The following is a 123,085-nucleotide window of genomic DNA, read 5'->3' on the forward strand; positions in this document are numbered from 1 at the left end:
TAGACATAAATTACACCCCCACCCCCGCACCCCTAAACTTCTGTGGATGACTGAACGTGAGAAAAGCAGGAGACCGCTCCGTTGCGTTTAGGGAAGAATTTTTTTTTCCAGACCAAACTAGAAAGAGCCCCTTTCAAAGAAGCTTGCTGTTTTATTGCTCGATCCTTTAAGAAAGGAAGAGATAAACACTGTGTCCGGGAGACCTGAAGGTAGGGACCTGCCCTAGGATCCTTGCCAGTTCCTGTTCTAGGATTTAGGTGGGGAATTAAGGGTCACTACAGCCATTGGCTGCCACTCCTCCACCCAAACTGTCCACCAGAGCCGTTAACAAACTTAGAAAAGTCACTCTTTTCAGTTTTCTATTTCATTTTCCTTGTCCCCTGAGAAACAGTAAGGAGCCAACTGTATAGGCAGAAGCCGGAAATGATCTTAGTGCTTTCAAAATGGTACAGTGTAGTGCTATGAAAGCGAACTTCAATGAATTAAAGGTCGTGGTAATTAAAGATTTAACAGTAGTGTGTTACTTACCGCTTAAACACACCAAGCTATTTATCCACCCCTAAAACGGGGTAATCGCCTTCCTTCAGTTCCTCCTCCTTCCTCCTTCTTCGTCTTCCTCCGACCCCTCTCTTCCCTTCCTCCCCCTGCTCCTCTTTCCTCCTTGTGGGACATTTTTCTGAAACGTGAAGTGATAGTCGCCGTTTGCTTCTTATTGACGATGTAATATAAACTGAAGGGGAAAACCAAAAGGTCAAAAACAAAGGTCATGGTCACCAGACTTCAAAAAGGGGGACAGGGGAGTCTTACTTGAAGTCTATTCATAAAATTAAAGAGACATTGCTTAGCTTGAATGGAAAGGGAAATTCATCTCTCAGCACCGTTTAAAGCAGACCTTGCACAGACGTTTAGCTGCTATTGAAATGCGAGAAGGAATCTATCTGAAGCCTCTGCGGAGAGCAAGTACCCACGAAGAAGGCAGAATTTGACAGAGGGAATTGCTTTCACAGTGCTCTCAGACTAAATCCCTCCAGCTTGGGACTGGTTTCTCAGGGCCACTGCAGGGCAGGTTGAGGGACTCTCTAGGCGCCTGACACCAGAAATCTGCCCAAACCAATGGCCATTGTGAAGTCCTCGGTTTCACTCCGTTTGCGTTCCCCACCCCAGGCTTCACCACCGGAGTGGTTACTTCGCATTTCCTGGAAGCTGTATTTCTCTTCATTGAGAGCCTGCAGGTAAGCAGTGAAGTCTGTTACCTCAGGACTGCAGGCTGGAGCGTCAGAGACCCATGGCAAAGCCTGGGAGGGGAACTTGGGGAGTCAGCTGGGCCGCTGAGCTTCCCTCCCTGTGGGAAATCCCAAGAGGACTAAGAGAAGCAGAGAGGCCAAGGCCATCTGGCAGGAAGTATGCCAAAGAAGGGTTCCAAATCTCCTGGTGGATGGATCTCCCAATCCAAGGTTAGGAAATAGTGACTTACAGAAATGAGCCGCTGCTCTGGGGGAGGCGTGGGCTGGGGGCGCATCTTCCCCTTCAGCGAATTGCTCTGCACCTTTCTTCCGCTATTCTCGCTTCTTCTGCTTAGGGTCCCTCCACCTTATTTTTCTTTCTCCCATTCTACTCATCTTTGCATCCCCCATGGCACAGTTCTGGGCTCACAGTACAAACCCAATAAATTTGAGGTGAATTGGCTTGCCATGCCAAAGGAATGGTACATACATTAGAAGCAAAGAGAGAGGAAAGAGCAGATGGGGATTAGAAGAGTTAACGAGAGCTTCTTGAGGAACTGGCATTTCATCTGGTCCTTTCAGGAAAGATGTTAGGACGGGCAAAGAGACAGGGAAAGGCATCTAGAAAGTTAAGGGACGCTCAAGGTTTCCAGGCAGGAGAACAGAGTGCCCAATGCAGGCAGGAGAGGGGCAGTGGGCAGTAGGGACAGTTTGGATAAGGGTTAACTCTGAATGTTCACTTCTCTTCTCCCTTGAAGAATTCTAGTGATTTCCATTTCAGAGAACCAGAATGTAAAGAGGAAGAGGCGACCTCTCTTCACACTGATGACGTTTCTACCAGCCTGAGCAGACCATGACACCATTTGGGAACATCATGGTCTGAAAGCATAGATCAAACAGCCTATTCTGGGTGCAGGTTATAAGCCTGTTTGAATGAAGGGGGGAAAGGAGCCAGAGGAGACTTTCAGCTCCTCCACTGAGAAGCTGAAGGTCACTGCAGCTGTAAGGTAGAATTTGTTACATCCTTCCTCATCATTATTGAAAATGTGCAGCTGACCCTCAGAGCGAGACACAGATGAATGAAAATGCTCACCGAGCATTTTTTTTTTTTTTTTTGTCCTCACAGAGAAGATGAAAACACCTGGCCCCCTGTCATAGAAAGTCTTGCCTGCCAGGCTTTATAGAGCTTGAATATTCCAAATCTAAGATAGACAGAGCCGCCACCCACTGAACCCTGCCACAAACTTGTCACTGGGGTGAGGCAAAGTGCCGGTGCTTTCCCTGCCTCTTACGCATATTCTCTTTGCTCTTTCTGGCTGCCTCGAGAGAGATGGTGCCTTTGCCAATAGACAGGAAGTAGAAGAGGCCACGTTTATTTAGTAAATGCTGCCGCCACTCCTGTCACCCCACTGTACAGAACATCTGCGTCTAATGGCACATTTGTACCTCTACAGAAACATGGACACAATTTGGGTGGGGGGCATGAGACCCTCTCTTGGGCTTAGATTATCTTGATTTAAGAAGGCAGCATTGTAAAAAAAAAAAAAAAAAAAAAAAAAAAAAAAAAAAAAAAAGAAGGCAGCATTGTTTAAAAGTCCAGTATTTCCAATTGTTTCTTTCTTTGGCATCCTGAAGTTTTTTCACTTTCTAGAACATTCAAATCAGATCAGAGCCTTTCTCTTCTAATACGGAGAAAAACAAGGTCCTTCTCACTGCAGTTAAGTTTTACAGAAGAGTCCATAAATAAACTGAATATCTGGAAAGAGATTCTCTTGAAATTACCAGGGCCTGCATACCTTTTGAAAATCTGCAGGTGCCCTTGGGGGTTTATCTCAGTTTGAAGATGCACCATAGCCCAAACAGCCACTTCCTGTGGGTGGCCGGGAAGCCTAACATTGTGGACACTATGCCAGGAGGGCCAGGGTGGGAGCAGACCCAGAAGATCACGTCAGAGAAGCCACCACTCATTCTGTGCATAAGATTTGTCTCAAATGCAGTCAGCAATTCTTTGAGGCCAGGGTGTGAGTTGAGCCTGGAGACTATATTCTCCCCAGCAAAGTCCTGTAATCTGCCACACTGCAGCCCGTGTCAGAGCCTAAGCACAATGATGAAGTGGAAAAGCCTTTATTCTTTCCTTTTCTTCCTTCAGGATGATTGTCACCCCAGGGATATCCAGGGGCCTCAAATGTCATCCTTCCCTGTCAGCTTTTAATTTAAAGGGATCTCAGTGCCTTCCTTAATACTGAGAAATATTAGGCTAGATGGCAGCTTACACTGTGAATTTTGCCAGGAAAGGCTACTTTCTAATAGTCTAAAGTCAGTAGTTCAGACACTTCTCTACCATAGGCACAATGTTTGCCATATTCATGTAACATATCTACTGTCATTTCCTTTTTTTCTCTGAATTGACTTACCTTTCTACTTTTACAAATTTAGATAGAAAACTATTGTGTCTGTACCATAAAAGCATCCCTCCTGTCTTAGCCTAGAGTATCAAGAAAGCAAAAATGGAAACAAAGATCTAGTTTATTGGGAATATAATCTGGCGGTGCAGAATGGGAGGATTGGGAAAGGGAAGAAAGAAAAGCCAGTACAAGCATGCTTTGCCATGCTGGCCTCTGCTGCAGGCAGCTAGTACTCAGTCTCACTGGGGCCTTCTGGAAACCCTTATGAAATGTCTCTCAGAACTCCCCATGGAAGCTGTCATCTTCCAACCTCCTCTGGTCAAGAGTGGCTCCAGGTTGCACATGTTTAAGTACAGAACTTGCAAGGGGTATCCCATGCCAAAGGAAAAGAGATACCCCAGGGCCAGGAGCAGACTGTAAAAAGTGCAAGCCCATCCAAGGTGCTGGGAGGTTCTATCTGTGCAAAACCTGTTGGTCAGCTATGCCAGTATGAGTCAGCTGTTTACCCACAGAATACTCCAGAATTCTATATAGTCTGGTTGAAAACAGAGGGAGGCTAGGGGTGGGGAGGGGGGTGGTACTAAAATCTTCTTTACCCTACCCCGTCAGTTCTATCATTGTGCTCACCTGAGGTGTCTGGGATCCTGTCCAACATGGCTGCCAAAAGTCCCGTCTGTGAAGATAGTGGGGGTGGAGAGGTGGGAGTACGGTTGAGGGTGGCCTAGTGAGCCCAGCACTCTCCAGAAAGTGACCACGACATACGAGGTAGACAGCCCACTCCTGCAGCAGCGTGACTATTGAGTAGAGAGAGGTAACTGGGTGCTAAAACAAAACTTGAGACTCAGAAACTAATGGCCCACAAAACTCACAGTCTATCTAATGCCAAAGCCAGTGCCCTCCCCCTCTCTGGTCTCCCACTCACTCCCAGGCTGCCCCCTAGAGTCTTCTCTCCCCTGAGACTGTTGGTTTTCGTGAGATTGTGAGGGAGGGACTGTGTGGTTTGTCCTGGCCACACCCTCAGAGGAGGTTGCTGACAAAAAGGGATAGCAGGGTAAGCTTCCTCAAATCATAAATAACAACCTACCCATCCCCGGCTTTGACTTACATGCTTCTGGTGAAAGAAAATTAGATTGATTTTCTAGTGAGTAAAGGAAGTTGGAAGGGGATTGCCACCTCTGGTATATCACCCAAAGAAAAGCTGAGCAACTTGCCATTATTTTGGAGACAGCAAGAAGAGAACATCTCAGAACTGGAACCTTATTATTTGATTTTTTTTTTTTTTTTTTTTTGTAAACACAAGAAAAAAAGAGGACTTGTTCTTCAGCCAGTAAGTACATTTACTTTTATCTTAATATGGGATAGCTCAGTAGGAATAGTTACCGACAACCTGTCTGCCTTTTAAATAAACATACCGTCACTCCTATCTCCAAGATGCATACTTGCTTCCAAAGGAGTCCGCCCATTGGGGTCCCATTCCCATGGGACGCTGAGGCTTCCCAGCATGGCTAGTGAGTCAACAGAGTTATGGCTCATAAAACTCTGATGAAGAAGTGAATCCAAGCTAATCCTGACTAAAAGGAGTGTGGTTCCCAAAAAGGAGTACCAAACGTCTTCTTTTTTTTTTTTTTTTTAACGATTTTATTTATTTATATGAGAGACAGAGATCACAAGTCGGCAGAGGCAGGCAGAGAGAAGGGGGGGAAGCAGGCTCCCTGCTGAGCAGAGAGCCTGTTGTGGGGCTTGATCACAGGACCCTGAGATCATGACCTGAGCAGAAGGCAGAGGCTTAATCCACTGAGCCACCCAGGCACCCCTAAATGTCTTCTGAGTAGCATTGGATTATGTCTGTGGTGGCAAGCTCTGAAGATCACATTGGAGCACCACATTCATTTTTTGTTCTAAATTTTGATAAATTTACTGAAAAAAAAATCAGTTTCTTCCCATGGTAATACATAATATAAATAAGTAATTTTTGTAGTATGTCTTTTCCTTTTTACTAACAGATTTTTCTGTTGATTCAGAACCTCTGCCAGTTTAAGACATGTTCTTTGGGGCACCTGGGTGGCTCAGTGGGTTAAGCCGCTGCCTTTGGCTCAGGTCATGATCTCAGGGTCCTGGGATTGAGTCCCGCATCAGGCTCTCTGCTCAGCAGGGAGCCTGCTTCCTCCTCTCTCTCTGCCTGCCTCTCTGCCTACTTGTGATCTCTCTCTGTCAAATAAATAAATAAAAACCTTTAAAAAAAAAAGACATGTTCTTTGCATAGGACGCTTAAGAATGAAGATACTTTTTTATGTTAATGTATTGAGAAGGAAGTAGTTTCATAACTTAAGTCTTGCCTTGGACAAAATATGACCTCACTGGTGTTTTGCGTTTCTTGGTATGTTTTGAAGAGGATCTGAATTTTGGCCGGCTGATACTGAGGGCCCTTACAATTCTCTGTGCTTCTACCAAAGTCTTATTGTTTCCATTAAGGAGAACCATTCCATGGGAGAGCTGTGGTTCATTTTGGAAACATGTACAAGGCAAGATCACCTCCTCGGAGTTCCCCCGACCTTTCTTTACCCTTGAGATTGTGTGGTTTAGTTGTTGCTCAGATTAAAGTTCCCGACTCATTTCAGGCAGGCAATTAGGGAGTTTTATGACCCATACTTAGGCCAACCTTCCTTCCTGGGTGACTTCATTTTTTTTTTTTTTCTTCTCAGGTTGTGAAAGTAAATCTACAGTCTTTTATATTCAGAAGTTTGGAGACCCAGGGACACCATACACAGTGTTTCTGCAAGCAACACAGGAGAACTGTCTGAGTGAGGCAGCTGAATTGTATGAGGCAGCTTCTGCCTGGTGCTTGCTGGGAGGTACCCAGGTCTCACTGGGTTTGAAATTGTTGTCGCTCTCTACCCTAAGCCGCAGAAGCCATGCATCACCCAGCAAAGCAAAGAATACCACTACTCGAGCACCCGTATCTCAAACTCTTCCAGCTCCTGATGCTAGCAAGTCTTTTTTACTTCTGTTCAGGTAAGGAACTCCTGGGAGCTTGACTGAGTTTGCTGCTTCAGGGTCTAGGAGGTGGAATTTTCTGTGCCGCCTCCTTCTGTCACCCTGCAAACTGACCTTCAAGGCTGGATTTGGGGAAGGGGGCTGTTGAGAAGATTGGGGCTCAGCCTGCTGAAGAATGGTTCTGACTTTGGTTTTAAAATCAAAACAAACGATTCTCTTTCTGCTGAAACAGCATACCATCTGGTGTCCCCAAAGTAAAGAGGAGGCTTTTGGGCTTCAGCACAGTCTGCCAGTTTGCAAAGGCCCCAATGTCAAAGGCCTTTGTGTTAAGAGCTGCTCACTTAAAACATGTCTAAACATGCTGTCGTCAACCAGAATGTCTAAGTGGGGGGGCGGGGGGTTGGGGAGAGGAAGAGGGACAGGAGAGGAGTTTGGGCACATGGATTACACACCTGCTGTAGCAGTAGTTGTGCATTTTCTTTCCTGGGCTGGGAAACTTACTATTCTACGTGGTTGCTGAACCAAGAGAACTGTGATTTAAGTTTCAAAATTTATGCACCAGATACTATATACAGTTGACAATTCAATGACATTTCCAACAGTTACAATTTTCTTCTAGGAAGCTGGGGGAGCACTCTCTAATGAGTCTTCTGGGGGAGTCTAAAGAGTTTAAAAATGTTTAGGAGGAAATTTATACAGGCTTCCTAGAAATGTGGGGTGGGGGGGCAGCGAGGGGCCGGGGAACCAATGAAAAAGAGAAAGAAGACACAAAATTAAAACCAGGGTTTTAGCAATTATACCAGGGAAATTAGAGGCAAGTGGAAAGAGATGATCTTCAAGCTAAAGAAAAGTATTTAGGAAAGCGCTTTGTCCTACAGCTACATTCAGATTTTACTGTTGCGGTACCAGGTCAACAAATACATTCCTGGGCATCTTATGTGCGGACACCTGTGATACACTCAAAAACTACATCTGGGATTCCTGCCCACTGAGAGATTTGAGTGTGTTAGCCGAAGAAGGCACAACTCACCCCCAAACTAATGCAGAGCAGCGAAGTGCTTGGTCCTGATTCTAAGAGCCTGAGACCTGGGAAAGGTGGGACCAGGGTGTCTGGGGTGGCTGGGTGGGCTTTATGGCTCTATGGCCAAGGCCCAGTGACAGCCGGAGAATTCTGGGTGGGGCCACAGCCAGACAATGGCACAAAAGTAAGGAAGAGTTTGGCGCAAGTGTTTTTTCTTCTGTGTACTCATCTCTTAACTCAACAAATATTGAACGTCTCCTCTGTGTAGGATACTTTTGTGGTCCTGGGGACAAGTTGTGAGCAAGATTGACATGACTTTTGCCTTCATGGACTTTACAGTCAGTAGGAAGAATGTGACAATCCATCAAAGAACCCCTCCAATGAGTGTAGGCACAGCAAACCTCTCTGCCAGAGGGGAGAACGGTGAGAGTGAGCGGGGTGAAGTCAGAAAAGCAGCATGTGAAAGAAGCAGAGGAGCAAGGAAGTGGAGATAGCGTGGTGGGACAGGCCCAGGCAGGTACCAGACTCCACCATAAGGCTAGAAGGTCGTGGTCAGGAATCTGAATGTGATTTGGAGAGACTGGGAAGCCACAGAAGGGTTTTAAGGAGGGACGTGGTCTATACCAATCACCCGGGGGACCTTGTCCAAAGCAGTTTCTAGCATAAGGGATTTTCAGGACAGTGAAAAAACTCCGTATGATACTGTAAGGGTAGACAGATGTCATTTTACCTTTGTGAAAACCCATTGAATGTATAGTGTCAAGAATGATGCCTAAAGGAAACAGCAGACTCTGGGTGGTAATGAGGGGTTAATGTAGGTTCCTTGGTTGTCACAAATGTACTCTCTGGCATAGAATGTGGATGGTAGGGGAGGCTGTGTGGCTGCAGGGGACGGAGTATATGGGACCGCTCTGTACTTTACATTCATTTTGCTGTGAACCGAAAATGCTCTAAAATAAAGTCTGTGTATTTTTTGGAAAATACAGTTTCTGCTGAGGTGGGCCAGGGAGGGGCCCAAGAGTCTGTGTTTTTTTTTTTGTTTTTTTTTTGTTTTTTTTTTTTAAGATTTTATTTATTTATTTAACAGAGAGAGATTACAAGTAGGCAGAGAGGCAGGCAGAGAGAGAGAGGAGGAAGCAGGCTCCCTGCTGAGCAGAGAGCCCGATGCGGGACTCGATCCCGGGACCCCGAGATCATGACCTGAGCCGAAGGCAGCGGCTTAACCCACTGAGCCACCCAGGCGCCCCAAGAGTCTGTGTTTTGAACAAGGACTCAGGTGATGCTGATGCTGTTGGGCAACAGACCTTCGGTTTGGGTGGTAAATCTCTGAAATGATGTTTTAAAAAAAGAAGTGTTGCTAAAGCATTCAGATGGCTTGTAGGGCTGCCAGAGTGATGGTGTAAAACCTGTCAGGAGGCTGCGTCAGAGAGCTTTGATGAGGAGCCTGGAGTTAGGGGTGAGGGGATTGGAGAGTGTGTGTGATGTAGTTTTGGCGGGGGGGGGGGGGTTGGGGGGGGCACTGGGGGCTTGGCTTCAGGGAAAGGGATTTGCCACACACCCTCCTCTTCTGGTCCAGCCGGGAAGCGGGACTACCACCCATCCCTGGCCTGCCATTGCTGCCCAGAACAGGGGATCACTTTGTCCTAAGAAGGGAGGGGCTGCCTGAACTCCTCTCTACTCCTGGTTGGGTCCATGGAGCAAAACACTAGACTCCTGGACTCCGGAAACTGGCAGTTATAAGGCAGAGGGTCTAACAGGGTAGCTCTCACAGGGGCTGAAAGGGGCAGCTTTCTCTCAGAGATGGGGTGTTTTCAGGGAAGCCCAGCTCCAAGAGGAGGGGAGAGGCCTTTGGTAGGAGTGGGCCAGGGACACAGGAAAGGTGTTGCCTCTAAGTCTATGGCATGAGGAAGACTGAGCCAGAGGGAAAAGAATGCCCTCAGAGTGCCACAGAGACTCTTTCCGTTGTCACATACTATCTGAACACTGCCAGCCAAGGGCTCCTATGAGCCATGGCTCTTGCTGGGACAACCCCGATATTCAAAGTCCCTGAGCTTTTCTTTTTTTTTTTTTTTAAAGATTTTATTTATTTATTTGACAGAGAGAGATCACAGTAGACAGAGAGGTAGGTAGAGAGAGAGAGAGGGAAGCAGGCTCCCTGCCGAGCAGAGAGCCCGATGCGGGAAAGTCCCTGAGCTTTTTAAAGATTTAAGTACCATTTGGAAACACAAAGGGCCAGATTTGTACAGAGCATTTGGGCTGGGTCTCAGGAGGAGAGAAAGTCAGGAGCGATGCAAAAATCAGGCGGCGGGTCTCAGATCTATCAGTGGCTGGAGAGCAGATACTTACCCTCCTTGTGTGCCCAGCACCAAGCCCAAGTCCAACACAAGCCCCAGGGGTGCTGGTTCACCTCACAAAGAGCACTTAGCGGTGTCCCAAGGGATCACTGCCTTTGGAAGGATATACACAGGCCATTAGCAGTAAATGTCTAGATGGTGAGATTATAGATGCCTTTTACCCTTTGCTGTATTTACCATTCTTTCTATAAATTTAATGTTTGTCTCCTTTAGAGTCAGGAAACATCTTTATTTATTTATTTATTTATTTATTTATTTATTTATTTTTAGTATTTTTAAAAATTTTTTTTTATTTATTTGAGAGAGAGCAAGAGCACGTGCCCGTGCGAGAGTATGTATGTGTGAGAGAGAGCACAAGTTGGGGGGGGCGCCGGAGGGCAGAGGGAGAAGTAGACTCCCCACTGAGCAGGGAGCCCAATGCAGGGAGATCCCAGGACCCTGAGACCATGACCCGAGCTGAAGGTGGACGCTTAACTGACTGAGTCAACCAGGCGTCCCAAGAATACCTTTATTTAAAAAGCAGACTTGGGGCGCCTGGGTGGCTCAGCGGATTAAGCCGCTGCCTTCGGCTCAGGTCATGATCTCAGTGTCCTGGGATTGAGCCCCGCATCAGGCTCTTTGCTCAGCGGGAGCCTGCTTCTCTCTCTCTCTCTGCCTGACTCTCCGCCTACTTGTGATTTCTCTCTCTGTCAAATAAATAAATAAAATCTTTAAAAAAAAAAAAAAAGCAGACTTAAGGGGCGCCTGGGTGGCTCAGTCATTAAGCGTCTGCCTTCAGCTCAGGTCATGATTAAGGGGTCCTGGAATGGAGCCCTCCATGTGGCTCCCTACTCAGCAGGAAGCTTGTTTTGCCTCTCCCACTCCCCCTGCTTGTGTTCCCTGTCTCGCTGTATCTCTCTCTGTCAAATAAATACATAAAATCTTTTTTAAAAATAAATAATACAAATAAAAAGCACACTTAAGTCCCAGTGAGATAACATACATCATAGCACATGGGGACTTAAGATTTTCTGCCCAGTTGCAGATGCCTGGTTCAGTCTAGATGTCAGCCAGTTACCACGGTGATTCTGGCCTGTCCTAGGAGTGATTCAACAAATCATGTTCTATGAATGACAGGAACAGCCCCATTTAGGAATCTGTATAATGTTTTATACTTAACTAAGCACTTTTACATCTGGGTATCACACAATCCCCATGATAATCACGTGAAATTTTAGGGGAGAATATATTATGCCCATTTTTCAGAAATTCCCAAGGAACAATCATAACCTTGTTCAGGGTTATGATTCTAATGTGCAGTGAATGGAGGCCGATCTCATCACCTAATGCATAGCCCTGCATTCAGCAAATATTTATTGAGCACCTACTATGGGCACGTCCCTGTCCTAGATTCTGCAGATATAGCAATGAACGAAACAGATAAAGCCCCCGCTCCAGTAGCCTCAAAAGTAATGGTTGCCTGGGACAAGCTTGAAGAGAAATAAATCAGGGCAAGGGACTAATGAGCAGCAGGATGGATGGGGAGTCTGCGAGGAGGGTGCTGGTTAAGGAGAGTCGGAGAAGGGATCTCTGACAAAGGGGGACCAGAGCAGAAACCCTAGGGAAGCAAGGAACCAGGCATATGGATGTCTGGGGAAGCCGCCTGTACCTGGCCTGTGCCAGGGACTGCAGAGGCGTCCCATGTGCGTGACCTCACAGAATCCTCATGCCCACTTTGCTAGGTTAAGTGTCACTCTGCCCATCTGTAAAATGGTAAAGCAAGGTCCAAAGTTCAACTAGGTTTCAGGCAGTAATGTTCAGAATTCAGGAACCTGACTCTTCCCTCCAAAGCCACTGAGGCAGACAAAACACTTCAGAGACCTCTCAGTTGTCTGCATGCAGCAGGCCTGAGTATGGAAGCCAGGTCCCAGTGGAATTTCCAAATTGCTCAGAAGATTTTTGGTTCCTCTTTTCGGTCTGGTTCTTCTTCAGCATGAGTGTGTGGTGAGAGGATTTCACACAGGAACATTAAGGATCTCATTGATGGTCACTGACCTTTAGAGGGACACCCACACTTCTCCTCAGATGGCTGGACAAAAACTCCTTAAGAGTCATCATTGAAAGTAGCTCGTTTTCGGTTCAGATTCCTCTTTTGCTAATGCCACCACATGTCAAACTCGGTTAGAAATCCTGGAGTCTTTTCGGATGGGAACAAATAGATCATAGGGAAGGATCCTATTTGGAATCCCAGGTGAATGAGCTGCTTTCTGTCATGGTATCTGTCTGGCCCGTAGCAAGAACAGAGTCCTGAGTCCCTGACATAATCCCTGGGTGCAATGGAAGGACCAGCGGGTAGAAGTTGGGAGCAGGAGTCGGGAAAGGGAGGAAAGTCTTACAGAAGACTTGCTTTGTAATAGGGACTGTTCCATGTATATCATTTAATGGAATTTAATTTTACAATGATCCTGGGAGGTTGGTATCATACCCTATTTACAGATGAGGAAATGGATTTATTAGCAGGTGGCTGAGCTGGGGCTAGAATCCAAGTCAATAGAAACCCATAGTTCATGCTCCCTACGCCTATCAGTTTGCTTCTGCTCTATATTTTTAAAGAGAACTCAGGTTATTTAGCTATTATATGCTCCCCTCAAGTATATCTTTTCATTTCTTCCCCCTTTTCCTGATCTGTTCCTTAAAGCTGGGGTTGGCAGTGTTCAGCACAATTGCCAAAAGGGGTCCCTTAGATCATTCTGAGTTCCTTCACCCTGCTATGAAGATATCTGCCATCACAAAACTCACTTCCTCACACTGTGTGGCCCATAGCCAGTCTGATGAAGGCCTGAAGAGTGGCTGTTGAGATAGAGAGGTCCTAGTGCTCGTGATCCTGCTGTCTGAGGAGAGAGAGGGACTGGAGACTTGATCCCTAGATAGCAACCCCTCCCCCCAGGGAAGGTTGTATGGCTCTGGGAGATACAGGGCATCATAGCATTGGGTGGGGAAGCTGGTGGCAAGTTGTGAAAGAGCTTGGGCTTGGGGGCTTGGGGGATCTGCTTGTAAGTCAAGCCTAGCAAAGGAAGAATGACCAAAAAAATCGGAAAACACGGCCTGACAGGGAAATTTGGTGCCACTGATAAATGCTTAGGAGCTAACAAAAAGACGGAGCTTGATTACTGAAATGTTGGTAATCCTGGAATACACTGATGGGAAAGTGGGCAGAATGTTTTAAATGGGGACCGTCTTATAGGGCAACTGTTGCATGGATGGCAGAGAGCTGAAAGAGATCAGGACCAGATAGGGATAATTTAGGGTCACTGAAGAGAAATAGTCTGGAGGTATAAACTACACCTCGTCTGGTGGGGAAGTTGAGGAGCCAATTCAACCTGAGGTTATGAGGCCAATCCAGGCCTAGAAAGAAAAGGACTGTTTCTCAAAGCAAAAGAGCTCAATAGTCGGGTCCGGCTGGGTGTGGGCAGTGTTAGCCTACTTATCCTGTAACTGGAGACTAAAGTTGGGGAAACCAGTGAACAAGGAGAGTGGGTAGCTTAAAAGGTCTGCACCAGAAAGTGTAGAGCTGGGACAGCTTCCCTTCCTGGGCTGTTTCATCCTCTATAAATAAAAACACAAAAATGAATGAACATGGAAGTCCCTTCAAGATCTCACATTCCAGTGATTTCCATATCCCCATCGGGCTGCGTACATTGTGTACCCATAGTTGACATTCATCTGCCCGGTCTCCTAAAGTCCTCCTTCTTGTGGGAGTAGTGGACCTTCTCTCTCACTGTCCAGTGACGGATGAATTGAAAAGAAAATGTGGTATATACATACAATGGAATATCATTATCATTATCTTACTATTCCCTAAAAAGGCAGGAGATTCTGGCAGATGCTAAAACATAGATGAACCTTGAGGACACCATGCTAAGTGAAATAAGACCCTCACAAGAAGAAAACACTGTATGATTCCAGTTATATGCAGTAACTAAAGTAGTCAGACTCACAGAAACAGAACATTACGTGGTGGTTACCAGGGCCTGGGGGGATAAAGAAAGAAGAGTGGCGTAATGCATACAGAGTTCCAGATTTGCGAGATGAAAAGTTCTGGAGATCTGTTTCATAACAATGTGAATATACTTAACACTACCGAACTGTACACTTAAATATGGTTAAGATGGTATATTTTACATTTTTTAAACGCAATTTAGAAAAGGGAGAAAAAAGCACTGGTAACCAAAAGTATCAAAATCAAACTGAACTCTCTGATCATGCGCAGTCACTAGATACAACACCCTGAGTTTGTTTTTGCCAACTTGGAATTCCTGCTTCTGCAAGTGGCTGTATTTAATAGATAGAAAATCCTCTCTGTTTGCCTCTCCTTAGGCATCATCCAGGTGAACAAGACGGTGAAAGAAGTAGCAGTACTATCTTGTAATTACAACATTTCCACTGAAGAACTGACAGAAGTTCGAATCTATTGGCAAAAGGATGATGAAATGGTCGTGGCCATCATGTCTGGAAAAGAGCAAGTGTGGCCCAAGTATAAGAATCGCACCTTCACTGACTTCACCAAGAACCTCTCCATTGTGATCCTGGCTCTGCGTCTGTCAGACAATGGCAAATACACCTGCATCGTTCAAAAGCCCGAAAAAGGGTCTTACAAAGTGCAACACATGACTTCAGTGATGTTATTGGTCAGAGGTCAGTGGGATTTTTCTGATTTCCTATAACCTGGCAGACTCTTGATGCTCTTAAAGATACACTCCTATTAATTTAGTTGAACATTTTACAGAAGAGGGATGTATCTTCATTTAGGGTTAAGTAAGTCTGTAGTTTTACAATAAACCCTAATTGCTTTCCAAGACATCCTGGAAGTATTGATTAGTGTGAGTTTCTGGCATTTTGACAGTCCAAATTCATGACAGTCATCCTGGGGCACTATAATGACCTAAAGTGCCTTCTGAATCATAAGGGGACACACTTAATTTGATGTAGCTGAACTGTTAGCTGCACTTGATACAGTAACATATTCTTGTGAAAGTATATTGAAAGGTATTAGAACAATGCAGACAGAGATATTTTTCAAGTAATATTCAAATGCCTATGGCTATTTTATGATTTATATTTATTATTGGATTTGAACCACTCATCTAATGGGTATTCCTACAAAGTTAGACATTAGAGGATTAGATGCATAATTTATGTAACAGGGAAGAAAATTAATTCATAAATCAAAACTCAACTTATACATCTAACTGTGAAGGCAAGCATTTCTTGGGTAGGAAGGAACCTTGCGTTAATCACAGGTGATGGTACCAGAGGGTACTAATGTAGCCTGAGCCCCTTGCTGAGAAATGATAGCCCTTGACCTTTCCCCATACTTGAAATTCAGCCACATTTCTTTTTCTTCCTGGACACTGGGGCCTTTAGTGGAAACTGAACCTATCACTTAATAAAAGTTAATCATTCACCTTGATAATAGATAATATAAGTGGATCCTTGGTGAACTCTTCGCTACTCTTCCCTCCCTGTTCTCCAGCTATGTTGACTCATACACTTTAGCATCCAGACCACACCTAAAGCTTAGGAGGTAAGCCAGTTGCATGGGAATTACCTTGACCTTCCCTCTGTGTATTCCCTACTCACAGAGAGAGCCATGATTATATGGTGGTGTGATTTTAAGGGTTCTACCAAGCCCGCCATCTTATAAAGTGCTGACCTACACCGATCCCTAGAATTCCCACCATTTTTGCTTCTCCTGCCGGTTTCAGCATTGTTTCCCCTATAAGATCTCTGTTAAAAATGAAAATGTGTTACCTGGGGACAGTGGCACCACGAACATATGAACCTGTAGTAGGTAATTACATTAGATATAGGCAGTCCTCAAAGAGAATGCCCAAATGGAAGTAGAGGCAGGATTATGTACATTTTGATAGAAAGATAAAGACTGGAAGAAGAGGCAGAGTTTCAGGAAGGACAAGCCCTAGTAGCAGACCACAGCAGGAGACCAGGGACAGCTCAAAAGGCAACAAGAGTGCTGGGGGCCTCAAAAGGGCTGGGAGGGGCAGGCCCAAAAGTCAGATGTACAAAGACAAAAAGGGAAACTTTTCATTTGACTCATAATCAATTAATTCTGATTTTTCCATCTGCATCAGTTACAACAGTGTTTCTCTTACATTAAGGTCCCTATGAATCAGTAAGATCTTGTTGAAATGCAGATTCAGGTTCAGTAGGTGTGGAATAAAGGATCTTTGATTCTGCGCTAACAGATCATGAGGTGATGTCCGTTCTTAGGGCTGCAAGGACCACAGTTTGAGAAACAAGACATTAAATAATCCCTTACTTGACAAGGATGACCAGCTGTCCCATTTTGCCTGGGACTGAGAGGTTTCCTCAAACACCTGAGACTTCCCCAGGTTAGGCACTGAAAAAGCTGGTCTCTACATTCGCCTAAGATTGCAAAATGATATAATATCAGCATCACAGTATCTAAAAGCCTCCATTAAACAGCATTTGGGGAACTAGATATGCTAGTTAACAGATTAAAAGGATTACAGATGTTTACCTTTCTAACACTGTGCACCTCTTCCTTTCCTAATAAGATATTTTTACCCTACCCATTCAGAATTATAACAATGTGGGTTAATGCATTAAAACGAGATACAAAAGAGTAATTCTTTGATGGTTCACAGTCTTGCAAGGCCATAGGTGCTGTTACTTGAGATGGATCGCCTCACTGAAGGGATGGGAGACAGCTGAGGCTGTGCGAAGGCTAGCCAGACCTTGCAAAGATGCTTTCTAATATACAGAATATTTTCAGTATTCTTGAAGTCAAGTATGTCTCAGAAAAGCAGAGCACAGAAATGAAGATGAATCATAATTTGGGATATGGGTTACTTGGATTTGTCATTCCAGGTTGTAATACATAACATTGATGTTGTAAGAAATAAAGGGAATATTCTTTGTGAGTTTTTTTTTTTTTTTTAAGATTTTATTTTGTGGGCTTTGAACTCACAACCCTGAGATCAAGAGATGCATGCTCTGCTGACTGAGCCAGCTAGGCACCCTACAAAGGGAATATTCTTGATGTCAGCTACTATTATAATGATTTGATCTCAGAAGACAAATTGCAGGAGTAGGAAATGTCAACTAAAAATGGCTCAGGAAAATGTCAGACTTAATTTAGAGACAGGGTTGGTGCAAAAAAGATGACTTCACCTCCTACCAAACTCAAGTTTTTCCTTTTCCTGGCAGTTATAATCACTTGCCATAACTTCCCCTTTCTCTTAGTAGTCATAGTGCTACTGGGTGGTTTTGGAAGTTTTCACAGGGCAACTTGATTTAAATGAGGGAGCTCATCTAAGCACAAATTTAAGACTCACAGAGGTCCATATACTAACTGATTTGCTATGTGTCGGGCCTTGTGCTTCATGATTTATATCAATGATGTAATTTAATTCTTAGAACCCTGGAAGGCCGGTATGACTACCCCACCTTATAGATGAACAAACTAAAACTGAAAGTGGTGAAGTAATTGGCCCCAGGGCTTAAAGGCAAAACTGACTTTTAAACCAGCTGTTGGATCTTGGCCAGCCTGTGCCTTTAAGGAAATCTTTGTTAATTATGTATGTATGGTTCCCAAATGGTCTTTTAAAAAAAACCCAACTTTCAAGAAGCACAATCCTCATGAGTGGCTTCCGCTTTGCATCATACATCTTGTGTTAAAAGAAAGTCCAAGTGGTACAATTTGTTTACACTATGATGCTTTCTAAATAAACTCTTAAAAAAAAAAATGGCTACACTACGTTAGGCTATACTACGTCTCTCTGTGGAACTCCGAATTGTGAGAAGAAATCTAACTGTACGGGATGATGTATGTGGGCCTTGGTCCCCCACACTCAGGCTGAGAACTACACATTTCTTTAGGCCTAAGAAAAAGGAAGAAAGTGGGTTAGAAAATCTTCTCATGTGCTCTCTGCAGTCATTTCACTCTGCTTTGCTTTGTATATACTTTAGTATCTTATTGGGGGTCAAATACACAAATGCAAGAGTGCCTCAAATATCTTGTAGGAATGAATGCTAGGAAGGCCCCTGTGGCCTTGTGCTGCATATCAAAATAGCAAGGGAGTCAGTGAAGTAGAGTGGTTGAGATTATAGGCTCAGTATTGTACAGTTTGGACAGAGGTTTATCTTATTAAAGGCTACTTTTGAAAATTTAGTAAGGGCATGTTAAAGAAAATTTGGAGTAGTGGTTATCGCAAGTGTGAGAAATGGGGAGACAACAAAGGTGAGAGCATCCAAGTAGATTTATGTAAATTACAGTCAAAGCACTGGCTCTCAAGTTGGATGGTGGGTTCACAGGTGTTTCTTATAGTATTAGTTCATAAGTAGATAAACAAGAGAGCCACTTTGTGTATCTCAAATATTGGGAAGGGAAGAAAAGAAAGGCAGGAATGGAAAGGAAAAGAAAAGCAGGCAAGGGAAGAGAAGAGAGGAAAGAAAAGGGTCTGGTATTGGAAAAACTAGAATTCACATCCCAGTTTTGCCACTTCGATTTGATTATTTACAAAACAGAAATCATATTAGGTTAAATCAAATGATATTGCTGACATTTGATCTTTCTTGACATACACCTGCCTTGTAGGGTTGTTGTAGAGATGAAATGAGGTAGTATCCAAAACCCAACAAGCATTAAGAGCTCAGTAAATGTTGTCTATTATTTTTCTCTTTGTATCTTACAAATGCAAAATACTATGTCAGTATTTATTCACATAGATCTATTTCTTTGTATAAGTGTCCTCTTACTTCCATCAAAAGTGATCAAGAATTGGGATATCTGGCTGGCTCAGTTGGAAGAGCACGTGGCTCCTGATCTCAGGGGCCGTGAGGTGTAGAGATTACTTAAATAAATAAAAATCTTTAAAAAAAAGTAATAAAGAATTGATACACCCAATTCAAACCAAAGTTGATCTTTGGATCATACATAACTATTAATGATTTATGGGAAGTTACAAGTTATAGCTCATTTTATAATTCTTATTAAAGTTAGATAATTTATTTTTTAAAAAACCTCACATACCCCCCACTGCCCCAGTACAAAATGATGTGTACTTACATCTTTTTTCTTTCTTCAGCTGACTTCCCTGTCCCTACTATAACTGACCTTGGAACTCCATCGCGTAACATCAGAAGGATAATGTGTTCAGCCTCTGGAGGTTTTCCAAAGCCTCAACTCTCCTGGTTGGAACATGAAGAAGAATTAAAAGCAATCAACACAACAGTTTCCCAAGATCCTGAAACTGAGCTCTACTCTATTAGCAGTGAACTCGATTTCAATATAACCAACAACCATAGCTTTGTGTGTCTTGTCAAGTATGGAGACTTAACAGTATCTCAGATCTTCAGCTGGCAAAAATGTACGTAACATTGTGCTGGGGATTTTCTAACTGTGTAAATTCTGAAAAGAAGGCAATTCAGCCAGATCCATTTTAGAATTGTGTATATTGACTTTGATAGCATTTCTTGTATTTTTGGACCCACAAATGATAATGAAGTGATATTGTGACTTGTTAAGGTCACTGTACAAGGTGCAAGCATAGTGTTACTAGATTAATTTTATTTTCTTTAATAAACTTTCTAAAATTGAGACATTCAAATAAGTGCTCTCCATCAAGTACTCATCTTCGGAAGTTATTTTAACAATATTGTTGATATTAAGCACTAAAATTTGTCCTTCTTTGGACTTGTCCTTGGGGCTTTGGTACTTTCTTTTTTGGGGACACCTCCTTCCCATTGTCCCATGGCATCATATCATAGCCTTTCATGAGTGAATGTGCCTTTTAAGAACCACTGGTTCATTCACAACTAAGTCTGGTAAAGAAGGCCAATGACAAACTACTTGAGGATAATGCCTGGAAATACAGGTCATTTTTGCCCAGATACCATCACCTTCAAATACCTTACCCTTCAGCTAGTAAACTTACAGAATTTTCTGTTCCCAAGAGGTGAAGTCATTTGAAAATGTAAAATGGAATAAATTGGGCTTATATAAATTTATGCATGTTAAACCCATAATAGATTATTATAGAACTCAGATACTTAAAATAAGTGTCTTACTTATATTGCTGATTTTATGGAAGACCAGGAGGCCTCCCTCCCACCCCTGGCCCACTCTTAATGCATTTTGTGGCTGTACTGTAACATATAATACACTGAATTTGATATATAGTGGCACATGGATATATAGTATATATATCTTCCTCTTATCTTTATTTGAGTAGAGGAGATATTTTACATGGTCTGGTAGCTCTTTCTAGTGAATGATTTTCTCAGGTCTTTCCATCTTGAAGTGGACTTGTTCATTATTTTCTTCAGTAAGTAATGAGATAAAATTTCCTGAGGATAATTACTTCAAATACAAACAAAATTTTGATATGATTTTATTAATAGTCCAAATTCATTTCTTTCAGTCATCTTTTATGGATTCTAAAAATTTTATAGAAGTGAGGTTTGAATCATATAGTTATTAATTCAGCATTACTTTTCACTTTATTAATGCATCATTATTTAATCAATTTTAGATCACTGTGACTAAGGTAGGGATCAGCACACTGTTACAGCAGATTCAATCACCTTATTTTGGACATTATATTTGGAATATAAGTGTATATGATATTTTAGGACAGGAACTGACAAACATTTTCAGAAAAGGGCCAGATAGTAAATGTTTTAGTCTTTGTAGGTCAGATGATCATTGGCAACAACTCAGTTTTGCTGTTATAGCATGGAAGCTGCCATAAACAAGATATAAATGAAGGATATGTCTGTGTTCCAGCAAAATTTTATTTTAAAGAAGAGACAGTAGGCCAGGTTTGGCCTGTGTACTGTAGTTTGCTAACTTGGAAACAGAGCACTACACAGGGCTGGATCTCATATATCATGACCCTGTGATCATGACTTGAGCTGAAATCATGAGTTAGATGCTTAACTGACTGAGCCAATGAGGTACATCTGAACTGCAGATGTCACTTAGAGTCTAAAGCAAATGATGCATTTGTGGGTGGTCAAGGGCTGACTGCATAAACAAACAAAAATTAGGTGTACAGTTCATAAAAACGTTACAAGTCAATGAGAGCAAAGTTTTACATAAATATTTTTATGATTTATTTTATGTAAAAATATTTATGTAAAGCTTTATGTAAATATATTAATGTAAAAATATTTATTCAGTTAAGTGTTTGACTCTTGATTTTAGTTCAGGTCGTGAGCCCAGGGTCGAGAGATCAAGCCCCATGTTGGGCTCCATGCTGAGTGTGGAGCCTGCTTAAGATTCTCTCAGTCTTTCCCTCTGCCCCTCCCCCTACTCACGCTCTCTAAAATAAATTAATAAAGTCTTTTAAAAATATATTTATATAAAACTTTATGTAAATAGCCATACTAAAAAAATCCCCAAGTTTATTAATTAAACCATTTGGACCCATGATTCTTTTAGTCTGGGCCTGCCAAATTGGTTAGCCCTTAATATACTGGAAGGCACATGTGCATGGAAGGAGGTAAATCAGGGAGTCTGACTCATGGTGCAGCTAACAAGCTGTATGTGCCCAATGTCCACACCTACCTCTGTAATTAGGATTCTAAGTCTGCTCTATGGTGAATTACTTGGTTCCTACTGGGCATCACCACAGAGCTAGTTTGCCACTGCTAGTTCCTCCTTCTTTTTCTCAAACGTACATCCTCTTTCTAGGCTGAATGAGGCTTGAAGATGGGAGAAGAGTGGCCTCTGAGAGGAAGCCAGGAGTGAGTCAGAACCTGTGTAGCTTTTAGATTCCCAGGATAATGGGAAAAGCCTCCCTGTCATTCTGGGCTGGGAGAAGAGATATGTCTGTGTTCTGGTAATCACTCATCTTCACGCAATTTGGAGTTTTAGAGGAAAAGAAAAAAAAAAAAAGGAAAACCAACTTTCCCCAGTCTCTAACTGGTAGGTGCACTAAAGTCAAATGTGCATTTTAAAATAATCACTGTGGCAGAATGTGTAGGAATTATTAGAGCCTAGGGAACCAGAGGCAAAGGGATCAGTATGGAGACGACTAGGTGGGGAAAAGAGAAACCTGAACGAGGGCAGTTGCTGCATGAGGTTTTGGGAAAAGGAACCAACTGCAAAGGTATCCTGAATACAGAATGGAAAGTCCATGGGAACCTACTGGGAAGTGAGTACAAAAAGAAGGCTTCACTCTTATTCGGTAACTATGGTGTTGCTATTCACTGAAATGGGAGAATATGGTTGGACATATGCTTCGGAAAGACTACAGTGAGTTCAGTTTAAATCAGGTAGAAATAGTGGCATCCAGCCATGTAGCTGGCAGCTGGAAATTCAAATCTGGAGTTCAGAAACACAGGAGGACTACAGGTATTGGTGAGGATGCAGAGAAAGGGGAACCCTCTTGCACTGTTGGTGGGAATGCAAACTGGTATAGCCACTCAGGAGAACAGTATGGTGGGTCTTCTAAAAGCGAAAAATAGAACTACTAGCAATTACACTGCTAGGTATTTACCCAAAGGATACAAAAATACACATGCTAAGGAGTACATGCATCCTGAGGTTTATAGCAACATTATCAACAATAACAAAACTATGGAAACAGCCCAAATGGCCATCCACTGATTAAGTGAATAAACAATATATGGTGTACATATACGTATATATAGTAGAATACTACTCAGCTATCAAAAAGAATGAAATTGTGCCATTTGCAACAACATGGATGGAACTAGAATGCATTATGCTAAGTGAAATAAGTCAATCAGAGAAAGACAAATACAATATGATTTCACTCATATGTGGAATTTAAGGAACAAAATGGATGGACATATGGGGGGCAGAGAGAGAAAGGAAAACAAATCATGAGAGACTCAACTATAGAGAACAAACTGAGGGTTGATGGAGGGAAGAGGGTGGGGGATGGGCTAGATGGGTGCTGCATATTAAGGAGAGCATTTGTTATTATAAGCACTGGGTGTTGTATGTAAATGATGAACCACTGAACTCTACTCCCAAAACCAATGTTGAACTGTATGTCAACTAATTAGAACTGAAAAATAAACAAAGAACCCAGTAGTTTCTTTGTGACAATGCCTGTGCAATATTTAAAGTAAATGAATCTATAATTTAAATTTGCATTTTAAATAAAATGTGTGTGCTGTAAGGAGAAAAGTGAGATCAAAAATATGATATACAGATTTAGAAATCAGGTGGTATTCTAAAACTTGGATGTGGATGAGACAAAGGGAAAAGGCGTGACAGATCTAGAGAGAGAAAAATAAGGTATATCTAGAACTCTATGTCAACTAAGTCAACTAATTATTAGTAATACATAGAAATATCAGTTCTAAAAATGAGATATAGACAAACCATAAGAGACTCTTAATCTCACAAAACAAACTGAGGGTTGCTGCGGGGAGGGCGTTTGGGAGAGGGGGTGGGGTTATGGACATTGGGGAGGGTATGTGCTATGGTGAGTGCTGTGAAGTGTGTAAACCTGGTGATTCACAGACCTATACCCCTGGGGCTAATAATACATTACATGTTTATTTTAAAAAAGTGAAAAAAATTAAAATGAGATATAAAGACAAGATCACTTTTTAATGTTTTAAAGATTTATTTCTCATTTTTATTTTATTTTTATTTTAGAGAGTATATGCATGAGCTAGGGGAGGGGCAGAGGGAGATGGAGAGAGAATTTTCAAGCAGACTCTCTGCCGAGCACAGAGGCCCATGTGGGGCCAATCCTAGGACCCCCACCTCATGACCTGAGCCAAAACCAAGAGCCTGCTGCTTAACTGACTGAGCCACCCAGGTGCCCCAAGATAAGAATACTTTTAAAGTATCTCCTAAGAATCTTTTTTATGCCAACTTAATTCAGTAAATACAAAAGTTCAAAATTTCTTTTTCACATTTGATACTTGATAATCTGGATATTAGTTGCCCACAAATATGTGTCTGATTAAAGAGTTATGCAAGAAAAAAAAAGAGTTGTGCTTAGTGGAGAGCTAAGCAGAGAAAGAAGTGAAAAATACTCTTTTGCGTTGTGTAGATATGAGGCATAGAATTCAGCAGCTGGAAACACATTAGAGTTCATACTATTCTTTTCCCTCCACAGTTGAGCCACCCCGTACTGATAATCCAGTCCAGCTCAGGGTCATCCTAATCTCAGTAGTAAGTGGGATTGCTGCGATCACTGCCGTTATAGGAAGCTGCCTAATCTACAGTAAGTACTATCATACTATCATTTGGCCTCAATTCCTGGAAGCCCAAACTCTAACAGTGTATGTCAGCAACTCTCTGAGGTTTTAGCCTAGATTATAGCCTCTTCTCATTTTATGGAAACCTTAGTGTCTTCTTTACTGGTCTCACCAGGTTCTATTCATTCACTGTACAGACATTTCTTGGACACCTACTATGTGTCCGGTTCTCTACTAGGCACTGGAGTTATAAACATGAGGAATCATTGCCCTCAAGACACATTCTCGTTTAGTCCATTTCTTTTTTCCCCTAACTTTATATTTTCTTGTAGACACTGATGCTTGCTAACTAATTTGAAAACATTTCTGATGCAAAGTGATATTCTTAATCTTTGATTTTCAAGAGGAGGAAAGTTAGAATGACAAGATCTGGGGTTAAGAATCATTTTCTTGAAGGAGAGTAAGATGCACTAATGACATTGAGAAATTAGATGACCACTAGTGATTTTTACCAATTCTCAATTCCTTTGAATACATTTTTGATGAAATAATGTACATTTAGCAAAGAAAATTGGAAGACCAACATCTGCTTATTTTCCCAAACTTCAGCTCAAAAACTGTCAAAGTGCAGGGAAGTCACTAAGACTCTTTGCAACCAACAACTCAACCCACAGGTAGGGTAAAGAGGTCTGGTGGGCTCAAGGATGTTTTTGATACAGACTGCCCAGCCTTGTCCCTCTAGTTCAGGACCTCTTATTCTTAACACTACTGACATTTGGGGTCAGATAATTCTTTGTTTTAAGGTTCATTCAGTGCATTGCAGTGTATTTTGCAGCCTCTGTAGGTGCTACTCACTGTATGCCAATAGCACACCTGCCCCAGTTGTGACCATCAGAAATGTCTCTATTACATTTCAAATGTCCCAGTGCAGGGAGGTGGGGAGGTGGTGTTGAGTACTGGGTTAGAAATCTCCCTGATTTAAGAGCCACTGATCTAGTTCTTAGCCAGTGAAGTCTTCCTGATTTACGGGAAACTCACCTATCTAAATCTTTATTGTTTGTGCTTGTCTTCAAGGATGTGCTGCAAGGTGGAGATGGAAAAAGAGGAATGAGGAAGGCGTGGACATGGAAAAGATCTCACCGATCTACATAGGATCTGCCCAAACATCTGTATAAGCAGAACATCTGGAGGTAACTCCTCTAGTTCACCTATTCCAGGGTGGAATATATGAGATATATGGATCCCAAAGCACAGTGCTTTCTTCCTCAGTACCAGATTTAAACTCTACCCCACCTTCTCAAAACCCTAACTCAGGTTACTCTAAACAGATGGTTGGCATCTCTCCTTTCTCCTCACATATGACTTGCTTATTGTTACCCCTTTCTTCGCTGTGCCATTCTGCCATGTTGAACTGTTCCCCTCCCTTGTCAGTCAACCCAGTGTCTTTCATTATCTGTAAAGTACCTTAAGTTCACCTTGAAGTAATATTCCTGGCCCAGCTGCTTACTCTGATCATTCCTTTTCGCCTGTATCCCTCACTACTGATGGATCCAGATTAGGGTCAGTTACTGGTCACTCTGATCCTCTCAGTAACATCCTCATTGGTCTCTCTGCCTCTAACAGAGTCATCCTACTAACTCAGCAACACAGCCAAATCTTATGAAGAATCACTTCTTCATGTCATTTACCCACTCAAAAAACTCAGAAGAGACCCCTAATGCCTACAGGGAAAGTATCTGTTTAATTTCCCATATTTCAATTGATCTCTTCAGTGTAAACATTTTCAGTTCTTTGAACTGTTCTCCACATAGTAGTTTCCAGAAGCTTCATGTGAACACACTAGATGTCAACAAGTGGAGTTCAAGACTTTAGATATGGTCTAATTCTACATACAATAATTACTGTCTGGGATCTGGAATGTTCTTTCTGTTAAAAAAGCCTAACACAGCAGCAGCTTTTCTGAGTCACACTATTAACTTATATCAATTTTGTGTTATCCTAAACTTCCCAGGCCTTTTCATGTAAGAGAAATATTAGAATCCAAGAACCTGATACCAGGTTCAGGGTGGTTTATAGACTCCGTAAATAGTTCCTTTTTGATTTACGAAGTTAGGGTGAAAAAGCATAAGAAATGAGTCTGCAGTTACCTTTAAAAAATAAAAGGAGATGAAATATACCACCTGAGACTTAACTCTAATAGGTTGTTTTACAAAAGCATTATTTTATTATTTCATTTACTCTTTTTTTTTAAAGGTTTTATTTATTTGACACAGAGAGAGAGAGAATACAAGCAAGGTGAAGCAGTAGGCAGAGGGAGGAGAAGCAAGATCCCCATGGAGTAGGGAGCCAGATGTGGGACTTGATCCACCCAAGACGAAGGCAGCCGCTTAACCGACTGAGCCACCCAGGCACCCCTATTTCATTTGGTCTTATAAAAATCTTTGTGAGCAAGATCTTTATCTCCATTTTATAGGAGGGAATCCCGAGGCTCCCTCCCAGAGGTTGTGATTTGCCTATGGTCAGGTAGGCAAGGAGCAGGGCCAGGACTCAAACTGGGTATTAAGCTCAGGTTCCTTTCACAACATCATAGCAGGCTATGCACATTTCCCCACAGCAGTCTGTTTCCTGTTTTTTCCACCTTCTTCAGGATGTCCTTTCCAGGATGTCCACCTTGGTTCTGTGACTACCTAGAACTTCTCTGACTTTCCTTAACAGTTGGTTGCTGCTCAGTCGGCTGATATGCCATGTTGAAGCTGGGGTCTTGTCTCCTCAGGGGTCACCTTGTCCAGTTCAGGCAACTCTGCCTTTGAACTGCTAGAGCAATGCTGTCTTGCACATCACATTCCATCTGGGTGTATTTTCATATGCATGTCTTATATTCTTTACAAAGTTGTAGGCTTATGGAGAACAAACATACCTGACATATGTTTGCCTCATAGGCAGAATATTACCTTGATCACTATATATGGTCGTTTGACGATCGCTGGTGCTTAATAGATATTTCATGTAATAAAAATTGTCAGACTTGTCCTAAATTCTTCCATAATTTAGACTTCCCTTTATATTTTTTGGCCATCAAGATTAAAATCTACTAATGTCACCTCAACTTTGGAGCACCTTTGTGATAAAAAATATAAAATTTAAAATGCTTTCCTCCTTTGAGAATTCAGGTTTTGAAGTATTCATTTATTTTTTTTGTTTCCCCAGGTCCCACCTCCATCTTAGATTGGCCTCTTCTTTGAATTTCTTCAGATGGCCAGGATTATCCTAGGATTATTCTCTAGGAGCCTCTTCCTTTCAGTGGCCCTGCAAAAAGTGACCAGAGGAATATGGTGGGGACATAAGTAGCTCTGGTAACCCTGGTCAAAGAACTTAGAAACAAAGAATTGTTCAGGCCTGGAAGAGACATTCGAAAACACTTGTCTCATTAATGACAAGGACATCAAGGCCCAGGGGGTGACCTGGATAAAGGCCTGGGCCAGAATCCAGATTTCCTGTCTCTGGTGCTCTTTTCCATTAGTCTGGCTCTGTGCTATTAACTGGTGTGTTTATATATACACACATCAGTCAAAATGCTTCTGGAAAAAGAATTTATCCAATGTCAGGTCAACTTTTTAGACTTGATCTGATACAACACTGGAGCATTTTGTGTTGTTATAAAAAGGAATCTGATGTTAATGTGTGAGTGGTATGCTGGTACATATACCAGTGTGAGGATGATGGAAACATTACTGATGTTAACCAATATTTCATTTTTCATTGTGCTCTCCCACTTCTCCATCAGTTTCTAAAGAAAGTAGATTTATCCCAAACTAATATCCTGACATGTAAGATCAATGACTTATACACCTCAAAGCAATAGGTTGGAGAGAGATAGGCTGGTTTACAGAGTCACATCCCACTGGTTCATATTGGACTGATAATCTCCTTAAATGGCTTTATGCTAGTTTAACCTCATTTGTAAAATATGAGAAAGTTCTCATTTAAAATGAGATAGGTTTTTATTGTGTATTACTAACAGTAAGCTGTCTTTAGAAATCGATCAGGGTAATGAAAATAGCATTCCCTAGGCCTTCCTTAGATCCCTAAAGTGCTGACTGCTGTTCCTGTGTTACTTGCTCATGACTCCTCTTTCTCTGAACTTGTCTTCCACAACTCAGTGGACCAGAAGGTGGACCTGACTTAAGTGGGAGCAATCAGACATTCCCACTGGAAAATCTGACGTTGGATAGCAAATTGACCAAGTTTCTCACATGTGGCTGGGTCTAAAACATTTAATTTGGGTAGCTATAATGGAACCAGATTATGTTAGAGTCTGAAGTACACTTTTAAATGGTTACTCTCAGAACAAAATCACTGAGGGAAATAAATAATTTAAAGCAAAGACAAGAATTTAAAGCAAACAAAAAAAAAATAGGAATTGCCATATCTCGTTAAGATTAATAATCCTTAGACATGATCAAGGGGAGACCTCAAGAAGTAGTTACAAACGAGGACACACCTAAGAGACAGCTTATTTATACTTAAATTATATTACATTACTTACTACATTTGATAAATTATTAGTACTATTTTTTCAAGGAGTTGTACTTTTATTCTGATATTTTTATGATATGAATAAAACTATTTTTAAAACCAACCGTCTAGTTTTATAATTTCTAGTTGGAGAATATAATCTATATGTGGATGTGAATAAAACAATAAACAGACTGACTAACTGCCAATTTGTCAGCAGTTTATGAATGAGATAATTAAGAAAAACATGCTTTATGGAGTATGGCATTAACATGTAAATCATGTTAATAATATACTTGTGCAGAAGTTCTTCTATCCTTATAATTACTAATATTTGCTGTTCTCTCTCTCATCCCCTGTGCTCCAGGGCCTCGTGCTATGCTCCACATGCATCATTTCACTTAATACCCAATCTGAGGTAGATGAGATTTCATTTGACAGAGGGGAAAAACTGAGACCAAAGTAAAACGGCTATGCTATAGGTCACATGGCTGCAAAGCCACATGATTGGGATGCTAAGCCAGCGATCTGCCCCCAGAGCCTCTAATTTCAGCCCCTACATCACTCAGCTACATAAATCTGGTCCCTGAAAACAGTTATTTTCAGAACAGGAACTAAAAACAAAGAGATCTAACACCAAAAAAGCACTAGCAGTCTTCCCCCCCCTTAGTACACTTAACCCAGTTCATTTCCCCCCCACCCCTTTCAGTAAAAGCTATAATCTGCAGGATTGCAGATTCCTTCTTAAGGAGCTAGCTCCTGAAGTATAAAGACTGTGTATCTATTCTAAGTAACTTCTGCATATTACAGCATAGACACTTTGTCAGCAACACTAAGAGAGGAAACGAAGTCAGGCTCCTTTTTTAAAATAATGCGTATCTATTTCTTGTTTGTTAAATTTATATTGTATTTCAAATGGCATAGGAATTCTCTTTTTATTTTATTTTAAAGATTTATTTATTTGAGACAGGGCATGCATGAGGAGGGAGGGGCAGAGTGGGAAGGAGAGGGACAAGCAGACTCCACAACTGACCATGAAGCCCCACACACGGCTCAATCCACAACCCTGAGATCATGACCTGAGTATAAATCGAGAATTGGATGCTCAACCAACAGCCACCCAGGCACCCTACTCACCTAGGCCTGTGATATTTCCAGGACTAAAAGGCACCAGGGTTTTATCACAGACCATCTGCCTCACCTGGTTTTTTCCTTTCTCTTCCTAGTGATTTCTAGAGTATTCTTCTAAAGGGCTGCAAGAATAAACATACAACCTACAGAATTCAAATCCAGTCTTGGGAAATTTTAAATTTACTGTTGTAAAATCCAGGGAAAAGAATTACGTATTGATTGATCACTATAGATACAAGGTCAAATATATAGATCAATCACGAAGGACGTAAGTGTGTATTTAAATGTAAAGGTAAGTAAAGTAAGCATACAACAGCTCAATTCTTGGGGCGCCTGGGTGGCTCAGTGGGTTAAAGCCTCTGCCTTCAGCTCGGGTCATGATCCCAGGGTCCTGGGATCGAGCCCCGCATTCAGGCTCTCTGCTCGATGGGGAGCCTGCTTCCTCCTCTCTCTCTACCTGTCTCTCTGCCTACTTGTGATCTTTGTCTGTCAAATAAATAAATAAAATCTTAAAAAAAAAAAAAAAACAATAGCATAATTCTTGGTTAAAAGAAGGTAAGAGCAAGTCATTGCCACCAGAGATGCCAACATTTACATCTGTTAGCAGGCTGACCAAGGAGAAGCCTAGCCATTGGCATTCAATGGACATAGATCCTTTCGATTCATCAATGAAAGTCAAGTCCAGAACATTTTCAGTCTTTGTCTTGTTTATTTGTTGACGAAGGGTTTCTAGGAAGATTTAGCAGTGCTTCAATTTTCTGGACGTCATCTTTGGATTGATTTTTCTGTAACCTACTTTCAATTTCTTCAGGGAGGAGCTCAGTAAATTGTAGTCTGGCTTTGCTGTAATAAAAGAATGAAAAGAATATATCATGTACTGCTTTGTTTTTTAGTTCTTAGATTTTTTTTAAAAGATAGTATTTATCCATTCTCCCTGTGCCTTATGAGCAAACATTACTCTTTGTACATCAAAAACAACGACTTCCTATGCTCTCCTAATCTGTTCCACTCACAGGCTGACTACTATTATCACATCACCAAAATGGACACTGCTGTGGCAGCAGCAGCTTTGATTCCTAAAATATTCCAGAGTTCCTGCAGGGATATCATGCAAGAACTAAAGCACCCCCAGCTCAAGTGTGAGCCTTGAAAACTGGCTGCCCTCTTGCCCTCAGGGCCAGAGGCAGGGCAAGGAGCGGGGGGAGCTGATGTGAGGCCCCCTGCCACTCCATCACCTCTCTGTTTCCAGATGTTAAAGGAACTGCACAAAGGCTTTAACAATTTCAATATGGAAAAGTCAGATGGGACAACACTATAGACGTATATTTACAAAGAGTTAAAATCCAATTTCCAAATAATACATCAGTTCTTTTTCTAAATCTAGTATTAGCTTCTTCCTTTAAGTGATTATCAAGGTCATCCATGACTTTTTCCCCAACTCTTCATTACAAGGTTTGACCACTTCTTCTAGATCTCCATAGCTAGTTTTCTACATTTTCCACTCACTAAGGCAATTTTTTATATTCTCACTCTGTTTGACCTTTCTGTAATTATTTTCAAGCTAAGAAGCAGGCATATAGTAAGTTCTTTAACTATGTATTGAATTAGGGTGCCTAGGTGGCTCAGTTGACCTGCCTTCAGCTCAGGTCATGATCCCAAGGTCCTGGGATTGAGTCCCACATCAGCCTTCCTGCTCAGTGGGGAGCCTGATTCTCCCTCTCCCTGCTGCTCCCCCTACTTGTGTTCTCTCTCTGTGTCAAAAATCTTTTTAAAAAAACCTACATATTAAATTACCTCCTCAGTAATACCACATATATATCGTAGACATATAAATATCCTGTAAGTTTTTGACCCTTCTTCCTTCTAAAGTATCTTTCATCACTATAATTCAATTCAGTTTATTGTTTTTAGCCATTCTTGAGATTTTTTCCATCTCTAAATAACTGATCAACTTTTCTAGTTATTTTTCTGGTTTCCTTTTTTTTATTGGGATACAATTATTATCTGTTCATATTTTTCAAAACGTTAATACTTCTCCAACTTTCTGTATCAAATTCAAATACCAATATACTTTCCTTACTTTTCCAACTCCTTTCTCAAAGCTTCCTTTTCTTAAAAAACAAAACAAACAACAACAAAAAAGTTTCTTACGACACCTAAAGACCTAGAAATAAACTAATGCTTTCATGCTTTTAATTCTCCACATCACATTTTATGCTGGCACTTAGAATTTTAAGTGCTTTATCCTACAACTTAGATGACTACATATTCCACCTACCCTCTTAATAATCTGGAGAAGAGGAGTGAATGAAACAAATATATATTGAGCATTGTGGTATGATTCTGCCCTCAGAATGGCTGAGAAAACAAGAGGGCTTGAAGTTAAGTAAAATAGCCAAGGTCATAGAATTAATCAATAGCCTAGTTGGGATTTAAGGTATGTTTTCAAGGTTTCAGTGGCTGCAGAATCCATACTTTTTCTCGTATAGAACCTAAATCCCTGAACAACTGATCTAGAGATATTAAGAATTTCCATGTGAATATGTGTGTTTAGCACAAATGGAAGCTTCAAGTAAAAATATGATAAAAAAAAAAAAAAAAAAAAGACTTTATCTATTTAACTACCAAAACAGCAGCAGCTTTCGTCAGTACACAGGAAGCCAAGCCACAAGAATCCTTCGTACCAGGAGTCCTAGGTAGCAGCCTGTTACGGTCATCTTACAAAAAATCAGCACAAAGTCTACTCTCAGTCTGATAACTGGACCCTAGGGAGTGACTAGATGGCACATGTCAAAGTTTTCCTCCTCTTCAGTGGCATCCCGCCCACTAACAGCCACTTTAACTACCTAATTCATGTGCATCCACAGCAAGAAGTGGAATCTTTGAATGTAGACACCTAACATGCTCTGTATTGTTCACAGATGCACATGTAACGTGGGATATAACCTTTTAAATAATGCCAAGTGAAATTCACTCATTGCTGTCCATTTCCTTTAAGTAATTTCCCATGCAGTCAAGAATATAGAAAAAGAAAAAAAATATGCAACCAAGTGAGGTTTGGAATATCTTAACTTAAAAATAAATATATCTAAAGAATGTCCCTCATCAGATTAAAAATAAAATTAGTGTCTTTCAGTTTTCTATTCTTTCAATAAAAAGATTTAAAAATCAGATAGTGTACAAGTTGAAGAAAATGAAACACTTCTTTGAGTTTTATTTATTTATTTTTCTAAGTAATCTCTACACCCAACATGGGACCTGAACTCACAACCCTGAGATTAAGAGTGCTTCTCTGACTGAGCCAGCCAGGTGCCCCAGAAACTCATCTCTGTGTTGAGAGGCAGTTTAGAGGAGCTGGGTTGAGAGAGCATCAGGCTGGCTAAGAAAGTCAGATACCCTCATCTTCACATGCTCCTTACCTCTCTTCCAGCTTCAGCTCATGGAGTGCCTTACGATCCTTCTGTGTTCTCTCTTGGACAGTCTCACCATGGAACTTCTGAAATGCCATCAACAGACTTCCTACAGGAGTGCTGAGAGGGAAGTAGAGAAAGCTTTGGACAAAGGAGCCATTAGCCCACACACCATGGGAAGGTTTGCTAAGGCATGAGCAACACTGACTGAGCCACTTCTTCTCTGACAGGTATAGGAACTCTGACAAAGTGTCCTTGTCGAATGAAGAGAAAATTATTAAGGCAATTTCCTTCCTCCTCTTCTAAATGGTAGAGAAAAACAAAGACTGCAACATCCTAAAATTAACTGGTATAAAAACAACAGGTCTGTAAGTTGGCTCTGTGTTTTATCATGAATGATAAACTGGGAAAATATATAGTTATGACAGTTCTAGTAAGGAGATTTATACCGAAGATTTCTCAGAAGTGAAATCAACACCAGGAATGGTACCGAACCCAGTAGGAGGCAGGAACTGTGGAGGGCATTTTGGTTGGAGGAAGGATACTACTAGCTTCTGGAGGTGGAACCCCCAAAACATTCTCAAATTCAGAAGTCTGGCACAACAGTCTCACCTATAATGTCAATAGTTACTATCAAGAAACTGATATAGATAACACTTATTACAATAACAGAAGAGGGTTTGGTTTTTGTATTCTTGAGGAGACGGAGTTTTTGTCTCTGATATAACTTAAATTTCCACAGACTGCAATGTAAGTAAGCTCATTCAAAAAGGTATTTTTGCTAAATGCATATGTCCACTGACAAACAGATAAAGAAAATGTGGTCTATACAATGGAGCACTATGCAGGCTTTAAAAAGAAGATCCTGTCACACGCTACATGGATCAACCTTGAGGATGTTATGCTAAGTGAAATAAGCCAGTTATAAAAGGACAAATATTATATGATTCCATTAATATGAAATATTTAAAGTAGTCAAAATCATAGAAACAAAGTAGAAAGGTGGTTGCCAAAGGCTGGGGGACAAGGGGAGGGGAGATTTAATGTTTAAAGGGTAAAGAGTTTTCAGTTTTGCAAGATGAAAAAGTTCTAGAGATCATTTGTACAAAGTGTGAATATACCTAACACCACTAAACTGTACACTTAAAATGGTTAAGATGATAAAACTTATGTTATGTGTTTTTAATGACAAAGAAAAAGAAATTATTTTGGCTTCTAATTTCAACAATTTTCCCTTTCAAACTAAGCTGGTATATTAACAACATAACAAGGCGTGCCTCACTGGCTCAGTCACTGGAGCATGTGACTCTTGATCTTGGGGTCCTGAGTTCGAGCCCCACATTGGGGGTTGAGTTTGCTAAAAAAGCAAACAAAAAAACACAATATAATAAACATGTCAGCAATGGATTATGACATGCTGAATTTTTAAAAAGAATTTTAAAAAAGAATGCATGAATCTACAGTGTTACTTTCTCCTAAAAAGGGGATAGGAAAAGGGAGGGCATAGGTGGAGGGAAAGGGAGTACTCTTCTAGTCAAGTAAATGCCAACTAACAAAAACAAAGAAAAGACAGAACAAATCATTTCGCAACCATCTGTGTAATAACTGATGACACCAACAGTTATAATAGATCATTAAAACCACAAGAAAAAAGATAGCTGGAGAACAGGCTATTCAATCTTATCCTACAGATTATTTGTTAATCACAATGGGAAAAAGATACCCTTAGAGTGCAGGAATTTAGTAGATACCAAATGTGGTAGGCAGAATTCTAAAATGGCCCCCCAAACTGTCCTGCCTTAATCCCTCAACTATAAATATATTATACCCATGATTATATTACAAGGGAAAATTTTACAGATATAATTAAGGTTAATTATCAGTTGAATCTGAGTCAATCAAAAAGTAAATTATCTGGATAAACCCTTTAAAAGCAGAGTTTTCCTTGGTGGCAGAGTAGAAGTCAGAGAGATTCAAAGCATGAGAAGGATTCAACATGCTGGTTGCTGGTTTGAACATGGAGGGGGTCACCATGAGAAGGAATGGGATGTCTCTAGAACAGTGGTGCCTGGCTGACAACCAGCCAGGGAACAATGACTTCAGGCCTACAGCCACAAGGATCCTGTCCACAACCTGAATGGTTTAGGAACAGATTCTTCCCCAGAGCCTCCAATAAGAGCCTGACTGACCAACACTGATTTTTGTCCTTGTAAACCGTGAACAGAGAGAGCCCATCTGAGCCCATCTGAGTCTGTAGGTCAGACTTCTGACCTACAGAACTGTGATGTGATAAACAGGTAGTGTTTCAAGTTGCTAAAGTTTGTGGTAATCTGTCACCCAGGAGTGGAAAACTACTGTACCAAGTCATTAAAATTAATTTCATTTATAATCGCTGATACAATGTCTCTTGATATGATACATGGAAAAGGAAACAACTTCACTTATATTGTGTTTCTGATGAAAATATTTAACCTAAATCTAATCCTGAGGGGATAATAAAAAAAAAACTGAGAAATTTTCTGGGGGGGAAAAAGGCAGTGGAACTGTTCTAGTTTAAAGGAATCAAGGGGTGCCTATATGGCACAGTCAGTTAAACCTTAGATTCTTGGTTTCAGCTCAGGTTGTGATCTCAGGGTCCTGTGCCTGAGCCCCATATCAGGCTCCGTGCTAGTGCAGAATCTGTTTCAGTTTCATTCTTCCTCTTCCTCTGCCCCTCCTGCTTGTATGCACTCTCTAAGAAATAAATCTTTTCTTTCTTAAATAAAGAAATCAAAACCATAAAAATGATATACAATTGGATCCTGGGTTTAAAAAAATTATTCTAATAATTAAAAATTTTTTTACTATGGACCCTATCTTAGATAGCTACATTGAGTCAATGCTAAATTATTTATTGTGATGATTATACTGTGATATCACTGGCAAATATTCATCATTTCATCCTGGGAGATACATGCTGATATATTCAGAGATGAGGAATTATGAGGTCTCCAAAGACTTAACCAAAAAGAAAAAAAGAGAAAGAAAAAGAACTGTACACACATTACACACATATACAGAGAGATATAAAATGAATACAGCAAATGTTAACAACCGGTGAATGTAAGCGACGAAAATATGGGTGTTCAATGTACTAAGTCATTCAACTTTTCTATAGGTTCAAAATGTTTCAAAGTAAAAAGCTGAAGAAGAAAATTTTTAAAATTTATTAAACTAAACAAACAAAACCCAAACAAAACTTTTTTTTTTTTTTTTTAAGACATGCTTGCTAATTGTTTCTTATTCCTTTTTCCTGCTCCTTGCAAATACCATTGTTCAAATTACAAATAAGTTCAGGTGTCAGTGATATATAAACAGTTTTTACTCAGTGACAACTGTAAGTAAAATTAACCATTTGAGGTAGAATTTGAATTTGACAGTCAAAGTCACTGCCAATATAAGACTGAAGACCTAGAAATGAGTGAGATTTTAACAGGTAAGGCATTAATGAATATTGTGTTAATTTAGAATGAAATTGTGTTAACACTTACCCCAGCAAGGCTCCAATTATGCCACCAGCCACCAGACCATGCAGGCCCAGGTTTATTCTAAAAAGACCTCCTGTGACAGCTATTTTAAAGCAAACAAATAGAAAAAACCCTGATATTAAATTTTCTTTAAACACTAGAATCTATCTTTTAAGTTTTCCTTCTATAAAAGTGACATAAACCCCTAAGTAAGTTTTCTGAACCCAACATGAATATACCGCCATGATCTCTTCCACACTGCAGGTTCAAAGGAAAACATTCCTTTTATAAACATACTTTCTCCATCTGTTCTAGGGTCCAATCTCCTCATTCTCTTCAATGTTTGCCTATCTCCTCTTAAGAATCTGTAATTTCTTCACTTCCACCTCTTCCATTTCTTCCTTCTTCAAGAAAAGCCTTCCCCAAATAAAAACCCCTGCAGTTTATACCTCCCGCCACCACCACAGCCTCACCCCCTTTCTTCACGGCCACACTCCTCAGGCAGGCCTACAAGCGGGCATTTAGCCTACAGTGCCACCTGGTGGTCAGTGTAGAGGTCCTCTTTCCTTCCCATGGGAATGCTCTAACTATGATGTAATTCATTTTCCTCCCTCACTAGGTACAACTAATGCCATCTTAGGTAGTAACATTGTTTTTTAAAAAAATCTGAGACCTATTTCTCTTATTTAAGAACTATTTATCATTTTTTAATTTTCTATGTTTTAAAATTAACAAGAACGAAAATTATCTTTAATTCTATTACCCAGAGGTAGTAATAAATTTGATCTTTTTTTCCCCCAAACGAAACATTTTTAAAAAATAAGATACTTTTTAAAAAACCTGTTAGAACAGCCAAAATCTAGGACACTGACAAAACTAAATGGTGGCAAGGATGTGGAGCAAAAGAAACTCATTCACTGCTGGTTGTAACCCAAAAATGGTATAGCCACTTTTGAAGACAGTCTGACAGTTTCTTACCATATGGTTCAGCAATCATGCTCTCTGGTATTTAAACACAGGAACTGCAAATTTATGTTCACATGAAAATATATACACAGACATTTATATATAGCAGCTTTGTTCATAATCGACAATACTTGGTAGCAACCAAGATGCCCTTCAGCTGCATAGGTAATAGTAGGTAATGCATAAACTGGCATTCAGACAAAGCACTAAAAAGAAATAAGCTATCAACTAATGAAAAGACACTGGAGGAAACTTGAATGCATATTATGAAGTGAAAGAAGTCAATCTGAAAAAGCTATACAGTGTTATATAACATTCTGGAAAATGCAAAACTGTAAACAGTAAAAAAAATATCAGAGGTTATCAGAGGTTGGTAGGTGGGATGCACAGGTAGAGCAGATTTTTAGGGCAATGAAAATGGTCTTTATGATGATGGATATATGTCCTATTTGTCCAAACCCATAGGATGTACACCAAGAGTGAATCCTAAAGGAAATTATGGACTTCAGGTGATGATCCATCACTGTAGGTCCTTCAATTGTAACTAATATCCCACTCTGGTGTGAAATGTTCATAGTTGGGGAGGCTACATGTAAGTGGGGGAGGGAGTATATGCAAAAATCTTTGTATCTTCTGTCCAATTTTACTATGAACCTAAAACTGTATTAAAGGTGGGGAGGGAGTAATGAGGCTTATTAAGCTGTAAGCAGCCATACACCAAAAATGGAGTTGGACTCTTTATTATACATAACTATGTTTTCTATGAATAAAGACAATTTACTTCGTTTTTCTCATTCTTGGTGCTTTTTGTTTCTTTTTCTTACCTGAATGCACTGGTTAAAGTCTTCAGTATAATGCTGAATATGACTGTATTTTTCTCAAGTACCTAAATTACAAGTGTATACATCTCTGCTGTATTCCTAGTCTTAGGGGAAAATCATTCAGTCTTAAACATGACATTTGCTGCAGGTTTTTTCATAGATGACCTTCCCTTTTATTCCTAGTTTGTTGAGTTTTTAATTCTGAATGTTGGATTTTTGTCAAATGATTTTTCTAAGCTAACCTTAAATTCCTTGGATAAACTCACTTGGTCAAGATATAATCATCCTTATTTGTTGCTGGATTTGGTTTACTAGTATTTTGTTAAGGATTTTTGTGTGTATACTTTTTTTTTTTTTTTTAAAGTAAGCTCTATACCCAACATACGGCTTGAACCCACAACCCTGAGATCAAGAGTCACACACTCTGCCAACTGAGCCAGCCAGGTACTCCTGCGTATATACTCTTGAATGATAGTGATCTGTTGTTTTCTTTGTTGTTTTCATCTGGCTTTGGTATAAGGATAATACTAGTCTAACAGAATGAGTTTGAAAGTGTTCTTTCTTCTTCTATCTTCTGGAAGAGTTTGTGAAGGAAATTTCCCAAATACCTGTTGAAGACATCTGGTCCTGGGCTTTTCTTTGTGAAAAAAATGTTAATAATTTAGTTTATTAACTTACTATGGGCTATCCAGATTTTCTATTTCTTCTTGAGTAAGTCTTGGTAATTAGTGTCTTTTGTTTTTTCTTCTTGGTCAGTCTTGCTAAAGGTTGTCTATTTTGTTATCTTTTCAAAAAAGCCAACTTTTGGTTCCACCCATTTTTTTCTTTTTCTTTCAATTTCAATGAATTTTGCTTTAATTCTAATTTCCTTCTGTCTGCCTACTTTGGGTTTATTTTGCTTCTCATTTTCTAGTTTTTAAAGGCAGAAGCTTAGATCGTTCATCTGAGATCTTCTTTTATAATGTAGATGTTTATAACTATAAATTTCCTACCAAATACTTATTTGGGTGCATTTTAGAAATTTTGACATGTGTTTTCATTTTCATTTACTCAAAATATTTCTAATTTATCTTGTGATTCTTTGTGGTCTATGAGTTATTTATAAATATGTTGTTTAATTTCCAAATACTTGTGGATTCCCCCATCTTTTTTCAGTTTAATTCCACTGAAGTCAGAGAAAATATTTTGTATGATTTCAGTACTTTAAATTTATTAAGACTTGTTTTGAGTCTAGCCTGAAGATTATCCCAAGCGCACTTGAAAGGAATGTGTATTCTGCTATTGTTGGGTAGACTGTTCTATAGATGTTGGTTCATACAGGTTGATAGTGTTGTTCAAATATTCTATATCCTTGCTGATATTTCCTCTAGTTGTCCTATCCATTACTAAAAGTGGCATATTAAAGCCTCTAACAACTATTACTGAGTTGGCTATTTAGGAGTTGGCTAAATTGAGGAGTCTCAATTTAGTGTTTGTTTCATGTATGTAAAAGCTCTGTTGCTAGATGCATTTATGTTTATAAATGTTGTTTCTTCTTGATTAATTGGTTCTCTTAACATTATAAAATATCCTTCTCTTTGTTGCTAGCATTTTTATATTAAAGTCTATCTTGTCTGATACTAGAAGAGCCACTCAAGCTCTTTTCCCTACTGCTTGCATAGTTTATCTTTTTCCATCATTTTACTTTCAACTTACTTGTTTCCTTGAACTAAAATATGTCTCCTGTAGACAGCATACAGTTGATCTTTTTTTAATGGAGTCAGACAATTTCTGCCTATTGATTGCAGTGTTTACTCATATTTAATGTTATTACTGATATAGCTGGGTTTAGGCCTGCCATCTTACTATCTGTTTTCTATATATCTTATTTCTTTTTGATCTTGTTATTACTTTAAAAAGTTACTTTCTTATTACTTGCTTTATGGATTACCCTACGCTTCTTAATTTATCACAATCTACTTCAGATCAGTAACTGTTTTAGTCCAGTAACATGTACAAAGACTGTTCCAATACAGCTCCACTCCTCTTCCATTTTTGTGCTATTATTGTCACTTACATTATGTATATATGTTAAAACACAACAATACAATGTTATTATTTCACACAATCATATATACTTTAAAGAAGGAAAAACGTTAAGAAAGAAAAAAATGGGTTTGTGACTTCTTTTCTATTAACCTACATATTCACCATTTCTAGTACTTTTCATTTCTTCCTGTCAAGTTACTACTTCGTAACATCTCCTGTTGGAAATATGTCCCAACACATTTCCATTGCTTCCCTCTCATTTGTGCTATTAATGTCATATTCAGTTTTAAACACGCTATATGTCTAATACTTCGATTTCATTACTTTATGTATTATTATTTATGCATTATCTTTTATATCAGTTAAAAGAAAATATATATTTATATAACCTTTAATAATTACTTATACAATTATCTTGACCAATGCTCTTTAATGCTTCATGTAGATTGAGGTTACCATCTGGTATCCCTTCCTTTTAGCCTGAAGAATTTCTATAGAATTATGTAAGGCAGTTATGCTAACAATAAATTTTCTTTCTTTGTTTATCTGCCAACGTCTTCATTTTTGCCTTCAATTTTGAAGAACGGTTTGCTAGATATAGAATTCTTCATTGACAACTTACTCTTTTCAGGCCTTTGAATGCCATTCTACTGCCTTCTGGCTTCCATCATTCTGATGAGCAATCGGCTGTTAATCTTATTGGGGCATTCCTTGTATGAGTTGGTTTTTTCTTGTGGCTTTTAAGATTTTTCTCTTTCAATAGTATAATTATTACATGTCTAGGTGTGACTCTCTTCATGTTTATTCATCTTACAGTTTGTTGAGCCTCTTTGATGAATGGATTAATGTTTTTCAACGAATTTGGCAAGTTTGTAGTCTTATTTCTTAAAATAGTTTTTTTCTGCCCCTTTCTTTTCTCTCCATCTAGCATTCCTAGCAACCTGTTGGTATTTGATGGTGTCCTATAGATTGCTGAGGCTCAGTTCATTTCTCTTCATTTAAAAAAATTCTGTCCTTCATGGGCACCTGAGTGGCTCAGTCAGATAATTGTCTGCCTTTGGCTCAGGTCATGATCTTAGGGTCCTGGGATCAAGTCCGGCGTTGGGCTCCCTGGTCAGCAGGGAGTCTGCTTCTCCCTCTCCCTCTGGCCCTACTCACCACTCATGTGCTTACTCTCTCAAATAAAACCTTTAAAAAAATTCTGTCCTTCACAAGAGACAATCTATATTGATATTATCTTCAGGTTCACCAATTCTTTTCTGCTACTTCAAATATGATGTTGAACTCCTCCTCTCCAGTGAACTTTTAATTTCTATTGTTATATTTATCAACTCCAGAATTTTTACTTGATTCTTTTTTATAATTTGTCTTTACTGACATACTCTATTTGATAAGTCGCTGTCATCAAACTTTTATTTCTTTAAAAATGGTATGAAGCCTTTTCCCTGCTATGTTCAACAGATGGGTCCTGTCAGAGACAGTCCCAAAGACTGCTTTTTTAAATCCCATCTTTGCGTATCTTCCAATTTTTTTGTTTTTGTTGAAAACTGCATATTTTAGGTAATAAATTACAGCATCTCTAGAGTTAGGACATCCTTTCAGGGGATGGCTATAATTCTTTGTTTATGTAACAACTTGCCTGGACCAATTCTACAGTCTTTTTTCTGCAGACTACAGCCACTAATGTCTTTCTTTAATTTTTATCTTTATGCCTGGCTTCCTAGGCATCATTCTGGCTTAAGCAGTCATCCAATGAGTCATCAGAGGTTATGCTTAAACATCTCAAGTGAGTAAGGTTTCCATCCCTTGCCAATGTATCTGTGGTTGAAGAATGCATTCAAAGTTTATAATCTTTTCTGGCTTTTTCTTTTGGTGCCCACAATTAACCATTACAATGAGCTAAAGATAAGCAGCTTGCTAGAACCCTTACCAGTCTCTCCTGAATTTGCATAAATACTTACACATGTGTGCAACTTTCCAAGTGCTAGGAATAGTGGGATATTAAAGACTTCTTGGGCTGTCTTGTTCCCTAGATATCCCTGTTAAGATTCCATCTCCTCTGCCAGGCTATTCCTCATCTCAAATAGTAACAAAACCTGGTTAGGTGTGTGACATTATCCTTCCCTGTTGCAATTATTTTCAGCAATACCCTTGGAATTTTCTGATCTCTGCTCCAAATAAACCCAGCCAGCTTAAGCAGCAGAAGCTGATTCTCCAACCTATCCTTGTGAAATTTCTGCAGCATGGAGCTGTGGGTTAGAGGGCACAGACTCTCTATGTTCTTAATGAGACTCAGTATAAATTCTTGGATAAATGCTTACTGATCAGTTGGGTCCTTGTGGTCAACTTCAAGCATCTTTAAATGGTTGTTTTTGATAATTCTGTCCAATTCTATTATTGCTTTTTGTAGAGAGGATTTGCCAAGCTTCTCACTCAGCCATTCCAGACGTCAAATATACATTTATAAATGTCCAGATTGAATGCCAAATAATAATAATGAGAGGAGATATCCTTGACCTGATTCTGACTTCAGGGGAAATTACTTTATGCTACACCATTAAGTTCAATGTTGGTTGCTGGTATGAGATAAAAACTTCTATTGTATTAAATGTGTTTTTATATTCTTATTATTTTTACTAATTTTTAAAAAGATTTTATTTATTTATTTGTCAGAGAGCAAGCGAGTGAGCACAAGCAGGGGGAGCAGCGGTAGAGGAAGTAGCAGGCTTCTTGCTTAGCAAGGAGCCTGATGCAGGACTATTTTTACTTATTTTTACACTCAATTTACATTCAAGAAACATCTTTCTACTGTACTCTGCATCAGAGAGTTGTGAAAAAGGCAAAGACTTTTCTCTGATCAAGTAAGTCATCTAGGGGCGCCTGGGTGGCTCAGTGGGTTAAGCCGCTGCCTTCGGCTCAGGTCATGATCTCAGAGTCCTGGGATCGAGTCCCACATCGGGCTCTCTGCTCATCGGGGAGCCTGCTTCCCTCTCTCTCTCTCTCTGCCTGCCTCTCTGTCTACTTGTGATCTCTGTCAAATAAATAAATAAAATCTTAAAACACACACACACACACACACACACACACACACAAAAGTAAGTCGTCTAGCAGAGAAGCAAAACAACAGCTGTAACATAATGTTATAAGTGTTTCAATTAAAGTATTTACAGTAAATTATGGGAACACAGGGGAAAGACACCTAAAAAGAGCCAAAGACAAGAAAATAGAGGCTAGAAAGGACCTCTAGGGAAGCTGAAGATGACAGATGAGTGTCAAAGGTAGGTCCAATAAAAGTTGAACAAAATTGTCTGTGGGACTGGGAAGACAGGTTCAAGAAGATGGACCAATACATGTAAAGCAAGACTATGCTGGGTTTGGGAAATCAGAGTAGAGTCATAGGATGGAGCAAGAGCAATATATGGGGGCCAGAAGAAGAATCAACATTAAAATGATGGGAAACTATGGAAGAAACTCAAGCAAAGAAGTGTTACGATCATATTCATATTTCAAAAATGGCAACACTGGAAGTGGAGCACATGAAGACTAGAAACAGGGAAGACCAGACAGAAGCAGTGGGAAAAAAGAGGAGCTGAGGGTCCATTTATATTAAAGGAATATAAATGATAGAACTAGAACTTTGGAAAGCGGGGGATAAAGGGCAGAAGCATATCATTGCTTAGCTTTGTTGCTGTTGTGGTTTTTGTTTGTTTGTTTTTTAATTTAACAGGGTAGAAGATAGAGAACATAACAGCAGGGACAAGTATGGAAGCTGGAGGAGGAAAACAGTTTGGTCTGGATACAGGCATTTGAGTCTACACAGTACCCATGGAAAAATGGCTGCAAGTTAAAAGTCTGAGCTGCTTCCATGCTATTAATGCCTATTTCTAGTTTTGTATTTTAAAATGTTTCCACTCAACTGTTAAGCTCAAATTATGTGTATGTGTGTTTGCCTGTGTGTATATACATATACGCAGAATACATGTATGTGTATGTATAAACACAAGGAGAGCATGCACCCCATAAAGAGCACAAGTGATAAAGCAAATGGGCTAAACTGTTAACAACAGTTGGGCCTCCATATATAAAGGCTATATGGTGTTCCTTGTATTACTTTTATTTTTAAAACTCTCTGTAAGCTTGAAATTAATTCCAAATTAAACATTTTTTAAATGTTATGTACACTATATGTATGTTTTTGTATGTGAGAGAATGTACACGAGTTAGTTAGTGCTTGAGTGTATTTGGCACTTTATTCGCATTTCTGGAAATAACATTTCAATATTTTTTTAACGTTCATTTTAAAGAGTTCACATTTACCAGAGGCATAGAGCTTTAAAATAAAATCCAAGCTCTTACATGAAAAATCTGATCCCTTTCTACTTCACTTAACCAATCTTATCTCAAAGCCACTCTTTCCCTCACTCACTATGTTCCGGTCGTATTATCCTGCTCTTGAGAAACCTTTCTTGCCTTAGTGCCTTCATCCTCAATGTTCCCTTTGCCTAGGCTACTCTTTTTTATAGGGCTTACTTCTTTCCATTTTTCACACATCAGCTTCAATGTCACCTCCTCATAAAAACCTTCTCTGATCACCCTGACCATCCCACTGCTTCACCTATTTGCTACCTTTTATCACAGCAACCAATCTCCCCAACCACATTAGATGGTAAACTCCATGAAAGCAAAGACTTTTTCTGTTTTGTTCACCAAGTACACCAAGAGCCAAGCATAATACCCTTCATATATTTTGCAAGAATGTTGAATGAGATGTGATAAGAAGCTAACCAAAGAATTCAGTAGCTCTTATTTATAAGTCCTTAAATATTTTCCAGACCATATTTGAGAAGACTGAAAAACACAAACAAGAACAAAAATGTCTTACCTCCTGCAATGACAAAATGGCTTAGGGCATTTTTATTTCGGTACACATTTAGACCAGTGTTGACTGTGCTGGGAAGAAGGGAGAAGGAAGAAAACATAAAATTTAAAGTATATTCCCCTTACTTACTTACTTACTTTTTTTTTTTTTAAGATTTTATTTATTTATTTGACAGAAAGAGATCACAAGTAGGCAGAGAGGCAGGCAGGGGGTGGGGGGAAGCAGGCTCCTTGCTGAGCAGAGAGCCCGATGTGGGGCTCGATCCCAGGACCCCAAGATCATGACCTGAGCTGAAGGCAGAGGCTTAACCCACTGAGCCACCCAAGCGCCCATCACCCTTACCTTCTTGACCACAATTTTCACTAAAAAAGTGCCCACTATGTCAATTCCTGGTCTTAGTCTAGGCCCTGTCAATATGTTCCAGATTACTAATATGCCTATGGATTTTCTAGGTGATCCGCCTTCTGGTCAGAAGAATGAGCCAAAAGAACAGTCAAATTTCTAGAAAAAATACTCACTTAGAAACAGAAATGTAAAGAAGAGTTTTGCAGAATTTCTCTTACTTAGAAACTTTGTACCTATTTGGATAATAGTAGATTTCCACCCATGGATGCAAAACTACATTTGGCCTAATCTTTTACGCAGAAAGATAAAAGTTCTTGAGGTGAAGGGTATTATCAATCACTTTCACGTGGGTATTTAGTTTTTAAAAATCCCACTTGCTCAAAAGATGTGCTCCTAAAAGAATACCGAGAGCCTTTGTCATGATTCAGAGAGCACTTACTTGAATATAGTCACAAACACTGTAGTTCTCCAGCTCCAGCGCCAGCCATACCGGATGAAGCCTCGTGTGGCTGCACGATGTGCAGATTGCTAAAGGTAACGAAAAGGCTGTGAGGCTCCAGAACACCCTGGTACCTTCTTTATTCTGAAAATGGGGCAGAGGGATGTTGGCTATGGATTAGGCAGGGACACCTAAACAGAGACATCCTATAATCTCTAGAAATATCATTGTTTAAGTGGTGAAGCTAGAGTGAAAGTCCCACACCATTCTATTCCATCAGGAAATGGAAAAGGCACTAAGAATTACCAGTGTCAAAAAAAAAAAAAAAAAAAAAAAAAGAACTGCCAGTGTCAAGCAAGTAATCTAACAGTGAGGCATAAATTGACAATCTATATGGTAAATGCCATGGCAGATATAAAGCTAGTGGCAGACATGCTTTTTATATTCAGGAAATCTTGGGAAAAAGAAACCATAAAATTAAAAAGCACAACCAACTAAATGGTAAATTAAAGGGAAAGGACGATAGTAAAATAGATAGGCAGGAAAGGAACAGATATTTACCGTATATCTTCTATGTAAAAGTTGCGTTAACGTATTACCTCATCTAATCTTTACAACATGTTTTTCAGGCAGGTGCTTCAGTTTTTCCACACACCATGGAGCAAGTCTGGTGTAATATTCTGAGGATATGGTCTAGACTTTGAGAGAATTCCCAAGTGGATCCTTAACTACTATATGATATTGGGCAAGTCAAAACTCTCTGGAGTATCAGGATGGATGGACTCATGGCTTTATGTTTTGTTTTCTGTTGTCTTTTTTTTTTTTTTCCCAAGATTTATTCATTTATTTTAGAGAGAGAGCATGTGAGCAGGGGGAAGGGCAGAGGGAGAAGGAGAAAGAGAATCCCCAAGCAGACTCCCTGCCTAGTACAGAGGCCAACACAGGCCCCAATGCCACGACCCCGAGATCATGGCCTAAGCAAACACCAAGAGCCAGATGCTCAACTAACTGAGCTACCCAGGTGCCTCTGAACTCATGGCTTTTAATAGGTGGATAAATAAATAAATAAATATAAAAGTGTGCATGAATATGTGTATAGAAGTACAGATGAACACACACATTTCCTAATATTGTCTACTTAGTGTCCAAAAGCCATGATAACTCTATAAGCAATGAGCGTACCCAGCATCAAATCTTAGTTTTTAAATACCATTTTTCCACTAAAAGAAACTAGAATGCTTTGGTGATAACTAATTCTGGAGCTGGTGCTGGGAAAGCAAAAGGTGAGCTAGCAACATGCTGCTATGCTCAAAAGTAAACATATGTTCAAAGAATGATGGGACCAGATCAAAAAGACAAAGGAGCTAGTTTGAAGGTCTCTAACTGTCCAAATCTACGTCAATTTGAGCTTCACGATAAATAATGGTAATAATGGATTATGAACCTATAGACTAAAGTAAGAATCCATGAGTCTACACTGATACAAATAAATCATAAAGAAACAAATACAGGAGGAGGGAAAGTTCTTCCTTAAAGCTGACTACTAAAAAATAAATATAGGAAAGATGGAATTAGAAAATAACCATATAGCAACCACCACAGTACTAACTCTTCCAGGTAAGAGTAATCACTGAATGCTAAAACTAGAGCACAGAAATTTGTGGAAAAATAGGATATTTACATAGTCTCAAAATATCTTATAAGTACCCATAAGAAACTTACTAATTACAAGGGGGAAAAAAAAGTACTCTTACAGTGGATAAAACTGGCAAAGACCATCTCAACCAAGTGCCTAAAGTATATATCAGTAAAGAAACAAAAGATACTATGTGCTCCGGATATAATGTACTAAGAAAAAACAACATCAATTCTAGGATGTTCTTGATAAAACTCACAGCTGAAATCTAATCATGAGGAAAACGCTAAACGAATCCAAATTGAGAAACATTCTACTAAACATATAGCCCACAATCTTAAAAAATGTCACAATCAAGAAAGTTAAAGAAACTGTTCTAGAGGCATGCCTAAAGAGGCATGAGAGGCAAATTCAACATCTGATCCAGGACTGAAAAAAAAAATTATTTACTTTTCAAATAAGTTATATTAGTGGGCCGACTACCAAAACTTACATAAAGTCTGTAAGTAAGATAAAAGTACTGTATCAGTGTTAATTTCCTAATCTGGATAATATATTGTAGTTATATAAGAGAAATGTCTTTGTTTTCAGGGAAATATATGCTGAAGTATTCATCATGACTATACCTTACTCTCCAGCAGTCACAAATAAATAACAGTATGCATTATACAGAGAATGATAGAGAATGATAAAATAAAGCGATAAAATGTTAACATTTGAAGAATTTGGGTGAATGGTAGAGAGGAATTCTTTGTACTACTTTTGCAACTTAGTTGCAATTATGTCAACTAAATCTGACATAATTTCAAAAAAACCTCAAAACAACCCTCAGAGCTGTAACTTCCTCACTTATACAACAAAAACTGATATATACAACAGAACTGATATACAGATCTAACAAATGAATTAGCACTGCAGTTATAAAGGCTAATTATTGTTTTAGTGTGAACTACTGTCCTTCATGGAGGCTCTGTGAATGGGGCTAATATGCTACAGCTAACCTTGATGATTTAGCGAGGAATTAGAAATATATTTCAGGAAGTAAAGCCATGGTGGTAAACCCTCTGAAGATAGGAACCGTGGTCTGACAAGCCATGTGTATGCACTTTAGCGTTAGGATATCCACTGTTATTAAGTATAGACTTTGTTTCTCTACTCTGACATCATAAACCCTCCCAACCCACCTACCTGAGTAAATTTAAAGTAAATCGCAACTGCTGTGCCCTCAAATACTTTGAGAATAGCAGTACTTACCACAGCATCAAACCGGTTATGATAAATTTCTGCTTGGCTCTGCTCAACATACCGCTGTTTAGCATGAATAAAAGCTGGTATTCCCCCATATGCCCAGCCAATGATGCCTGCTGAAAGTGCCGCCTTATAAATATTCTCAAGTTCCTTTGAAGTTCTCTGTTGTTCACTAGGAAGGACATCAGAAAGACAATGTTGTTTGAGATCAATTTATGGATACTGCTCTCCAAAAGTAGTTCAAGATTATCCCAATACTAACATCACATCTTTCATCATGGGCAGAATCTTCTGATAAATTAAATCTTCCGATGAATTAAACAGCATGGTTATATTATAAGTACCTCAAATCTCAGCCAATTTTAATCTACGCTGTTAGAAATTAGGCTATTAGTTGATTACTCTTGGAAAGACAGTGACTAGAAGGGGCACAAGGGGAGCTTCTGGAATGCTGCTAACAGTCTCTCAGTATTGGTATATAGTTTGTGAAAATTCATTGATCAATATACTTATGTATATTTTTCTATGTGCATACTATATTCCAACAGGTTTTTTTTTTCCCCTAAGGTGCTTTTATTAGAGGACTATTAAACTCAACCACATCTCTGGAAGCAGGAAGAATCTGTAAGCTGGATCCAAAGATCAGTATTTTCCTTTTTGAAATTTTTAATAAGGATTTTATTTATTTATTTATTGAGAGAAAGAGAGAAAGTGCATGAGCACAAGTGGAGAGAGGAGAAGGTGGGGGGAAGAATCTCAAGCAGATGCCTCACTGGGTGCAGAACCTGACCCAGGGTCTTGCTCCCACAAGCCTGAGATCATGACCTGAGCCAAAATCAAGAGTTGGACACTTAACTGACTGAGCTGCCCAGGTGCCTTGTCAGTAACAATTCTGACATCAGAATCAATGAGTCTTTACAGTTCCTGCATCTACAAGAGAAACCTAATTTCTTAGAAAACTATAATTCTTCTACTTATGTCAATAGGAAAAACTCCAGTAATTTGAACCCTGTATTTACCTTTTATAGTGAATAAGATAAAAAACATTTACCTAAAAACTGGTATATGGTAAAAGTCAGAAGAGAAAATATAAAAGAGCTTAAAACTTAACAAGCCAGATGTATATGCTTTGCCTCCTTTTTGTTCCCTGAAAAATTCCATGACCTGGGTGATATTTATCCCCATTTTGCTGATATGGAAATAGAGGCTCTAAGTCCTATGGTTGGCCCAAACAGCTAATGAAAAGTTAAGAAACAGCATAGTGGTGGAAAGGACCTAAACTACAAATGGTAACATGGTTGTGGTTCTGGTTCTGTCACCCACTGTTAAGTAACCTGCAGCCAGATCACAATCTCCATAAACCTTAGTTTGCTCATCTACAATGGAGGGGAGCCTGGAAATTACACTGCATTACCTTCAAATTTATTTCAGCTTCAGCATTCTGTGGTTTATAAAGCTGGTCAAAAGAACCCTCTTCTATTATGCACTATATAGGATCTTCCACACCTATCTCAACTATTAGAAGGAAGAAGGAGAAAGGCTGCCTTGTTGTCTTTAAAATGAAGATGAGGGGTGTCTGGGTGGCTCAATGGGTTAAGCATATGCTTTTGGCTTGGGTTATGAGGTCAGTATCCCCAGATGGTGGCCCATGCTGGGTTCCCTGTTCCTCCCTCTCCTTCCGCCCCTCCCCCTGGCTCATGCGCTCTTACTTGCTCTCTCAAACAAATAAAATCTTTTTTTAAAAAGATGATGAAATCTCAAGAAAGCAAGTAAATACGATTCTGTCAACAATCTCACAATCTCAGCAACATCATAAAACTTCAAAGTTAATTTAACCACTGGATAACACTGTAGTATGGTAATACACTCCATGAAAGGGCAAATTTTTCACCAGTAATTGATAAATGAATAAATGATGAAATGAATGAATGAATGAATAAAGTATCCTGAGTTTTTCCACTACCGTTAATTCACTGTGAAGGGTTATCCTTTATTCTGAAATAACCTTATCTGTTAATTCAGCTAGTATCTTTTTTCATAAAATGAGAAATTAGTTGCTATTATTTTTTATATATTCCTTATTTGACAGAATAAAAATTTTACAGGTCTCTTTGCATCTCTTCAACCTTCCTTTTTTGGAGAGGAGCAGGGGTTATGGCCACAAAGTATCAGTTTGGGATAAAATGAAATAAGAAAAAGAATACTGGAGCCGAATCTTGCAGATGTGGATTCCAGAGTCAGTCTGGACACTAATTAGCTCGGTCCAATTCTTCTAATTTGTAAAGCCAGGGGATTACACTAAAACTATATTCCCTAAATATCCCTAAGAGCTGGAACATGGAATGAGTTTCACCCTTACAGTCTTAAATTTGTCCCCGTCAATCATCACAACTACCAAATGACAATGTCAGGATACAAGCCTGGGATACAAATATTACAACGCCAAATCTTATTTAAAAATAAGCCACATCCAGGGGACCTTCACCCCAAGATGGGGCACCTCTTCGTAGTCCCCTCCCCACAGACCCTAGGCACTTTTACTCTTTGACAAACAGGTCCCGGAGGCGGTCCCATCCGGATTCCGAGTACTCGGGCTTTGGGACGTTAGAAGACAGCTTCTGATTCTCCGCGGGAGCCTCCGAATCGGCGGCCACAGCTCCCGCAGCAAAAACCCGAGGGAAAGGACTCAGCTGCCGGCAGGGGAAACTCTGTGGCGCTGGCCGCCGCACCTCCATGGCCTTCTCCGAACCTGCGGAGAGACACACGCTTGGGTTCTCAGGGCTGCAAGGCCTCCCGGAAACACGGTGTGAGGACAGTAAGGATAACCGCAGTAATAAGTCGGTGAGGACCCATGCACTACGCCCCACCTAATCTGCTGCCAGCCTCGTCACCACAGCTCTGGACATCCTCTTCCTCCGTGCGGGTGCTCACTTCGGAAGACCTTGGCTACACGAGACAGGAAGTTCCACCCTCACTGGGGAAAAGCCAATGGGCGGGGAGACGGCGGAGCCCTAGTAAAAATACTTCCGGGTGGAGGCGGGACGAACCCCAGCGGTGTCAACCCTACCCGCCCTCCACCCCGGAAGGGAATTGACGGCCAGTAGCCATCTTAAGCTCTGCGCGGGCTCGCTTCTCATCTGTTTTCTCTGGGTCTCTCTCAGTCTCCTGGGCCGCACAAAGCGGGCCTAGGGCAGACTCCAAGCGGCCAGATGTTGTCACAAGCTGAAGTAATCTAACTTGTTTAAAACTCCGGAAATTCCGCACGAATGAAAAAGAAAATGCAGTATTCAATTCTAGTGGAGTGGGAAAGGGAAAGACAATTTGCACAAATACAAGCCCAACCTGTCACCAACGTGCCCAGGCCTCCCGGCCGGGGAGGACACCACCCATAGTCTTCAATTCTGGTTTCTGGAAAGAACCGTGGCATTGAAGATGGGTCTTGGTGCCAGATACACCGAGATTTGCAGAACGCTTTTTTGAAGAATCAGCTTTGGGTGGTTCTTCATAAGATGGATTTTACTCCCTTTAGTTGATATGCCTACTGTTGCTCGAAAGGCAGGACAACTTATGGAATTTCTACCAGGTGTTTTTCTTTGATAATCCAGCAATAATATCAGTGCAGCTTCTGCTAACATATACTTTGAGGTATAGTTTTTATTAAAATGCATGCATTTAAAATATTCCCAAACTGGTTTGTGTAACTTCATTTTACTGGCAACCAAACATAGTCTGTTATTTTTTGTCAGTCCCTACCCCTCCTTTAATCCTTTCTACAAATTCAACACTGCTAAACTCTTTAGTAGAATACAGCAAATAGAATTTTGGAATTGGAAAAAAAAAATTTTGGAATTTGATAAGACCCAGAGGAGTGACTGACTACAGGGATTACCTTAATTAATGACAGTCATCTGGGTAACAGGTTTAGATTAACTCCCATCATAGCACTTACTACATTGCACCACAACTTCCTATTTGCTGATGTGTCTTAGTAGACTAATTCTGAGTTCACAGACAAGGTATATTCACCTCTGTAGGTCCAGAACCTAGCATTGTGTCTGGCAGGTACGCTGGTGAATGAAGAATTTAGATCCCTTTACTCCTGGCTTTGACTCTAGGTTGCTACTTATCCCATATAGACACCGGTGGGTACCAGGATAAAGTCCCAAGGCCTGAAAGTCCAAAAGAATGGCTGTGAAGTCTACAGTCTACATGTAGAAAAAGTTGAATGCTTGTGATGATTCCAGAATAATTCTGGGATGAAGGAGGGCTTGGAATTGTGGAGCAAAGATGTTGGGCAGTTACTACTTAAGTCATTTGTATACAACTCAAATGTCCCCAGGACTCACTACCTCATAGATACAAATGATGTCATATTAACAGGTAAATTTCACTAACTCCAGAGCTGCCTTCTCTGCTTCTTTGGTTAACTTTGGGAGCCTCATTTGTAAGGTTTTGCCATTTAGTAGTACCTCAAGAAGTCCCCAGACCTTTTGTAACTGCTCACTGTTGCTGCTATTCTATCTCAGTTCCTCAGACTCCACCTTCTGTCACACTCCTGCTTCTCCAAGTCCCCAGGTCTTACTTTTTCTTACCACTAAATACTTTCCTTACTCTGTGATCTGGCCTTTTTGAGGGGTCTCAGAACAACGCCGAGTCAAAACGTGTTATGAGGTTTGCTTGGATTATTGTTTAAAAACAGCTTTCTCCTTCCTAGCACATGCCTTTGCCATCAGAGTAAAGGCATCAAGGAGGGATTTCACTGTAGTCACCACACTACCTGGAACCACCATTCTCCTATCCTCAGCCCTTGTTGCTGAGTTCTACTCATGGAACTCAATTAACTTCTTCCTCCATTGTGAACTTTCTCTCAGGAGTCGAAAATTTCCCTTTCCCTGCTAGGTTCACCAGATACTGCCTTGCTATATATGTTACAGTTTCTTGTATTACATGTGACATAAACTGTTTTCATAAGTAGAAAAAATGAATTTTTAGAACTCTCAAAAACCACTTCACTTACTCATCCCACAAAGCATAACTCAAATTTTACCTCTATGAAGATTCCCATCTGCATTAGATGGAAATTTCTTCCTCCTCTGAACTCCAAATTCATAATGTCTGCAAGAGTAACTGGCCTTATGATTAAGGCATCATGTCACTTTAATCACCTTCTGCCTGTGATGCCTCTCATATTGTTTTTTACTTTATCATCTCAACTATAGAGTCCCTTGAGGTTAGGGAGCCTGTTGTAAACTTTTTTTTTTAATCTCCCACTGTTTGTGCATAGTAGATGCTCAAAAAGTATTTGATAAATATTAAATGATTTGTAGTTGTATCCCTCTGTCTTACTCACAGCACCTTATCTCTGGATGCAGTAGGATTATCTTAACTGATGGCATATTTAGATGAATGGGAAGATGGATTTTTGTGTACTTCTGTGTGTTCTTGTTTGTAGTCAGTGTAGGGGTCAAGGGTAGGGAATTACCTCTTTGGAGCCGAACCAAAGGAGCCCATTAAACTTTTTTCTCTTGGGAAGCTCAGCCTGAGAGACAGAGTATGACAGTATCTGGAACTGCCCATAGTAGCACTCTAGAGCAGTCCAAAATTCTTATTGAGTTGTAGTTCCTGGGTTGCCCTACTTTCTATCCCTCTAGCTCTAGGAATTCTGTTTAGATTCTTTGAGATGCCCTCATATGCTTCTAATAAGTTCTTTTGCTTTAACTAGCTGAAAGTTTCTCTTCCTGGCAACTAGGAGAACCTGAATGCCACAATAAAGTAAGGTGAGACACTAATGATGTCATACAGAGGATACTCTCCAGATAAAGAAAGGAAAAGCATTACTTGTGTTACCCATGTATCCCACTTATTCAAATAAACTATTCTTTTTTCTAAGAAAAGTATGCCCTTTAGCACTCTGAGGAGGAAAGGTGATGTGGGACCCAGCGATGTTTTTTATTTTTTTGTTTTTAAAGATTTTATTTATTCATTTATTTTGCAGGGGTGGGCAGTGCTTAGGGAGAAGGAGAGGCAGAGAATCTCAAGCAGACTCCACACTAAGTGTGGACTCAATCTCAGACCATAAGATCATGACCTGAGCTGAAACCAAGAGTCAGATGCTCAACTGAATGAGCCACTCAGGCACCCCAAGACCTAGCCAGCATTAACAACAGACAACAACAAGTTTCAAAAGCCATGGGGATAAAAATTATTTTCAAATTTTCAAAAACATACATACATTTTTCTTATTGTTACACACCATCCTCATACCACCTACACTGAGGTAAACAGAGAAGTATAAAATCTGAATAACATTTCCTGAATTTAAATACAAAGATGTCCTTATTGACTGTTCAAAGAGCAGATAAGAATCTGCATTGCTCCAACTCTTACAGTCTTGTCTAGACCCCCTTAGGAGCCAATGGCTAGTCTACCTGTAAATAGGATCTAGTCAAGTCAACTGCCTTCATCCATCCATCCATCTACCCACCCATTCATTCTTCCAATAATTCTTTGTATCTACTGTGGGAGGCACTGTACTGGATAATAGAGACATCAAGATGAGTAAAACATGATTTCCTACCCATCAAGAAGCCCCCAGAACAGAAAGAGAAATAGTCAAATAACTACAGTGCGATGTGATGTTATAAAACAGGCATGAGCAAAGTTTTATGATAGCCCCTAATTGCCCTGAGGAATGAAAGAAAAGATTCAGAGATGGGATGCTTGAACTGGGACTTGAAGCAAAATGGGAAATTCCCAGGGAAATGCAGTTTCAGCTCCTAATCCAAAGGACAGAAAATTGTTTCTAGTTTTATGACAGGAAAATTAAAACACAGAGAGAAAGAGAACATCTACTGGCCTCCTACTGACAAGGCAAAACTACAGTACAACTCAGAAATCCAGACTACTTATCACTAGACTTCTAGCATCTAAAGACATGGTCCCCATGAATTTTTAATACTTGGAAATAAAACATCCAACTTTAAATGTCTCCCTTATTTAATGCAACGCTCTTACCAAGGATAGTCATCTCCTCTAAGAAAGTCCTCAGACTTAAACTTTTGTGGAAGGAAGTTTAAAAAGCCAAATACATTTCTCACTAATGGAATAAAATCCCTGATTTTATATGACTGAACCTCACGTCTATTAATTTTGAAACCAAATAATACTGAACAGTTCTTAAGCAAAGGAAGAGTTGATTTCAATGTGGAAAAAGTTGGGCCTAAGGGACAAGGGTGGTTCTGAGTAACCAGACACTGTGGGTTCTCATCCAAAAAGTTTTCTTCGTTTTTAACTAAGTTAGAAAGAGCATCCTGAGAGATTAAACTACTACCCAAATATGTCTTTCAAAAAGGGAGGAAAGGGGAAAGGAGGTACTGAAATATCTCTGACGTAAGTTAAGTGCTCAAGTTGGACGGTCTCAACTCCCAATGTAACATTTCATAGGTGGAGACTCCTTGAGGTCCCTGCACACCTTTGAGGATATGGACTGCTGCCAATCTAAAGAGGAAAAAATATTAAGGGTGTGCAAGGAGTGAAGAAGAGCTGCTGTTCTATGCACAGCTTCATTAAAGAGGACTACTTCCTAAATTTATTAAGAGGCTTTTGTCCTTTTTTTTTTTTTTTTTAAATAGAGAAACATGTGTGTGAAGGCACAGAAGGGGAAAACTTGAAATCCAATTGCAATAATTACTCATACAATTGGCCCCTTTCTCTGCATTATATAAACCTCCTGAGTACCAAAAAGCTTATGGTTTTACAAAAGAGAACTGCCCCATCATTGCATGGTACAACTACTGCTTCCTTAGACCTTTCAAGAAATGATCCCCAGGTGTTTTTCACAAACCCTATAAGACCTCCTACATTAAAATACAGTGACAGAGATCAAACCTAGAATAACTGCAGAACTGCGGTGGTGATGGGTTGTACTAGTGCCAAATGATTAATTTTTCTGTTCCAAATAAGGGGACAAAGTATCATCCCACAGATGCAGTCAGTTCACAGTGATGAACATACAAGTATGGATGTCTGTAGGCACAAGCTGGGATTGTCTTAAGAAAATAAAAAGTAGAATTGGGTTCAAAACCCACGTCTCATGATTCCTCGTCCTTATTCAGCCAAAGCATTGAGCTGCTTCATGTCTGGTATCATACACATTTTGGATCTTTCTCGAGAGTGGCTCTGCGTGCAGCATGAATAAGGAAAAACCAGTTATTTGGCTTGATAACAGTATTCAAGGTAGAGGTACCACACTCATGGGAAGCTTCTCAACACGGGCTCTCTGAGGGCTGCTGCCAGGAAGGACTGTGGTCCGATGATGATGACTACTAGAGTTCAGTTTTCAAAATTTTGGGAATAATCTGATCATAGCCTTTCCTTCTTGTTACATTGTAAGACAGGAATTTAGAGTATTCAGTCAATAGGTTCTCCCAGTAACAGGTGACATCTTCCATCTGCAAGTGATTCATAATAAACTGGCTTCCCCTAGAAATAAGATTAACAAGAACATTTAAAGCACAGCACTTGATAGTACTAATAGCTTATATGTGGCTGCTTACCTTGTGTCAAGCACTGTTCAGAATGCTTATGCTTTATGTGAATTAAATCTTGATTCTCAGAGCCAACCCTATAGATATCCTAGCCACACATATGCACTTAGTCATAAAACTTAATTTTTTTTTCTTAAAAACAACACCATACAGAACGAATGCTCAGAAATTCTGTACTTGTTTAATTACCTCAAAGATTTCAGTCTACTTTGATAAAAGATGGGCTTGGGACATGTGAATGTGTGTCTTCCTTCTGGACAGCTTTAATTCTGATTATCTCTGTATAGTGAGGATGAAATCCAGATATTACCATGATAACAATATTCATACACCTTTAGCTGGGGCAAAATGGGGATAATAAAGTACAATAGAAAAAGGAAAAATGAGCAGAACTTACCTTTCAGCAATTTCTTGAGCCACATCATCATTTGCTTTTACAAAATGCAACAACTCCCTAAAATTGAAAGAATTATTAGACTCTGAAATATAGACCAAACTAAGAAAGAAAGACCATATATATACTGACACAAAAATAGACAAATAGGTCAATGGAATAGAATAGAGAACCCAAAAATGGACCCACAGCTCTATGGTCAACTAATCTTCAACAAAGGAAAGAACATCCAATGGAAAAAAGTCTCTTCAACAAATGAACAGCTACATGCAGAAGAATGAAACTGGGTCACTTCCTTACACCATACACAAAAATAAATTCAAAATGGATGAAAGACCTAAATGTGAGACAGAACAGAGGCAGAGACCTCTTTGACCTCAGCTGTAACAACTTATTAACGTGTTGCTGGAGGCAAAGGAAACAAAAGCCAAAATGAATTACTGGGACCTCATCAAGATAAAAAGCTTCTGCACAACAAAGGATACCATCAACAAAGCTAAAGGCAGACTATGGAATGGGAGAAGATATTTGCAAATGACATACCTGATAAAGGATAAATCTAAAGAATTTACCACACTCAATACCCAAAACCAAATAATCCAATTAAGAAATGGGCAGAAGACATAATAGACACTTTTCCAAAGAAGACATCCAGATGGTAACAGACACATGCAAAGATGCTCACACCACTCATCCTCAGGGAAATACAAGTCAAAAACCACAATGAGATACCACCTCACACCTGTCAGAATGGCTAAAATTAACAACACAAGAAACAACAGGTGTTGGCAAGGATGTGGAGAAAGGGGGACACTCTTGCACTGTTGGTGGGAATGCAAACTGCTGCAGCCACTCTGGAAAACAGTATGGAGGTTCCTCAAAAATTTAAAAACAGAACCACCCAATATCCTAGCAATTACCCTACTAGGTATTTACCCAAAGGATACAAAAATACAGATTTGAAGGGGTGCATGCTCACTAATGTTTAAAACAGTTTTATCAACGCTAGACAAACTAATGTCCATCGACTGATGAATGGATAAAGAAATTGTGGTATATATACAAAATGGAGTATTATTCAGCCATCAAAAAGAATGAAATCTCGCCATTTGTCATGATGTGGATAGAGCTATAGTGTATTATGCTAAGTGAAATAAATTAGCCAGAGAAAGACAAACACCATATGGTCTCACTCATATGTGGAATTTAAGAAAGAAAAGAGATGAACATACGGGAAGTGGGGAAAGTAAAAACGGAGAGAGTGAAACAAACCATAAGTGACTCTTAACAACAGAAAACAAACTGAGGGTTGATGGAGAGAGGTGCAGGGGGGATAGGCTAGATGGGTGATGGGTATTAAAGAGGGCACTTGCTGTGATCAGCACTGTGTGTTGTATGTAAGTGATGAATCATTAAATTCTACTCTAGAAACCAATATTGCACTGTATGTTAACTAACAAAATTTAAATAATTTGAAAAATAAAAACAATTCCTTAAATTTGAAAAGAAGAAAGAAAGAAAGACCATAGACTGAGATCTACAATTAATCTCTAGAGAGGTAGATAATGGATTATTTCTTCTTTGAAGCAAAAAAGAAATATTTAGATATTAGAGTCTCCTCAGGACCAATACAAGGACAACAAAAGCCCACACAGGCTAAAGGCAACCTGTTGTAGATCTGGGACATACTTGAGAAAATAGAGAAATGTTCAATGATACACATCAAAAATCAGCAGTGAAGAAAAATGTCCCTTTGGTCTCCTGCTCTCACCCCCAGAAAAGGGCACTGGGCTTACCTTTCTGGCCCCCTTCCATATCTCTTCTTAGTTCCTCACATGTGAGAAAATTTGCCTCTGATTCAGTGAGATCAGTTCTCACATTGTATCTGAAAGTCCCTTTGACAATATAACATCTAATATCCCTGCCTTTAGTCTTGGAGAGATAAGAGCTTTTCTACTGCGTACCGTCTGAATGTTACATTTTATACTAGCATTAGAGAACTTTTTCAAATTAAATCTCGCTTATAGCCTAGCTGAATAGTGACACTATAATGTAAACCAATGAGGAGAAAAAGCTTTCAAGGGAAAAAGTCATCAGTAGTAAATGTCTTAAATGGCGGGGTCTAGAGGCAGACTGTGGAAATCATTAGGCACTCTGCTAAGGGGAGGGCCACTCACTGGACATTGGAGAGATCTGTTTTGACGGGGATATAATGAACCCATGGCTTCAGTTGTGGATAGAAGAATTCAAGCCACTCATCACCCACATGGAAAACAAGTGAGCCACACAGGAAGAGGTGTTTGAACCGGAAACTTGCAGCTACACCGCGAAAATTAAACAGATACCTGGGAATGAAAGAGCAAGATATACTTGATCCTACATGTCTGCTACCACAAATATGATCTTTTCTTATTCCCTCCTCCCCTTCTCGCCTTTTATGACCCCTCTCCCCTCCCTTTCTAGTTCCAGTTTTCCAGGACACATCCACATGTCCCTGTGGGTTTCCTGGGGCTACTGGCTGTTCCAGGGAATGTCAGGGAGAGGGGGAAAGGAGGATTCTTTCTCCAGACAGAGCTAGATAGGGCCACGAGCTGGGAGCTAGACAGAGACACTAGCCTCAGGTGGAGACAGTACCCTGCACTTTCCTACAAGCTTTCCTGGGCCTAATGTCTCTAACGAGTCATGGCTCCCCCAAACCTTGTTTTTCCCATATGGTACTCCACCAAAAGCCTCGATTGTTCCCTGTTCCCTCTTCTTCTGAAGTCTGGAGAAGACAATCAGGCATACATAACCAATCTTCAAAGAAATACCCTCTGGGAAAAAGCTACCTGAGAACATTTTCTTTTCAACATTTCTTATGCACCCCTGTCTCCAACTAGAGCTGCCTCTACCCTATACTTCCCACTCTGCAGTGTAATTAGCATTTACCTCTCTGAATCTCCCTTCTTCCTCCTGACCTGGCTTTACCTGTTCACCTAATCCTTAGTCCTGGCATTGAATTATAATATTCCAGTTACATATGCTTTATTCATTTTGAAATGTAAACCCTTCTTAGCCTGATAAATACTTCATCTGATTTCAGCTCTTGCTTGGATGTGGAGAGAGGGAATCCCACCACTTTACTTACAGGCAGCAAGGTCTATGGAGGCAGGGACCATTATTATCATTGTCTCTGTGGTTCCTACAGAACCCAGCAGACAGCCTTGTGCACATGGCATGGTCTCAGTAAACAACAACCAAATGAATGAACAGGACTTTCATAAACCCCAGCTGGGCCCGAGTATTGAAGTTGTTCCCCAAAATGAAGCTATTCCAAATGCAACAGGGAAGCCAAGAGTCAGGAGTCCTGGAAGTCTTACTTGTATTTGCAGTGATCCACAAGATGGACATCCTTAGCAGCTGGCTTCCCCAAGGTATCCTTTAAGTAAAAAAGAAGTGATTAGTATTGAGAGTGATAGTATTTATTGAAGACCACAGCGCAGCAAGCACTGTTGAGCATTCCATCAACATGACCTCATTTCAGTGTCCTGAATAAACACGTTCAGAGATATTATTATCTTATTTTATAGCTGAAGAAGCCTTGAAAAGTTGGGAGACTTGCTTGGGAGCACCAGGGCCTAAGGAGAAGAACAAGGGTTTTAACTCAGGCCTGTCTGATTTAGAGTTTAAGCTCCCGGAGTCATGTGGATCCTTCTCTGAACTTAGAGGTCTTCACCTACAGCATGTTTGATGTTGTGTAAATTATACATAGAGGACGTTACAGGTGGTTGGCTAGCAGGCCTTGGAGGTGTAACCCACACACAGATTTCACTGGGGATGCAAAGTATTTAAAAATAAAAATTCACAACTATTGCCAACACTCACAGGTGGCAAGCTATTTCTTACAAAAATCCAGATTTCCAAGTTTCCTTATGAAAAAAAAAAAAAAAAAAGGAAGATCTGGTAAACTGGGTTCCTATTTCCCTTGGCAGCAATGACTGGACCTTTAGTGCTCTCTCCTGCTTACTCCTGTGGCCCCAGGGGCATTTGAGTTTGAGACCCCCATCTATATTCCAGCTATCCTGCCAGACGGTAAACGTCTTAATGAAAGAAATAAGTCTGGTTTGCTTTCTCAGGTTCCCACAGTAGAGGCTGTGCTGAATGGATACCTTTTTCATATTCTTGTTTTTCAACATAGGTTCTTAAACTTTGGTCCTGTTTGATTAACACTATCAAATAGTACATCTCAGATATGCTTAGTTGTCCCACAAGAAGTTTAAAACTGTTTTCTTATCATCCTCATGTGGTACATGGAAATTTCCAATGAGGACATTTAGGATTTAAAGTTCTTTCAACAAGGCAAGAAGTCATAGATTTAAAAGGACAAAGATAAACTCCAACCTGACTGTCTCCACCTTACAATTCACCTCCCTGAATCCCCCCACCTCCTCCTCCCAACCTGATTTTACCTGTTCACCTCCTAATCCTTAGTCCTGGCATTGAATTATAATATTTCAATTACATATGCTTTATTAATTTTGAAATGTAAACCCTATTTTCAAACAAATGAAGATGCCTGGGCTGCATCCCAGAGACCTCTCTGATTGGATTTTACTGTCAGAGTTGAGAACCACTGGTTTAAACCAGGGGTTGGGGGCGCCTGGGTGGCTCAGTGGGTTAAGCCTCTGCCTTCGGCTCAGGTCATGATCCCAGGACCCTGGGATCGAGCCCCACATCGGGCTCTCTGCTCAGCGGGGAGCCTGCTTCCCTCTCTCTCTCTCTCTGCATGCCTCTCATCTACTTGTGATTTCTCTCTGTCAAATAAATAAATAAACCAGGGGTTGGCAAACACAGGCCAAATCTGGACCACTGCTTATTTTTGTATACAACCTCTAAACTAAAGATATTTTACATTTCAAGTGCTTGAAAAATATCCAAAGAATATTTATGACATGTAGAAATTACATGAAATTCAAATTTCTGTGCCATAAATAAAGTTTTATTGGAACACAGCCAGGCTCATTCATTTACATATTGTCTCTGACTACCTTCACCTGTGATGGCAGAGTTAAGAAACTACAACAAGCCCATTCAATCCACAAAGCCTAAAATATTCACCATCTGGCCCTTTGCATAAAAAGTTGGTGTCCTCTGGTTTAAACCTTCAAAGTGGTAAAAAACAAAACAAAAACACTACTCATAATACGGCCCAGAAAAGCAATGTGAGTTTGAAAAAATAATAATTTACATATATGCTAATACTGGTTTGTGGAACTTTCTCTACATTCATCTACCACTGAAAGGAAACCTAATCTGGAATTCTACCCAGGTGGCAATGTTCTTCGAATGAGAATGTTCACTGCTCTGGTTCTATTGAGATGACTGGTGATTACTTTCATAGATTTCCAGGCCTGGTTTTTGGTATACTCTGCGTCAACAAGCTTTGGATTTTTCCGAGATAGAAGAATGAGAGGATCTCGTTCTGGACTTGTCCTGTAAAAAGAGACATGTGACATAAAACAATGTGTCCACACTGGAATACTCTTCCCAATCTCTGAGAGGTAAGCAATGCAATTACCATACACAGAGATGGATAACTTATTGGTTATTTTAACAGCAGAGGAGGGGGTTACTGGGCCCTATGGCATATAGTTGTTCCTGGCTGTTCTCTACTTTACCCTTCAGGGACAGAGAATATTGGGCCCTTTTTTGCTTGCATCTAATCTTTAAGATTATGTTGTTCTGGTCACTACAGGCATATCCCAGGGAATGAGTTTCCTTTTAGCAGGGTTCATGAAACCTCTATAATCATTAGTATGCACAGGTCTGTGACTAGCGTGATCACCCCTCCCCCAAATAGCTACATGACTTTTGTTGTCTGTGTTCCGTATGGTCCAACACAATATTTAAATTAAAAAGAAAACTGAAGGGCTTAAAAACCTGAAGATTATATGTAGAAAAAGTCCTAGCTATGGTGCAAGTTGCAGATGGTCTTGACATTTGAGGGTCCTAGAGTCCCTGTGGACCACTCTCTAGAAAAGTGTCCATATCCCCATATAATTTATAGGCAGTCCTAGAACTGTTCAAGCCCACATAAAGTCCCAAGTTAAGAAGCTGTGATCTCAAGATCTGAGAATCAGAGAAGTTGATAAGGACCAGTGAACAGTGGCTGCTGGGCCCGTCTGCATTCTCAAGTTCACTGCCCAAGTAAATAGAAGGTGTGATCTCCAAGAAAGACTGACCGGGAAATCAACAAAACCTTTCTCCCTGTTGTGTTCATGTATACAGGAGAGATTCATCATGTATCTGCATGCTAGGTACTGTTCTTGGCACTGGAGATGCAGGTCTGAGCAACATGGAGAGGGTGCTTGCCCAGCATTTCTCTCTCCCTCCTCCTCCCTTTCTTCCCTGCTTCTGTTTCCATTTCCACCAGTCTCAGTCGGTGCTTTCCACCACTATTTAGCAGCCCCATGGCCTCATGAGAAAGACAGGAGAACCGGTGACGGTTCCTGCTCTGCCATGACCTAGCAGAGTGACTAGCAGAGGGCCAGGTCAGAAGCTCCCTATAGAAAATTATAACTCTGAGGCAAGAGGACAACTCAGCTGTTCTCTTCAGCATGTACTTGATGCCCAACACACTCAGGGCACTCTGTTAATACCTGTTGAATGACTAGATGAATGAACTTTACTTCTTTCAATTTCAGTTCAATTAAGAGTGACTTAGGCAAGAGGCACTTGGGTGGCTCAGTCAGTTAAGCATTGATTTGGGCTCAAGTTAGGATCTCAGGTTGTGAGATCAAGTCCTGAGTCAGGCTCCTTGCTGGGCATGGAGACTTAATATTCTATTCCTCTCCCTCTGCCTACCCCCTCTCCCCAGCTGGAATGCATGTGTGCTCTCTCTTTAAAAAAAAAAAAAAAAGGTGATTTGGGCAAATAATCTGAGTTCTTCTCTCATCTAAAATTCTATGATTCTACATTTACTTCTTAGCTATCCTAGCTTTCTCCTTGAACTACAGTTCTTCACACCTTCAAAATTACTTGTATCTTACAAATATCTTTGTAAAATATCAGAAAATACAGTCACCTTGATCCTCGGAAATATGCTGTAGAATTTTTCTTTTTCCATGGCCACTGTGCTGCTGACCTAAAATTAGATTTCAATTAGTTTCTGTTTTTCTCTTAACTATATGAGGATGTGTTTTAGCCATTTCTGAAGATTAGTTCAGAACTTTACATTTTCAATGAAGTCTGACCCAGGCTCTCAAAACAGAAAGTCCTCAGTGACAGTTTATTACCCTTTGTTGTTACTTCACTCCTTTGGAGATGCTAGCCAATAATATCTACAATCCATACCTCCATTAATAAATTAACAACACTGAAAGAGAAGTTCCCAGGGCACCTGGGTAGCTCAGTCAGTTAAGAATCTGACTCTTGATTTCAGCTCAGGTCATGATCTAAGAGTCCAAAGACCGAGACTCACATCAGGCTCACACTCAGTGGGAAGTTGGCTTGAGATTCTCACTCTCCCTCTGCCTCACTCCCACTCAGGCACCTGCACATGCATTCTCTCTCTAAATAAACAAAATCCTAAAAAAAAAAACCAAAAAAAAACAACAACAAAACCAAAAAAAAAACCCACACACCAAAACTCCTAAGTTCTAAACGACATGTTTAGGGCCGTTAAATGCATTACAGTGAGGATTTCTTCTCTACTTTAACTAGAGTGCTGCTATTGATAAATTTAACAGGCAAAGAGAATTGCAGAAAATATCAGAAACTGAATTAAAGGCAAGAAAGCAAATCACTCCTGGACTTCAGTGTTTGGAGGCACACGCAGTATCACTAGAAATCTGCCTGTTGTTCCAAAGCATCCTGGTACTCTTGAGACTGTATGAAGTGCTCCATCGAAGTCCCTGAAACTCAGTCTCAGTACACATTACCGTGACCAGCTTTCCTGGCTGAAACTGCTAGCTCACGGATGCATCATTCTTAACTTCCTTTGTAGGGACCCTGCACAGAAGTTGCCCAGTGTCTTCCTTGAAAAAGGTGGGGAAGGGCTGAACTGGAGTTAATAAGGGATTGGTGGGCTACTTACCATAACAAAGAGACTCAGGATATAAACTTGTTAGGTAGAGATACTTTTAGATACATAAATGTCACATTACTCATTTTCTCTCAGCTGAGAGCATTGCTCATTTTCCTGGCCTATCATAGCTTTCTCTTGCTGGACCATCTTTACCCGGTTCTCCAAGCCAAGGCCAGAACGATCTATCCTGTGCTTCATATGCCCTCCCCCGACAACAGAAACACCATAATTCTGGGTTATTTTTGTTTTGTCAGATTTTTTTTTTTAGTGGAAAAAAAGGATATATCCTCATCATAGAAAATTCTAATGGAAAAGCATAAAGTAAAAGTGAAAAAAAAAATCATCTTGAACCTTCCCAATCCCACTTTTAGCAATTTAAAGTTTTCACAAAGAATTTCGTTCCTGGGGCACCTGGGTGGCTCAGTCATTAAGTGTCTGCCTTCAGCTCAGGTCACAATCCCAGGGTTTTGGGATCGAGCCCCGCCATCAGGCTCCCTGCTCGGTGGGAAGCCAGGTTCTCCCTCTTCCACTCCCCCTACTTGTGTTCCCTCTCTCACTGTCTCTTTTTCTGTCAAATAATTAAATAAAATCTTTAAAAAAAAAAAAAAAAGAATTTCCTTCCAGTCCTTTCTCTATATCAGCAGTTCTCAACTGGTGGTGATTTTGCCCCTTTCTCCCAGAAGACATCTGGCCACAACCACAGACATTTTTGATTGTCACTACTGGGGGACTGCTAGTGGCATTCGGGAGACCAAGGATGCTAAATACCCTGCACTGCACAGGGAAGCCCCCTGCAACAAAGAATGATCCAACCCCAATTTCTCAAACCAATATTGAGAAACCTTGCTCTACATAACAGAGATCCTATATATACATATATATGCTCATTCTCACAACCTCTTGAGGTGGCTTTTATTATCCATATTTTACAGTTGAGGTTCTTGAAAGGCTAAGTAGCCCAGAGTCACCCAGCTCATAAGAGCCAGAGTTTGAACCCAGAGTCCCTTTACTTCATATTCATGTACAATATTTCATTTTACAACCATGTCATAATTCACTTCATTACTTATTCATGGGCTTTTAAGAAGTTTCCAACCTTCTGCTTTAAGAAACAACACTGTAGTGACAATCTTTGTGTACATATCTTTACATACTTGTCTAATTAACTCTTTGGGATAAATTCTAGAAGTGAAATGGCTGGGTCAAAGACATAAACATTTTATATTTTGATATATGTTGCCAAACTACCTAACAAAAAAGTATCAATTTACACTGAAATTTTGAGTATAAATGTCCTTAGTCCCTGGGAAAGCTGCATTTAATATACACAGACTTTGTGCCATTTCTGTTTTCTCTCTCCATCATTCTTTCTACCCACCTACCTACCCCTCAAAAGACCTATGTTGGGACTTTTTTCCCTAGGCTAATGTTAAAAGTGGCACCCTCGTGCTGACTCAGACCTCTTTTATTACCACCCTGTGACAGTACAGACAGAAATCTTTAACTCTACAGAAACACGGAACTCTTCTACAGAGTAAAAAGTCAGTCAGTGGGGACAAACTCCCAAAAGGCTAGGAAAATAGAAAAATAGAAGGCAGGCATCAATGCAGATAAACTAGCAGATTATTAAAGTTTCACATTAAGAAATGAAATCACAGGGCGCCTGGGTGGCTCAGCAGGTTGAGCCTCTGTCTTCGGTGTGGGTCATGGTCTCAGGGTCCTGGGATCAAGCCCTGCATCGGGCTCTCTGCTCGGCAGGGAGCCTGCTTCCCCCTCTCTCTGCCTGCCTCTCTGCCTACCTGTGATCTCTCTCTGTAAAATAAATAAATAAAATCTTAAAAAAAGAAAAAAAAGAAATGAAATCACCGGGCTAGGACTTCTGAATGGAAGGCTTTAAAAAATAAAATTGTAATTCTATGATCATACTTTTAAAAAAGATTTTATTTATTTGAGAGAGAGAGCATGGGAGAGGGGAGGGAAGGGCAGAGGAAAGGGAGAAGCAGACTCTCCACTGAGCAGGGGGCCTGATTCAGGGCTTGATTTGAGGACCCTGAGATCATGACCTGAGCTGAAGGCAGATGCTTAATGCACTGAGCCACCCAGACACTCCATAAATAAATTCAAATGAAGAAAAGAGGGGAAGATACCAAAAAAGAAAAGTATGTTCTTATAAGCTTAGATTTTAAAACATAATCTATCTCTCTAAAAACTTCTTTATAGTTTACAAGGTAGGTGGAGGGCACAGCAACTACACAGTGGAGGAATTGGCAACACCTTGACCAGGCGATCAAAATTAACATCTCCAAAGAGGCCTGGATGGACGCAAATCACTTGGGTAAGTCATCAGGCCGGGGTGCAGGAGCCAAATCTAATCGTGAGGAAACAGACAAAACCAAACTGAAGAACATTCTATAAAATGTATAGCCTGCAGTCTTCAAAATGTGAATGTTATGAAGGAGAAAGACAGACTGAGGAGCTGTTCAAGATCACAGGAGACTAAACAGACGTGACCACTAAACGCAACACACGAGCCTGGATTGTATCTTGTACTAGAGGCAGAATGAGCCACACCAGATACTACTGGCATAACTAAATGTTGTACCAATATTGTTTCCTGAATTTGATCATTGCAGCATTGTTATAAAAGAGAATATTCTCGCTCTTAGGAAATACGCATTAACATATTAAGATGTACAGAGTCATAAGGTGCACAACATACCTGAAATAGTCCAGAAAAGAACAAATTGTACATGTATTACATATGTAGCCTAAAAGTCTATCATAGAAAATAATGAGGTAAATTATTATCCACACAATGGAATATCATGCAACTGATAAAAATAATGAGGTTGTTTCACATGTACTAACATGGAAAGATTTCTAAGACACACTGACTAGTTGGCGGGAAAGTTGCCAACGTCAGACATACATGTTTACAACCATGTATAGGTTTCATATCAGAAAAAAGCTTGCTTTTAAAGAATTAAGAAACAAAGTAGAGAGTGCCTGTCTGGCACAGTTGGAAAGATCAGCATTCAAACTCAGATGATCTGTTTCAAGAGCCGTGAGAGTCTGACTCTTGATTCTGGGTCAAGTCATGATCTCAGGGTTGTGAGACTGAGCACCTTGTCAGGCTCCACACTCAGCACAAAGCCTGCTTAAGAGTCTCTCCCCCTCCTTCTGCCCCTCCCTCAAGCTCACGCTCTCTCACTTTCTCTTATTAAAAAAAAAGAAAAGAAAAAAGTAGATGTATAGCAGGTCAAAAAAGAGCTACAAAAAGGAAGAATGTGAAGGGTATTTGCAACTACCTGAAAAAAAAAAAGATTAGACAATTAAGACCAAGAATAACTTAAAGAAAAACTGGTTAAAGGCCTTATTACTTTTCCCTTTCAAAATTTGTCATTCAAAACCAAAATCTACATAGGAAATGATGGCCTCAATGTCTGGAGAGCATGCGTAAGATTAACTGGTAGTGCAGACACCTGGACTTCAGGCCTAGATTGGTTCCTGACCTTAACAATCTACTCAATCTCTCTGGGTCTTCCTTCCCTCATCTCTGAAATAAAGAGTTGAAAAGGACAATTTCCAGTTCTAGTTCTATGAAGTATGAGACCACAGTATCTTAAAAAATAATTTTGGGGGCTCCTGGGTGGCTCGGTCGATTAAGCATCTGATTTTGGCTCAGGTCATGATCTCAGGTCCTGGGATCAAGGCCCCACAATGAGCTCCATGCTCAGAGGGGAGGCTGCTTGTCCCTTTCCCTCTCCCTTTGCCCCTCTCCCCCAGCCCATGTGTGTGCATGAGTACACGCACTCTGTCAAATAAATAAATAAAATCTTTTTAAAAATTAATTTTCAAAATATACCTACTGAATAACAGATTCATTTTTTTTACCTGGTGGCTCTACTTGCCACTGAAGACTGCAGCCCTACCTGTTTCTCAGGACTCCAGCCTCACCTTTGACTCTCCAGCCACATGTGGTACAAACAGGTGACAGATATTTGTGGAAATAAAGTTGAATTAAATTTTTGCTTTCCCAATACTTGAGAAAGACCTATAATGACTGTATTTCTAGAAGTATGCTTATGAGGTACTGATGTTGATTGAATTGTTAATGCAAAATGTAGCCAGGTAAGAAATACCTACAGTTTGGATGACCCAGACAATCTAAATTCTCAAATGACAGCAGATCGATTCAACAGGCCCAGGCGTGTCTCAGTCATGAATCAGGAAGATCCAGCATAAACTTGTACTTGAGATACCTGTGGGACATCTCCACCCCCAGGACTTAGCTCTAAATTATAAAGTACATTTATGTTCCTCCAAGTAATTCTCTATTCTCCTCCACAACATGGTCATTCATTTTTTTCTAATTATGGAAGGAATTAACTAGTATTTGGAGAATCTTAAAATACAGAAAAACTTAAAGAAGAAAAGAAAGGGTTCCTATAATCCTTTCCACAAAGGCACTTTTGACTTTAGGGTAGGTTCTTCTGCTCTTTTCCTATGGATATGTAAGTATGTTATACACATATAAAATTGCTTATGCTAGAAGAAATTTTTTTGTTTTGTTTTGTTTTTACTTAAAAGTTAGTCATTTTGAAGTAAATAATTATGTATACCCTACTGTTTATTTCAAGAAGACCCACAAAGAAGGACCAAAAAAACCTCTCTAAAGGACCTACCTTACCAGATCTTCCCTGAAGAGGTCCCACCGTCCAAGACCTGTAGGATAAATTGGCCAAACAGCAGGTCCCCCTTCCCAAAATGTCCAAGCAGGATACATAATATCATGGTACTCTGATGTCTTCAACAGAAACAGAAAGGGTTTCGAAATCAGTCTCAGACAGCGAAGAAGCAAACTACCATCATGCTGCAGGATCTGGACAGAAGTCTTGATCTAGTATTAACATTGCCACACATCTACTTTCCCTGGTCTGCCAAGTCTACACTCTAGATATTAAAAAGCAAAAATGACCATGGGCTAAAATTCATGGGCTCACTAATCCCAGAATTTGAAATCTCATTGAAAGTCAATTTTTCTAGTTACCCAAAGTTCTGTTTTTCTAGAGGACATTATTATACTGTTAGGGTTTTTAGTTTAAGGGAAATGAAACAACTAACTCTGAATGATCATATAAATCTCTCATCTTTTAGCGGCTATTACACTTATAGTGTATACTGTATTACCAGTTCCTGATTATTTCCTAAGTGGGTCTTTTGAGAACAAGAATCACAGTGCGATGGTTAAGAGCATGGGCTCTTGAAACAGAACATCTGAGTTTGAATGCTGATCCTACCTCTTTCCAACTCCAGGCAAATTTTTCTATGCCTCAGTTTCCTTTTCTTTATGACAGGAGAAATAATAATACCAATAATGTTATCTATATAATGGGCTTATTTTGAATATTAAATGAGTTAGTACATGTGAAAAGCTTAGACCAGTGTTTGGAACATGGTAAGTACTCGGTAAGTGTTAATTAGTATTACCTAATACTGTGGTACTATGGAACTCACACTGGTTGGTCAATAAATTCTTGGTTATTTGTTGGTCAGGGCCAGAAGTGCTGATGGGCAGGATGGGGGAAAGGGATATCATCCCACATCTTTCAAAAAAAGTTTAAAACCATTTGTTCCCCTTTTTGTGGTTAATTCTGTTAAACTTCTGGCCACTGATAGATCTCTATCTCTTCATTTTCTTCACTGGGATTACACATGCAATATGATGTTCACATATTCTCAAATACTTTTAAAAAATGATATGTGATTCATCAAGCAGCTAAGACGTAACAGCTGCTCAACAGAAGTGGAACAATTCCTAAAAGGTGAAAGACTAAATTCCCTCTCTAGAGACTAGGAGTCATTGGTTAAGAAAAAAGAGAGGAGGGGCCCCTGGGTGGCTCAGTGGGTTAAGCCTCTGCCTTTGGCTCAGGTCATGATCTCAGGGTCCTGGGATCGAGCACCGCATTGGGCTCTCTGCTCAGTGGGGAGCCTGCTCTTCCTCCTTTTTCTCTCTACCTGCCTCTCTGCCTACTTGTGATCTCTGTCAAATAAATAAATAAAATCTTAAAAAAAAAAAGAAAAAAGAGAGGAGATGAAAAGAAAGTTAGTATACTGATGGTCATACTTTACCATCCACCAAAACAACAAATAAATGACAAAAATAAATTCCTTATTGACGTACATGAGGTCCTCTATCTGTTCTTCTGGAAGGGTTTTATGATAAACGAGACCAAGCACTTTAGAGAAATGAGGCTAAACCATGGGAAATGCAACACCAGTGTGGCCTCAGCTCACTTGCAACACAGGAAATAAACAAGTCTAGAGAGAAAGTAAACTGCAATAAAGAAAAAGTAAGGATAAAATGTCCCTCTTTGGAGAAACCAAATCAGAGATGGTGTTCCTTTTCTCAAAGTCCATAGGGTTTTCCTAAGCCCGCTCTTTCCCCATAGAATCTTCCATCCATTCTCTTTGAGGCTGCCCCCACCAAATGTGTTCATGCCTAGTCTCTAAAGAACCATCCCTGCCAATACATATTTGCAAGAACCAGAACACTGAGAAGATATTAACTGTCCCAAGTTCTTTAAGTCCATAGGTGTGAGCTAGTACACGTATTCTTCCATAACTAGACGGGAAGATGACCCTCTCACATACCCCTCTTGGATATCCAGGCCTATCCCTTCAACATAGTGCTTAGGCACAAACTGGGTGGAGTTATCTATCACCTTCAGTTTCACTGTTAGCCATGTTGAGCCCCTGGGATAGACTGACAGGACAGACAGGACTACATATATGGGAGCTCAATAAATATTTTTTGCATAAAGATGTTCCCTAACTCCAAGCCCATGAGGTCTCTTAAGTCACTTTCTCCCATGCTCTGTAGGATCTCTGAACCTTGCCCTCAATGTCCTATTGGTTCTTCAGGCCTCCATCATTCCCTACCTTTCATCCTTAGCCCTGTAGATACTTAAGCAATCTTACTCACATTACCCAACTACTCGGTTTTATTGCTCAGCTACTGTGAAGCTAAGAAGGACACAGACCAATTCTTAGAACCCAGGTCTCATCCTCACCACTACCCATCAGACTCTTGTCACAGGACAATCATCTCCTACTTATACTCTAGAGGACCACCCTCCACCTCCCCATATGGCTCTACCTATACTTACCTTACTGAAGGAGAAGACTGGAATGGCAGGCTCCATCCATTTAGGAACCTGAGGATAATCTCGTACATTAATCACCATTTCCATGTCCGGAAGCCGCCCAATAACTTCCAAAATAAAGTGTTCAACACCACTACACCTGCCAACCAGAAATACCACAAATTTACCATACTAGTGCCTGCTATAGAAAAAAACAGGGTCCCATTCCCATCGTGAAAGCCTGTGTTCAGATCATTGGCCTACTGCAAAGTTTCCCAAAAGCAATGCTTCTAAAAAGACTTTTTCTACTCTTCTATATTATGCAAGTTCTTTCCTAGCTAACCTGCTCCAGCTTACAATACCTAATGAAATTTTCCAACTAGATCATAAGTTTGGAGGATGTATTATTGGTACTCCTACCACCTCTCCTCTATACATTCCTATTTTTTTTTAACTTCCCTTTTCGTTTAATTAGTAAGCAAGATACAAATTTTGATAGGAACTGGAAAAAGCTGGTTTTCTAATAGTGTCCCTTGGGCTTTGCATCTCACAAAGATTCTTTTTTATTTCCACCATAATTAAGTCTCATAATTTAGGAGGAAAGATAGGAAAACTTTTATTGCCTTCAACTTGAGTACAGAACACTATCAAAATCAGTTTTGCAAAAAAATTAAAATTAAAATAAAAAAAATCAGTTTTGCAAGCCAGAAAAGGAGAGTTATGTACACAATATGTTTATACTATACTAGGGTCTATTAAGTGTTCAACAATAGTGTTTTGTCTAAAAAAGCAACATATATATCTTAATTAAAGATACTTTATTGCTAAAAAATGCTAACAATCATCTGAGCTTTCAGAGACTTGAAATACTGATCACAGATCATCATAACAAATATAATAATAAAATTTTAAATATTGAAAGAATCAGCAAAATGTGACACAGAGACATGAAGTAAACAAATGCTGTCAGAAAAATAGCACCAATAGATTTGTTTTATGCAGGGTTGCCACAAAACTTCAGTTTGTTAAAAGAAAGAAAGAAACAAAGAAAGAAGTGCAATATCTGCAAAAATGTAATAGAAGTGAAACAATAGAACAAGGTATGCCTATATAGCTTTCTGGTTAGACGCTCCGGGAATCCTCAGGGGATTTCTGGAAAGAGAGGATACACTAGCAGCTCAGGTCTTCTGCCCCATTGTTTGAAGTTCTGACTAGCACTATCTTGGGGGGAGCATTCCAAGGTTCAGCCAAAATTTCCCAGCAGCATAGAAATGACTGATTTAAAATACTGATTTATATATAGAGAGGTTACTGCAAAAAGTATCAATGACTCATAAACAAAGAAAAGATGCTCAACTGTTACGCCCAAGTTTTCACGTCTGAGAGACCACCAAGGAGCCAACACTGATGCAATCACATGACGGTTTATTTGACAAGTTTAAGCTTGGGCCCAAGTACACCTGACACAGCGGAGTAGGGACTTGGATCCTGAACCAGATTACAGTCAGAGTTTTTAAAGGCAGAGTAGGGGTAGACTTGGTGGGTGAGGACAAAGAGGATATTCAGAAGGGCTATCAGGGTAAAGAAGACTGTCAGGATATTGGAGGCCTAGTTATTATCAAGCCAATGCCGTTTTTTTCCTCTAATGAGGCACTGACATGAAGACAATTGGGAGTTTCCTGGTGGAATGTCACATTCCTCCTATCAAGCGTCCTTGTTAGTGAGATTTAGGTTAAGAAGAAATTTAACTTTATTTCCATTTCCTTCCGCCTCAGCCTCCCTCAGTTTTATGGAGGGGTGGGGGACATTATGGCTTGAGGGACTGAGTTATTTGCCTCTGGAAATTGGGCTATTGATATGATAGCTTCTTTGTTGTAAATCTCTAGGACATTTGTAAACCAAAGGAGACTCCTGTCTTGCAGGATTGTGATCTCTGCAAGTTAACTATTTGGGCAGCCAGGGTGGCTGAGGAATGTCACACATACCGCAGAGGGGAGGAGAGCAGGTGGAGAGGGAGTGCAAGGTGCCAGCTTATGCTTTGTCAAGATGGCTGTACTTATGTCAGGGCTACGAGGTGGGTACAGCCTTGTTTTTCTTGGCCTCCACACAACCATATTAAAGAAATGCACCAAAGGCATCTGGGTGTCTCAGTGGGTTAAGCCTCTGCCTTCCGCTCAGGTCAAGATCTCAGGGTCCTGGGATCCAGGCCCACATCAGGCTCTCTACTCAGTGGGGAGCCTGCTTCCCCCTCTCCCTCTGCCTACCTCTCTGCCTACTTCTGATTTCTCTCTCTGCCAAATAAATAAATAAAACCTTAAAAAAAAAAATGCACCAAGGCCAAACTTGTAAAAAGAGAGAAAGAAATGGTGATAGCCAGGGGGTGGGGGGATGGGACAAGACAGAAGGTGTTTAAGGGTACAAATTTACATCAAGTAGTAAATAAGCCCTAGAGACCTCATGCATACACGTGATTACAAACAATAGCATTGTATTATAATCAATCTTGCTAAGAGACTAGACCTTAATTATTTCAACTACTAAAAAAGAAAGGATAATTAGGTAATATGATAGAAGCATTAATTATTGCTACAATGGCAATCATATTATAACAAGTAAATATATCAAATTCACATGTTGTATACCTTGAATTTATACAGTATTATATGTCAAATATATTTCAATTAAAAACATTAAAAAAATTATTTCAATTAAAACCAAAGTATCGCTATGACAAAAAAAAAAGTGCTGAAGTTAGATGCTAGTCTTCCCTAATCCGATTGCAAAGATCAGAGTCCAATAATACACAGTATTGATAAGAGTATGAGGTGCATTCTGAGCATGTGATACAAGGGTCAGGTAAATGAAAAGGATGGGGGAAGGCACAACTTTGGGGTGGTGGCTGGCTCAGTCAGTAGAACATGTAACTGAACTTGGAGTTGTTGAGTTCAAGCCCCATGTTGGGTGCAGAGATTACTAAAAAGAAAAAAAAAAAAGGAAAAAAAATAGAAAAGAAAAGAAAAAAGAGGCACAACTCCTTTGGAGGACAGTTTGCTTCTATTTACCAAGATTTTAAAAACACATTAATTGGCTTACTTAATCCTACTTCTAGGAATTTAGCCTGTAGATATAACTACATGAATACTCAAACGTATAAGTACAACACATTGTTTGCATCTGTTAAAATTCAAAGGGGAGTAGTGGAGAATAAAGTAAATGCCCACTGACAGAAGGCTGAACAAAGAAATCCATACAATGGATTATTATGCAGTCACAAAAGAGTGAGGTGTGCCCTGTATACTCTTTTTTTTTTAATTTTATTTATTTTAATAAACATATTATGTATTTTTATCCCCAGGGGTACAGGTCTGTGATGTTCTGTATACTCTTTTTTCTTTTTTTTTTTAAAGATTTTATTTATTTGCCAGAGATAGAGAGAGAGTACACACAAGCAGGCAGAGAGGTAGGCGAAGGCAGCGAGAGAAGCAGGCTCCCTGCCGAGCAAGGAGCCCGATGCGGGACTCGATCCCAGGACCCCAGGATCATGACCCGAGCCGAAGGCAGCGGCCTAACCAACTGAGCCACCCAGGCGTCTCTGCCCTGTATACTCTTAAGGAACAATTTCAAATCTACTGTTCTATGGAAAAGAAAAGTAAGTTGCAGAACAGAAGACACAGCATTTTCTAATTTGTTGATGAGTCTAGACAATTGTATAGGCACAAACTATTTCTGGAAGGATATACAAGAAACTTATAATGGTGGTTATCTTTTCAAAGGAGGATTCAGGGACTATACACATCTAGGAGTTAAAGGTAGTAGAGAAATTTCCTTTTCCTTGTATATATTTTGAGGTTATCTAAATATTTTACCATGTGCATGGAAAATTCCTTTGATAATAAATAAATAGAACTGGTTAAAAAGTGGAAAAATATATTATTGCTGTACATTTATATTTAAGAGCTAAAACATTTAACATTTTTTCATGTTTAGCTTTCAAAATAGCACTCTTTCACATACTATATAATTCTATTTATAATTCCATTTATATAAAACTCCAGAAAATAATCTATGACTGAAAGCAAATCAGTGGATGCCAGAGGACGGGGTAAAAGGATGGCATGGCAGGGAGGGTTTGGGCAGAAGGACTGCAAAGAGGCACAGGGAACATTTGGGGAGTGACAGATATGTTCATTATCTTGATGTGTACATATATCAAAACTTAAGAAATTGCCATTACAGCAAAAAGAATAAAATATCCAAAAAAAGGAATAAAATACCTAGTAATAAATTTAACCAATAAGGTAGATGACCTATATTCTGAAAACTGTCAGACAATGATGGAAGAAATTTAAGATGATACAATTAAATGTAAAGATGTACCATACTCGTGGATTGGCAGAATTCATATTGATAAAATGTCCATGCTCCTGAAAGTAATCTATATATTCAATGCCTCTATCAAAATACCAATAGCATTTTTCACAGAACTAGCACAAATCATTCTAAAATTTGTATGGAACCACAAATGAGTCTGGATTGCCAGAGCAATCTTGAGGAAGAAGAACAAAGCTGTAAGCATCAAGATCCCAGGTGTCAAATTATACTACAAAGCAATAATAATCAAAATGGTATGGCACTGGCACAAAAATGGATTACTAGAACAGAATAGACAGCCCAGAAATAAACCCACACTTGTATGGTCAATTAATCTATGACAGAGAAGGCAAGAATATAAAATGGAGAAAAAATAGCTTCTTCAATAAATGGTGTTGGGAAAACTGAACAGCTACATGCAAAAGAATGAAACTAGACCACTTTCCTACACTGTATACAAAAACAAACTCAGAATGGATTAAAGACCTAAGTACAAGGCTTGAAACCATAAAACTCCTAAAAGAAAACAGGTAGTAAACTCTTGGATGTTAGTCTTAGCAATATCTTTTTAAACCTGTCTCTTCAAGCAAGGATAACAAAAGCAAAAATAAACAATTGGGACAACATCAAACTAAAAAGCTTTTGCACAGTGAAGAAACAACAAAACAAAAAGGCAACATACTAAATGGAGGAAGACATTTGCAAATGATACATCTAGTAAAGGGTAAATATAAAAAATACATAACTCCTATAACTCAACACCAAAAAACAAACAATCCAATGAAAAAATGGACAGAGGACAGGAATAAACATATTCCAAAGAAGATGCATTATGTACAGATGGCAAACAGACACAGGGAAATGCAGATCAGAACCATAACAAGACATCATCACCTCACACCAGTCAGAATGGCTGTAACAAAAAAGACAAGAAATAGCAAATGTTGGCAAGGATGTGAAGAGAACCTTCAAGCACTGTTGGTGGGAATGCAAAGTGGTGTAGTCACTGTGCAAAACAGTATGGAGGTTCCTCAAAAAAATTAAAAACAGAAATACCCTATGATTTGATAATTCTGCTTTTAGAGGGTATTTATCCAAAGAAAACAAAAATACTAATTTGAAAAGATATATATACCCTTATGTTTACTGCAGCATTATTTACAATAGTCTACATATGGAAGCAACCTGAGAGTCCATCAATAGATAAAAGGACAAAGATTATATATATATATATATATATATATATATATATATATATAAAATCTTGGTCCATCTTTTCAAATTAGTATATATACAATATATATAGTATATAATGTATAGTATATATTATATAAAGTACATATTTTATATATAATATATATGATATACATATCCTATATATAATGGAATATTAATCACTCATAAAAAAGAATGAGATCTTGTCACTTGTGACAACATGGATGAACCCAGAGGTTATGATGCTAAGTGAAATAAGTCAGACAGAGAGAGACAAATACCATATACCAAAAAGACTTAATAAATATATAAATAAATTCATATGATTTCATTTATATGTGGAACCTAGAAAACAAAACAAATCAATGAACAAAAAGCAGAAACAGACCCATAAGTACAGAGAACAAACGGATGATTGCCAAAGAGAAAGGGAGAGGGGATGGGGAAAATGGGTGAAGGAGACTGGGAGATACAGACTTCCAATTATGAAATAAATAAGTCATGAGGATAAAAAATACAGCATAAGGAATATAGTCAATGGTATTATAATAGTGTTGTATGGTTAAAGACAGTAACTATACTTGTGGTGAGCACAGCATGGCATACAGAGTTGTCCAGAATCACTATGTTGTACATCTGAAACTAAGGGAATGTTGTGTGTCACTATGCTTCAATAAAAAGTCATGGGGAATATACTCAATAATACTGTAATGACTTTGTATGGTGACTGACAGTAACCACATGTATCACGGTAAGCATTTTGTAATGCATAGACATGTGGAGTCACTATCGTGTACACCTGAAACTAATATAATATTGTATATTAGCTATACTTCAATTAAGAATAAATTAAATTTGGGGGCTCCTGGGTGGCTCAGATGGTTAAGCATCTGCCTTCGGCTCAGGTCATGATCCCAGGGTCCTGCAATTGAGTCCTACATCAGGGTCCCTGCTCAGTGCAGAGCCTGGTTCTCCCCTCTCCCTCTGCCATTCCCTCCACTTGGGCTCTCTGGCTCTCTCTCTGTCAAGTAAATAAATAACATCTTTAAAAAAAAGGAATAAATTAATTTTTAAAAATGATAATGAACATAAAGAAACTTATGAAGTTGTATGCGCAGTTCATGTCAGCCATACCTCTCTAAAGTTAATTATTTTAAAAATACCATTATTCTCCATCTTTGAAATGACAGATCTCCAGTCATTTAATTACATGGTGCTCTGGTTCCTCAGCAAAATCTCTCAGCTCATCCTTGAAGTGCTGAATTTACATTTTACTTTGTTCGGAATAAAATTTTTTATATGCCTTACAGGCTCCTCGGACTGGGTGAATTAAAAGTATCCAGACTTAGAAAGATACTATTTTTGGCTAGATGGGAATCTGAGATACTATTCAACTGTGTCCATTTCATTAAGGACACTAGTTCTGAATATTTCATTTTGTTTCTTTTTTGCTCAACTCTGTTTCCTTAGTTCTGTAGGTAGTTGAGATAGGGAACTTTCCATGCATTAGAGATACAGAACATTTTATTGTCAATGAAATGTCCTGTGCTCCCTTAAGAACATTTCTACAAGCTCATGATTCTGACCAAAATGTTCTGAGGTCTGGAATGAGAGGTATGTGCCTTTCAGAAATTTTGTATTTAATTTCATCTGAAAATTGTTCAGCTAACTACATTAGGTGAGCTTTTAAATTCTAACAATGTCTATACTCCTATTTTTTTTCTCATTTGTAGAAATTAGAAATTCCTCTACACTCACAATCTATAAAGTCTCTATTATTGTCCCAAATAATGAAAGAAATGCCTGTCTAAAATACCTCAACAGGGGCACCTATGTGGTTCAGTTAGTTAAGTCTTTGCCTTTGGCTCAGGTCATGATCTCAGAGTCCTGGGATTGAGCCCTGCAACAGGACTCCCTGCTCAGCAGGACGTCTCCTTCTCCCTCTCCCTCTGTCCTCCCCTCATGTGCTCTCACTCACTCTCAAATAAAGAAATAAAATCTTCAAAAACAAAAAAAAACCTAAATAATTTTGCCCACTACCACCTTATTTACCCTAACACTTGATAACAAGAATGTAATTGTGATTACTTCAGGGTAGTAGGATATTAAGTGATCTTTATTTTCTTTTTTGTTGTTTTCACATATTTTTGACAATGAAAATGTAATAACGTGTAATAAAGTTGTTATTAAGAAAAATTCTTTATGTCCATATGGATGGATATTATTTGCACTACTGCTCATTTACCTTTTTTGGTTTTTAAGGTTTTATTTCTTTACCTGACAGAGAGAGAGAGAGAGAGCATGAGCAGGAGGAGGGGGAGAGGGAGAGGAAGAAGCAGACTTCTCACTGAGGGGTGAAGCCCCACCCGGGGCTCAATCCCAGGACCCTGGGATCATGACCTGAGCTGAAGGCAAATGGTTAATGACTTAGCCACTCAGGTGTCCCTCACTTACTTTACTTTTAATGACAGAATAGAGATTGTTTAGAAAGAAGATCTTAAGTAGGGGAATACCATGACCTCTGAGTTTTGTACTTTGTAATTTTATAAAGATTTGAGTTAAAAAAAAAAAAAAAAGGCCTCCTATAAGGGAGATTTCTCATTTATTGTATAAATATATAATGCTACCTACACCCAACCTTCAGGCTCAGTCCATGACCCTCCCTAATTGCCCCCAACCCTCAGCCCACTGATAAGTTACCTCAACTCTCACACCTGAATTCCTGGCTGGAATAGTCTGCATTATCTGCAGCCCCAGTTACTCTTGTCTTCCCATCACCTTTTTCCAAATACTCAGTATCTAGAACAATACTTGACCCATGCTAAACACTCAGTGCTTCTTCTCCTTGAGCCCAGCCTATTCCTGCTGGGTTTCATCAGCCCATTCCCTACAGCTTCTATATCTGGGGAAAGATGAGCAGGGCAGAGCCATAGCCAATACAATCATTGATGTGCTCAAGCCTCAAGGAGAGGAGACAGACTTTAATATAGGAGAAAGAGGGGACAGGAGTTGGCAAGAAAAATCCCCAGGTAAGAAGAGCTTGTCACTATTTTCTGGTCCCTCTGAAATGTGAGGAGAGATTCACCTGTGGGCCCCTTTAACTAACTTCTCTATGAGAACATTATCAAGTAAGCCCATAAATAAGAAGATTGAAAGATATATCTATCTACCTCATAATTCTTACCTTGAAGGGAACATGCAGTCATTCTCTCGGTATAATCTGTTCTTAATTATCTGATAGTGGGTCCCTAGTTTCCTTCTGACTACTTCTGCCATCATCTTCCTGGAAATACCTCCTCGGAAGGGAGTCAGATCCTCTTCTATGACCCTGGAAAAGAATGTGAATCATCAAGTAAAGCAGGTCAAGAAAGTGGTACCATTCTACCTACTTTTTATCTGTGGGTATAGATTTAGTATTAGAAAACAAAGTAAACCAGGGAAAGAATAGAAGGCAGGAATAAGCAATGTTTCCCCCAGAAGCACACAGGTAATCTAAACCAAAACAACAAAGCCACAAAGAGGAAAAAGCAAGTCAACTTTTCTTCTTCCTCCCTCCATCTGGATTGCCCCTCCTCTGCTTGATGCACATTCCTCCTTCAATACTCACACAACACCCATGTCCTCCCAGTCATTGCAGTCCCCCTAACCTCCCCTTCTCTGATTCCCATAGAAGGTATGATCTTTGCCTTACAGTCTGACACTCTCTGATGTCCTTGGTCTCAGACTGACTCCCTTGTTTGGGTCTGTGTGACCCCCACTCACCACACATACTCTAACAGTTTGACAGCAGTAATCAGAAATTACACTATTTTGTATCCCTTTTTAAAGTTGGTTATATAGTTTTTCAATAAGTGTCTTAAGCATTAGGTGAATTTTTTGAGGAGTCATAGAACAACACAATGAGGAAATAAAGGACCCTGTTATTTAGCTGACGAGGAATCTAAGACTCAGAGAAGTTAGGACTTGCCACAGGGATAATTAATGGGAGATCGGCAACGAGAACCCAAGGCTGCTAGCTTGGGTTTGATCACTTTGATTACTCAAAGATTACTTTGAGTAATCTTTCTTTCACACTACCTTCTCAGTCATAATTTGCATACTTAAAAATTACCAATAAGAAAGTATGATTAGGTTCATTTATAAACATGTTCATTCCCCTGACAATATTTACTGAACTCTTACTGAGGGCCAGCACCGGGGATGCAACATGATTAAGACGTATGCCTTGATCTCAAGAAGCTTTCAGTCCAGTGGGGAGCAGGGACAAGTATGTGTAGCTAACTCCAAGAAGTAAGTAGCCTTGCTGACACCATCTAGGCCTCTCCTATCCTAGTACATCTTTGTTCCTTAGAAATAAGAAACCCACTGCAGGAATCTTGTCTTTTATGAAGGCATGCTTGGCCCTCTGATCACTGTAACCCAGGCATCTAGGGGATTTTAGGGGACTTCTTGTGACAAGCACTAAACTCTCAAAGACATATAAAAGAAGTGAACTCACCCATGGTAGCAGCTGCAATTTTGACTTGAACATGGCTCATATTTCTCCAAAGACCTGTTAATTTGGTCAATATATACTTTCCATTTTGAACCTTCAAGAAGTGAAGTAAATGAGAGTTAACAAAATACCCTGAGCATTCTCATTTGCTGGCAGCAGGCATGCAGAACCAACAGATGGCCAAGAAATTAGAAAATGTCCAAGTCTGGCACTCAGAAAGCTATGAATAAACTGGTGACACGTATTCTCACCTTTTACTAATCAAAGTGAACCCTATAAAGAGGATCAGTTAAAAGGCACCGATATTAATTCTCCCTTCATCTCTCTGGCAATTCACTAAGAACCACACACACACACACACACACACACACACACACACACACGCACACACAGGCATGCACACGAGTTATCCCCCAGTGTGTTTTAGGGAGCAGCAGCGCAACCAAGCGCAGGCGACACCCGCTGTGGGAGAACACAATTCCCTCTCTTCTCCACCATCCCAATCCCGAAAGACGGGTTACTCTGGGCAGTAAAAGCAGCGCCAGACACCCAAACGCTCTCACTCTCCGCTCCAAGGCTCCCCCGTGCCCTCTGCCCAGCTTTGCGCTCCAGCGGCCAGAGCATCAGCTGGCCGCCGGCCTCACCGGGGAGCCAGGAGGGGTGGGAGGGCGCCTCCGGACCGAACCAGACGGCGCTCCAGCAGCAGGCTCTGCCCTGCCGGGAGCCCACCTGACTCCTTCTGGCGGCCCGGCGCTGGGGGCAGTAATAGCAACAGCAGCCAAAGCCTGAGCTGCGGGCGCGCCCACCGCTCCATCACCCGCAACCCACTGCGGAGTCCCCGCGGCTGCGCGGGCGGAAACTCAGCCCCGCACAAAGATGGCCGTGGGCGCCGCACCACGTGGGTGGTGGGCCGCCCCGCACAGAGATGGCGGCGCGCCACTCCGCGCCCCGCCCCCCCGTCCCCAATCCGTTTCTCTGGGAGGGCGGTGCGGGGAGTCAGCCTAGTTCTCCGCCTGCAGCGCAGGGCTTGTCCAGCTAGTTTGTTTGTTGCTAGACAGCAGAGTTAGCTGCTTCAAGTCACCAGGTGTAGTGAAAGGTTCAAAATGCATCTCTCTCTCTCTCAGAAAATCGAAGCCCAGGAGAGAATGAATAAAAGACATCCCCTGGGAAAATATGTCTAATGATGACAATTCCTTATATTCTGCAGCAGTTTAAAACACCTTACTCTCTGCAGCCAGAAAACTGAAGATCAGAGAGGATGTTTTTTGCCCACAGTTACTGGTACAATGTAGGCTAGAAGTTGTTTGCACAACATCAAATTGCTTCTTATTAAATAGTATAGATTTGTTGAGTACCTGAATATATAGAGCACTGTTAGAACCCAAGAGGTGGAAAATAATACAGCACAAATCTCTTTGAATAGGATTTTATAACAATTGAGGTGAATTAGAAGGAAAAAAAATCTGTGGGTAACCTTATACTGGGCAGTATAGGTTTATATATACACATAGGTATATATAGTTATCATACAAGCATTTACTCATTGTCTAAAATGTGCAAGGTAACACCTTAGGCTCTGTGGAAATATATGAGATCTGTGTCCTTGAGTTTAGAACTAGTGGAAAGATAAATATATTTCCCTAAAGATTATTTACAACATAAGGCAATATGTAACTGCTGTTGGTTTCAGGGGAGAGAGAGAAAGATCAAGATGAGACAGAAATTTGGAAAAGGGGTGGGAGGAGTCTAACAAAATGAAAATGAAATATTGCAGTTAAGGAATGTTGTACAGGAGACACTAAAAACTGGGAAACCATAATTTACAGAAAGTGAGAGTAGAGCATAAGTTGATGGTAGTGGAGGTTTAGGATGTACACTGGGGAATGGTGAAAGATAAAACAATGTTGATTAGTTAGGAACGGGTTATATTACTCATTTTTTGTTGAGTAGGCAAGAAGAGAAAATGAGGGGCGCCTGGGTGGCTCAGTGGTTTGGGCTGCTGCCTTCGGCTCGGGTCATGATCTCAGGGTCCTGGGATCGAGCCCCGCATCGGGCTCTCTGCTCCGCAGGAAGCCTGCTTCCCTCTCTCTCTCTCTCTCTCTGCCTGCCTCTCTGCCTACTTGTGATCTCTGTCTGTGAAATAAATAAATAAATAAATAAATAAATAAATAAGAAGAGAAAATGAATCTTCAACACTATATTATACAAGACTTCTTCAGGAATACAAATGAAAACTTGAAATTCATTTCTTCTACTTCTGGAAGGTGTGCAGTACTCAAAATGAATGGTTCATTGAGCACGTAACTAAAACAGTGTGTTAGAGATGAACGCTGCAGTAACCTTGGCTTCAAAGTTAATCTAAAAAGAATACACCGGAGAATAATTTTTAAAACTTTAATAAGAGTTTTTATTTTCTCGGGGCGCCTGGGTGGCTCAGTGGGTTGAGCCGCTGCCTTTGGCTCAGGTCATGATCCCAGGCTCCTGGGATGGAGCCCCGCATTGGGCTCTCTGCTCAGCAGGGAGCCTGCTTCCCTTCCTCTCTCTGCCTGCCTCTCGGCCTACTTGTGATCTCTGTCTGCCAAATAAATAAATAAAATCTTTTTTTTAAAAAAAGAGTTTTTATTTTCTCTAATTCCAGTTTTCCGTAATCAGAAGAAAATGGAAATCACCTCGTGTTACGTCTTTGAGATGAAAATAAATCAGTATTTTCTGCAACTCTACAATGTTTATCTGTGTGAAAGAACATCAAGAGATTGGGAAATAAGTGGGCCCTGTACTCAGGAGGAATGAGCTTCATGTGAACCCCAACAATAATTGTTTCATTTCCTCAACAGATGAGGTGGTTTATTCCAGGGGCTCCCCTATGTAAACTAGTGCCAGAATCCCGGAACTACGAAAATCACAGATTTCTGGGTGCCAGCCACAAATTCAAAATGCAAACACTCTGGTTTGAAAGATCCTCCAAGTTTAAACTCTTCCTGTTTCTTCAAATTCGTTTCATGCCACATTTTCCTTTGCTCGCCATGACCTAGCTATACAGCTTTGTGTTATTTCTCAAACATAACAAGCTCTTGCATATCATAGAATCTCTGCATAAGTTTTGTTTTCTGTCTTGACTGCTTTTCCCTCCCATCTACGCCTCTCTGGTTCCTTCCCAACATTCATGTTTCTGCTGAAATACCATTTCCTCAGACCCCTCAAAACAGAACCTCCCTTATTTTCTACCTTAACCCCTATTTGTCTCTGTAATACTTTTAATGTGGAATTATTCTATTTATCAAATGCTTCCCATTAGAATAGAAGTGCCAGGAAGCCAGGGACATATCTGTCTTATTCAGTAAGGCAGTGTCTGGTCCACGGTAGGCACTAAATAAATAGTTGCTGAATGAATGAGGAATGCTGGTGAGGCAGCAGAAAAGTGGCAAAGGAGTTTCAATGGAGCGACCTAGGAAGCAGAGCAAATATGAAAATAAATGTACAAAATTATGGAATTTTGTAATGATCTATGTTAGGTTTTATATATTCATGCATGAAAGTTCCATAGTATGCTAGGACATTAAGAATATTTAGAATATTACTACCTTTAATGGTTTTGATATTGGGCATTCTGCTACAAATTCTGGCTCTGCCACTTATTAACTGGGTTATTTTCAACGAGTTATTTAACTTCGCTTAAAACTTGTTTCCTTGGGGGGCATCTGGGTGGCTCAGGCTTTAAGCATCTGCCTTCAGCTGGGGTCATGATCTCAGGGTCCCGGGACTGAGCCACATATAAGGCTCCCTGCTCAGCAGGAAGTATACTTCTCCATCTCCCACTTTCCCTGCTTGTGTTCCCTCTCTCTCTGTCAAACAAATACATAAAACCTTAAAAACAAACAAACAAACAAACAAACCCTTGTTTCCTCTGGAAAATGGGGAAAATGATGGTATCAAAGCAATGTAAGATTTAAATGAAATATGTAAAGGTACTAGTTTAGTGTCAGACACAGCAATAACTCTCAATAAAGGTTAAGTAATTTGTAACTGTGTGATAGATACTACATACAAAGGGCTTTCGCTTAAGGTGCTTAACATCTCTGGAGCCAGGGATTTCAAACACATGCTCTTCTTGACACTTTTATTCTTCTTTTAATACTAAACTACTGGTAATTTCTGAATTCATCATGTTTCCCACAATTTTACCTTTTTATCTGCCACTTCCTTTACTAGAAAGCTACAACGAACAGCCTAATCATTCTTGGAGGCTTGGTTTAAACCCCTAGATCACAAGTTTTTCTTGGTATTGCCACCACAATCATCCCACAGAAATTTACTATACTGAATAAATTACAATGAATTGCATGTTAATCTCTGACCTTGGGCATACTTTTGTTGCATTTACTATATTGTAATTAGTGTATTTTCCTGGTGTCTCGTCTTTTTCAATAGACTCAGCGATCTGTGCTATTTCCTTGTTTGACTCCAGCATCCAGTCCTTCACTTCACATACAATAAGCGCACGACTGGGTGCTGAAGCATAACATCACGACTTGAGTTGCTTTACCTGGCAGTGACGTGACTTTAGGCGACGTCTCCCACCTACCCTATCTGTAAAACTGGGGCGATAATTTGAACGTGGTTGTTAATGGTAGTCCATGAGATAGCAAAGGACCCCCACCATCGGGCCAGCGGATCGTAGACGCCCAGGGAGGAAATACGTTGGCGAGCGCTGGCGGAGAAGGCGGGACTATGAGCCAAAAGAGAAGGCGAGTCCCACTGCGCAGGTGCATGCAGGAGAGGGTGGGGTGCTGGCTCTCCAGACCGAGAGTTTAGTTCCGGACGCCAGCTCGAGGCTGGAGGGGCCGGCAGTCGCGGTACTGACGTCATCTCCGTGCGCTGCCACGTCTGCTCAGCTCCGCGGTAATGGAGGCTGAGGATGAGTGCTGACCCGGCCCGGCTCTGCCTTTTACTTTAGCTCTGGCTCTAACTCTGGTACTGACGTGGGGCTGGGGCTGGGGCGGGGGCTGGCAGCCCGAAGCCTGGATACCTTTTCTCGACTTTCCGGGCGGGGACGGCCTGCGGACAACCAGCTGGTTTGGAGCGCTTCAACGCAGGGAGGGAATTCTCTTGCCTGGGGTCCAGCCTGTAAAGCCACCGCGTTCTCTTAGGGATCCCGCCCCGCCGGCCGGGCCTCCTCCATGCGTGAGTATATCGGGCTTCCGCGCTATGCGATTACCTCGATCGGCTTCAGCTCCCTGGGTTGCGCCGCGGGAACCGCTTTGTCGTTTGTCCCCTTGTAGGGGCCAGCCTGTTGAAGTTGTGGTCTCTTGTCATCCGCCTCCCCCCACCTCATCCTCTCGCCTCTTCTACCCCAATTTTTTGCTCCCCACTTTTGTTTCCCTCGTTAATTGAGCAAGAACCATCAGGCCCTACGTCCAACGGTTTGAATGTTTTGTCCCACCTGGCGTTTCTTAGTTCACAGCCAAAGGCTGTTAGAAATAGGGAAGATCGGATCAGTCTTTGTAACATTTGGAAAACCAGGGTTTTTCCAGGATGCCATTTTCCAGTCGTTAATACTGAAAGACAAATTTAGGAAGCAGGTTTTGGCATATATACTGGCGGACCCTCCTTTCGGCGAGGATCTTCATCTGTTACTTGCCTTTTAATCTTGCAGTTTCAGTAATTTCTAAGTGATTTTATACCAGGTTTTTTGTAGTGGGCATCTACTATAGCTTCTTCTGATGTTTTCACTCTAACATATGGAGTTACCACTTGAACAATTTTATTTTAAAAGAGTTAAAGACCAACTGGTGTATTTACATCCATCCTGTCAGTCCTCACAACAACCTGTGTAGGGCAAAGAATACTTTTGAAGAAACAAACTCAGAGGTTAAATGCCTCAGTTACAGTCAGATAGTATGTGGCACATCTGATCTCAGAACCTAGATCCCTTGATAACAAAACCTAACATTTTGGACAGTGCTGATTCTCCTGTATTTCCAGTGGTTTATTGTGGAAGATTACATATGAGTTGGAAATGCATATGTTAGGCATTTCTTGTTAACGTCTACCTGATTGTAATATCATTCATATGACACAAGTCGACTGACAAAAGACACAAATTGTGACTTATCTAACGCTTAATAAAACTTAGATCAGAGCTTAGGCTTCTGACCTATTAGAGTTTGACTAGTCCTTTCATTAGAATAAAGTAGGTAATAGACACTGCAGGAGCATTTATCTGAAAATCTGGTTCTACAAGACCTACTTAGTAAGTTTTTTTGTTGTTTTGCTACATTACCTGGTTTAAAAATAGTAAACTGATATTTAAATGTCTTTTCTTTGTTCAGAGTTGAAACAGGTTGACGGCCATTAACCTGGCTTGCAACTACAGGTGGCACTGGAAGCAGACTGGTTCCCGGACATGCCCGGTGGAAGGAGGGGCCCTAGTCGGCAGCAGCTAAGCCGTTCAGCTTTACCTTCTTTACAGACTTTGGTTGGTGGGGGCTGTGGCAATGGAACAGGCCTGAGAAACAGGTAAAAAAGGGAGTAAGACTGCATAATTTACAATATTCTGTGATAAGTGTGGCTAACATAGCAGTCATCTTGCTATTCAGATACTTGCTTATCAAGGTTATTTCTTGACAATGAAGTGGGAATCCTGCCCTTGAAGATTGAAAGCTCAGTATTTCAGAATACTTTTGAGTGGAAAATTGTGATATGGGGCCCACAAAGTGAAAGCTGTCCAATTCTTACTTACGGCTGATAATCCAACTTCTAACTTTTTTAGCTACTAAAAGAAGGGAGAAGAGAATTAAAGTACAAGAGAAATGTTGTGGTTTAACTACTTACTAGCGTTCTTTTTTTGGAGTGGGGAAGGACAAATTAAAACTGACAGTTAACATGAAATTCTAAAATTAGAAGTCATATTCTGTCAAGGGTCTTAAAAATTATTTTGTTCAAAAAATTGTTTGAAATCAATAAATTGTCAGTTGTAACCCAAACATTATGAGTAGTATATGAGAATAAAGAATGTGGTCTTTTTAATGGAAATTTATCTTTGTTCTTAATTTTCAAAAGTTAGGTTGAATTATTTCTAATCTTACCCAGGATAACTGACTTCATGAGGTATTTCAGTCACGTAGCAGTGGAAAGAGATGGTTTTTACTTTATATCAAGTGTTTGATCAAGATAATTTTTGTCACCTAATTTCTGCTTTCTTTCTGCATTGAGTTTTCTCTTGCTTGGATTCTCATTTTCAGTACTGCTAGCAGTCAGTACAACTGTTGCATTTTTAGGCCCTCCTGATGTTATTTGTGCACTTCTCTCTTCATGGCCTGCCCTCCTCCTTTCTGACTTTCCAGCCCAGGTTCTACTCAATCCTCAAAATCAGTTCTGATCTTGTTGTTTCAGTGGGGCTCTCCCCGAAATTCCTGTTTGGAGGGATTTTTCTAGGCTCTGATTCTCATTATACTAATTGTCAATCAAAATTTTATATTTTTGTATGATACAGAGTACTTATAATATATTCTAGAGTATTATTTTTTCACTCTGCTGGTTTTTGGATTTCCTCATGTTAAAACCAGTGATATTATCTGCTTCACAGCAGGATGTTGAAAATAAATGAAATAGTAAATTGCAACAACTTTTTAGAAGTTTAAATTTTCCAAAATTTCTACAATAACATGTATTACTTTATATTTTTAAGACTAAAAAAAGGGAATATGTGAAAATGCTTTTGAAGGTTCTATATACCATTGATTTTGAGGTAGAATATTTTGAGTACATGCCTCAATTTTTCTAATATATACTATCGATTTAGTGATTGAGTTCTTTTAAATTGCAACAGGAAATTGTAGCTGTGCCTTACTAGGATTATAGCTAGCTAAAAAATTCTAACTCTGCTTCTGTATTAACTCCAGCAGTTGTTTGTTCATTTTCTTCTACTTTGGCTTTGTGGATTCCCCTAGATAATTATGTTCTCAGACTGTCCCATGGAATCCCTCCTCAGGGTTTCAGGGACTGCTGTAGACTTCAAAGGGAGGAGGAGTTAGGTAGGCCTAGTAGTCCAGTCTTCAGGTTTACTAGTCCTTTTTTAATCAGACTAACTCCTTCTCTGTGTGTTCTGATATCAGGATATCGTGTAAAATGTCCTTTAGGGGAAGGAAAATGAAGTGTTCTGCTAGTAAAAAAAAAGAATTGAAAATCACATTTCTAGATGGTTTTTCCTTGGCCTGGTGAACATAGGAATCAAATATGGACCAAAATCTTTCTTCAAGTTTGCAGATAGAATACTGGGAAGACCTAGGAACATTTGGAAAATACTTGTGCCCTTGAATGGATATAGCTATGATCATGTATTCTTTTCTCTACCTTCTTTGTAGCTCTTCTATCCTGGCTTTCAGAGTTCTAGTTATGGTTGCCTTGATCAACTTCTCCACCCATTCTCCCCTTTTAACATATTCAATGGGGATAGTAAGAAGAGGAGTGCATTTTTTATCATAATTTGAATAAAGAGAAAGATCATAGTTGTTCATGGCTTAAAAAATTACTGAAATTATTATTGAGTGATTATTTTGTGACACTTTTTTCTAGAGAGGTTATTTTGAAAGATGTTCTATGTTTGTTTCTTGTTGGGAAAGAAAAGACCTAGAATAGCTTATTATATAACACCTAGGAAGGGTTATAAGAAATATGGATAAAACCAGTGGTAGATGGCCTAGAAAATAGTTTTAGGAAGGTTGTGTACAAAGAAAGACACGGTCTAGATGAGAACTTACTTCTGGAGTCTCTGTAGAGTACTGAAGAGAGAACTAGATAATTGTTTAAGTGTGACACAATTTTGGATGATATATTTGATTCTGCAAGAGCATTTGCATGTGTTTGTGGCATAATTGGTGAAGGTCAACTTGGGAGTGTCAGAGAGCTAGTTTGGTGACAAAAATCAAGATTGAAATCCATAGTTCCCTGTCCTTTTTCTTTTTTTTTTTTTTCCCCTTATGAAGAACAGGGATTTGTTCACAGGAGAAAGTGCTGAGATGGTTGCCTTTAAAAAAGGAGGATATGCTGTGAATTTCTGAGTTTCCTAGAGAGCTTTTAGTTGAGGGAGAATCTTATTTGAGAAGGACTAAGTGATTTTTTTTCTTTGTTTTGTCCTTGCGTATACTTTGTTAATATGACCTAAGTATGTCCAAATGATCATTGCTTTTTCTATCCCTCCTAATTCTATTTTATTTCCTTGAATCATTCTTGCTTTATCCATATGCTTAGCAAAACCTTCGTAAAGACCTTGGGTGCTGAGTCTCTAATGAGTCTTTCTGTAGACAGCATTTCGTGTGTGTTGTCGCAGGTAGTTGCAGAAGGATTTTTTTTTTTTTTAATATTTTATTTATTTATTTGACAGACAGAGATCACAAGAAGGCAGAGAGGCAGACAGAGAGAGGAGGAAGCAGGCTCCTTGCTGAGCAGAGAGCCCAATGCGGGGCTCAATCCCAGGACCCTGGGATCATGACCTGAGCCGAAGGCAGAGGCTTTAACCCACTGAGCCATCCAGGCGCCCCTGCAGAAGGATTTAAGTTGCTTCTGTATGACTCCACTGAAAAGGACTCTTGGAAGTTTGCACCTGGTTTCCTCCAGACTTTGCCCCATGTACCTATTCCCTCTGCTGATTTTGATTTATATCCTTTTACTATAATGAACACAACTGTATGCCAGTCCTGTGAATCTTCAAGCCTGGGCATGATCTTAGGGACATGTAGCACAGTGTGAAAGAGAATACGTTAACATTGAAAAGAATTCTTTTTTTTTTTTTTTTAATTAACATATAATGTATTATTTGCCCTCGGGGTACAGGTTGAAAAGAATTTTTTAAAGAGAATCTGTTCCAACTCTTGCATTATAGGTGAAGAAACTGAGGTTCAAGGATATAAAGTTACTTTCTCAAAGGCTGCTTTCACAAAGACTGAACTTTAAATTTACTTTCTACAAAGACTGTCAATAGTCCTGGTCTAGTCCTGGATAGACAGGATTATCCCACATTGTATCTAAAATGTATTTGTGCCATTTTGCTTTTTTTTTTTTTTTTTTTGCATCTATTTTTATATCCTGTTAGAGAAATACTTTTATTTTTCCTAAATAATACCTCTAATTTTCTGAGATGTATAGACCAAGTCTGTTTATTTTAACTTTTTTTTTTTTTTTTTTGGTCTTAAGAGCTTTGATTTTATCTATTAAGCTTTCAAATATAAAAAAAAAAATGTTCCTTTTTCCCTCAGATGCTCTGCATCATTTTATTTGATCTTTGACCCTTTGTTTTTTGGCTTGAAGTATAATAGCCAAGGCTGTGTGAAGTATCACAAATGTAGATTTTCTGCACTGTATTTTGAATATTTCTTGACCCCAGCATTTCATTGGCTTTGTTAACAGCAGAAAAGCACATTAATCTGCTTTATTTGGGAAAAATTCTGTAAGAACCTTTTTAACCCTTAAATAATAACATAGTTTAGCATGCTTTCTCCCTTCATGTATTTTTGACTGAAGAGGTATAAGAATTTTCAGTTTGGGGGTGCCTGGGTGGCGCAGTGGGTTAAGGCTCTGCCTTTGGCTCAGGTTATGATCTCGGGGTCCTGGGATCGAGCCCTGTGTCAGGTTTTCTGCTCAGCGGGGGGGCCTGCTTCCCCCGCCCCCGCCTCTCTGCCTACTTGTGATCTCTGTCAAATAAATAAGTAAAATCTTAAAAAAAAAAAAAAGAATTTTCAGTTTGTCCTAGATTTGCTCCTGACCTTATAATTTTCATAAGCATTTTGTATTTCCTTATCTTGTGATTAACTAGGGAGAGGGAATAGATTGGCTGTTGGCATTAATCCCTTATATTCAGGTCTACTGACTTGTATGACTCCATAGAGCACCTTTTACGTTGTATTCTATGTGAGTGATAGCTCCTGGAGTTGTGCAATAGCCCATGTCCCAGAACACAGCAGAACACAGAAGTTCAGAACACAGTAGTTCACAATCAACTCCCTGGTAAGCTTGGTCTATTGGAATAATCTTTGGAAATGAGAGGAAGAAATTTGCGTAGTTTTTTTCCCCAGCCTCTCCCTACCCATCCCTCTTCCCTTCCAGCTTTTCTGAGATTCTGCCATGGTATTCTTTTTTTGTTTTGTTTTGTTCAAAGTAGGCTTCTTGCCCAGCAGGGAGCCCCACACAGGGTTTGAACTCACAACCTGAGATCAAGACCTGAGCTGAGATCAAGAGTTAGTTCCTCAACCAACTGAGCCACCCAGGCACCCCTCTGTCGTGCTATTTTTAACTGTTCAGAATGAGCAAGTTTATATTCCCATAATCACTTAAAGTACTATATATTTCACATAGTAATGCTACAATTCTATATTTGGAAATCTTAGAGTAGAATGATAAAGCGGATATTGTTCCTTCTCTGGAATCTTCTTTGGAAATATCCAAACCAAGCCTCTTTTCCTTGTTCTAAAACAATAATAGACCCTTAGATAGCTGTAACTATTCCCAGGTCTATAAACAATGGGAAAGTTCATTCCCTATCCACCCCTGTTTTATCATTTTAGGTAGCCCAGCTATTTCTGACCTATATAAAAAAGCATGGAAGAGGGCACATGGGTGGCTCAGCTGGTTAAGCAACTGTCTTCGGCTTGGGTCATGATCCTGGAGGTCCGGGATCGAGTCCCGCATCGGGCTCCCTGCTCGGCAGGGAGTCTGCTTCTCCCTCTGACCTTCTTCCCTCTCATGTTCTCTCTCTGTCACTCTGTCAAATAAATAAATAAAATTGAAGAAAAAAAAAAAAAAGCATGGAAGAAAGAACAGCTAGAAAATGGGGAGTAAAATCTCTATATTTTAATTTGTATTTTAAGAGATTTCTCTTTCATGACCACATTAGTCTGCTGTCTTCTCAACATAAAGGTATATTTGTGAATTGAACTAGGAAAAGTATAGTCTCTGTCCTTAAGATTATGATCTGATAAAAAATAGATATATACAAGGAATTTTGTGACAGTAATAAAAAGTTTAATAATAAAGGCATAATTTAGGTATAGTGGGGGCACAGGGGTAAGGTGAATTGGTTTGGATTGATTCAGTAAGCTTCATGAAGGATATGCTTGATCATTTAAAAAGTCTTAATGGATTTCATTAGTAAATATGTAAGTGAGGGGTTAAGGAGGGTGGTTTTGAGTGGTATTGCTGGGAAAAGTCATAGCATGTAGAAAAGAATAGCATATATATTCACAGATAGCAAATAGCATGGATATTTTATAGGTTGTATATGGAGGGGTGGCAAGAGATGGGACTAATCTGTTAAACAGAGAGCCTCATAGGACATACTAAAAATTTGGATGTTATCCTTTTGGCGCTAGAGAGTTATTTAAGGGTTTTAGGCAAGACAATAGCACTGTTAGTTTCACTTTAGATCTCTGAAGGCAGTTTGGAGAATTTGATGGAGTTAATTTTAGGGATATTACTTCAGTAGTTTAGGTGGAAAATGGTAACTGCTTGAACTAAGGCAGTGGTTTTAGAGAGGAAGGTGCACTGTGGAAGAAGCTTTACAAAGTGGAATATTTAAGGTCTAGCGAGTCATTGGATATGAAGAGGCAGAGGAAAGTTCTAATAATGACTCCCAGGTTTCGGATTTTGGTGGCTACTGAGTGGGCCATGAACTAGCATCAGGATTATAGGAGGAGGAACACAGCAGTGTCCAGTAGACACCTTGATAACATGGATCTGAAACTCAGATTTTAGTTTTCAGCCTGTTAAAGATAATGGAAGCTGTAGCCACATCTTTGATCACTGAGAGAATGTGTGTAGAGGGAGAAGACAAGAGCAGGAGTTCTTAGGATACAGTCTTGAGGGAAGGCCATTACTTAAGTGTTAAGTGGAGAAAGAAGCAGGGCCCTTTATGCTCTATAACACTGAAAGATTATGACCATTTGAGTTAACAGTAGTTTCTCTTTCAGGAATGGTAGTGCTATTGGCCTTCCGGTCCCACCTATCACAGCCTTAATCACCCCTGGTCCTGTTCGTCATTGCCAAATTCCTGATTTGCCTGTGGATGGAAGCCTGCTCTTTGAATTTCTCTTTTTCATCTACCTGCTGGTTGCTCTGTTTATTCAATACATCAATATCTATAAAACAGTGTGGTGGTATCCTTATAATCATCCTGCTTCTTGTACTTCACTGGTAAGTCTTACTAGGCCTTTAACTTCTGTATGTTACTTAACCAGGAAACTAGTTGGAAAACCTGTGGGTACAAATTACTTTTGTTAATAATTTTTCTTCTAAAAAAAAGTTTTTCAGTTAAACCATGGATTACTTTCAGAACTGTAATCTCGTAAGATTATTAAAATATAAATATCTGGAAAGGTAAAATATAAATGAAAATGCAGAAAACCTTTAAATAATTTATCATATTATCACGAGTTTTGATGTTTAGCTTTCTTTGCACTATATTAAATTTGTTGGACTTAAGGTGCTAATATGACTAAATTCCAGGAAATATACCCTTTTAATGGCTATCTTAGGATAATGGTTGCTTCTATAACAAATAAACCCAGAATTGTATGATGTACCAGACACATAATAGTCTGAGATAGTTGTTTTTGTTTGCAGGAGTAGCATGCTTCCATGTGGTCAATCAGGGGACCCAGTCTGATGGAGACTGCTGTCTTCTAGTATGTGGCCTCCAAGTTGACTGTGGCCCACTTCGTTTGGCCAGAAAGGGGCAAGAGCATAGGGAAGTATAAAGGAGAGTTTCTTTTTTTTTTTTTTTTTAAAGATTTTATTTATTTATTTGACAGAGAGAGATCACAAGTAGGCAGAGAGGCAGGCAGAGAGAGAGAGAGAGAGAGAGGGAAGCAGGCTCCCTGCTGTGCAGAGAGCCTGACGCAGGACTCGATCCCAGGACCCTGAGATCATGACCTGAGCCTAAGGCAGTGGCTTAACCCATTGAGCCACCCAGGTGCCCCTAAAGGAGAGTTTCTTATGGCCAGGCTGACACATGTTCACTCTTAACTACAGGGAGACTGGAGACTGTAATTCTTTCATATGATTTATTGTTACTATGAATAAGATTGGGCTCTGTTACAAAAATAAAATTGAGACAAGGACTAGATGTCTTTGCTGAAATACATCAAAATATATTGTAGGTTTCTTCTACCCTCTTTCCGTTTATTTAGGAGAGCTGAGATAGTCTTGATGCAGAGACGTTCTCCATAGATGGGTATGTAAAATAACGAGTAAGAGCACTCTGGGTACTTTGTAGGTGGATGGTTGGCAGTGGCAGATTTGGATGGAAATACGCTCTAGGAAATCGAAGACTGTTGTGCTGGGTAGTTTGTATGTGTGTTTGGGGCTTATCAATGATTAGAAAACGTCCTTGGCCTGATGAACATAGGAATCAAATGTGGGCCAAAATCTTCAAAATAATATGGGAAAGGAATAAGCATTAAAAAAAAATACTCGTATTACTTGGTTGTTTCTGGAAATAACTATTAAGTATTTTCTTTCCATATTGACGATGTACCTACTTAACACCAAGTAAAGAGAATTTCGGTTTCTTTATTTAAGAATTCTAATGATTGGGTGCAGCTTGCTGTCTTGAGCTCACCTGCTCTCATATATCAAGAGTGTACTTTAAAATTTAACAAACTTTCCCTCTTGTGTTACTCAAAAAAAAAAAGAACTGTAATGATTCAATGTCGTATTGTATGTTTTGGGTTTTTTTTTTGACAGACAGATCACAAGTAGGCAGAAAGGCAGGCAGAGAGAGAGAGGAGGAAGCAGGCTCCCTGCTGAGCAGAGATCCCGATGCGGGGCTCGATTCCAGGATGCTGGGATCTTGACCTGAGCCGAAGGCAGAGGCATTAACCCACTGAGCCACCCAGGCACCCCATTGTTTGTGTTTCTTTTTTTTAATGGTCTTTTTTTCCTGGATTATTAATTTATGAGTGTAGGAACTGTATTTCATCTATTCTTCTGGTGTTGTAAAATGAAGAGGCTGGATTAGATGATTTTTAAGGCTTCTTCCAGCCATGTAGCTCTATACGTAAATTTCTCACTATCTTAACAATGGCATTGGCAAAACATTAAAGTAATCGCTTTTTTTTGCAAGTATTATCTCATTTACTCCTTCTTTTAAAACAGGTAGGTACAAAAAAAAACCAAAAAACAAACCAGAAGACTGGTATTACTGTCCCATCTTATAAATTAGAAATATGAGACCTAGAGATCACAAAACTTATTCAAAATCACATAGTGACAAAGTGAGTATTGTCACTCCTTGCTATGCTGTATTTCCTATTACTTATTCTGTGTTTAATCCATAAGTACTTTTCGGTACTAGTTTTAGTTTTCACTTCGACATTCCATGGAAACCTCAGTTTTTGAATTTTCAGGCTAATCAAAGAGCTCTTCTGTCAGCCAACCATTTCTGACAAGAGTTCTTTTAAAAGTCCCCTACAAATGTTGCCTTGCAAGGGGGCCGGTGCTCCTGTCATAATCAGGAAGCTGCTGCTAGAGCTGCCGAGTCCAAAATTAATGCTTCCTTTCCTCTGACTCATACCACCAAACATGGGTGCCTTTTACCCTGCCCCTCTCCCCATTTCACTCAGTTCTGAATTCAGGCTTTATGTAACGCTCAAGGTTGGCAGAAACTAAGTCAAATCTAGAACTTGAGTTGCAAGAAAGTCTGGAGATGAAGTTTTTCATTTTCTGGTCTGTGCAATAGCAGAAGGCACACTTGAAGCAGGTTATCCTGTAGACTGGCTCACTTATCTGCTACATACGGTCCTAGCTCACACAAACCTTAGCGTTTAATTGTGAAACTAAGAGTAACATCTGTGAAATAGCAAATAGGATAAGATTTTAGCCCATCATTCTGAAAGGGGTCTGAATCAGTAAGCTGTTCAAAGATTAATGGACCGCCAGAGACCTAGTTACTTCCTGTCACTGAAGGTATTCAAAATTGGGAGATGGATATGTAGCTGGGATGCTCTAGAAGGGACTTAGATCTGAAATAGTGGTCTAAATTTTGTTCGTTATGTATGTCTGACTCAGAAATTGATCAGATTTATATATTGGGTTTTTCTTTTTCCATTTCAAGATCTTAATAATTATGTGGACCCCCGAATATGTAAAGTATCATTGTAGCCATCAAGCAGTTAACTGAATGAGTCTTAACCCTAAGAAACGTAAAAGCTAGAAGTAGTATATTAAATTATTCAGAATATCAGAACTGGAGGGTGATTAATCAAATATTCTGGTTTATAGAGTTAATCATAAACAGATTACCAGTTTTCAGTAATGGAGCACAGAACAAAATTTACTTAACAATTAAGATACATTAGGCGCTTAAATCTTTTGATAAAAAATGTCTTAGATGGACTGGTGATACATAAATAAGACCCTCAAACATTAGGTATGAAGTAGGGGTGTCTAGTGAATTTGCTTGCATTATTTTGGAGGAGTGAGGTGAACCAGAAGTCTCAAAGCTTAAAAGGGGATAAATATTAGAATCCAAAACACTTAGAGAAAGAGAAAAGGAAGTGATCTGAGGTAAGCCTTTCTCTTGATATTCTGGCTACTCTACCTTTAAAATGTATCCCAGATCGGGCCACTCCCATCGCCCTTTCTGCTGACCCTGTTCAGTCCATCTTCATTTCTTACTTGCATTAAAAGCAGTAGCCTCCTAACTGATCTTGCCCTGCTACAGTATATTCTCCACACAGCAATCACTGTGATTGTTTTAAAATAGAACCTGGCACTCTTTGCATAGAACACTTCCATGACTTCTCATTAGGAAAAAATATAAACTTAATCTTTTGTTATTCATTACATCATTTCAGCCCTCTTACTGATTTTCAGACACACCAGGCGTATGTCTTCCTGTCTTAGGGCCTTTGTGATTCCTTTTCCCTCTGCCTGGGGCTCTCTGCGTTCAGATCTTGTCATGGGTGTTACTTTTTCTGCCGTCAGCCCAAATGCCACAATCTAGAGATGTCCTCCATAACCAACAATTTAAACTGGCTCTGCAACTCCCTTTCCAGTTACTATTCATCACTCTCTTATTTCTTGCCAGTAGTTGTTACTAGGTAAAATGCTTTTGCTTGTCAGCTTGTCGTTGACTTTGCACTTAAATTTATTAAAGATATGGCTTTAGTTGTTGTAACAGGACAGCTAAAACAGAGTAGAACCTTATTTCCTGATTTTTTTTTAACCTTATTTCCTGATTAGATAAAAACCAGTCATGTGATATGCCAGCGTGGCAACTCTTTGTTTCCATTGCTCTGCCACTCTCGACATGCTTCTTCCAAACCATGGTCCGAGATAGCTGTACCAACTCTTGTCAGCAGATCTGGCCAGCAGGAAGGAGGAAAGGAGAAAGATAGCTCCTTCCTTTAAGGGCATGACTTGGAAGTTGTATATATCCTTTCCCCTCACATACCTTAGCTACAAGTAGTTTTGCAAGGGAGGCAAGGAAATGAAGCTCTATTTAGCAAGGAGTCAGTGTCCAGTTAAATTCTCCTATGATGGCAGAAAAGACAAATAGAAATCCTTGCCATCGCCTTTCCCTTTCACTCCACAGTAAAAAATAAGATCCAGGAGAGCAGGAAGCTTGTGTGTTATTCTTTAGCACTGTATCCTCAGTATCAAGAAGAGTACTTTGCACACATTGTGGGTGCCCCCTACTTACTTACTGAATGAATTGAGAAGTTCAGCTTTTGAGTCTGGAAGGAGGACTCTGGAAACCTAAAGAACTTTTGACCAGCAAAATGAAAATACATCCCCATTTTGTTTGTTGCTAATGTGCTTATTATTGTGCTTATTATTTATATACGCTTAGAGCTAGAGTTCTGATTACCGATAGATGCTGATAGAACTTAGAAAGAACCATATGCAGCATCTAGGTAATGCTATCATTTCTTAGGAAGAAAAGATCAAATAGAAGACACGTTTTTGTTGTGTTTTTTTTTTTTAAGATTATATTTATTTATTTTTGTGAGAGAGCACAAGCACACAAACTGTGGGGAGGGGCAGAGGGAGAAGCAAACTCCCCCCTGAGCAGCGAGCCTGATCCCAAGATCCTGGGATCATGACCTGAGCAGAAGGCAAACGTTTAACCAACTGAGCCACCAAGGCACCCAACACATTTTTTTAAATCAAGTTAAGAAAGACTAAATTGAAGGTAATTGACATGTCAGCCCGTAGGGAGTTTAGGTTAGTAGATACCCAGTTAGATTAACATAAACTTGCATAGAGATACCAAAAATAGGAACTCCTGAACGCTGGGAGTCCCATCTGATCCATTGTATTTGACACTCATTATAAATATGGCATTTTAAATAAATTACTTTTTATTTTTAAAGATTTTTATTTATTTAAGAGAGAGCCCAAGCAGGGGGTGGAGAGAGGGAGAAGCAGGCTCCCTGATGAGCGGGGAGCCTGACCCAGGGCTCAATCCTGCTACCCAGGGATCATGATCTGAGCCGAAGGCAGCCACTTAACTGACTGAGCCATCCAGGGACCCCTTAAATTTTTCTTTTTTTTTTTTAAAATATTTTATTTATTTATTTGACACAGAGAGAGAGAGATCACAAGTGGGCAGATAGTCAGGCAGAGAGAGGGGGGGAGGCAGGCTTCCCTCGGAGCAGAGAGCGTGATACGGGGCTCAATCCTAGGACCCCGAGATCATGACCTGGGCCGAAGGCAGAGGCTTAACAACCCGCTGAGCCACCCAGGCGCCCCAACCCTTAAATTATTCTTGCCATAATTCTGCAGGCTATCCCTCTTTAACCCAAAGCTGTAGTCTTCCTTTCAACACTGTAAACTTTCAAAAAAGAGGGGAGTATATTCCAGATAATTTAAAATAGTATTTGAAAAATTAAAGCAATCTTTGGTGAAAGGAGAAGTAAAATTAGGTAGAAAGTAGAAGGTAGGTAGTCTCTCTAAGATCTCTCAGATTCTTGTGGTCTATACATACAAGGTGATGTAAGGAAGCTCTTCTGAGGGGCAAACCTTTTGATGTAGTAGTTCCAGCTAGATATCCATATTTCTTTCTGATGCAGTGATTTGTTTCTTTTACAGAATTTTCATCTCATTGATTACCACCTGGCAGCATTCATCACAGTGATGCTTGCAAGGAGGCTGGTGTGGGCCCTCATCTCAGAGGTAACAGCTTATTCACTATAATTTATCACTTGTAGCTAGAGGTTAGTTACTAGAATGGATTCAAGCTGAGTATGTCAAGTGCACAAATATAATTTGAAAATAATTACAAATAATTTCTTTACTTCCACATGAGCTATGCTAGTTGTTTTTTTTTTTTTTTTTTAAGATTGTATTTATTTATTAGAGCACGATTTGGGGAGAGGGGCCAAGGGAGAGAGACAAGCAGACTTCCCACTGAGCAATCCCAGTACCCTGAAATCATGACCGAGCCAAAGTCAGATGCTTAACCAACTGAGCCACCCAGTGGCCCCATGTGCTAGTTCTTTTTAAAAGATTTTCCAACAATATATTTAAAACTCATTGTGCTAGAATTCAAGAAAACTGTTAGAAATCTCGTTTGATAGGAGCTTATTTCTAGATTCCATGTTCTTCTGTATAACTTTTCTAATTTTATTACTTACAGTAAAAATAGAAGGAATTTTAAGTAACTTGATATGAAGAGTTATATATAAGTGAACAGTTGCATCTAAAACTTTGTTTCAGGTAATTACTGGATATTATATACCATTTGTGGAGTTTCTAGAAAGAGACATTTGTTTGAGTTTATTAAAACTTGGGAGTTTTAAAATGAAATCAAATTTGCGTAAGACTAATCTTGAAGATTAGAATCAGTGGGCAGTAGAGGAAAGACTTGGGCCATTAATAGAATCTTTTTAAAATTAAATGTTGATAGAACTGGCCATTGGTAAGATTCTTTAATATATTTGTAAACTCCATTGGAGAAGGTAAATGTGTTCTCTTAGGATTTTATTATCTTATGTCCTATAAATTATTATAAAAACAAAAACAAAAATGTTAACTTAGCTAGAGTGTCTAACAATTTTAATCTTGGAGTTTATAATTCAGTGTATAATTTTAAATTAATAGTTACTATAATCACGGATAAATGAGAGCCAACTTTTTTTCCTTCTAAAACATGCATGAAAGTATTTGTGTCTGTAAGCCCTAATTTTTAGGAACCTTATTTCTTGTGAGCACAGAGTAATTGCATGTATTAAGTCATAATCTGAGAGCCATTTGAAGTTAACGGAAAAACACTGGTAGTTGAATTACCTGTTTTTCACAAAGGGAAAGGCTGTCTAAAATTTTTTCTCCTCGGAGACACCTGGGTGGCTTAGTCAGTTAAGCGTCTGCCTTCTGTAAAGATCATAATCCCAGGGTCCTCGGATGAAGTCCCGCAAGGGGCTCCTTGCTCAGTGTGGAACATGCTTCTCCCTCTGCCTCCTGTTCCCCCTGGTTGTGCTCTCTCTCGACAAATAAATAAATAAAATCTTAAAAAAAAAACAAAAAACAAAACTTTTCTCCCAAGTTTGCTATTTAGGTCATGAAAATAGGTGCTTACTTTGGATATATTACATTGTATTCTTTTTTTAGAGGAACTCAGTGGAGTTTTATGCTTTTGTATGTGAAAACGGGCAGCATTTTTTTTTATCTTTCAATTACTTAGAAATGGTACTTGTATATGCCAAATTAGTATGTCCAGCTAATGTGTAAATCCTTTATAACTGCGGTTTCTACCTTGGTGATCCAAGGATTATAACTTTATGTACCCTGTTGCTTTCTTTCGCTAATGGCTTAATAGTAGTTTAACAGTTTTTGCATGACCTTAGTTGGAGAGTAATTAGCTATTTTCTAAAGAAACCTGTAATTCTTGGGTGCCTGGGTGGCTCGGTTGGTTAAACGTCTGCCTTCGGCTCTGGTCATAATCCTGGAGCCCTGGGATCGAGTCCCACATCAGGCTCCCTGCTTGGCAGGGATCTGCCTCTCCTGCTGAGCACTCTCTCTTATTCTCTCTTTCTCTCTTTCAAATGAATAAAAAAAAAACTTTAAGAAAAAGAAACCTGTAATTCTTACTGAGAACAAAATACTTAAGCTAAATTTAAACAGACTTCTGGTCAATGACTGAAGTCTCTGTACCTTAAAGTCCATGAGAAGAACATTTAAATAATTATGGGGTATCTGTATAATGGAACAGCATGAAGCCATTAAAAAGATGAAATTGTACTGACCACTAAAATGTTAAGTAAAAAAAAAAAAAAATATATATATATATATATACACACACATATATATATATATGTGTGTGTATATATAAAACAATGTTTAAAATAAGGTGGGTAGAAGGAATAAAATACATTTGTTTATGTATGAATAAATTATCTCTAGAAGGACATACAAACTAATAACAAGCTGCCTAGTTATGGCTGGGAACAGGACCAGAAGGCGGGAAATTCAGTACAAACACTATTATACATTTTTTATTTTGAGCATTTGTGACTATATTACCTATTCAGAAGTTAAAAATAGGAGCTGTATAGTGATTCTTTTCTTAAAAAAGCTAAATTAGATGGTGATTCCCATCATAAATCATCTTTCCTTCCTTTCATTAAAAAATTTGTCTTTTGGGGGTTTTTTTTGGGGGGGGGGTTATATATCACAGAAAGGATCCTTACCCTGAGAAAGACCAACCATTTTTAAGGAGAAGCTGGAGGTAATTAATAAAAATGCTGAATACTATTCCAGGAGGAATACCTCCAACTATATAAGACTGTTTATTCATTTCTAGTTCTTGACTTGTTCCACAAGACCAGAAAGTTACTCAGCTATTCTTGCAACCTGAGGCAACTCCCATTTTATTTTATTTTATTTTATTATTAAAGATTTTATTTATTTATTTGAGAGAGAGAGAGCACACAAGCAGGGAGGAAAGGGAGAAGCATCACAGGGAGCCAGATGCAGGGCTCAATCGCAGGACCCTGGGACCATGACCTGAGCCAAAGGCAAGATGCTCAACAGACTGAGCCACTCAGGCATCCTTGCAACTTCCTTTTTAAAAAACTTGTTCTAAGTAGGAAGGTAGTACATTTTATTTAAACAAATAAATAAATAAATAAAAGGAAAACCCTAAAATATAAAGCAGGAAAAATTTTAAATTACAACTTCATTATTGAAAGGGCCATATTTTGGTATATTTAGTATATAAATTTTTATTTGCATATAAACCATACTTTAACATTACTATTAGGATTATTTTTCTACTCCTTACCTGGCTTATTTTTGCTTATTCTTTAATCCCAGCTAAAATACCACGTCCTCAGAAAGGCTTCCCTAGATTGGGGTCTTTTATTACTCGCTTTCCCTTACAGCCTGCTTTTTTCCTGTAGCACTTACCACAATTGTAAAAATAATTATTTGTGTAAATATAAGTTTAATATTTGTTTTCTTATTTGGGCAGCCTCATAAAGACAGAGTTCTTAGTTACTACTATGTCCCTAGGACCTGATATAGTATCTGCCGTACATAGCATAATGGTTAAGAGCTTGGGCTCTGAAACAAGACAAAAGTGACAAATACATCCAGGCTCTGCTACTGTTGTGACACTGGGCAGAACAGCCTTTTTATTTTGAAAATGGAGGCCGTGAGGACACCTGGGTGGCTCAGTCGGTTAAGCGTATGCCTTCAGCTCAGGTCGTGATCCTAGGGGCCTGGGATTGAGCCTTGCATCAGGCTCCCTGCTCAGTGGAGAGCCTGCCTGCTTCTCCTTCTTGCTCCGTCACTCCTCCTACTGTGCACAGTCTGTCAAATAAATAAATAAAATCTCTTAAAAAAGGAAAGAAAATGGAGGCGATAGAGTAATTCCAAGCCACTTAAATGCCTTCCTTAGGCTTTGACAGGTAAGGTACATTGGCATGAGGTATGTATCAGGGGAGTGATAAACAATTATTTGCCATACTGTTACTGAGAACAATTTGAACCTTCTCTATGGTGTTAATTCAACTGCTTCTTTGCATTTATAAATAACTATATAAGTGCATATGTATTATATATGCTATGTAGTATATTGAGTAAATTAAGAAATGAATAGATGAAGGACCTGAAAAGTTCCTTATCCCCTCCCATTGCTATTGACCCTACATAATTTTTTCCCCTTTCTACGTTCTGACACTGCTCTTTTGAGGTTGTAGGAATCTGCCATTTTCCCCTGTATTTTGCTCATTCTCTTCCTAGTTCATTCTGAAAGGAAATAACATTGCAGAGCTTCATGTTTAGACAAGTATGCTTTCTTACTATATTTAATCTGTCTTTAAAATGTGGGATTAAGGAAAAATATTTGAATAGCTGTCATACAAAGTAGTGGAAGTGATTGTCCATTATTTCCATGTTTGCAAAAGTCAAAAGAGAAGCTTTTATTTATATAGGGATTTGTCAGAGAAGATCTGATTATTTTTTGAAGGTTCAGTAATTCATTAAATATTAATTCAGCAAATAGATTGGGGGGAGGATTCCAAGGAAAATGGGACATTGTTGCTACTATTGATGTTATTATAGTTCAGTCCAAAGTCAGATAAATTAATGGTTCAATGCCTTTACAAAAAAATTACCTGGTGGATTATTAAAATATAGGTTCCATGACTTAACAGTTTTGTTCCCTGTATCTCGTAAGGGAAGGCAGTAGGCATTTTTAGATTCAGTAAGCAGCCCAAGTAATTTTGATGAATGTGGTCCATGGGTCATACTTTGAAGCCCCAGTGTAAATACATTAGACAATGTCATAAGAACTTAAGCGAGGTCTGTATGAGACACTGGGAATACAAGGAGGAACCAACAAACTGCCTGGAAGAGTCTGAATCTTTAAAAATAAGGAAGATAAGTGGGATGGGGCAGTTTTTTTCTTCTTTCCTCCCCCCCTTCCCTTTTTTTTTGAAGGGGGCAGATTTCCACTAAATCTAATTCCTTGAATCGCATTGCTTTTGAATAAGGCCATTTAAAAATGTTCCTTTTGGTGCTTCCAAACTTTCAGGCCACTAAGGCGGGTGCAGCATCTATGATTCACTACATGGTTCTGATATCAGCTCGCTTGGTGCTACTCACTTTATGTGGATGGGTACTTTGTTGGACCCTCGTCAATCTCTTCCGGAGCCATTCAGTCCTCAATCTCCTTTTCCTTGGCTACCCGTGAGTACTCCAGTTTTACCATATTACCTGTAAGTTTTTAAAGAAATTATTTGGGTCAAGCAAACAATACTACAAAAGTGAGGAAGATGAAATTCATAGAAGCCAAAAAAAAAGCTCAGAAAATTGGAAAAAATCAGTGGGTAGGGTGACTTGTAATTTATTTTCTACACTAGGCTCTACAGTTGGGGCAACAGGGGTAACTCACGACTGTCCCAGGAAAACTGGAGAAGTATGGTTATTCTATCAATGGTGAATATTTTAATTGGCTCTCTTCATCAAATGAAGTGCCCAAGTGCTGCCTACATTGGCAGTGCATAGTTGTATCTTATTATACACATGGGCTTTTAAACTCTTCTGCATAGTTTAACTTGTATACTTTGGGCTAATACTTTCTTCATTGGATGTTAGTAGGTAGCTACCATTTATTGCTGTTATATGCTAGGTGCTGGGCTAGGTGTTTATAAACATCACCTCATGAAATCATCCCCATAACCCAGGAGGCTGTGTATTTAGTCTGACATAACAGTTCCAAAGTACTAGTAGCTTTAAAAATTAGAAGTTTATTTCTTTCTTCTGTAAAGTATGTGTGTAAATCATCTTGGAGAGCTGTGGCAGCTAGCTTCCATGGTCTTGGGACCCAGGCTCCTGCTATCTTTTTTGGTCCACTCCTCTGTAGCAGTATAGAGTATAAGGGAGGGCAGAAATTTGTCTTTAGCAGAACAGCTGTACCTCAACTAAAAATTCTGTTGCAGCGGAAGAGCAGGAGAACAGTGGCTCTTGGCAGACAGTTAGCAGGCTTCGCCACAGGTAAAGAGAGATTAAGAGATTAAAAATCTTTCCTGTGGTCAGATAATTAGAAAGACTTGGGTCTTTGTGATTCTGGAGTTCTTATTTGCACCATTCCGCTTTAATCAGTAGTTCTCAAAGTGTGGTTCCCAGAAGTGCAACATCAGCATCACCTGGAATCTTTTTGGAAATAGAAATTCTCAGAATCCACCCTAAATCTACTGAAACAGAAACTCCAGAAGTAGGACCTAGCAATTTGTCTTTTAACAGGCCTTCCATATGATTTTGATGCTTTCTCAAGTTTTGAGAATCATTGCTTTGTGTAAGCATGGGTTTTAAGTAGTTACATGGCCTAAAGTCAAGGCATAATGGGCAGGGATGGCAAGAAGAGTCTTTCTATTGGTTGTCCTATGGTAGGTCTAATTATACTGTTTACTTATTTATTTTTGCAATTATATTGCTTAATTATTTAAGGTGATCATCAATTCAGTTCATTAGTATTACCCTTTTCCCTACAAAATGAACTCTATATTATAAACATCATTTTCCATGATTCATATTTATTATAAGGTATATATTTTACATCAGTTGTCTCTGTATTTCTAGGTTAATATTTCAGTTTCTTTAACTTCAGATGATTTCTTTGTTCTGTTTCTGAACAACAGCTGGTTGAATCAGGTTTAACTATATTTGACTTGAAAGGCTAAATATGGACATATCAAGGAATATTTTGGCCTGGTTTAAAAGGATTACCATGTCAAAATGACTAGCCAACTTTTTCATTTCAGTTGAGGAATGTAAAGAAGCTTACTTATTTTTTAAGGCTCTCCACACCCCTGTAAAACAATGAAATAAGCATGTAATTTAAACAGATTTTATATTTAAATATATTTGCCTTCTTCGCTTTTTAAAGTTGTATAATCTTTTATCTAACTTAAATTTAAAAAATAAGTGTAAGAAATTTTGCTAGACAATGGCAGTAACTACATCTTTATTTTCTTATTTATTCATAGGTTAAAAAAGTGACTCTTTACTGCTTTGGTTTTTGTTTTTGTTTTTTTTTTTAAACTTGATTCTCAGCTAGCTTCTCACTTTAGTGTAGGTTAGTCCATTGACTAATTTTGTAGCTCTTATATTATCTTAAATCTATACACTGCCTTCTGTAACCTCTGCTGTTACATTCTAAACTTCCATCTGGACTTCTGGTAATCCATTCTTGCCTTCTTCCTTTCCATTTTTTTTTTCTTAAATATTTTATTTATTTTATAAGTAGGCAGAGAGGCACGCAGAGAGAGAGAGAGAGAGAGAGAGAGAGAGGAGGAAGCAGGCTCTCTGCTGAGCAGAGAGCCCGATGCGGGACTCGATCCCAGGACCTTGAGATCCACCCAGGCGCCCCTCCATTTTTTATTACAGCTGTAATGCTTTTCAGAATGGAAGTTGAATTATGTCACTAACCCTCTTTAAAATTCTTTAATGAATCATTTCCTTTATCCCCCTTTACCTTATGGAGCCTCCAAAGTCTAAGCCTTTGATGCTGCCCTTCTAGTTTCTCTCATTCTACACTGTATCAGTTAATCCATTGCTATATAATGCTATAACAAACAGCTACAAACCCGTGGTAGCATTCCACAATATTTATTTATTGTACATATGTTGGAGTCAGCTGGAAGTCAAGCAGCTCCCCTGGTCTTAGCTGGGTTCACTCACACTTGAAATTGATCAAATGGCATGAAAGTAAGCCCCAGAGTGCAAGCCCGTTTTAGGCTTCTGATCACATCATGCTTGCTGACATTCCATGGGCCAGAACAGGTTGCATTGTTGAGCCATCGTAGGGCTAGGGCAGGGTCACTTCACACACAGAATGAGGGCTGTGCATTAAGACTATAGGAAGGGTTAAGAAATGGGGCCATTGTTGCAACTGCCACACACCCTAGCCTCTCGTGTCACCTCTACATGTGCAGCTTGTGTTTCAGCAATATTGACAGGTTTCTCTGACCTTCACGGTTTTGCACATGTGTGAGTTCTGCCTGTTGCTTCTTCATTTACTCCTTCCCACACTACTACTCCAGCACACATTCACAGTGGATTGCGGAGCTGCTAGCCATCCTCCCTTACGTCATAACAAGCTTGCTTTCTCCCTCCGTAGAAAACTATGAATAGGTGAATTTGTTAATATTTTTATAAAATATATAACTATATAGGGAATCTTTTATTTGCTGTTTTTCATATCTGAATTTATGCCAGTGAAATGACCATTTTATTTATAATACATAAGTCACAATGTGGACATTACTTAATGAGGACTGGGGAAAGTATTTTAAAAAGTTTTAAGGAACCAAGGTTGAAATAACTATAAGAAGTTATGAAAAGTCTCAAAAATATTAAGTCCTTTGACCAACTTAGTCTACTTGTAGAAATTTATTTATTATACATCTAGAATTTTTTTTCATTAATCCATCAGATATTTTTTAAGTGTGTAGTATGTTTCAGCCACAATTCTAGACATCAGGGATATTGCAGTGAATTAAGCAGACCCAAATCTCTGGTACACAGAACTTAGATTATAGTAAGGGGAAGATAGACCAAATAAACAAACAAACAAGCAAAAAAACCACCCAAATTAAAAACCTGAAAAATATGTAAAACACATGGAGGGGTAAGATCTCTGAAGAAAAATAACCAGGCAGGGGGAACTTAGGAGTGCCTATAGGATTGGGGTGGGTAATGTAGCGGGGAGGCAGGGGGAGCCCCTCACTAAGAAGGGGAAATTGGAAGTGAAGGGCATTCCATTTGAAAATTACCAGATACATACAAAGATCATGTAGGATTTTATCCCTACATTCATATTTATGGTAATGCAAAGTAGGAAACCACCTAAGTTTCCAACAAGAGAGAAGTGGATAAATTAGAGTGCATCTGTATGAGAATTATAGTATCTTTAAAAATTGTTATAGAAAAAATATGTAATGATATGAAAAAAATGCTCAAAATAGATACCTATATATAAACACACTCAAAGTTATAAAACGGTTTATACTGTATGTGACTAAACATAGAAGTATGAAGTCTGTGCACCAGTTGTAAAAATTATAAAAGTCTTCATTTTTTGGTGTTTTCTGTTTTGTCATTGTGATTTCTGTAGTCTTCTATTGTTCTACTGTATAGTAGAATGTATATTGCCTTTGTGGGAAGAAATTCAAGAACTTCCCTGATGATGAATTTACTGTCAACAGAGTCCCTGTTCTGTTACGTTCATCCTTGTGAATCATGACTGTTTTACTAACATAGTTATGTTAGATCTAGATTTGATCATAGGTGGCATCTGTGGTCTCATTTTCATATTTACCGTCTTCTGCAGGTTTGGTGTTTATGTTCCTCTCTGCTGTTTCCACCAAGATAGTAGAGCTCATCTTCTTCTCACAGACTATAACTACATGGTTCAGCATCAGGCGGTAGAAGAAAGTGCCTCAACTGTGGGTGGCTTGGCCAAATCCAAAGACTTCCTCTCCTTATTGCTGGAGTCTCTGAAAGAACAGTTTAATAATGCCACGCCCATCCCCACGCACAGCTGCCCCCTCTCTCCAGACCTCATTCGCAATGAAGTGGAATGTCTGAAAGCGGATTTCAACCACAGAATCAAGGAAGTTCTCTTCAACTCCCTCTTCAGTGCCTACTATGTTGCATTTCTCCCCCTGTGTTTTGTGAAGGTAAGTGGTTTCTTGTATGTACTTCCTCGATTTGTGTGTGAATGACATAAACTGGGTATTTCTTATTTAATCCCCCTTTTCTCTGTCTCCCCTTTGGCAGCCTGGATGGTGGAGTTCGGCTGCATCTGGAGTGCACTAATACCGCTCCTGGTTGGCGGATAGGTATTTCCATATATGTGATGCACCCGTGGTGGTCCCCTATTTTTTTTTCTTTCTTTTTTAAAGTTTTTTTTTTTTTTTCCAGTTTCTGGGGAAAATAAAGTTTGTGTTTATTCTAGAATCAGTATGTAGTAGCCTAAGAGGATTGAGGTTTTAATACAATTCAGCCTACTCTAGTTGATCTTAACATGGTTAATCAGGAGTTTCCTTGGATTTAATCTAACCTTTATCTAAATTTCAATTTACTTCAGTGGAAAAGAAAAATGGTCTGGATGTCACTTGGGCCCAAAATCTTTTGGGACATTTTAGTGCCCTTTCTTCACCCATTGAGAAGCACATCTGCAGCTGGAGTGGTCATTTACAGAGGGCACTCACCTCTTCTAGAAAGGAAGCACTTAAAATATAATTGCCTCTCCCTCCCATCCCTAATTCATACAGCCAGAAAGTCAGGTTGCAGGATTTTGGAGGACTCTGCTCTTGAACTTTCTGCACGGACAGCAGGACAACCATTGCATGTGTGACTCAGTGTGGCATTTGCCTGCAGGGCGTACGTACGCGCAGCCGTCCCTCCCTTCTTGCTGAACAGTGCGCGAATCATTTCTCCCTCTTCTGATCTCTTCCAGAGTACCCAGTACTATGACATGCGCTGGTCATGTGAGCACCTCATTATGGTGTGGATCAATGCTTTTGTCATGCTCACCACACAACTGCTGCCGTCTAAATACTGTGATTTGCTACATAAATCAGCCGCTCACCTGGGCAAGTGGCAGAAGCTTGAACATGGGTCCTACAGCAATGCTCCACAGCACATGTGAGTAGCCTAGAGGGTAAAACCATATAACACCTTCTACATGCTGCTGATCATGTTTATTTGCTTTGTATGTCATTCTTGTTCTTGGCTTTGAACATTTGATTTTTAGTTTTTTGTCTACATGGAAGCTTGTCATCACTCTAAACTGAACACAGAAGACATTAACCCATTCCCACCACCATCCCCAGTCCCTCCTTAAATGCCTCCTACCTTTCAGCTGCCCGGTCACCCTGGAGTGTGAATTTGTTTCCCAAGCTGTAATAATGGAGTTTTCTTCCAGTTTTAACCCTTTGCCCAAATTCACAGAGTCATGATATATTTTTAATTCTCTTTGGAAGACTGTAAGATTCATCTTCTCCTAATTGCCACAGCTAAATAGTTGCTAGCTAATCCTCTCACACTCAGGCAGCTAGAATTTGCTTCTCTCATCTCTTCTTTCTAATAAATGCAAATTTGTTCTAATAATTTTCCTTGCTTGCATTTCTTACTATCTTTTTCCTTAAACATGCTAATGAGTGTTTCCCTGCTTTTCCCATATTTAAATGAAAGCTGTCCCTAATTGAGTTCACTCTGAGTGTTCCTCTCATCGTGTCCCCTTATCAGTCATTTCTCTGCATGGTCCCTGTGATCCAAAATGGTTAACTTGAGAACCTTTTTGTTCCTCTCACTCTTTCCCTTCACCATACCTTCCTTTCAGACCTGGACCATCTTCATCTTCCTCCCTTTTATAATTGGAACATTTCACAAATTTCATCACCTAGAAATTCTTTCCTAATGAAGTGGGACAGATTGAGGGGACTTTCTTTTCCCCTCTCCCCCCTCAGAGTCCTCCCTTCAATTATCTGCCTTGATGTCTGATACAGATTAGCACAGGCCTTCAAGCCCAGGAACTGAAAGAGATTGGGCCAGGCTGAAAAGAAACCCGACTGTGGGCAAAGGACAAATTTCAATAAAAATTGAAAATACAATCCACAGTACTAGTACTGTACATCTTCAGGCTCCTGATGGCACATGGCCATGAGGTGTATCATCACTTTAATGCTGGTAAGTGTGAGCAAGGCCGACGGAACATTTTCTGAACTGGGAAAACTTCAGGGTGTTAGACTTTTTTCTTTTTTTTGTTTTTGTTTTTTTGTTTGTTTAACATATCTAAAATGTTGTCCCAGTTCTTACCCTAGGAAACTAACCTTTTCCAAAATCAGGAAGAGATGAATTAACTTAGATTTTTTTAAAAACTTAACCTGAAGATCCCCATCCCTGCCCCAACTCCATTACATTGGTGCTGGAAACAATGAAGCTTCTTCCGTAACTTCTTTTTCCTAGAGAAACTTCTATAAAAATAAACCAGGAAAGCGGTAAAAAGTAAAATCTGTGTGTCAGTACCTTGTGTGTCTCTCTTCTGTATAGCTTCACGCATATAGGAGGCATTTGAAATATGTGACAGACTGATTTTCTATAGCTTTTTGGGATTAATTCTGCAGTAAATATGCTGATTTGACAATATGTTCATTTGTCCACTACTTTCACTACAGTCTACTTTCTGTTCTTGTTTATTCTCTCTAGCGTTTCCATCAATAGATTTTGCTCACTTGGGGTTGAGATGACAGTCCATCTGATTACACTCGGTTTTCTGGCTCATAGTTGCCTTACACATTAATTTCTGCTCAATCTCCTGAGCCTCATAAGTCCTTTGACACTGAGTTCATTGTATCACTTTGCAGCCTCTCTACTGTACAGCAATGAAGTTATGATAACAAAGCCTTCCTAACTCTTTCCAGTTTGTGCAGTGTATCCTCAGAATTCAGGCAGATGAAGCCTTGCATACTTAATTCCTTCTTAGAAATGTAGTGGGCCTTGCCAGACTCTGTCTTATTTGTAATTGCCAACATGCTAACATTGCATTTCTTTCTCCCTTAGTTGGTCCGAAAATACAATATGGCCTCAAGGGGTGCTGGTGCGACACAGCAGATGCTTGTATAGAGCCATGGGGCCTTACAACGTGGCAGTGCCTTCAGACGTATCCCATGCCCGCTTTTATGCAAGTACCACTTATTTCTTATCAAACATAAACTTAGTGGTAAGTGTCAGGAGGCCACTATGTGTGTAAGCACCTAGCACAGTGTGTGGCACATGGTAATTACTATCACTCTAATACTGGCCCTTGTCTTTTGGAAATGTGGGGTTTTTTTTGTTTGTTGTTTTTTTTGTTTGTTTGTTTGTTTGTTTTAAGATTTTATGTATTTATTTGAGAGAGAGACTGCAAAAGAGCACAAGCAGGGGGAGCGGGAGAGGGAGAGGGAGAAGCAGGCTCCCCGCAGAGCAGGGAGCCCGATGTGGGACTCAATCCCAGGAACCTGGGATCATGACCTGAGCTGAAGGCAGACACTTAACCATCTGAGCCACCCAGGCACCCTGGAAATGTGTTCTGAAAAGCAGTTTGAAGATCAATACCATTGTCCCAACTGCAACAGCTTCAAGCCATATTGGGATTTGTTGTGTCTAGTATTACCTGGATGGAACAAGAAGGCAGTTATTTAAGACTTCCCTTTTTCATCTTACAATTTTTATTTGTAATAGTTTGGTTTATTGGTTTATCCTTATGTTGTGTTTATGTGTCCTTAAGTGATATTTAATATAGTAATAATGTAATGGGTTTGGGTGTTAATGCCATGATCTCTGGCCTTTTACCTTTTCCTGGATTAAAAGGAGAGAGGAGGAAGCAGTAGACATCCATTAAACCCAGCTTCTATCCCATTTGAATGTATGCTTTGGATTATGTCTATTGCTCTTTCAGTTTTCCTGGAAATTCTGACACTAGAGGCAGGAGTATTTATTTATCTGGGAAAGGCTAGCTAGCTGATCAGTGGCAGTGGGGAAAAGACGGTGCATGCAGGGGACTGTTCATGGTGCGGTGCATTGCCTTTGAATAGAGATTACAGTCTAAAAAAGAATTGGAAATCTTTTTTTGAGATACTTGAATCTCATTCTCCCTCCTCCCAGTTCCTTGTGAGGGTACACAGGCTTTCTGGTTCTGCAGGTGTTTGCTGCTAAGGGCCTTTCACTTAAATACTAGGAACTTCACATCAGGGCTGGATGCTTGTAAATACAGTTGGGCCAGGGCTGGGGGCCGGGGAGGCGGTTGGTAGCAGAGGACAAGGTGGGGCTGAGAGGAGCATGGGGCAAGTACAAGGCCCTTGAATGAGGAATCTAGGGAGGAGCGGACTCAAGTCACAACCACAGAAGGATTTGGTTTCTACATAGATTAGTTAATTCAGTCAGCTTTATTCCATAGGCCATTAATGACTTCTTTTGGCCGTAGTAAAAGAAACCTATAATAAGATATTCTACTGGAGTTTTCTGCTTGGAAAATAAGTATTTTCCTTGCTAGTATGTTGGATAGCTGAAGAGTCAGGTGAAATCCAAAGAATAAGGATTAAGGAAATTAATTTATTACCGATTTTGCATGACCAAACAGGTAAATCAGTGCTTCTCAAAGTGGTCCTTGGGCCACTTACATATAAATCACCTGGCTCACTCTAATTCAGGGTCCCAACCCCAGACTTCTGAATCAGAATGTCTGAAGGATTCCTGGAATTTGCAGCATTTACCTATCTGGAAATGATTCTTAGGCATACTGAAGTTCTGAGAACACTCATTTAAAATGTGCCGACTGCCTATAGCTATTAGAAGTTAAAACCCTTCCTCACCTTTCTACTCATTCAGTTTGTAGCTTACTGGCACATTTAATTTTAATTGTTAATAGGTTAAACATTTTCTTCCTCTCAGAGAAGGACCTGAAGAACCTGGCTACCTTTCAGAGCTGTCATGACGGTTTGGCTTTATTCTCACATTTGAACTTTGAGGTCCAAATTAGTTTATTTAGATCTGATAAAGTACCGTTGCCGCAGTTTGCAATTTATTGCCTCTATCTTTCTATTCATAATATGTTTTTATTAGTAAACCAGGATTTAACCTCTTAGAGTGAAGAATTTGGTGGAATGAAAACAGTGAGCAGCCCTGTTTTTAGCCAGACTCTAATTCTGACTAATTTTTCCTTCCTTCCTCGTTGTCCTGTCTGTGCACCCTACTTCTCAATATCCAGAAAAAAACCCAGCAGAAATATATGGTGTAGAGGATTTTAGTCAGTAATGATGGTAGGTAAATGGTTTAAGGGAAAATTAAGAAATATTGTTTTGATACTTCAGCTTATAAGACTTCCCCTCCCCTCAGACTTGTCTAGTGTTTATGTCTTAGACCAGCACACAAACTAACAATGATTTTTACTTTTTAAAATCTTTCGTTTTAAATGGCTTTAAGTACTTATATAATTATCTTCAGTTTTTGCCTCTTGACTTGCAAAATCTAAAATATTTCCTAGTCAGTCCTTTATCTAGCCCTTGTCTTAGATAAATGTGCTTTTGATTATCTCAAATAAAATATATACCCAAGATAAGATAGAATTTAAGAAAAATGTTTAGAGGCAGTTCTTTTAGGTGTGATCCTTTTTCCTATCTCAGGACATTTTGAAATAAAATTTATTTCATTATTCATTGAGCAAAAAGGAAAAGGTTTGGGTCTCTACAGCAAGAAATAGCCTGATTCATGTTCAGTAAGCAGATCTATATGTTATGGCACATAGGAACCTATAAATACAAAATTATTTTAGGAGAAAAATGTGAGAATAACTGTAGTCTTTACTTTTTAATGAAATAATATTTTGCCTTTCATCTTCCTTACAGTTCCTATTTCATCGTCCATTAAGGCTGTTAAATCTGCTTATCCTTATTGAGGGCAGTGTCGTCTTCTACCAGCTCTATTCCTTGCTGCGGTCGGAGAAGTGGAACCACACACTTTCCATGGCTCTCATCCTCTTCTGCAACTACTATGTTTTATTTAAACTTCTCCGGGACAGAATAGTATTAGGCAGGGCATACTCCTACCCACTCAACAGTTATGAACTCAAGGCAAACTAAGCTGCCTCTCAACAATGAGGGGGAACTCAGATAAAAATATTTTCATACGTTCTATTTTTTTCTTGCGATTTTTATAAATATTTAAGATATTTTATATTTTGTATACTATTATGTTTTGAAAGGTGGGAAGGGTAAGGGATATTAAATGTATCCACAAACAAGGTGATGTGATCTTTCATGTGTTAGTACATTTGAATAATAACACAGGATGAGAGGTGTGCCTCTCCAGTAAAGAGATTGATTTGTTCTTATGGCTCTGGAATAACTCATTCATTTACAACATCTCCTGTATCACTTTACACCGTACCTTCGGTATGTCTACTTTTCCAGTCTTCTCAATATCTTTAGTCCTCAGTTGGCCTTCCTGCTACAGAAACAGAGATCAGTGGAGTTGCCTGACAGCACCTATTCTCTTTCTCTCTGGCTGGCTAACAGTATTGGAATACTTGGGGCAAAGCGTGGCTTATGGTCCTGGCTGGGACTCTCTCTCTTGCATCATGGGAGGAAAACTCAGCATTTAGTTCTGCCCAGTGACATTCAGAAGTACTTACGAAAAAGGTGCTATCCTGAACTCAGCGGGTATTGCTGTTATTTTCCCTGTTCTTTCACTTCTTTCGCCTCTTAAGATTTTTCTTTAATTATTAGCTGTTTGAAATGATAATTTTTAAGGCAAAGTCTTTAGAGTGCCCGCACCCAGGAAGAAGGTGTATGGCTGGACCAGTGGGAGAAGATGAGTGCAAATGCCATGTGGGCTGGAGTGTGGGCAGGCTGAAGATCCCTGCCGCCTAGAAGAATGGGCCAGTTCTCAGCTAAACAATCTTGGATACAGTCTGAGCAGCAGCCCACCTACAACGGCATGTTCGGAGTTATAAGCAGAAGTGAAATAGAAGAAGTTACCTCTTTGTCCCCCGATAATTTGATCTGTGCCCAAAATGTGTGTTTTTAGTTTCAAATTCCAGAACCTCTGTGTTTGTGAGCATTAACCCTTGCCAGTCCATGTCCGTATTCTCGAGAGGTGATCTTAGTCAATTGATGTCACTAGTCATCTAAACTTCTGAGGCCTTGTCTTGAGAGCCTGAAATATATTCTCATAGGTTTTCTGTGCTTGGTTTGGCTTTTTTACACTGTGAACTTTTTGGTGAGACACAATATGACTTATAAAGTAAAAAGACCAATCATGTAATTTCATAAACTGGCTCTGAAAACAATTCTTACAGAAGTGTTCCCAGCAGGTTTTCAGCAAGGCAGCACGATGAGGGCTAGGGTATATATACAGCTACCCAAGGTGGCTTCTGTGTTTAAATTAACCATTGTTTCCTTAAGTATTTTGATGTGTATACTTTTTTTTAAGTTACATAATTTGGCAATTTGAGTCTATTTAGCTATTTAACAAATGCATGTTGACCACCAGGCACCATGTTAGGCACCGGGGATATGGACAGCAGTGAGTAAGGAATGCAAAGGCCCTACCTTCATAGAACTTACAATGTGGGGGGTGCAAGGTGTGCCAAAAATAAGTTTATATATAATGTCCCTGGTAGTAGTAAGTGTAGTAAAGAGAAAATAAATCAGGGCAAGGAAATAAAAAGTACTAGGAATGGCATTGCTAGAAGGCATCTCTGAGAAGGTAATTTCTGAGCAAAGCAATGAAGCAAGACTGAGCCATATAAATAGCTTTGGAGAAAGGCAGTGGCCTGAGGTGGGAACAATTTTAATATACTGGAAAAATAGCAAGGTAACCACAGTGTGTTGGTTGGTTTCATAAATGGTTCAGCCTAAATACGGTAGTTCTCAGAGTGAAGGAGGACAGGAAAGTTACTGTTCCAGTATTCCTTCCTTAGGGTCTTAAAAATAGGCTTTCTTTTGACTAATAAATTTTTTTTTTTTTTTTAAGATTTCATTTATTTGAGAGAGAGAATACATAAGTGATGGGGACGGGGAGAGATGGAGAAGCAGACTCCCTGGCTGAGCAGGGAGCCCAGCTCGGGCCTCGATCCCAGAACCCCGGGATTATGACCTGAGCCAAAGGCAGATGCTTGACCGACTGAGCCACCCAGGTACCCCTTGACTAATAAACATCTTGATGAGGTTACTTGACAGTTAAGAGCAAATTGGGTGGTCCTGACAGGAAGATGTCTCCTCAAAATGGCTCCAAGTTGATTTTGTCACTGAAAAGTAGCCCAGATAACTGAATAGAGATAACAGACTACTCTTGTAGTAGTCTGTAGTAGATAACACCCGCTCTGGTTTGACCTTGGCCGTAATCCTAAACAGGATGGTACAGGAGGACCAGATGCCAGGCTGGGTAAACAAATGAACGAGGATAAGAAATAGAAACTAGTTTGGGGTATAGGAATGAAGAAGTGCCCCCTCTCTTTTCAGATAGGACAGCATCCAGGAGATAAAAGTTGCAGTTCAATATGCTGGTACACATTTCAGATGCCCTTTTAGGAGGTGCCACATTCAGATGGGGAAGAGAAAAATTACCAGTGATCTGTGTATCCTACTACTTACGGATCATGTGAGAGAAAGGACAACGTCATCTTTGCGTAGTGATAGGAGATCCATACTCAGTAAAGGATGGCCTTTGGGTGGTTGTTTATATACTGAGAAATTAAATGGTATGTGGAAAAATGATCATTTGGGTGAACTTTGGATACAAGAAAAGGAAGGAAGATGCTCGACCAGCTGTTAGGGTGACTTAAGGTAGGTAAGTAGAAAGTAGTTCACGGGCATGAGCATGATGGAGATGTTCCTCAGTATCCTATTTATTCTGATTCCATGTTATATTCCTTAAGCTTCTTTCCCCTCCCTATCAAATCATCACCCCACCCTCTCCCATTTCTATTTCCTGAGCAATTATTATGTACTGGACACTGCTGGGTGCCAGAGATAGTGATGTTTAGAGTTGATTAACACAAGGCAGGTAAGTAAATCAGTAATAACAAAGGGGTATTTGGAAAGGAAGTATATACAAGGTGCAGAGGTGATGCAGAGAAGAGTCTCCAACTTTGCTTGGAATCTGCAGTATCAGGGAGGACTTCACTGCGGCAGTAACACAGCATTTTAAGGGAGGACTGGGGGAGTACCACATAAATGAGGGAGAGAGGTTGCATGCAGGGGAACAGGATATACAAAAACCCAAGGCATGGACTTCCACCAGTTCTTAAATAACTAGTTCAATAATGCTAGAGAAGTAGGCAAAGACTAGATTATAGGAGGACACAAGGTCCATGTTAAGGGGTTTGAACTTTTATTATCTTCTAAATCACAGGTTCTCAAAGGTGTGATCCTTGGACACTACATCAGATCTACTAGGTCAGAATCTTGAGAGTAAAGCCCCAAACTGCCCCTTTCACAAGCACTTAAAGTAATTCTTAAGCAGACAGAAGACTAGGAATTAAAGACAGCTAATGAAAGATTTTCAATTTAGGATTCATGACCCAGAGGGTTCTCAAGTGAGGAGTTCTCAAAATATAATCTCTGGATCTGCAGCAGCAGCATTGCTTAACGGGGGATTTACTACAAACAGATAATTTCAAGCCCCATCCCAAACCTACTGAATCATAAACTTTGAATAGAACCCGGATGTCTGTTTTAACACACTCAAGGTGACTTTGATGAGATCCACTCTCCTATATTAGACAACTTGAGCAGCAATATGTCCAGTTGGTTTGGAGAATGGACAGGTGTCAATGAGAATGCAGGGAGATCAGTTACCCAACCATTTAAAGAGTCTATGTAAGAGGTGAGAGGGCATGGGGTGGGTGTCACCACTGTGTGGGTGATAGAGAAAGTGGAAAGAAAAGAGGACAATTCTGGTGAATAACAACATTAAGAGCAGAGGAAGAGGAAGCTTTCAAATGAAGAAGACTAAGGAAATGGAAATCTAAGAGGTTTCACTAAGGTGAACTAGTGTTGCAAGGAAGAAGTGATCAAGGGTCCCTGGGAGGCTCGGTTGGGTGGCTGCCTTCATCTCTGTTCATGATCTCTGGGTCCTGGGATCAAGCCCCATGCCAGGTTTCCTGCTCAGCGGGGAGTCTGCTTCTCCCTCTGTGGGCATGTACTCTCTCTCTCTCAAAATCTTAAAAAAAAAAAAAAGACGATGAACTGTATCAAATAAGGAAGTTAAGAGACTGAGAACTGACTGTTGGATTTGGTTATTAGATCATTGGTGACTAGTAAGAGAAATTTTAATGGAGCAAGGGGGGTGGAAGTCAGGTTGGTTGGTCCAGAGTAGTGAATTAGAATGAAGAAGTAGTGAATTAGAAAGTGTTCTTGGGAGCCCTTGGGCAGAAGGGATAGCAATTTCTCTGAGCTAAAAGGGGGGTTAGATACACAAGTACATGGAGAAGGGGAAGTAATTGTTGGGGGTGTGGGAGTGGAAGAAACATCTGACAGCAGGAACTTATGAAGTAAGAGGCAATTTTGATGGGGGGGGTCAATCTAGGAGGAGACTTAGAATAGTGGAATAGCTTTTGTGAATTTTGGGAATGAGGGTAGTGCTGAGGTGGTAAACCATAAATTTTCAAAGGCTCTCTGGCCACAGTTTTATGATTTTTCTCTGGTCTAACCCAATAGATAAGTAAGAGTGGAGAAGATGGGTGCTAAGAGTCCTGGTCCTCGTTTGGAGGTTCACAAAGCAGTTAATGGCTGAAGTAGTCAAGGGAGTTAGTGGTGCTGGCAGGAAGAGTTGAGATGCTGTAGCTTGGGGTCTGGAAAGGCTAGGGAAGGAAGAAGTCTGGTTGGGCGTACTGTCTGTCAGAAAGGGTAGGGGTAGGCCAGGCATTAGTAATTTTGAATAAGTCAAAGGAATAAAGGAGCAAGGATAGGAGTTTTGAGAATAGAATATGAGAGTTTGGGATCACAGAGTTCTGGATTTTGAAACAGCAATGTGTAACCCTGGAGGCAAATGGCCAAAACTGAAGAGCAGTAAAAACTAAGCAACTGTGCCAAGACTGTGGAGTGGGTTTTCCTCAGGAACACTGAAATCATCCAGTAGGATGGTGGAAACAGGATGCTCAGTGCCAAAGACTGGGAGATCTGGGACGTTGACTACATCATGGCCACAAAGAATGGTAAAAGTAAAAATAACTTGATTCC

The 123,085-nt window shown here is 39.7% G+C and overlaps 4 protein-coding genes across 15 annotated transcripts; 2 read left to right on the forward strand and 2 right to left on the reverse strand.

The window, feature by feature from the left end:
- The first annotated feature begins 1,211 nt into the window (after positions 1-1,211).
- Positions 1,212-28,843, forward strand: CD80 (CD80 molecule). 5 transcript variants are annotated; one of them, XM_032347852.1, is made up of 8 exons: positions 1,212-1,454; positions 4,929-4,955; positions 6,331-6,640; positions 14,354-14,671; positions 19,105-19,386; positions 24,127-24,234; positions 25,283-25,398; positions 27,416-28,843. In XM_032347852.1, exons 3-7 carry the CDS (start codon positions 6,541-6,543, stop codon positions 25,381-25,383), a joined length of 909 nt encoding a protein of 302 aa, XP_032203743.1. In that variant the 5' UTR covers positions 1,212-1,454; positions 4,929-4,955; positions 6,331-6,540; the 3' UTR covers positions 25,384-25,398; positions 27,416-28,843. The 5 variants fall into 5 exon arrangements, 4 of the variants coding, with proteins under 4 accessions (XP_032203743.1, XP_032203754.1, XP_032203759.1 ...); XM_032347868.1 differs by lacking the exon at positions 1,212-1,454 and having other exon boundaries at positions 4,695-4,955; positions 6,331-6,434; positions 6,530-6,640; XM_032347863.1 differs by lacking the exon at positions 4,929-4,955.
- Positions 28,844-30,543: 1,700 nt separating this feature from the next.
- On the reverse strand, positions 30,544-52,124 carry TIMMDC1 (translocase of inner mitochondrial membrane domain containing 1). Its single transcript, XM_032347874.1, has 8 exons — positions 52,000-52,124; positions 51,674-51,881; positions 49,139-49,304; positions 46,249-46,337; positions 45,468-45,535; positions 36,795-36,873; positions 33,274-33,384; positions 30,544-30,697 (listed from the first exon to the last, which is right to left on the reverse strand). The coding sequence occupies exons 2-8, from the start codon at positions 51,865-51,867 to the stop codon at positions 30,547-30,549; spliced, it is 858 nt and encodes a 285-aa protein (XP_032203765.1). The 5' UTR covers positions 51,868-51,881; positions 52,000-52,124; the 3' UTR covers positions 30,544-30,546.
- A 4,008-nt stretch (positions 52,125-56,132) lies between these two features.
- POGLUT1 (protein O-glucosyltransferase 1) lies at positions 56,133-84,254 on the reverse strand. Of its 4 annotated transcripts, XR_004286918.1 has the most exons (12): positions 84,093-84,253; positions 83,367-83,457; positions 82,053-82,196; positions 73,307-73,442; positions 70,823-70,944; positions 65,136-65,195; positions 63,445-63,544; positions 61,432-61,490; positions 60,250-60,417; positions 58,076-58,132; positions 57,868-57,957; positions 57,500-57,613 (listed from the first exon to the last, which is right to left on the reverse strand). XR_004286918.1 is itself a non-coding variant. In XM_032347883.1 (11 exons), exons 1-11 carry the CDS (start codon positions 84,175-84,177, stop codon positions 57,457-57,459), a joined length of 1,179 nt encoding a protein of 392 aa, XP_032203774.1. In that variant the 5' UTR covers positions 84,178-84,253; the 3' UTR covers positions 56,133-57,456. The 4 variants fall into 4 exon arrangements, 2 of the variants coding, with proteins under 2 accessions (XP_032203774.1, XP_032203777.1); XM_032347883.1 differs by lacking the exon at positions 57,868-57,957 and having other exon boundaries at positions 56,133-57,613; XR_004286919.1 differs by lacking the exon at positions 60,250-60,417 and having other exon boundaries at positions 84,093-84,254.
- Positions 84,255-88,192: 3,938 nt separating this feature from the next.
- Positions 88,193-118,230, forward strand: TMEM39A (transmembrane protein 39A). 5 transcript variants are annotated; one of them, XR_004286920.1, is made up of 9 exons: positions 88,193-88,544; positions 89,693-89,879; positions 96,323-96,545; positions 102,447-102,530; positions 107,392-107,546; positions 111,691-112,039; positions 112,822-113,009; positions 113,873-114,053; positions 114,927-115,047. XR_004286920.1 is itself a non-coding variant. In XM_032347891.1 (9 exons), exons 2-9 carry the CDS (start codon positions 89,767-89,769, stop codon positions 117,980-117,982), a joined length of 1,467 nt encoding a protein of 488 aa, XP_032203782.1. In that variant the 5' UTR covers positions 88,194-88,544; positions 89,693-89,766; the 3' UTR covers positions 117,983-118,230. The 5 variants fall into 5 exon arrangements, 4 of the variants coding, with proteins under 4 accessions (XP_032203794.1, XP_032203786.1, XP_032203782.1 ...); XM_032347891.1 differs by lacking the exon at positions 113,873-114,053 and adding an exon at positions 117,749-118,230 and having other exon boundaries at positions 88,194-88,544; XM_032347903.1 differs by lacking the exons at positions 113,873-114,053; positions 114,927-115,047 and adding an exon at positions 117,749-117,880.
- The last annotated feature ends 4,855 nt before the right edge of the window (positions 118,231-123,085 follow it).

This window comes from Mustela erminea, chromosome 1 (genome assembly GCF_009829155.1).
Source record: "Mustela erminea isolate mMusErm1 chromosome 1, mMusErm1.Pri, whole genome shotgun sequence".
Classification (NCBI taxonomy): Eukaryota; Metazoa; Chordata; class Mammalia; order Carnivora; family Mustelidae; genus Mustela; species Mustela erminea.

Bases quoted from the DNA above. Each gene is read 5' to 3' on its own strand.
- TMEM39A (XM_032347891.1), top strand. From the start codon at position 89,767: ATGCCCGGTGGAAGGAGGGGCCCTAGTCGGCAGCAGCTAAGCCGTTCA. The intron at 96,546-102,446 runs GTAAGTCTTACT...TTTCTTTTACAG, and splicing joins CTGCTTCTTGTACTTCACTG to AATTTTCATCTCATTGATTA. The intron at 102,531-107,391 runs GTAACAGCTTAT...CCAAACTTTCAG, and splicing joins TGTGGGCCCTCATCTCAGAG to GCCACTAAGGCGGGTGCAGC.
- CD80 (XM_032347852.1), top strand. From the start codon at position 6,541: ATGCATCACCCAGCAAAGCAAAGAATACCACTACTCGAGCACCCGTAT. The intron at 6,641-14,353 runs GTAAGGAACTCC...GCCTCTCCTTAG, and splicing joins TCTTTTTTACTTCTGTTCAG to GCATCATCCAGGTGAACAAG. The intron at 14,672-19,104 runs GTCAGTGGGATT...TTCTTTCTTCAG, and splicing joins AGTGATGTTATTGGTCAGAG to CTGACTTCCCTGTCCCTACT.
- TIMMDC1 (XM_032347874.1), bottom strand. From the start codon at position 51,867: ATGGAGGTGCGGCGGCCAGCGCCACAGAGTTTCCCCTGCCGGCAGCTG. The intron at 49,305-51,673 runs GTAAAAGTGCCT...TGTCCTTCCTAG, and splicing joins CGGGACCTGTTTGTCAAAGA to TGAACAACAGAGAACTTCAA. The intron at 33,385-36,794 runs GTAAGTGTTAAC...CTTCCCTCTCAG, and splicing joins ATAATTGGAGCCTTGCTGGG to CACTCCTGTAGGAAGTCTGT.
- POGLUT1 (XM_032347883.1), bottom strand. From the start codon at position 84,177: ATGGAGCGGTGGGCGCGCCCGCAGCTCAGGCTTTGGCTGCTGTTGCTA. The intron at 73,443-82,052 runs GTAAGAATTATG...TCTGGTTGGCAG, and splicing joins GACTGCATGTTCCCTTCAAG to GTGTAGTGGTGTTGAACACT. The intron at 60,418-61,431 runs GTAAGACTTCCA...TTTCATTCCCAG, and splicing joins GTGGATCACTGCAAATACAA to GTATCTGTTTAATTTTCGCG.